Genomic DNA, 126,581 nt, shown 5'->3' on the forward strand with positions numbered 1-126,581 from the left:
ACGTGTAAAGGACTAAAGGTGGGATATGTGATGGAAAAGTAATGGGCAATGATATTGTCACTCACAGGTGACTTTTTGATATTTGAAAAATGAAAGAATAATAAAAATAATTTTTATAGTAGGCTTGAGTTTGGTTGTCTAATATATAAATAAAGAGAGATGTTATATTTACAATATTTTTACAACAAATTATAAGTGGTTAGTTGTTATTGGTTCAAATTTGAACTTAATATTAAAATTACTTTTTTTTCCCTAACAATAACAATTAGTAACAACTAACCACTTAGAATTTGTTGTAGAAATATTGTAAAACTATTGTGAACATATCATTTCTTATAAATTAAAGTTAAGGTTTAATGTTTTACTGTTATTTAATTTAATTTTTTAGTTAAAATATTAGTTATAAAATTATTTATTTATTTATTTATATTTTATAATTATTAATTAATTATTTATGACATCATCGGTTCGACCATCGGTCCGACCCCGGTCCGACCATAAAACCGAGAATCACTCTCTATTCCGGTTCTTTGATCGTACCGGTTTTTAAAACCATGGTTTTACTCACTTTTACTTCCTCTTTCTCAAAATCCCATAGATAAATATTGATCAGAATTCAGAGAAACCACACAAATGACAAAAAAAAAAAAATCGAGGATGTCTCAGATCATAACTGAACGACAAAAATCTGAGTCGTCTTGGAAGAAGAAGAAGAAGAAGTCAGTGCTTACATCCGATCGTCTACCGGACGATGTCCTAATCGACATCCTGAGTCGACTGCCACCCAAATCCTTAATCCGATTCAGGTGCGTTTCCAAATCTTGGAGCTCCACAATCACCAACCCCTTTTTCATCACCACACATCTCAACCAAGCCAAATCTTTGTCCAATGGTTATTTGTTATATACACGATTGCCTGTGGAGTTTTTGTGTGGCAAAGAATTGTGTGCTGTTGTTTACAATAGGGACCCAACGTTGACCCAGGTTTCCAAATATGAAATACCCTTTTCTGGTTCACGTATATTGGGCATTTGTAATGGCTTATTTTGCTTAGGTAGTCATAGAGTACTAAATTTGTGGAATCCATGTATTAGGAAGTTTAAGAAGGTACTTGATGGTACTTGTTTCACAAGGCATTGTCGTCATATTGCTCTTGGACTCGCTTATTGTTCTCAAAATTATGACTACAAGATTGTGAGGATGGTGTGTTTTGAAGGGTTGAATGGAGAAGGAAAAGTGGTCCCAGCTGTAGCTGAGATTTATACATTGAGTAGGGATTCGTGGAGGAAAGGGATTGGAATATCGGTGGACTCGTTAAATAGGTTTGAACCCAATGGATCTATTGATAGAATTGATGAATCCCCGTGTATGTTTTTCAATGGAGCTTTGCATTCTATAGCGTATATTGGGAACTATAAATTCATTTTGTCTTTTGATGTTAATGATGAGACATTCCGAGAGATAATGTTGCCGAATGATTACTTAAATGGAGTTCATCTACAATTTGAAAAACTTGTGGTGTTCAAGGGATCATTGTCTTTGATTGTTTTTGTTCAAGCTGAAGATGAAGAGGGTGATGTTTTCCACATATGGGTGATGAGGGAGTATGGGGTTGTTAAGTCTTGGACTAAAAAAAGTGTACCAATGGAAAAGGTTGGGCAGTTCATTGGCTGCACTGACAATGGTGAACTTTTGATCAAAAAGATTGGCACTGGGCTGGTTTTGTTTGATCCTGAGGGTCGAAACGAGGAAATTCTTGGAATTAAAAATGCTACATGGGCGGCTTATACTACTAATTTCTTGGAGAGCCTAGTATTGTTTGATGGTGTAAACGTGTAATCTGAAGTGAACTCAAAGATTAGTTACTTTGAAATTCAGGCAAGACAGCCTTCTTTCTGAAATTCACATTAGCAAGTCATTTTGTGAAGATGTTGGAAAGTTCTGTTTGGTATGTAATCTGTGGATGAAGAAGTTATGTTCTGTTTTTTTTCCTATTGTAGTAGACATGAAAGTAATGTGGTAATCCTGGTTGATTTTTGTGGTCATTCTAGAACAATGTAATCTTATAGTGAAACATACATGTTTAGCCACCATAGCCTTGTGTCACTCATCCTAGCATAATGATTACTGGATTGGGTATCAAGTTAACAATTGTAGTTAATTCTACAGATAATTTGTTAATATTGTTGGTACTTCGTGGTAACCTTGATTTTGATTTTTTGCAACGCACCTTGTTGGATGTCATGTTTGATTCCTAGGAAACAAAAGATATTTTCTATAAACTATGAATTTGTTGTGTTGGCTAAATTGATTGTTATTCTTTTTTCCCCCTATTTTGATGATGTGGAGCCTCATCAAGATAGGGCCATTAAGACCCACCCCTGAGGAGTAAATCTCGAATACGTGACTCCACTTGTCAGAATCATCTATCAAGTAATCCAAGAAAACTACTAGTGGTGATTCAAGCCTAGAATGTCTTTGTCTACAGCTCATTTCAAGCCTCCCACCACTAGGCTCCAACCTAATGATTTCCCCCCTATTTTGATAGCTTTTTTACTAATTTATTTATCTATTTATGTTTTCTGTTCTATTTATTTATTTATTTATTTTTTTTACAAGATAAAATTTCTACTCTAACTTAATCTAAGTGTATGTGTGTATGAAACTTCCTTCTGGAGACTTGAACCCCGACTCTTACTCCCCACACCCCACAAGCACTTATACTTGTGGAGTGACCATCGCACCAAAGGTATGCGGTGGTTTTTCTGTTCTATTTTTAAGTTGGCAAGAATCTATAGATTTATATGAATAGGAGATAAACTATAGGAATTAGGTCTCAAGTTTAATTCTCAAAGTTTGTAATAATTAATTGGCTGCATAAGCCTCATTCGATGACCCATATTGGACACTAGCCTAATTCATCAAGCTTTTGGCTGAATCCTTTTCTTTTTAAATCAGGAATTTTCGTCCACCTATTGTTTCCTTTCTCTCTATGCTGTCCCACTTCTAAATACTCTTCTTTCAAGTCTCAACATCTATGTATGTTTAAATGTTGCTTGCTAAGCTGCATATAAATTAACCTAACAAATGTTTTCTAGACACTCTGGGTATATTGGTTCCAAAGTATACCTAGCATAGAGACAGGACTGAGAAGGTAGCTCTTGCAGGTAGAATACTCTTTCAAGTAATTTCTCCCTATTTTTTTATTAGATATCTTTATACATGAATAGAATACACATGAATGTGAACACATGTACAACTACACGCAGGGAAACATGCATGCTTTTTAAGCACAAGGTATGCTAAATCTTTCTAAATTACTATTGCTACACTTTTACTAATTCTATTTGGGACAACTTTCCAATTTCTTTGATGCAAATGAGGGGGTTTGTGAGTTTTCAGTGGTAGGAGAGTAGCTGTTGCTCAATACTTGGTGGCAGTTTTAAATGTTCGAGGTGCATTTCAGTGGTAGGACCGTAGGAGAGTAGCTGCACAACTTGACTTTCTATTTTTTTAGGGAAAGAGGTGCATTTTGAGCTGAAACTTACTATACAATATTTAAAAAAATTTTATCATATGATAAATTCTAATAAGTTTTTAAATTAGTCAAATTAAATGCATAGGAATTTTTTTTTTTTTTTTAGCAAAAGGTAAGAGAGAAAAATTGTTTTAGGGATAATGTTAAAGCAGAGGAATTTCATCTTCATCTGTCTAAAAGGAGGCAAATCTTAGCATAAGGAAAATGTTTTAGGGAAAATCAATTTATTTTTTATTTTTTGATAGGGGGACAATCAATTAATTTATTTATCTATTTTGATAAGAGGACAATCAATTTATTGTTTGGTTATGATTTACACCAAGATTAAGTTTTGATAACATATACCTTGGGATTAAATCATCTTCCATTTAAATCCTCAAATTCCCTTCAATCTAGCACACACGACATTTATTAGATTTAGTGTGTTGCTTAACATTTGAATAGTTATTTCTTAGGTTAAGAATCGCTTTCAATTTTATAGTCATTCCCCAATGATAATAAAATCATATTAGGCTAAAAATTGTGTTGAAATTTCTCTCTTTTCTCTTAAGTTCGATGACAGTAAGGATTGCAAATAAAATATTAACACAAAAATTTATTATGTGGTTGATACATATTCAATTCAATTAGTATTAACAATTATTCGGAATAGACTTGAAAATTATGGAACTGTCGTATCACAATTCAACCTAATTTACACTATGAGATAGAATCAATATCATATCACAATTCCTAACACATATTTTTATCAAAAAAAAAATCCTAACACATAGGATCATTATGTGTTTCCTATCACAACTCCTAAGAAATAGGTACATACCTAATCACCAACTGAAACTCCTAGGAGTATTCAACAAGCAACTCACATCGTAGTGTGAAGTTGTGATGCAGCAAATATCTAAATCATATGGAGATAGTATAGATCTTCTTCTTCTTTAAATGAAACACAAATGATTTCCAAATCATTAATTAATGTAAAGTAGGGTTATGTCATAAAATAAAGTTTGCATGTTTATGAATGATATATTGTTTGTAAAAAATGTTAATATTTGTTACATTCTAAAATGAGTCCACATTTATTTGTTCATGCATTCTTTTTTCAATAAATTCAATTTAAGAAATTTTTGTTTAAAAATAATTAAAATAAAGTATTTGAGAGTATGCTCTCATGTGTGACAAATAGGGCAGCTAATGTGTGTGTGTATATATATATATATATATATATCTTCTTAACGATAAGTTTTTAAGGGGGACAAACTCATGGGAATTGAAACTAATCTCTCTATTTTTGTTTTTTGTTTTTAAAAACTATTGATAAGTGAAAAAGCACCCCAAGTCTTGAACCTACAGCCTCACTCTTCACTTAACACTTATAAATGGATAAATTAAAGTTTATTGATAGGAATGGAACCCGAGCTGTCTCTTATGTGAAGATTCAGAAACACTACTTTTTTCCTATAATCAAAAAAAGATTGGGAGGGACGATCTAAGGTGGCATCCCTACTTGGGCATGACAATATTAGCTCCCTATCCGTTGGGGGCTTGGTAAGCAACAAAACCAATTGAGTCATAGCCTAATCCAACCCCAAGGGCTAAGGCACCAGTAGACATTAGGGCATAGGTGTGGAAATAATTCCTAATGCCTCCCATTTTAAGATTCAATGTCGAGACTTACCATCCACGAAATAAACATTTGGGGTGGGGGTTAACCCCAATGCCATTAAACCACCACACACGGTGGTAGCCAAAAATACTACTTGAGTGAAGAGGCTCATAATAGGTAATGTTTGTTTCTTTGAGTATATTTTTAAGTGTAACAAGTTTAAAATGTTAAAACTTGAAAATTTTACAATTTAAAAAAAAAAAAAAAAAAAAAAAAAGAAGGAAGAATCTAAAGTATAAACTCACAAGAAAAGTATAAATTCCTTGCCTAATTGCAAGCCCCTTGATTAGCACCTTACCCAAAAATCAACCTTATTTTCTTTGCATCTTCCACCGATTGCAGAATTTTGTCCACCTTCCTCCCTTCTTTTTGGGGGGAGGGGGGATGATTGAAAGCTAGGAGCTTAAGCTAATCAAATTGTTATCAAAAATTTTTCCACAATACACAAAAATGAAAAGGTGAAAAAAAGAAAAGAAAAGAAAAAGAAGGTTATAGTGCACAACCCTCAACAGCAAGAAAGAAAAAAGAGAAAAAGTTACTAATAATAAAATAATCGCCAATAGCCTTATATTTCAACTTATACCTCCTGCATTTTAATGTTTTCAACCAAGACGCCTAGGATTGAAATCCCCTTTTTCCACTATTGTAATAATAATAGGATAGCCATGAGCTCCAAATAAATCTTTTGGGGAAAAAAAATCCCCTAAAGAAAATAATTTTAATAAATTCCATCCTTTCTCTCATGACCCATATCCCATATGGTGCAATTTCATCACAAGTGGCTGATGGAAGATTGAAATATGGAGGAGTGGGTCAAGTCCATCAAGTAATTTGGGCCATACCTTGAACTTGTAACAATACACAAAACTCCTTCAGTCCCATCATTAAAAAAAAGAAAAAAAAAAGAGCCCAAAACAAGATTTGTTTGGTCTAAAAAAACGACTGAAATGTAATTAGTTTTATTTATTTATTTATTTTTTGGGTTAAAAGGGATAAAATAATGTATTAGATAATAGAGTTAACCCGAATCATATGGATGGTGCGTTGTAATTAGGTCTTTATCTCATATCTACTCCATTATGCACATATTTTTAGTAATTATATTTTCTTTCCTTACAATAAGTGAGAGACAATGAATTTGATTTTAGGTTTTTCTATGGTAGAGATCAGGTAATGTCATTAAATTACAAATTTCTTTACGGTAATTATAAAATTAATAATCTAATCATTGTGGATAATTTCTTAATAACAAAAATACTCTAAAATATTGATAAACATGTTTTTGGTGACAATAAAATCTTCTCTTTTTTTTTTTTTTTCTTCTAAAATTAATTCTATGTTTATACATTTTTTTTACCAGTTATAAGTGGAGTGGGGGGATTTGAAACCAAGTTTTCTATATAAGAGAAGAGAATATTGATAATAAATCACATGACTCTTAGCTATGTAAGTACTTTCATATTATTGTTTTCTACCTAGAAGAAGGTGAAGTTTTTCATTTTATAAGAGACTTTTTTTTTTTTTTTTTTTGGCTAAACCATTTATAAGAGACTTGAAACGTTAATAATAACTAAAATTTATAGTAATTTTGTTAAACATATCACCCAATTCAAACCTATTAGCTATATAAAATTATTTCAAAAATGTTGGCAAACAGTTCAAAGAAAATTATTTCATACATTATCTTCAAAACACAAAGTACCTTTGTTCCACTTAGATTGATTTCTAACAACATTTTGATAGCCTTTGAAACACTTCATCGCATGAAAAGCAAATGTAGAGGAAAAATAGGAAGCATGACACTAAAACTTGACATGAGTAAGGCTTATAATGAAATCGTATAAGAATATTTGAAAAAGGTGATTGACGCTCTCGATTTTCTTGATAGTTGGGTTAACTTAAGTATGGAGTGTATTACTTCTATGAGTTACTCTCTTTTAATAAATGATGATTATTGAAGCTATTTTCCATCCATCGGTGATATTAGAAAAGGGGATCTCCTCTCCCCTTACGTCTTTTTATTCTCTGCTAAGACCTCATAGCCTTAATGAGTCAAACTTCTCAGTTGAGGGCCTCAAACCTTCATTGAGACAAGCTAAAATCTAAAGATTTGATTAGAGGGGTGATTATTAGCAAAAAACGATTAGAGAGGGTGATAGTGTATAGAGGAGTCCCATTAGTTTCTCATATCCTATTTGCTAATGATAGTCTTTTTTTTTTTTTTTTGGTCAAGTAACCACTCAAGAGGAATACAATTTACTTGTTCTCCTAAAGCTTTATGAGTATGCCACAGGCTAAAAACTTAATGAGAACAAAACACAGGGCCACATTTAAAACCTAAAATCAACATGATAAAGAATTTATTCACAAACTCCATCCTCTCTCATGGTTGATTATCCGTCTAAAGATTGAAATATGGGAGGAGTGAGCCGACTCCACCAAGTAATTGGGCCATTCCTTGGACTTGTAGCAATAAAAAAAAGCCCAAAACAAGATTGGTTTGATTCAAAAACCTGACTGAATGTATCTGTATTTAGGTCTTATTGTGATCTTATCTCACAAACAACAAACCTTAAACCTTAAACCTTAAACGTCGGTCGAATCAATCAGCCATGTCTCAGAAGAGAAAACCAAAACTCTCCTCGTCCGAGCGTTTACCGGACGACGTCGTATTCGACATTCTGGTTCGGTTACCAGTGAAACCCATAATCCGATTCAGGTGCGTTTCAAAACCTTGGTACTCAATCATCACAAACCCTCTTTTCATTACCGCACAACTCAACCGATCAAAATCATTGTTACCCAATAATGTTAATGATGATCATAATGGTTATCTGCTATGTACATCACTAGCTGTATATCCTCACCATGAATTGAGTGTGTTTGTTCGCAATAGCTATCGCACATTTACCCAGATATCAGGCTTTGAAATCCCTTTTAGTTTTGACTCATTCGTCGGCTTCTGTAATGGCATATACTGCTTCTTTGAAATCCATTATAGAATATATTTGTGGAACCCAGTTATCAAAAAGTTTAAGATTCTCACTCCTACTCTCGTTTGTTGTGACAAATTTTTTTGTCGCGGTGTTGCTCATGGACTTGTATATCATTCTCAAACCAATGACTTCAAGATTCTCAGAATTTTGTTTGAGAAAGAGCTGCCGCTGGCGGAGGTGTACACTTTGAGTACTGATTCATGGAGAAGTGTTGAGATATCTGTCGAGTCATTGAGAGGGTCTCCTATTGTTGATATACGTGGGAAGCCCTTTGTATTTGTTAATGGAGCTCTGCACTCTCTAATATATACTAAGGACCACAAATTTATTTTGTGCTTTGATCTCAATGAGGAGAGATTTCGAGAGATAATGCTGCCGCAAAATTACTTTGATGAGTTTTCTAATAAATTTGAATTGCCTGAACGACTAGCAGTGTTCAAGGGATTTCTGGCTTTGGTTGTTTTCGGCGGATATGATATATGCCAAATATGGGTGATGATGGAATATGGTGTGGTTGAGTCTTGGACTAAAATAACTGTACCATTTGATTCTGTCCTGAGGTTCTTGGGCTGCATTGACTGTCATGAAGTTATGATTAAAAAACCTAAAACAAGCTACGTTCCCTCATTTGACATTGATAGTCTAGACAACAATCTTGGAATTGAGAGCTTGGTTTTACTTGATGGGTAAATGTGTGATTTAAATACGAAGATTAGTCTTTGTAAAAGAGTAGTTTGTAAGAACTTTAAAAAAAAAAAAAAAAGGTAGTTTGTAAAAGTTTCTAGATAAGCACAATCTTTGTGAAGTTCATATTGACAAGTATTTTTAGTATCATAATTCATATGTGCAATTTGAGTATTAAATGTTGCTCTTATTATGTTGTGCTGCAGTATACATGTCTAGCCTTCAAGATTGGATATATTGGTTTTACCTGTAAATTGTTGGTACTTGGCTTGATTTTGATTTTTGTAACACACCTTGTTAGATATCACGCTTTTATTTGTAGGCAACTAAAGAACATTTTCTATAAACTATGAATTTTCTCTGTTTGCTCAATTGATTATCAACCCCCCCCCCCCCTCCCCCCCTCTTAATTGCTTTCTTACAAAATTATTTATCTATTTACACCTTCCATTCTCTTTTTAAGCTGGTAAACATCTGAAGATTTATATAAATAGGAGAATAAACTCTTAGGATTAGGTCTCATGTTTAATTATCAGTTGCATAAGCCTCATTAAAGACTTGTCTTGGACATTAGGCCAAATCATCAATCTTTTGGTTGGTCCTTTTCTTTTTTATTCTTGGGTTTTCTTCTTTCTATTGTTTCCTGTCTGATGCTGGCAGTGAGAAGTCAGTTTTATTTATTTTTAAATGTCAAGGGAAATATGTAATGATATGGACTGTATTAATAGTCATTTAGGTCTTATTTTGGATTTTATTTAAGTTTGGTTATTTATTTGGGTTTAGTAGTAAAAGCTCAAGGATTCCAAGGTTTTAAGAAATCCAAGTTCTACCAGGAATAGGTATTAGTCTTCTATTTTAAGATTTGTAATCCTTTCTATTGAGAAGGATAATAATAAATTTTCAGATTTTTAGAGAAGCAATGAAACTTGTCAAAGGCTTGTGTGATGCAACCTTCTTTGAGGTGTGATGCCAAGGAAACTGTAGGTGTGATGCCTAGAAGTTTATCTTTTCTTTCACGTTCTTACATTCCGACAACTTAAACCCTTTCAAATTTGTCACTATTAAACCACAAAATCCAAAGCTTCAAAACCCTAAGCCTACTGTCCTTATGATTTTGATTACCTTGGTGAAAACTAACCATCTCATCATAAAGCCTTTGTTTAAGTCTATCTTGAAAATTTGAAGAACCTTTTCTTTAAGACGCATCTGTAACTCTTCCCAATGCATAATCAAAGGCATGTATCACTATGAGAAAACATAGTGCAAAATCTTGCTCTGATACCAAAATTAACGTAGGACATTTAAAACAAACAAAACTGGCTTCTCACTGCCTGCATCACTTTCTCTTTCTATTGTCCTACTGCTAAATGCTTTTTTTTCAACATCTATATATGCCTAAATGTTGATTGCTATGCTGTGGATTGGATATCAACCTAGCATATATGTCCTAGAAACTCTAGGTGTATTGACAGAGGACATTTAAAAATAAATAAAACAAACTAAAATTAGCTTCTCACTGCCTGCATAACTTTCTCTTTCTTTGTGCTTTTGTTTCAAAATCTATGTATGCTTAAATGTTGATTGCTAAGCTGCAGATTGTACATCAACCTAGCACGTGTCCTAGATGCTGCAGGTGTTTGGTTCCAATTATCCCTACCATAGAGACAAGACTGAAACTACCTCGCCCATTAAACTACCTCGCCCTTGAGCTAATTCAGCTGCAACAAGGCAGCTAAATTCAGCCTAAGCTGGGTTGGGACCATTGGGTAAGGGTTAAAAATTTTACACTTTGAGAGTTTATAAAACACCATTAAATATTTATTGCTTTCCACCATATATTCCTACCCACTAGAATTTTTCTCTCTCCTTATTTATTGCTGAATAAGGTACAAATTAACCTTTTGAATCGTATTTTGAGTATTCCTGTAAATTTACTGATGTATATCTTGTATTTGTGATGCTCTTTAATTTCATGGTCTAGTTTAATTACTAATTAGTAAAAATTATTTTTATTTTGGGAATTTATATTGGTCACACTCATTTACAATGGTAGATCTTACTTCAAAGTATGGTGCATATTTTTCAATTTTAAAGTTTAGAAAATTATCTTGGGTGATTTCCTGTTTCTCTTTCTTAATGTATATCAGTCTTACCAAGAGCCTTGTAATTCAATCGGCACTTCTTGTTGTTTCAAAGGGAGACATTTAGGGTTCAAATCCCCCCAACTAGCTATCAAATTGTTATTATTATTATTTTTTAAATAACTGGTCAGTCTTCTACAATGACTATTGGGTTCTTTATGATTATTGTTAGATATATATATATATATATATATATATATATAAAATACAAAATAAAGTATATGTAGTGGCAGATTTAAAATTGTGTGTGTGAAACTTTGAAATGAGAAGGGGATGGTTTGATATTTTTTGATTAGGAGTTGCACTTTTCCCAAAAATTATTTTTATGTTTTTGTGGTTGTGTTTGTTTTTGTTTTAGGCATTTTATGGTTTGCATTGTGGCAAGAAACAAGCCATCATAGATAGGAGATACTGTGGATGGTGAAAAGCCGTGGAAAATGGTTTTTGTAACCATGGGAACTACTTGTTTTGATGCTCTTGTTAAAGCAGTGGATACTTGGGAAGTTAAGCAAGAGTTGTCGAATAGAGGCTATACTGATCTTGTCATTCAGATGGGTTGTGAATCATACACGCCCACTAAGGTATTATTTTAATCTTTAACATTGGCTGTACTATCTTGTTATATCAGGTGTTATGGTTTCTAATAAAATTATAGTAATTCAATTTATTGTTAGAACATTGCTTCTTAATTTGAATTGAATGTTTTGTGCCACTTTGAGATAAATTCTAGGGGTTTGGGAAAGTTATAATGATGAATTTTCAGGTTGAAGTTTCTACGTATTTAAACCTAATAATTTCTGAAGCAAAGATGAAGAGCATGTCAGTCTTGAAGATTTTATCAGATTCTTTCATCTGTTATGCTCTGTCAAAAATTTTATAGAAAATTTGAAGAATTCTGTATAAATATCAGGATGGACAATCTTGACAATTTGTATCTACAACCTCATATTCTCTCTCTTCTTGGATTTGATCTGTTGAGATGCAAAAAAGGTGAGTAACACCAACAAATCACCAAAGGTGGAGAAAGGGCTACAAGTAATTATAAAAAGGAGTACTTGTGTGCTGAAAGGTGATTTGGCATTTAAGTATTAAATTTTGAATTCAACTTGAAATAAAAAAAATAAAAAAATAAAAAAAGAAGAAGAAACATATTAACTATAATTTGAAGTCGAGTTCTCCTCTGCTTGTAAGAACAAGGTGGAGGGTACAGTCATGGGTTCAAGAGCCTCCAACTGCACGTGTAGTTAGTGATAAAAGAAAGAAAAAAAAGAACTATGCTTAGAGCCAAGTTCTGTCAAAATATTTACCAAAAGGTCCATAAAAAATTCCACACACATTTGATATTAATGTTCTAAACCTTTTCTTTTTGTGCAGTCTGGAGGAGAAGATGGGTCCCTAGCTGTAGACTTCTTCACTTTCTCATCAAGTATTGCGGATTATCTGAGATCTGCATCTCTGCTGATCAGTCACACAGGTAAGCACTTGATAACTATGTTCTAATTTCTTATCCTTTGTTGGAAATGGCCAGATTTTACTGATATGACACTTCTTGCCTATGCTTAATTTATTATCTGATGAATTGGGCTTCATTTGGAAGATTACTGGTTCAAATTTTTCATTAGACTGATACTAGTCATTTGGACGTTTGATCCTTCACGATAATATCATCAGGATGGTGTGTGGATATGTTATAACTTTGTTACCTTGATAGTTTAGATTAATTTCAGTCCCCAATTTGGTTGCTTATATCAAAATTTTAGCCTTAAGGCTAACATATTAGGCTCGAAGATTAATCATACAAGTTATTGGGAGTAGAACATAAGTCCTTGCGGACTTTCCTAAGGATGAAAAAGATAAAATATTAACAAAAACCAAGCCCTTGTGAAAACTTAAACAGGTGCATTCTCTTAAAAAAAGTTGTGTTAGATTGATACCAACTCATCATTTCTTTCAACTTCTATGTATATGACTTCCCTTCAATTCTCATTCCTATAGTTGTCATTGGGAAATCTCCTGGAATGTTGGAATGTTATTATTGGACTGGATTTGCTTAGTTTTCCGCGGAAATGTTTACTTGATCATTGAATATAGCTGCCACACATCAGATGAACTTCTGAAATAGTAATAATCAAATTTGAGTCGGGCATTATTGTAGGATTTGTCCCATCTTCTAGAAGGAACAAAATAATTTGTACTTATGTACATCAGTACATGAAAGGAAAAGTTATCTGCAGGCCAACCTTATCTACCCTTCTATTAATGAGGATGGTATTAGTCACCAAAATTCCATGAAGCAAATAAATTGTGGAGCCAATACAACTAACGACAACGCAAATTGTACCGAAGTCCATGCCACTTGTATTAATTTCGAAGCAGCAAAGATAATTTTTGCTGTCCAAGAACTTTAAGCTGCCTGCAGTTTGGCATGTTGGGGTTGGATACAGTGCAGAGGTGGGCTTAGAAGCTGCCTCAGAATATCAGTGTCAACCCTCACCAACCCCCCACCCCCAACTTTTTCTGTCTTTTCTGTCTTCTCTCTCTCTCTCTCTCACTAACACAAAGATGCACAATTAAAGTTCTTTAAGCTGTATGTCTAAGTTTTGGATTGTTAGGATTCATATTCGCTGTACCAATTTGTAATTATCTGACTGATTTTTACCATGGTGCTGGGTGAGGAAAGCATAATTGAGACTTTGTGATTAGTTAAGCCTTTAATTGTGGTGGTGATTGAGGATTTGATGGACAATCATGAAGTAAGTTGGCAGAAGAAGTAGAGGAGAGGAAGCATTTGTCCTGTGCCTGCTCTCAAACACTCTTTAGAGGCTATGTAAAAATGTGTGGTCAAGTGGGTGGTGCAACTTTATTATCACACACAAGTAGCTGATCCGTTTGAAGATTGCAATATGGAGGAGTGGGTGGAGTCCACCCAAGTAATTGGGCCATAGCTTAAGATGTAGACAATGACAGAATAGACTGGGTTATTTCCAATAATCTGGGCCCTCTGCCGGATGATGGGTTAAAAGGCTTCACTTCAAGTAGGTTAGAGAACGCGATAGCTTTGTGACTCATAGTGGGTGAGTAGGGACCCGCCTGACCCAGACCAAAGGGCTTTGTGCGGGTTAGGTGGATGTTTGGGAGTTCGAACTTGTGCTCAGGCCTTTTTGGATTGGTCGCGGGTTTAACCCGACCTGTCTGATCCTGAAATTTCCTTTATTTATTTATTTAATTATTTTTCTTCTTTTGAGTTTTTAAACTTTGGGCGGGTTTGATGTTACATTCCCTAATATAGCATTCTCAAACCCAAAAAATATCGTCTTTTTAAAATTATATATTTTTATTTCTAATTATAAATAGAGTAATACTACATGTACAAACTAGTTTACAATATTTTACAAATTATTGATGTGGTAAATTCTTACTAGTTCTAATTTAGACTACCACTAACATCACATTTTTGTTTACCAATAATTATTTGGAAAATTCCTAAGCCACATCAATAATTTGTAAAAATATTGTAAAATAATTTGTGTATATAGTATTACTCTATAAAAAATAAAAATAAAAATAAAAATCTTGTTGTAGATTTCCCTCGTATTTCCTTTTCCAATTTAAAACCTTAACTAAATATCAGGTTACTTGCTACACTAGGTTAAGAGAGTAATTCTACCGTACCCTCCAAAAAAAGGGGAGGTACTGTACTCACTAGTAGGTAACTTGCTATGCTAGTTACTTTTTTCTCACATTTGACGGTTCTATCTCCAGAATGTGCAGTTTCAACATCACATGTGACAGTTCTTGTGCCACATTTGGTGGTTCCCTTATTTTTTTCTCACATTTGACGGTTTCATCCTCACATTGTGCAGTTCTAACATTACATGTGACAATTCTTTTCTCATATTTGGTAGTTCCCTTAATTTTTTTCTCATATTTGATGTTTTCATCCTTACATTGTGCAGTTCCAACATCACATTTGATAGTTCTTTTGTTACATTCGGTGGTTCCCTTATTTTTTTCTTTTCACATTTGACGGTTTCATTATCACATTGTATAATTCTAATATCACATTTGACAGTTCTTTTGTCACATATAGTGGTTCTTTTATTTTTTTTCCTCAAATTTGATAGTTCCATTGTCACATTAAGTAGTACCAACATCGCCTCTGACTCTACTTTTGCACTGTGACAGTTCTTTTGTCACATTGAGTGGTTTCTTTACTTTTTTCTCACATTTAACGGTTTCATCTTCACATTATGTAGTTTTAACATCACATGTTTATCATTTTCTAATTAACATTAATGTGCAAGATTAATATCGATATATTAATTAGTTAATTAATTAAGTAATTATTTATTTGTTTAGTTATACATATTTATATATTTTATAAGTTAAGCTTTGTAACAATTTAGTGCATTAGCATGGTGGTAATTCGGTTATGTTTTTGCCTAGCACTTTGGTTCGAATCTTAGCTCTTCACGCCTCCAATTTTAATTTTTTGAATTTTTAATTTTCCTCAAGGTCCATAAGCAGCAAAGCCCACAAGAAATACGCCCAAGAAAAAACCCTAGTTCATCCCAAATCTTCTTTCCTTCAATGTTGATGATAACGGCCATTGTTTTTCCTCTCTTTCTTTGCCCTTTTATTCGAAGTCTCCACCGTTTCTCATCACTAAAATCTCAGTATGTTTCATCCTTATTCTTTAGTTTTCCATCTGAGTTTTTTTAACTATTGCCATTTGGCTTTTGTATTGCTAAATTGTTATTAATTTTGTTTTGTTTTTGTTTTCCTTTCTGTTTCGTAGGATTGCTAGGAACAAAACCCAGAAGCTTATATTTTTTCTATTATTCTTTTTGGTTCCTAGCAGGTGAGAGAATAGTTAATTTGTATAGACTTGAACTATTAAGCTTTTAATTTTATTTATAATACTAATTTCAATTTAGTTTTCTTTTCTTTTTCTTTTTTTCCAGCTGGATTTTTTTTTGTATTGCCATTTGGTTTTTTCATGAATCATCGTTTTTAATTTTGTTTTGTTGTTGGTTTCCTTTTGTATAGTAGTATAAAATAGTGTTGATTTATACTTTCTATACTTTCTATGGTTATGTATTAATTTTTTTAGGAATAATATATTGGTCCTCTTTATTTTATTTTATCGAAAAGTGAACATCTTTGTTTAGGAATAATATGTCCACATGGATCACAATATAGAGAATGAAGGGAAGGTTGTTTTCATTGATGTGGAAAAACATTAGAGCACTGTCTTCGAAAAAGGAATAGATCAATTGACTGATGTCCAAATCACTGGTTTGAAATTTAGTTCCCTAGATGATGGTGGAGAATTATATAACACATATGCAAAGTTGGTTAGCTTTAGTATTCGCAAAGATGAGATAAAGCGTAATAAAGATAACATTGTGACCTCTAGAAGATGGGTTTGTGCAAAGGAAGGATTGTGAATTAGGAAAAATGAGGCCAATTTAAATTGCATGCATGAGAGACCAATAACAAGAAGTGGTTGCAAGGCCGCTTTTCGTATTAGGTTTGAACGAAAGTTAGGTGAATGGGTGATAGGAGAGTTTAAATTTAAAAGGAGCATAATCACGACTTAGTTATGCAATTTGAGACTCAATTTCTCTGTTCGCATAGGACTATTAAGGATTCTGATAAGGCTCAGATTATAGCATTGCATAATGTTGGGGTTAAATCAAATCAAATCATGTAACATTTGATCCAACAAGTTAGAGGATACGAGAATATGGGGTTCACTCCAAAAGACCTCTACAACCATATAGTGGCAAATCGCAACAACAGTATGTGGGATGGTGATGCTGAATGTGCTTTGGCATATTTACAAGCAAAAGCAGATATGGACTCCTCTTTTTTTTTTTCAATACACTGTTGATGAAGAAAGCCGTTTAGCTAATCTGTTTTGGACAGATTCTCAAAGTCACTTAGATTATGCATGTTTTGGAGATGTAGTCGCATTTGATACAACATATAAGACGAATGTATACCAAAAATCCCCTTATTATATTGGTAGGAGTCAACCACCACCGATAGACTATAGTATTTGGTTTTAGACTATTGGTTGATGAGACCATCAAAACATATACTTGGGTGTTGCAAAATATGCTTGTAGCAATGAACAATAAGACTCCTATTTCAGTTGTGATAGATGGAGACAAAGTAATGAGTAAAGCTATTAAAATGGTTTTTCCAGAGTCTCGACATCGTTTATGTGTGTGGCATCTTGAAAGGAATGTTACACACATAAACGATGTCGAGACTCTAGAAAAACCATTTTAATAGCTTTACTCATTGCTTTGTCCCCATCTATCATGACTGAAATAGGAGTCTTATTGTTCATTGCTATAAGCATATTTTGCAACACCCAAGTATATGTTTCGACGGTCTCATTAACCAATAGTCCAAAACCAAATACTATAGTATGCCGATGGTGGTTGACTCCTACTAATATAACAAGGGGTTTTTGTATACATTCATCTTATATGTTGTATCAAATGCGACTATATCTCCAAAACATGCATAATCTAAGCGACTTTGAGAATTTTTCCAAAATAGATTAGCCAAACGACTTTCTTCATCAACAATGTATTGAAAAAAAAAAAAAAAAAATGAGGAGTCCATATCTGCTTTTGCTTGTAAATATGCCAAAGCACATTCAGCATCACCATCCCACATACTATTGTTGCGATTTGCCGCTATATGGTTGTAGAGGTCATTTGGAGTGAACCCTATATTCTCGCATCCTCCAACTTGTTGGATCAAATGGTCCGTGATTTGATTTGATTTGACCCCAACATTATGCAGTGCTATAATCTGAGCCTTATCGGAATCCTTAATAGTCTTGTGAGAATGGAGAATTGAGTCTCGAATTGTGTAACTAAGTCATGATTATGCTCCCTTTTAAACTCTCCTACCACCCATTCAAACCTAATACGAAAAGTGGCCTTGCAACCACTTGTTGTTATTGGTCTCTCACGCATGCAATTTAAATTGGCCTCATTTTTCCTAATTCGCAATCCTTTCTTTGCACAAACCCATCTTCTAGAGGTCACAATGTTATCTTTATTACGCTTTATCTCATCTTTGCGAATACTAAAGCTAACCAACTTTGCGTATGTGTTATAAAATTCTCCACCATCATCTAGGGAACTGATTCTCAAACCAGTTATTTGGGCATCAGTCAATTGATGATCTATTCCTTTTTCGAGGACAGTGCTCCAATGCTTTTCCACATTAATGAAAACAGCCTTCCCTTGTTTCTCTGTATTGTGATCCATGTGGACTAATATATTATTCCTAAACAAAGAAGATGTACACTTTTCAATAAATAAATAAATAAAGGGGACCAATATATTATTCCTATATCATGATCCACTGTAAACATCTCTATATCAATCCATGTGGACCAATATATTATTCCTAAAAAATTAATACATAACCATAGAAAGTATAAATCAACACTATTTTATACTACCATACAAAAGGAAACCAAAAACAAAACAAAATAAAAAATGATGGTTCATGAAAAAACCAAACGGCAATATCAAAAAAAAAAAAATCCAACAGGAAAAAATAAAGAAAAGGAAACCAAATTGAAATTAGTAGTATAAATAAAATTAAAAGCTTAATAGTTCAAGTATATAAAAATTATATATTCTCTCACCCGCTAGGAACCAAAAGGAATAATAGAAAAAATAGAAGCTTCTGGGTTTTGTTCCTAGCAACCTTGCGAAACCGAAAGGAAAACAAAAACAAAACAAAATTAACAACAATTCAGCAATACAAAAGCCAAACAGCAATAGTTAAAAAACCCAGATGAAAAACTATAGAATAAGGATGAGACATACTGGGATTTTAGTGACGAGAAACGGTGGAGACTTCGAACAAAAGGGCAGAGGAAAAACAGCGGCCATTATCATCGACATTGAAGGAAAGAAGATTTGGGATAAACTAGGGTTTTTTCTTGGGCTTATTTCTTGTGGGCTTTTCTGCTTATAGACCTTGAGGAAATTTAAAAATTCAAAAAATTAAAATTGGAGGTGTGAAGAGCTAGGATTTGAATCAGAGTGCTAGGCAAAAACATAACCGAATTACCACCATGTTGATGCACTAAGTTGTTACAAAGCTTAACTTATAAATATGTATAACTAAATAATTAATTAATTAACTTATTAATATATTGATATTAATCTCACACATTAATGTTAATTAGAAAATGATAAACATCTATAAAGTGACCTCAACTATGTCATTTTAGAAGGAGATATGCCTTGACCATTACAAGAATCCAAGTGTTACCAAGCCATCCATTTTGAGTTTTTAAAGCTATCACACCATCATATGTCAGAATCCTTAGAGTTTATAAAACAACTTCATCAAGAGATAAAGAGTATCATAATTGCTTCTAAAACGAATATATATATATATATAGAAAGAGAGAGAGATTGAAGCAACTAAAAGAAAACAATGCCATAAATTATATGGCTTAGTTTCAAATCCTAGTAAAGAGGTCTTACTTACATTGAGGAGTTAGTGAGGGCTACTATCAACCACCCATATGAATGAACAAAGTATAGAGATGAAAATTGACCTTTTAACAGCCAATTATGTTTAAATTACACGTTCCAATATTTTATAGGAACAAATACCAAATGACTTTAGAATGAAGAGTTTATATAAATTTTGCGAAACCCTGAGAGAGAGAGAGAGAGAGAGAGAGAGAGAGAGAGATCAATGCTTTGTGGCACTGATAAGTCTTCAACAATGAGAATATTTCATTGCTATTAGGGCTCTCTCAGGCTTAGCTAGTGGAGGCTCTGTTGACTCAAATGAGGCTCACACTTATCATTATGGTCGAAATGCTAAACTCTCAAGGATAAAATTATTTTGATAAATTTTTTTACAAGGACTAGGTTGTTCGTTTTTTGTAAAATTGGTCAATTGTGCTTAATTATTTTTATCTTTATATAGGTAATTTTTGTTATTATGGAAAATTTTTGGGATGTTTATTTTGTTTTAGATAGGTCTAAATGTAATAATAATTTTATGAAACAAAATTGCATAGACACTTTAGTTGGGGTGATAATACTCGTGTCAGACACAGTCGTTTGGGACACTTCTACACACGTGGATCTAATGAAAATTCCTAAAAAACATAAAACCTGATATAGTAGCCTTGATTGATGACTATTTCATACTGGATCTGTAGTTTCAATTCAAGTGTTTATTGAAAATTTTAAAATTATCAACAATCTTTGGATTGGATTTTTTGCATAACTTGCTAATTGTATAGTCTCCCTATTTCCAACCTTAGACACCAAAATAAAAACACAACTATGATTAAGTTGCAAATGTTACATAAGAACAATTAGAGAGCACGTAAGGTTATACATCTTCGGTTTTATAGTATATATAAATAATAAAAATATAAACATCAAGAAAGTAACCTTAACTATGTTATTTTACAGGGAGGTATGACCCTGAATGTGATGGGAGCTACCAAGGGAAATACGTAGGAAGTTAAATTGGTATATTCAAATATTTGTGCAAGAAATCAAGATAATTCCATCTTATTTTATTTTATTTTATTTTATTGTGGAAAAATGTAATTATTGTGGTTGGGCTAATTGCTTGGGATACCTTTTTTTTTTTTTGGTTTTAGATTTTAGATCTAAATTTTTTAATAACTTTTTTTAAAAATTACTATTGTGATGAGCGATTATTAGTAAGTAGAAAAGTAACTTCAATGGTGGGCCCAAATGTAAAATTATGATCAAATGTGATATTGGTACTGCCCACTATGACAATTGAACTGTCAATTGTAAGAAAAAAATAAGGTACCACCGAATGTGACAAATACGGCCAAAAGTGATGTTGGTTTTGTCCAATGTAATAATAGAACTGTCAAATTTGAGAATAAAAAATAGGGTGTCATTGAATGTGACAAAAGTAAAGTCAGATGTAATGTTGGTACTGCATAATGTAACAATAGAACCATCAAATTTGAGAGAAGAAAAAAAAGGAACCACTATATGTGACAGAAGAATTGTTAAATGTGATATTGGAACTGCACAATGTGATAATGAAACCATTAAATTTAAGAAACAAATAAAAAAAAACCATTAAATATGACAAAAGAACTATCAAATGTGATGTTGAAACTGCACAATGTGATAATGGAACTGTCAAATGTGAAAAAAAAATTAAGAAAACCACCAAATGTGAGAAAAGAACTATCATATGTGATGTTGGAACTGCACATTACGAGAATGGAATCGTAAAATGTGAGAAAAAAAAAATAAGGGAACCACTGAATGTGACAAAAGAAATGTTAGATGTAATGTTGAAATTACATAATGTGAAAATAAAATTGTCAAATGTGAAAAAAAATAATAAGGGAATCACCGAATGTGATAAAATAATTATTACATGTGATGTTGAAACTACACAATGTAAGGATGAAATTGTTAAATGTGAGAAAAAAGTAAGGGAACTACTGAATATGACAAAAGAAATCACATGTGATATTAGAATTACACAATGTGAGGATGAAATCGTCAAATGTGAGAACAAATTAAGGGCTTCCACCCGATATGACAAAAAAACTGTCACATGTGACAAAAGTAGAGTCAGATGTGATGTTGATACCGTTTAATGTAATAATAGAACCATCAAATTTAAGGAAAAAAAAATAAAGGAACCACTATATGTGACAAAAAAAACTGTCAAATGTGATATTGAAACCGCACAATTTGATAATGAAACCATCAAATGTGAGGAAAAAAAATAAGGGAACTATCAAATGTGACAAAAGAACTGTCATATGTGATGTTGAAACTGTACAATGTGAGAATGAAATCGTCAAATGTAAAAAAAAAAAAAAAAAAAGTATAAATGAACAACCAAATGTGACAAAAAAACTGTCACATGTGATGTTGGAACTGCACAATGTGAGGATGGAACCATAAAATGTGAGATAAAAGCAAGGGAACTACCAAATGTGAGAAAAGAACTGTTACATGTGATGTTAAAACTGCTCAATGTGAAGATGAAACCGTCAAATGTGACAAAAAAGGAGGGTAACCACTAAACGTGACAAAAAAAAATGTTACATGTGATATTGAAATTGTACAATGTAAAGATGAAATCGTCACATGTGAGAAAAAAAGTTATCTATTATAGCAGGTTGCCTACTAATGGGTACCGTACCTCCCCTTTATTGGAGGAGTATATCAAAATTACCCTATTTAAGAACCAAACATCTTTTAAACTTTCCATGTTTTATTTCCCATTCAAATTTGAATTAAACCTTAAAAAAGCAAATCCCTTGGCATTAATGACCCAAATTATTTTAGAAAAGATTCAATCACTTATTAAAAACTTTTTTAATAGAAATGTCAACTTAAATTTGAATTTAAGGCCTTCGTTCTAATTTACCGCACATCCTTAGTGCGATGGTCACTCCATAAGTATAAGTGCTTATGGAGTGTGAGGAAAAGGGCCAAGGTTCAAGTCTTTAAAAGGGAGTTTCACACACATATACTTAAATTATACTAAAGTAGAATTTCTATATTGTATCAAAAGGCCTTCATTCCGATGGAAAGATCTTATTCTTAGTCACCTCATTAAAGCCTTTACATTTTCCAAATTGATTTTTAGGATTCAAATTTAAAATTCAAACATTGATTAACTCGATTAAAATGATTTCAAATGAAGATATATCATAAAATGTACCATTAACAACCCAAAAAAAAAAAAAAAAAAGATAAATGCCTTAAAAAAAATACCATAATTTTCTCCCAATGTTAAATACCAAATCTACCAATAATACTAATCTTTAACTCTCTCCCAATTATTACTCTCTCTTTCTTAATTCTCTCCTAATTACTTATTACTCCCTCTTATCAGTTGTTTTCTCCCATGAGTCATACTTCCACTTTTTTTACCTTGCCTTAAACCCTAGCCATTTCCAGTTTAAAGTTGAAGAAGATCTTCATCTAATGTCTCAGTCTCATCGCATGAGAAAGCCGACATTGTCGTCCGAGCGTGTCCCTGACGAAGTAGTATTCGACATCCTAACTCATCTGCCAGTGAAACCTATCATCCGATTCAGGTGCGTTTCTAAATCTTGGAACTCGACTATCACCACCCCCATTTTCATTACCACACACCTTAACCATAACCGGGCAAAATCATCATTACCCAATAATGGTTATCTTCTATATACTTCACAAGCCATGTATCCTTCGTCTCACCAACAATTGTGCGTAGTTGCTCGCAATAGCGACCACACTTTAACTGAGTTATCAAGGTGTAGATCACCCTTTTGGGGTTCCCACGTGATTGGTTTTTGTAATGGCATATACTGCTTCTTTGAGAATAATAATTATACAATATCTTTATGGAATCCAAGTATTAAAAAGCTTAAGATTCTCACTCCTATTCGCATACCTAGGTATGATGGTATTGTCACTCATGGACTTGTTTATAATTCTCAAAACAATGACTTCAAGATTCTCAGAATTGTGTTTGATGGAGAGGTTTCTGGATATAAAGTGCCGCTACCACTTGAGGCTGGGGTGTACACTTGGAGTACTGATTCATGGAAATATATTGACATATATATGGAGTCATTGAGTGGGTCTGGACTCAATGCTTCTATTGTTGATATACAAGAGAAACCCTTTATATTTGTCAATGGAGCTCTGCACTCTATGATATATACTAGGGGCCACAATTTCATTTTGTGCTTTGATGTCAATGATGAGACATTCCAAGCGATAATGCTGCCCGAAAATTACTTAGATGGGTTATCTCCAGATTTTGATCAATTTGAACAACTTGTGGTGTTCAAGGGATCGTTGGCTTTAGTTGCTTTTGGTAGAGATTTATATGAAGAGCATGATTTATGTTTCATATGGGTGATGACGGAATATGGCGTGTTTGATTCTTGGTCTAAAAAAACTGTAGCAGTAGATTTGGTTGAGAGGTTCTTTGGCTGCACCAGAAGGGGTGAACTTCTAATTGAAACACTTGGCACCGGGCTTGTTTCATTTGACCCTGATAGTCTAGATCAAAACAATCTTGAAATTCAACGTTCTCCTATTTGGTTAGGTTACTCTACTGATTTTATGGAGAGCTTGGTTTTACTTGATGGTGTAAACCTCTCATCTGAGAGCTTGGTATTACTTGATGGGGTAAATGTCTCATCTGATGTCTCATCTGAATACGAAGATTAGTCTTGTTAAATTTTCTAATGAAGTAGCAATCTTTTTTGAAGGTCATATTGACAAGTATTTTGTAGTTTCATGTATGCAATTTGAGTATTAAATGTTACTCCTCTTATTATGTTGTGCAGATCCTCAAAGATGGTCTTTTCATGGTGTTGTATACATGTTTAGCCAACATAATCTTATCTCATTTTTATGCCCCAGTGACAGCATGTATAATTTGGTGACCTTAGTTTCCTAGGCTTTAGTCCAAAGAAACATGGTTCAATATCTGAAATTGTACGCTTTTGTGATATTTGCTCACATATATATTTAATTGCTTAATTGATTTTTATATTTATTTTGATTCCTTGAAAATGTTGAGATTTGCTTTTCTGGTAGTTTTGTAAGAAATTGAAATAGAGAAAATAGAGAAAATACATAGCTCTGGTAATGTGTGCCCAATGTTAGGATTTGCTGATCATGAATAATTGAAATTTAGAATGTCATATGATATAATCTGGCTGGGGTAGTGAAAAATTGTTGATAAGCAGGCTTAGTGACATTGACATTTGACAATATATATCTTTTAAAGTCTTTAATTTTTGTATACAGCTGATCAAACCTTGTCCTAAATGCTTTAAATTTTCAATGCAGATATTCTTTTTAAATTCTCTCAAGAGGTCTATCAATTTAATGTAATTATATGCTTTGTTTAGTTTGCCTACTACCCAATGATTGTTGTGGGTCTGTGTAGAGATAATATGCAGCACTTCAAATAACTATTTACAACTTCCTAGTCATTCGATTAGTAGTTTTGATTTGCAATCCATTAATATATATGATGTATTCAAATGCTTGTGATTGAATCACTGTTTTCTGCCTATGTTTTTATAATTAAGATAATAATAACTTTTTATAACTTACTAGTATGATGCACCCTCTTCTTTGTAACACCTTTTGCAAGACTAATCTGGTTTGGTTCTCCTCTCACAGTTCAAACAGAATCCACACAATTTACCACCATTGATGGTCATTAACTCACAACTCACAAGGACACAAAGGGAAACGGATCCTCTTGTGCACTTTATGGTCATTAATTACGGCTTTGTAGAAATAACATTTGCTTTGAAGAAGACAAATCAAATCCCTTCTCCCCATACCTATTTTTATTCTGTATTGAGAACCTAACAGCTAACTGCTTTAATGAGACAAGGTAAATCTAAAGATTATACTAGAGGGGTGATGGTGTGTAGATGAGTCCCACGGGTTTCTCATATCCTATTTGCTAATGATAGCATTTTGTCAAGCAACCACTCAAGCGGAGGACGGTGTACTTTCTCTCCTAAATCTTTATGAGTATGCCTCAGGCTAAAAACTTATTGAAAACAAAACACAAGGCCACATTCAAATCCTGCTAGGCATAGAACATTTTGAGAAGTGTTTGGCCCTACCAAAAACATACAAGCAATGGAGGAGCCAAGGGCAGAAGGGCTATATGTTGAATTATTGATGCTTTAGTATATTTAAAGTTTGGGTAAATTGCAAAGCACACCCTTAAAATTTGGGGTTGTTTGGATTTTAGATTCTGAAGTTTGAGAAATTGAATCGTACACCTTGAAGTTTGGTTTCGACTCTATTAGTAAAACCCCACCCTCCATTAGTTTTGGCTCTCTGTTTTAAGTGAAATGACGTTGTTTTGGGAGGCTGATTTGGGGAAAAAAAAATAAAGCACGTCATTGTCTCACTTAACATCAAAACGTTTTTACGGTTTTGCTAATAGAATCAAACTTCAGGTGTAAAATCCTATTTTTTTTTTAACTTCAAGGTCTAAAACCTAAACAACTCCAAGCTTTAGGGGCGTATTTTGTAATTTAGCCTTAAAGTTTTGAACCATTGATAAGTCAATTTACTTTCCATAAAATAACCACACATTTCCTCCTTCTCCTAAACAAAAGATGGTGACCTCCCATGTAAAAATAATTTTTAGAAAATTAATTTGCTTGTTTTTCCTTCTTCTCGGGTAGGCAAGGATTGGTTGGTGGGTTCCACAAAATAATTTAAAAAAAGTATACTGTGTCTTTGTATACCAGCACCAGATACCAATGGTGAGAACAGCTTAGTTCATATATAGCAAATTTCACTATTGATAAAGTAGTTGATTAGTAATTATCAATTTTGGTTTGAAAAGAAGTTGTACCCACATGCGGTAAAGTAGTTGATTAGTTATTTATTAGGGTCTAAAATTTTAGAATTTCCACTGTTTTTTTCCTTCCTGCATCTCTTTGACTTTCCTATGGTTTCAAGATCAAATGCTGAGTTTTTGTATGAAGCCAAATTTCAACTATTTAGAAAAATAACCCAAAATTTAACTAATTTTTGGAATAATAAAAGAAGAAAGATTGACTTCAATACAATTTTTGCAGGTACATTGCTATATATACTCTGTGATAATGATAATGAATTGATTAACTAATTATTTTATTAATAATGAATTGATTTTTTTTGTTTATTTTTTATTTTTATTTTAATGACATGAGAGATATATTTGTAGTTTATTAAGATTATGGGTATAAATCCATTCAAGATTGCAATATGGAGTGGGTGGACTCCACCCAACATTGCAATATGCTTGAACTTTGAAGTTGACCTTATGGGTTAAAGCTTTGATTAATAAAGTCACTGTAATTCAGAAACCCCAAATCTTAGATTGTAAAAAAAAAAAAACCTTAAATTTCTGTGTAGAACCTAGAAGATCTCCATTTGGATCACCGATGTTGAACTTCTGTTCGAGAAGTTTGGCACTATACTAGTTCATTTGATCCTTAGAGTCAAAGCAAGCAAAACCTTGGAATTAAAAATCCTATAAGGGTGGCTGACACAGCTAATTTCTTTAAGAGCTTAGTTTTACTCGATGTTGGAAAGTTTTGTTTTCTATGTAATCTGTGGAAAGATTAAGGCAACATTGTGTTTTGTACTTTTGTTTTCTTTCCTATTGTTGCAGACTTAAAAGTAATGTTTTGATGTACCAGACTAAATTTTATTAAACAGAAAAGAATCCTTTCAGTCGTTATGGCTATTATTTATCAACCAATTTTTTGTGGACTTTCTAGCAAATGGTATATTCATAGCCTTATTTCACTTGTAATGATTACAGGATTTGGCATCAAGTTAACGATTGAAATTGGTTTTACTTATAAATTTAGTACCCTTGATTTTGATTTTGTCTACACACCTTGTTGGATATCATGCTTTGATTCTGTGGCAACAAAGGAATATTTTCTATAGACTTTACATTTTCTGTGTTGGCTTAATTGATTCCCCCACCCTAATTTTTATAGTTTTTTTTGCTAATTTATTTGTCTGTCTCTTAAGCTGGCAAGCATATGTAGAGTTATATGAATAGGATAATAAACTCTTGGAATTATGCCTTAGTGACAACATGAACAATTTGGTGAGCTTAGTTTCCTAGGCTTTATTCCAAAGTAACAAGGGAATAAACTTTTGCAATGTGTACACAATGCATAAAGCCAAATCATATACTTCAATATCTAAAATAGCATGCTTTTGATATTTGCTCACATATTTAATTGCTTAATTGATTTTTATATTTATTTCGACTCCTTGAAAATGTTGGGATTTACTTTTTTGGTGGTGATGTAAGAAATTGAAAATAGAGAATAAATTTACAGAGCTCTGGTAATGTGTGCCCAAAGTTAGGATTTGTTGATCATGAAACTATTGAAATTTAGAATGCTGTATGATGATCCGGCTGGGGTAGTGAAATTGTTGATAAGCGAGCTTAGTGACATTGACAATATATATCCTTGAATGTCTTTAATTTTTGTATTTGTACGGCAGATAAAATGGTGTCCTAAATACTTTGAATTTTCAATGCAGATATTCCTTTTAATTCTCTCAAGAAGTCTATTAATGTAATGTAATAATATGCTTTGTTTAGTTTGCCTACTACTCAATGATTGTGGTGGGTCTGTGTAGAGAAAATATGCAGCACTTCAAATAACTATTTAGAACTTACTAGTCGTTTGATTAGTACTTTTGATATATATGACATGTTCAAATGCTGATTGAATCACTGTTTTCTGCCTATGTTTTTATAATTAAGATAATAATAACCATTTATAACTTACTAATCTGATTCTGATGCACCCTCTTCTTTGTTACACCTTTCTCCAAGTAGAATCATTTGGTACTTTAGTTTTGCTTAGTTTGTTTCTCTTGGACTAAAAATTTGTATAGACCTTTTTCACCTCTAGCTCAATTGCTCAAGAATAATTCTTTATAAGACATGGCTGCTAATACCAACTATTGACTTTTGTGATGATAATTTTTTTTGGTGCCATATGAAAGCTGCTGAAGAATTGTCTTCTTATGTAGTGTTATTAAGTTATCCCTTCCTACTGCAATAGACAAATGAAAGAAATGTAAGATTACCAAGGGAAACAAGAGTTTGTTGAATAGATCCATTGAAATGGATAACCCTTTATGTCCTTTTAGTGGAAAGGATCCTTATTAATCATATATTATTATTAATGTGATTTTGCAAGACTAATCTGGTTTGGTTCTCTCACTCTACGAACAGAATCCATTCAGTTCACAACCATCGATGAATGGAGTTGGAAATGAATCACAAGGACACAACGGATTCTTAATAACAAAAATACTCTAAATTATAGATAAACACATTTTTGGTGGTGAAAATAAACATTTTTTTTCTTATAAAATTAACTCTGTATGGATACCTTTATTATTTTTCTGCTTACAACAAGTGGAGAGGGGGATTCAAAACCAAATTCTATTGGACAGGAGGGTAATGTTCAAAATCACAAGACTCTTGACTATGTAAATACTTTCAACATATGTTAGAATTGTTGTTTTTTCACTTAGAAGGTGAAATTTTGCATTTTATAATAGACTTGAAACGTTGATAAGAATTATAATTTTTTATAGTTTTATAAAAACATATGAATTTATGCCTTTACCCACAATTCCTATAATGAATTGTGGCCATGCACTTTTAAGAGAAGGGATGAAAGGAAGAGAGAAAGCATCTCTTATAACAAATATATAAAGTCAATCATGTAACAAGCGAGTAATGCCATGAGGGAATGCTATGTGGGAGGCCAATGAGACCAAGTTTGACAAAGAGATATAAAATTGGAATGTGACATTTTGGCTTGTTACGTGACTTTGGATGTAATTTTTTTTTTTTTAATTATTATTTGTGTGTGTGTATGGGAGAGGATTACTCCTTTAGCAAGTTTTGTGAAAATCTTCAAAGCCTATTTACATGAAGTATTTCTAGGCTTGTACTGCTTTGAGAGCTTAAAAATTTGATCCATCACTGTAAACTATAGGAATGAAATTCAGACTTGCTGCATCGGCTCCAAGTTTTCTAGTAAACTGTAGTTCACTTTGATCATGTGTTTATAAATTCAAGCAATACTACAACAATTAAGTGATGAAAAATAATTCTTCTAAAAAAAAGTGATGGAAAATAATAGGTAGTTGCATGTGGAGGGTCCATAAGCAAACTTGTAGGAGTGGGGCAACCAATTCCAGAGATTCATGGTACATAGTTATGAAATTTGAGTCCTACTCATTGAAACGATGGTTTGTGTTATCCTAACACAGGTCTGATAGTATTTGTGTTATTCCAGTCCTTATTTTTAGCTTAAGCCAATAACAGAATCCATGATTTTTGCACTTGAGCGTCGTTAGTGTTCCTTGATTTTAGTAGTTGAATTGTTAAGTGTTATTTGTATATGATATAAATACACAAATTTTTGGAGGGAAAATAGAAATATTTAGATATGAAGAAATGAAATTTTATTTAACAAAGGGATAATGTTCGGATTTGATCAAGGAAATCCTGAGAACATTAGATAACAAAGAGGATAATGTTTGGATTTGATTAAGGAAATCCTGAAAACCTTTTGAATTTTACTGAGGAAATCCTAACCTTTGTTAAAAACCTAAAACAATAGAGCAGAGCTGCACACACTTAAATTAGGTTTCCCTCCCAAAAAATTTGTGTACGTATCAAAATCAGAGACCCAGATTTGACTCAGTGGGATGTCTCAGTCTCAGCGTGTCCCGGACGACGTCATTGTATTCGACATACTGACTCGGGTGGCAGTGAAATCCTTAATCCGATTCAGTTGCATTTCAAAATCTTGGAACTCCGCCATCAACAGCCCGATTTTCATTACCAAACACCTAAACCTCAACCAAGCAAAATCATTAACCAATAATATTAACGATGATCATAATGGTTTTCTGCTATGTACCCTATCAACCTGGGATCTTTGGTCTCACAAAGAATTGAGTGTCTGCTGTTTGCAATAGAGACCACACATTAATGGATATATTTAGGTGTGAAATCCCATTTTTTTGTGCCAAAACCATGGTTGAATTCTGTAATGGCTTATACAGCTTCTATCACTATCGTAATTATGTTATATATTTGTGGAACCCAAGTATAGAAAAGTTTTAAGATCCTCATTGCTACTCCCTTTATTCCTATCTATTCTTTTGGTGTTGCTCTTGGATTTGCGAATTGTTCTGCAAACAATGACTTCAAGATTCTCAGAATTGTGTTTCAAAATTCGCTTCCTCAAAAATAAGCCTCTCCGCCTGAGGCCGAAGTGTACACGTTAAGTACTGATTCGTGGAGAAGTGTTGCAATATCGGGGAATTCATTTGGAGGATCCAGACCCAATGGATCTGTTCGTGCTCTACGAGAGAAACCCTTTTTTTTTTTAATGGAGCTCTGCACTCTATAGCGTATACTAAGGGCCGCAATTTCATTTTATGCTTTGATATCAATGATGAGATATTCCGAGAGATAATGCTGCCGGGAAAATATTTAGATGGATTATCTCCAAATATTAACAACTTGCAACATCTTGTGGTGTTCATATGGAAAGAGAGGGAATATCAGGGTCAAGGGATTGTTGGCTTTGGTTGCTTTTGGTAAAGATTTAGATGAAAAGAGAAATATATGTTTCATATGGATGATGAGGGAATATGGTGTGGTTGAGTCTTGGACTGGAAGAACTATACCAGTTGGTTTTGTTAAATTTGAGAGCGTCTTTGGCTGCACTAGTAATGGTGAACTTCTAATTGAAACAGATGACTCTTGGGTTGTTTCATTTGACCCTGATAGTCTAAAAGTGAACAATCTTGGACTCAAAAAGTCATAGATGCTTGGGTTACACAAGTGACTTTATGGAGAGCTTGGTTTTACTTGGTAGGTAAACGTGTCATCTAAATATGAAGATTTGTCTTTATCATAGATTTCTAGCAAAGTAACAATCTTTGTGAAATTCACATTAACAAGTATTTTGTAATGCCATATATGCAATTTGAGTATTAAATGTTGCTCTTATCATGCTGTGCTCATCTTCAAAAATGGTATATTCATGATGCAGGATACACAACATGAACTATTTGGTATAAATGTTGGAAGGCTTTTGATGCAGTATACAAAACATGAACAATTCTTACTCTAAAAGAATAGGCTTTTGATATTTGCTTGCATTTTTAATTGCTTATGAAGCAGTTTTTAGAGTAAAAATGTTAGAATTTGATGAAAAACATGAAATTATTGAAATATACAATGTTGTATGATAGATTCTGGATGTGTAGTAAGTTATTTACTTGTTTTATAATTAAGCAGGCTTAGTGACATAGATAATATACATGCTCGAAATGTGTTTAATATCATTTACAGCAGATCAACATATATCTTGAATACTATGATTTTTCAATGCAGATATTCTTTTGATATTCCTTTCCTGATAAGCATTAGAATGTTGTAGAGACAAGATTTCATTATTTTACTATATTTATAGCTCCAAAAAAAAAATAGCAGCTTGGTTTTCTTTGTGTGTAAAGGAAGGTTGAGCCGGGTTTGTCAAAGAGAGAGCAAGAAGAGTTACGTTTTGCTTCTCTCATTCTGACAAAGTATACCTTTATCAATTGAGAGAGAGAGGAAGAAGAATTTAAGAAGCGGGGAGAGACCGACAGCGGAGATCTTTACCTACTCATGCCACAAAATGATAATTAGTCCAACAACTCTTCAGTTTTTTTCCTGTTTTGTTTCTCTTCTCCGCTCTATTATTTTATTGGGTCATGCTAACGAGTGCCCTTAGGGCACTCATTAATAATCCATTTTAGGAAAGTTTTGATACCATTTTTATGGGAAATGAAAAAAGTTATCAGAATATTAATTACTTTTTTTTCATTTCCCATAAAAACTTTCTTTAAATAGATTATTAACCAATGCCCTAAGGGCACTCGTTAGCATTTCCCTATTTTATTAAACGAATTTTGATTTTGAGTCTGCTCTTCTCCAGCCACCTCCCTTCGCCACCATCTTAAATTGCCCATTAATTTTAAGGTGATCTGGTCACTCTCTTCTATACTTATTTCCTTTGAAATTCTAAATTGATAGCCCTCTGAAATTTAGAGTTCTATTCTGTAGTTTAGAATCTAAGAGCAACCTTGCTTATTTATAGTTACATAAAAATATTAAAAGTAAAAGGAAACTACTTATTGTACAACATAAGCTACTAACAGATAGATTAAAAAAATAAACTGCATCAAGGTTCAATATAATTCTTTTAAGAATTGCCAAAAACTTTGTAGTCCAACTAGTTAAAACCTCTTGATATTTCCAATGAAAACATCTAGGGTTTAAATCCCTCCACTCCCAACTATTGAATTATAAATAAAAATAAAATAAAAATAAATTTAAGAACAAATTGTAATTAATTAATTATAATCACATACATTAGGGTCTAGTTAAAAAAAAAAAAAAAAAAACTCTCATGTTATTATATAAGAATGACAAAAATATCTCATCTGATATGACCACCACTCCACTCTATATGGATATTTCCCCTACCCTCCCCCTCAAGTCTCATGTGTGTGCATGTAGATAAATTATTTGATTTTATTTATTTGCATATATATAAACGTAGGGTACTTCAAATTTATCTTGTCTTGAATTGTCTCATATTAATTTTCCTAATCTCAAAAAAGAGAGATGGCGAAGACGAAACACCCATGACCCAATCTGGCTCCATTTTGTTATCATCCCTGCCTATACGGTGTGATATCATATACATATCATCTCCATTGACCTTCTTTAATAATAATAAAAAAATCCTAAATACCCATCATGCCATGAAGAAATTTAATAAATATAAAAAACCACCAAAGTGATTTTCCCACTCCCATAACCATTACCTAGGACTAAAGCCTCGAGTATAAAGAGCCCAAATATACGGATGTGTTCGGTCCATCATTGGAAGATCTGGCGGCCTTTTGGGCTCTCATCTAATCTATACAATCTGACTCTTTATCTTTCTCTTTTGTCTCTACTCTCTCGCTCTCACAGTCTCACTCTGTCACGCATTTCCTTTCGAATCATCATCGATGTCTAAGCTCAGGAATTTGTCATCGGAGCTTCTCCCACATGACGTCGTATTCGAGATTCTGACTCGGCTACCAGTTAAATCCTTAATCCGATTCAGGTGCGTTTCTAAATCTTGGTACTCTACCATCACCGACCCCATTTTCATTACCAAACACTTCAATCACAACAAAGCCAAATCATTACCATCCAACAACAATCATAATGGTTTTCTTCTATATATTTGTAAGAAACAAATGTGTACGGCCGTTTGCAATGGCGACCCCAAATTGACATTGACAACGACAACTGAGGTTTCTAGGTTTCAAATCCCCTTTACTGTGTATTTTTACAAGATTAGCTTTTGTAATGGAATGTTCTTGATTTATCCATATCCTCGCGATCGTAGAATATATTTATGGAACCCAAGCATTCAAAAGTTTAAGATATTTGCTGATGCTCCTACTGACTTCACTTCTGGACTTGCCTATCATTCTAAAAACAATGACTTCAAGATTCTCAAAATTGCGTTTCATCCAACTTTCGTTTACAATGAAAGGCCGCTGTTTGAGGCGAAGGTTTACACATTGAGTACAGATTTATGGAGAAGGGTTGAATTTTCGGTGAAGTCTGTACCCAATTTTCGATCTATTCATGAAATACAACATGAACCCTTTTTATTTTGTAATGGAGCTCTACATTTTATGACATATCCCAGGGTTAAAAACAACACTAACAATTTTATTTTGTCCTTTGATGTCAATGATGAAATATTCCGAGAGATAAGACTGCCCGAGAATATTGGTAACATACAACATTTCCAACTTGCGGTGTTCAAGGGATCTTTGGCTCTAATTGCTTCTGGTATTGCTCGATTTGAAGATTTTCGAGCTACATATACATGCGTCGTATGGGTGATGAGACGGTATGGTGTGGTTGAGTCTTGGACAAAAAAAACTATAGCAGTCAGGCCAGGCGGCCCACTCCAGAAATTTTTGGGTTGCACTGACAGTGGTCAACTTCTATTTTTTCATATGTCAGGAAGGATTGTTTCTTACTTTCTTATGACCCTGAGTCAGGGAGTCGGAACGAGAGCAATATTGGAATTCCACATCCTTACTGGCTGGGCTACACAACTGATCTTATGGAGAGCCTGGTTTTACTTGATCACAAATAAATGTCATCTAAATTTGAAGATTAGTTAGTCTCAAAGAGTAGTTGATATTAAATTAATGAAGTAAATGATGCTCTTTTTATGTTTTCTTTTGCTTTTTCTTATTTTAATATTAAATCAATGAAGCCATCATTATGTTCTTCTTTTTTTTTCTATTGTAGTAGCATGAAAGTAATGTGGTAATCCTTTTTGGTTTATTTGGTCATTCTAACACATGGCAATGTCACAGTGAAACATATATGTTTAGCCAACGTAACACTTGTCCTATCATAATGAATATTGGATTGGGTATCAAGTTTATAATTGAAATTGGTTTTGCTTGTACATTATTGGTACTTGGTGGTACCCTTGATTTTGATTTTTTTCCAACTCACCTTGTTGGATGTCATGCTTTGATTCCCAGGCAGAAAAATAATATTTTCTATAAACTATGAATTTGTTGCGCAGGCTCAATTGATTGTCCCCAGCCCCATTCCTTATTTTAATACCTTTTTTATTGATTTATCTATCAATTTATAATTTCCATTCTCTTTTTAAGCTGGCAAGCATCTGTGGATTCATATGAATAGAAGAATAAACTTTTGGAATTAGGTCTTCAGGGAAAATCATCAAGATTTTGGCTGGGTCCTTTACTTTTTAAATCTTCATTTTTCTTCTTTTTGTTGTCCTATTGTTAAATGCTTTTGTTTCAACATCTATGTATGCTTAAAAACGTTGATTGTTAAGCTGCATATTGCACATCAACCTAGCATATATATCCTACACGCTCTAGGTGTATTGGTTCCAAGTATCCTTGACATAGAGACAAGACTGATGCTAGCTCTTGCAGATACAATACTCTTGCATGTATTTTCTCTTTAGTTTTTTTATGAGATTTCTTTATAATTTTTACAGTACATGTGAATATTCACACTTGTATACACAGCAACACATGCATGCTTTTTAAGCAAAAGTATTCTAATCTTGCTTGAAAGTTGACTGTTATAAGTAGACAGAAATAAGCTATTGATATCTCCAACCACTACTACTACTATTAAGAGAAGCATAACCTTACCAGCTTGAGCTAATTCAGTTGCAACAAGGCAACTAATTTCAGCCTAAGTTGGGTTGGGAGAGGGCTAAAAGTTTCACACATGAAGCTGTTCTGATTAGGGATGAGACTTGCATGCTCTTGTTCACCTCAAATGAGCTCAGGTTGCCCAAGTTGCAGCCTCTAAAATTTTGAGCTTGGCATCTCGAGATTTCATAAAGCTTATGTATATATACGTGTGTACTGATTAGAAAAACGTATATATGTGTGTGTAAACCAGCCAAGGTTGCTCAAGTTGCAGCCTCTATTTTCAGCTTGCATCTCAAAATTTCATCATAGTTTATATTTAATTACCTATATTAAACAGAGTGTAGAGCCCAGGAAAGGTGTTTTGGTTCAATGGAATTTGGGTGAACCAAAACAGTGTGTGTTGCCTCCTCGGTTTTGTGTGAAAAAAAAAAAAAAAAAAAAAAAAAAAAAAAAAAAAAAAGAAAAGAAAAGCCCAGGAGAAGAGCTGCACGGTGATGCGATAAATTAACACAGAGGAGTATGGTTTTGTTGAGTCTTGGACTAAAAAAATACTACTGCAGGCAGCTGTTACTTGATTCTGATTACGAAGTTGTTTGACCCTCTTCAGCTCTTTTCGATTGACCCCGAAGAATAATCTTGGTATTCAAGATTCTACAACAGTGGCTAATACAACTAATTTCATGAAGAGCTTACTTTCACTTAATGGGGTAAAACCTAGTTAGCTGGAGTTTTTACTTTCTATTCATCTTTTGAAATTTGTATTGAGGAGTCATTGTGGAACATGTGAAGCTGTTGCAAAGTTTTGTTATCTACATAATTTGTGGATCAGTGAAGCTATTATTAGGCTTTGTTTTGAGTATTTATTTATAGTTCTTTGAGAACACTCCTTTATTAGGCTTTGTCTTCTTTGCTTTTGTTATAGATGTGAAAGTACTGCTTTGATGTAGAAGACCAAATTTTACGAAACAAAAAACTGAAATATCTTTTGTATTTATTAAGTTCTGTTTGCGGAATGTATTGCACATTCTAAGATATTACAATGATGACGACAGATTTAATTAATGATCTGGAAATATTAACTTCATTAATAATGTTGATAAATGTTGTTCATTTTGGGTCTACACTATTGATTATTAAGTGGATCTCTAGTTGATATACATCCAACACTCTTGTTTATTTGTTAATGTAACTGTGATCACTGTAGCATATTCTCAAGACCTTCCTATTAAGATTTGTCTTGAATTGGAACTATGGAAGGTTGTTAAATTATTAGTCTTTTTGGTTTTGAAGCCTATTGAAGTGTAACACCATTGCCTGGTGTTACATAAGGTATTGCTGGATACAAGGTCAAGTGATTTATCAAACATGATGTACTTTTGACTGTGTTTTCTTGTGTAAATGCCTTTTGTCATTGGAATTTCTACGAGTGCAATGAACCAGAAGATATAAAATCACGTGTCTTTCATACTTGTAGCAGTTTGTCAAAGGAGAATGTGAGGAAAGTGGTAAGCAAGGAAGGTAAAGTTCTGGAGGTTGATTTTAATGTGAATGGAAAGCTGCCATGGATTAAATATGTGAGAGCAAGAATAGAAGTTACAAATTCAGGTGGAAATACCCTGAAGAAAAGTAGAGAGGGCTGGTTCTGAAGTCGTAGGAGGCTCTTTGTCAACCCAAACCATGCAGAGGTCTCAAAAAATTTAAAGAAATCAACAAAGCTTTGATTGTAAAAATTGGATGGTGAAAGTGCTTAGAGCAAGATAGGGAAGAATTGAAGATTGGATGAGGGGGGAAAGCTAAATCAGCTTCTTGTGTATGGAGAGGGGGTAGAGAGGTGCAAAGGTTTAATTGCTAAGGTCCATGTTCTATGGTAGTAGAAGGCAGAGGGCTTTAAGTCAAAGATTCGACAAAGAGAATAGCAGAATATGGAGAAGAATCTGGACATGTAAAATACAAGAAAGATTAAAAATGATGCTGTGGAGAATAGCAACAGGGACTTTTACCTGTGAATAAAAAGGCTTGCAAAGCAGAAACTGAAATGCACTTGTTTCTACAATGCATAATAGCAAGAATGGCCTGCTCAATTTGGATGATTTCATTTCTTCCAACAAGCTAGAGTTAATTTGCCCAATGGAGGATCCTCCAACTTCACTTTTTTGGGAACAACTACAGTTAGAGCATTTTACTATGAATTTGCTGCTCCCTTGATTGATTTCTTCCCATAATTTGCTGGCTTTGTTATTGATTTTATTGATCTATCTTTACTCTCCTTTCTCATTTTAAGTTGTCAAGGGTATGTAGGTTTATGTGAAAAAGGGATTAGGTATGTGGTTTAATTACCAAAAGGTTGTAATAACTATATCAGTATGTCACATTTTGGACATTTGGCTGTTGGGTCCTTTTCTTTTTTAATCTTGTTTTTCCCCGTCTCTACCGTTCCCTTTCTTCTTCTGCTGTCAATCTACTCTTGAATACTTCTTTTTCTTTTTCTTTTTTCTTTTTTCTTTTTTCTTTTTTTTTTTTTGAGAATGAATACTTCTTTTTCATTGCATCATCATATATTCCACCTATATTCCTAGAACTCTTTTTTTTTGAAGAGATACTGAAATTCAACTATGAATGCCCATTAAGCAAGTTTGTGAGTCAACTTTAACAAAAAAAAAAAAAACAAAACAAAACAAAAACAAAAAAAAAAAACCACCAAATGATGTCATACTTGCATAGATAACAACATTTATACCCTTGCAGTAGACCTAATAATTTTTCAAGCACGATGCTAAAAAGTTTGTCATTGTTCTATTTTTTTCAGTTGAGTCACTATAAATTCTACTTGGCCTTTTCTTTTTCTTTTTTTTAAGTTGTTATTTGCCTATTTGTTAAAAGTTGATTTATATATAAACTAAAAAAATAAAAGAAATGATGTAGCCTGTCACGTCCCAAACCCGATACTCGAATTTGTGACCATGACCGGCATGCTAATATCAAGCTTAAACATGATATTAACAAGAACTAACTAAACTTTTTCAAAAGGTTCCTTCTTTATTTTCATTCTTGTTTCTTTACTTAAATGATATAACTTTTCGCTTGATATTCAGAGCATATACACTTTACTCAAAGAATAACATAATCCACCAATTATTCGATATCCACAATTTCACATAATACATCTCTTAATACTTTAAAGTACATAACTTTCATTAGATCCTAAAATACACAATACTACAAAGCAAAACATCAAATCGCTAATTTGGGATCTATACATATAAAATTAAAACAAGCTCCTTCCAAAACTCAACTAAGGCTCCCTCTGCTTCAAAATAAAACCTATTGACTGAAAGAGTGAAAGAGGTGAGTTACACAGCTTAGTAAGGGTAAGATATATAAGAATTTAGTAAGAATGCATGTAAATCAAATCATTTCATTATATAAATATTCAGATAGGAGAACATCTTTTCATGCATAATATTTTATACTATTCATAATAATAACTTATACGCTCTTCATCGGAAAAATAATTGTTCTTTTTCTTATCAGAATAATATTACCAAAACCTTTCGGATTGAACTTCCTTTGTTTCTTACAAAGTCACCAAATATAACATTGATTATTTAAAATCATATACATACATACATACATACATACATACATATATATATATATATATTCTCATTACAAAATAATCATTTTAACTTAAATCAGATAATTGGTAACTTTGTCTTAAACTAGAAACATCTTAAAGAATAACAAAACTTTTCTTCATAAACTTCTTCTCGTAAAATATTATAATTTTCATAGTCATAAAACTTAACGTTTCATAAAAAACAGATATCTGATAAGTTTTTACCATAAACTTGTACTTTCATCAGAAGTTTTATCTTTAAAGCACAACAGAACTTTAGAAACTCTTATCTTTAAAAAACAGCTTTTCTTTTCATCAGAAACTTCTTCTTTTCATGAGAGCTTTTAACTTTTTACAATGCCTTTAAACAAAATCATTCTCTCATGATCAATATCATAATATAGCTGTTCATTCATAACATATTGTTTAGTCCATATTTGATAAGTCTATACTTATTTGGGAGGCTTCTAGCACCACTGTACTAAGCTTCCAGCATTCCCCACAATGCCCGGTATTCCCTAGATCACATCATAATACATGTCTTCAACCATGGGGGTAGATTGACATCCTCCACAAGTTGGTCGTTACCAATAAGGGCGGGTACAGCAGAGCCAGTCCCACTTTTAATGGCCAATCAGATAACATTTTCCATGAAAAGCCAGTAATTAAACCCCTACTGGCAGAGTTCAGATCATCAGAGGACATAAACCGAAAACATTTCATACTTATACATCATACTGAAATTCATAGTTTTCATAACATTTCATAATAAAAGCATTTCTATTGTTTTCTTTAAACATCATGTTCGTGGAATTAGTAATAGCATCAATATGTTTAAATCATACACATAAGGTTTTGAGAACTCACGAACATACCTTTGTCTGAAACACGATTATATGTCATATCTCTAATCAAAAACCTTTTAATGCATAATATACTTTAAAATAATCTCATGACTTACCAAATGCTCATATAACTTATCCCTTATTTGAAAGCGGAGGAACCGAGAGCCTAAAGTCAAAATAGTTCAAACCTATGGACTAGTAACACCTAAACCAAATATCAAAACTTATTACTATCAATTATTCTTTATCATAAACTTACACATTTATCTCAAGGCCTATCTCTTATAATCAAGGAAATTCTAATCCCATCTCAACGAGGTTCCCTAAACACAAAATACATTCATCAAACAACATGATGTACCAAATCATAGAGAAACCATTATTTTAATGTTCATATTCAGATCATGTCAATCAGCTTTAAAATCAATTCAGAATGTGTTTGAAATTGGAAGCAATGGTGCATGCATAAACTTACACAAGGCAACATACAGCATGAACAAAACAGCTTCATAAAAACAACAGTTGAATGGTTTAGAACCCCTCTTTTGAGTACTAAACCTTGAACCAAGTTATAAAAAATTAATTTATGATCTAGACATACCAAAAGATAAGTATATTAAATTATAGCTTAAAATATTGAGACTTACTTTAGAATTAAATTCTCAAAGTCAGAGTTAACAATTACTGTTTACTGCTCATTTCAGCAGCATATGCCTCATTTGTAAATTACAAATGGGCTGTCCATACACATCCAAACGTCATGCAATTTTACAGAGAAACTCCTCGGAATGTCTAGTAAATACCATATCAATTTCAAAGTCATATCGTAAAATCATGATTTACTAAAAATCATACAAGACAACATACCCAAATCTGTTCTGACAGACTTTCATGCAACTTAGAAGTTAAACTATTATTTTTATATTGATCCAAATACTACGAGACCAATTCCATAACAACCACATGTGTATTAGCTTTCATAGGAAATATCCCTAGCATCCAAAATCATTGTATAAAATTTAATACATAATTTATTATGTGTAAACACAGAATCTGTCACAGTGACAACTTTGAAACATTTTCTTGTAAAATTATAAAATGATTGCAAATAGTCTTATTATCATATGGGGATTTTTATACACTCATTAGACATGTTAGAAAACACTTATATATAGTCATTTAACTATTTATAGAAAAATTAAATACAACAAAAATCCCAGCAGTAACATCAAAAGTACTCAATCTAACTTTTTCTTACTTCCTTAATCATATACAATCAATAATTAGTAAAACAGCAAAGTGAGGTGATAATTTTGATTCATGTTGACCCGTGGGAAATAGAGAGGGAGATAACTTCTTGGATGTTCTAGTTACTTTGAGAAAGTCAAAGAAGAGATTAGGTGGAGCTTGTTCATTGAATGGTCGGCCAAGTCTTGGTCTTGAGGGTTTAAGGGGATAACATGGGTCAACATGCATGATGCTTCGGCATTATATGTGTTGAATTTCCATTGGTTGCATGTGTGGGTGGAATTTCTACTATAACATCTCATGCATCATACTTAATTAAAACACCAACTATGTATCTAATAACTTAAACCACTTAATATAATTTTGTACATACTTAGTATATATACATAATACAAATAGTCATTCAATTATTTATAATCTTTACAATTCTTATTCAATAGCATTATAAAATAATATGCTTATTAAATACTCTTATATTAATTTTAGAAAGTAAGTGACTCAAGATAATAATTAATCACTTAAACACCTAGGTTAACTATAAAATTAGGTCGGGGTGTTACATAGCCAAAGAGAGTGTACTGGAACTTCTCGTTTAGGTGTTACCCTTTATTGCAACTAGTGTGTAACTATGTGCATATGCACGATACAATTAAAAACAATTACAATTATTCGGTTCAAATTATATATATATATATATATATATATATATAAAATAAAAAAAAAATAAAAAAAGAGGTTTAAATTATACGTGGTATTAGCTTACATTTTTTTTAAGCCATACATTTTTAACATATGTAATAGTTTTTCATTATATATATATATATATATATAATTTAGAATTTAATTTGTTTTAGACTTTTTTATTTTTGCACCCAATAATTCACTTGCCACAAAAATTAGAAACTTCGATAAACACATGACGAAAAATTAAACTCCAATTTAGAATCTAATTGGATTTGGACTCTTTCGATTTTTACACTCAATAATTCACTTGGTACAAAATTAAAAATTAAATAGAACACACAAAATTGAGAATCCAATTAAAAACTAATTAGATTTTCTCTAAGTTTTAGCTATTAATACATATGTAGATGGTAAACATTAAAAAAAAAATATATATATATATATATATATGTAAGGACACGATTCGTAACGAACCGTAACAGTGTTGGGTTCGCACGTAGAAAGGCCTAAACAATATCATTTGTAGAGCGTGGGTTTGAAAGGCTAGGCCTTGATCACCAGACGGTGGGTCTTTCGTGGTGTTCATGCGTGGTTAAGTTTTCTTCACCCCTGGAACCTTTCTCCTGGAGGTGGGCTAGGAGGCTCTGGTTTTTGGCCATTTTTCCCAGCCCCTTGCTTGGTGCACCTACCTTTTTATTATATAGTCTGTCTTGGTTGATCCTGTCCCTCCACTTGTTGGTCAGGCAGGTGCTTATTTCTGTATCCATCCCATCAACCGTCCCCTCTTACTTTCTACTAGTTGCGAATATCGAAGTTTATACCGTCCAAACGTCTTTTCCCATTAATCGGATCTAGGCGCTGGCAGATGCATTTAATGCGGGGAGGGGGAACGCATTTTCCTTGATCCAATCCTACACCCTGCTTCCTTATGGGCCCCCCTTCCACTCACATCCCCTTGAGGGGGCTGTTTGGGGATTGCCTCCACCAAGATGTTGGTCTTCCCATTGAAGCTCTGGAATGCCGAGGACGGGGTAGTTTCTCAGCCGTTCCCCTTGACACCCCGGCCATCGATTATTCATCCTCGGCAAAATACCTCCTCGGCACGGGCCCTGGGCCCAGATAGAGTTTGGGCCGGATTGCAGACCTCTCGGACCCACAATATATATTGCAGTTGTAGACCTATTGGTCACTAGTTACTAAATGCTATCTTGTGTGTAAGGACGCAATTTGAATCCTAAGCCCAAATAATAAATGGATTTAGGCCCAAAAAGTCCAATACAATGAATTTATAGAGAGTATGTTGGAAAACTAGGTTCTAATGAGTTGGGTAGCAATTATAATGGATCTAGATGACAATAAAGTAAAAGTAAACTGGATTTATCTAAAGAAAATCGTCGTCGGCACAGTCCGAGGAGATCACTTCTTGTATATATTACTTGAAGTTGGATACAAATACAGTTCTAATTGCTACATATTTCTTTCTTAATTCTCCAATCCTTTTCTCTTAGGGCCTCCCTTCTATTTTATACTATCTTCCCATTTTTATCTCTACCCTCCACGTGCAGATCAGATTGTTGGTGTTGATTCTTGTCCCATCAGCACCTTCCTGAAGTCTTTGGGTAGTAGTTATAAGACTGAAAACTACTGTTCAGGCATCATTTCCTCATTAATGCGGCCAGAGAGTTAGCTGCAGAGCATTCAATGCAGTGGTAGCAGCTTTCCCTTAGATATTTCGTAGCTTTCCTTTGTCCTGTTCCTTCCTAATACTTATCTTCATCAATGGAACGGTCCAGAACGTTACTCTTGATGGCAGACCGCACCCTCTAATCTCAGCTTTGCCCAGCCGAGGAAGCATTCCTCCTCAGACCACCCTCTTGGATGATCATGATTAAACTTCACTTCTTCACTTACTAACACGAACTCTTAGGAAAGTGTTTACCCGTCCTCGGACTACTTAATGTCCTTGGATTAGGCTCCTAGCCTAGTATATACATAGATATGTACTCCTAGGCCTATCACCCCTATATTGTGCAATTGAAAGAGATAGATCTTGGATGAGATGGTGCATTTCAAAATAAATCCTATCCACAACTCCTTGAGATACAAGTCATCAATATCTTTGAGTTCTTGACTTTCACATTTTACAAGAATTTCGTTCGCCATTCAAAATTGAATCAATAGAGCACTCCTAAATATAATGAAAACAAAATAACATGCAAAACCATTATTCAAGTGAGAAGACAATTGATTATAATTAAGGCTCATGGGCAATTAAAATTTACAAATTTCGATTAATTATCTTTCTTTTATGAGAGGATCAACTAATTATCCAAGAACTGCCATTATCAATAGGATTTATCTTTCGCATATTATTACATCATTTTCTTAAAGTGTCAACCAATGAAATTTGATAAATAATTAATTAAAATTAATTCTTTTAATAAATTCCAAGACAATAACCTTCTTTTTTTTTTTTTGAGAAATACCAAGACAAGAACCTTGTAGCTCAAGACTAGTAGAAATTAATTAAGCATAATCACATACATTACGGTCTAGTTTAAACAAAACAATACTCTCTCATGCCCTTATATGGGAATGATGAAAAATATCTCATCTAGCTTAGCCATCACTCTACTCTATGTCGGTTTTTGCCTTCCCCTCCTCTTTGGCATTACATATGTGTGTGTGTGTGTGTATATATAGATATATAAATTATTTGATTTTACCTATTATATTAATTATATATTTTATTTATACATATTCTATTATCATCTTTCAAAACATGTGTTTCTTTCCCTCTTTGCAGGGATTTTTTTTTTTCAAAATAACCAAATCCCTCAAACAATTTCATTAGTTAGCAAGATTTTGAAACTATTTAGGAATCTATTTGCTCTTTCAAATCGAGTCTGTTAGACTCGTTTTTTTGTCATTGAAATCGAGTCCGTAGAAATCGATTTCCTTTAAATTGAAATCGAGCCTTACAAACTCGATTTCAATACTCTCTCACCAAGAACAACTCTTCTTCTCCAACAATCAAAACTCTTCTTCTCCAATAAATCCAAGCAAACCCAAAGAGACCCATAACGAAATCAACAAACCCACCTGATCAATGTCGTTATTGTGGCTCGGATGTTGACTCGGAACTCAGAGTTGGACTCGACGGGCCTTGGCGGTATTGTGATCGGAATAGCATGGTGGTTCATCTACACCGGTGTGGTGCTTCCTTGTCCTCTTCGCTAGAGCTCGTAGTGTGGGTTTGGGTGGGTTGAGGTTTTAGTGACAAAGAAGAAGCTCAGACTTGTACTCTTTGCTGTGTGGGTTTGGGTGGGTTGAGGTTTCAGTGACAAAGAAGAAGCTCGGACTTCACAGTGTGGAACAGTTTCGGTGAGGAACTATATCGAGTCTATAAGGCTTGATTTCACTTTAAGGAACTCAAGCTCCACCAACTCAAGTTCCATGCTTCGCAAAACACATAAAATGAGTCTCTTAGACTCGAGTTGCTATAGTGAACTCGAGTCTAACACACTCAAGTTGTTAGATTCCTAAATATTTTGGAAACAGTGCTAACTAATGAAATTATTTCAAAATGAGTGTTATTTTGAAAAAAAAATCCCTCTTTGCAGTCTCAAATGTCATTCTTTCCTCTCTTTTTTTATGTATCTTTATTTCATATTTATTGGTAGCTTAGGTTTGGAGCCACCGCATTAGAGCATCTCCAACAAGCTCTCTAAACTGAAAATTTGGAGAGTAAACCCACAAAAACTTGCTCTAACAGTCTCTCTAATTCATTGTTTATTAGCAAAAAATTTGCTAATGAACAACAGCTCTCTTGGTTTGATGACCTACTGTTCATTAGCAAAAGAATTAATGGGAATAAAAATTTCAACACACCCATTAAAATATTCAATTTTTACTCAACAATCATAACGGCTACAACTCAACCATTCCAGATCTTTGCTCTCTCAAACATCTCTAAACTCAATCACAATCAAAATACAAACTCAAATCACAATCTTAAAACTAATCAAATCAGAACAAAAAATGAAAAAAATAAAAAACAAAAAAACAAAGTAAATCTAACCTATCTGAGCTACTGTGGGGAGGACTAGTGGTGGTGGAGAGGATGAGTTATCCACCAGCGATCTCTGTTTGTGAGAGAAAGAGAGAGCTCTAGTATTCTCTCTAGTTTGGACGAAGTGGTAAGAGAAAAAAGAGAAAGGAAGAAAAGAAAAGAAAAAAATAAGAGAAAGAAAGAGAGCTTTGGTATGTTCTAGAGTTTGGAGGAAGTGGTAGAGAAAAAGGAGGAAAGAAGGAAAAAAAGAAAAAGAAAAAAAAGAAAAGAGCAAAGTACATGTGTGGAGGACAAAAAAAGCGGAGGGGGGGGGGGGGGGAAGAAATAAGGAAAAAATAAAATAAAGAATAAGAAATTAAAATTAAGAAACGCTATCATAATATTTTTCACAATAAATTTTATGTGGTAGGTTGTTATTGGCTATTATTGGTGAGTAAAAAAATAATTTTAGTAATGACTAGTGAGGTCAAATTAGAAATAGCTATTATGCAAAATATTGTGAATGTAGCATTTTTAGTTAAATTTTTTTTAGAATAATTTATGGTTGAAATTATATGACCTACAACTCATTATATCGTTACAACAAGTGTTTCATGAGATTTGTTTAAAAAAGAAAGTATCATTAGGAAAAAATATTAGCATTGGGAGATTTTAAAAATATGGTTTTTGGATTTATGAAAAAATATAATCATTAGAAATAAATGAATATTGCAAGCTGTAGCCTCAAATTGAATTGAAATGAAAAATAAAAATTATTTTACTATTTAGTTTATTTTTATTATTATTTATAGATTTTATTGTCTTTTTTTTTTTGTATTATTCATGACCTTACAGTAAAATAAGCGGTGAATCGAAACAGACCCGTTGCAGTGAATCGAAACTTTCTTGTTGTAGTGGATCGAAACTTTGCCAAGAGAAAGAAAGAGGGCTCCGGTATGTTCTGGAGGTTGGAGGAAGTGGTAGGAAAAAAAAGAGAAAAAGAAGGTAATGACTATTATTTTAGTATTTGGTCCATGACTAGCTTTTAAGATCCCATCTAATCTACCTTATTCAAACCGAACACAAACCGAAATATCTCGAAATATCTCTCTCATCAGTCATCGCTCATTTCCTTCGAATAACAACCGATGTTGTCTCAGCTCAGGAGAAAGCTTGATTTGTCGTACGAGATTCTCCCCGACGACGTCGTATTCGACATCCTGACTCGGCTGCCGGTGAAATCCTTAATCCGATTCAGGTGCGTTTCCAAATCATGGTACGCTACGATCACCAGCCGCATATTTATCACCAGGCACCTCAACTTCAATCTCAACCTCAAATTATCATCCAAAAACAACCACAATGGTTATCTTCTATGTAAGTCTGACAATGAATTGTGTACTTTGGTTTACAATAGCGACCGCACACTGACTGAGGTTTCTAGGTTTCAAATCCCCTTGTGGGGTGCCAACATGGTTGACTATTGTAATGGGATTTTCTTCCTTTATAGCTATGTTAATCCTACAATTTATTTGTGGAACCCAAGCATTCAAATGTTTAAAACCATCGATGCTACGCGATTCAGACCATTCACTATGGACTATTTTGATAGCGTTGTCTTTGGATTTGCCTATCTTGCTGAAATCAGCGATTTCAAGATTCTTAGAATTGTGTCTTATAAAGGGTTTGATGAAGAAAAAGCACCCCCGGCTGAGGCCGAGGTTTACACATTGAGTACTGATTCGTGGAGAACAGTTGAAATATTGGTGGAGTCTGTGCCCAATATTAGATATATTCTTGCTGTACAACCTAACTCCTGTTTGTTTTTCAATGGAGCTCTGCATTTTATAGCGTGTACTTTGGGCAACGACGATAATAGTTTCATTCTGTCCTTTGATGTCAATGATGAGATTTTTCGAGACATAAAACTGCCCGAGAATTACTTAGATGGATTAGGTCCAAATTCTGACCACCACGTTCACCAACTTGTGGTGTTCAAGGGATCGTTGGCTTTGGTTGTTATTGGTCCAGACGATGATGTAGATGAAGATGAAGATGAAGAAGAAGAAGAAGATGATGATGATGAACCAGATACTTCAAATATATGCCTCATATGGGTGATGAGAGAGTATGGTGTGGTTGAGTCTTGGACAAAAACAAATGTACTGTTTGATTGGGTTATTAAGCTCTTTGGCTGCACTAACAGTGGTGAATTTCTAGTCCAAATGTTTGACAGAAGGCTCGTTTCGTTAGACACTGAGAATCTGAAAGTGAACCATCTTGGAATTCAAATTCCTTTCTGGTTGTATTACACAGCTGATCTTATGAAGAGCTTGGTTTTACTTGATCAGGTAAAAAAATCCATCTGAATATCATTATTAGTTTGTGTTAAAAATTAGTAAAGTGAAGTTTTTAGCAAACTGAGAATCTTTGTGAAGTTCATATTGACAAGTTTTTTGTGGCATGGCATCATATATATACTTTGAGTATTAAATAATGCTCTTATTATTTTGGTTTTTTTAACAATTGTTAAATTGCTTTAAAATGGTAGTATTAGCTGAAAATCATGAAATTATTGATATATACTAGTATGATATAAGCCAGTTGGGGTCGTGAGATAGTTGGTAGGTGGGCTTATTGACATAGGTAATATGTATATGCTTGAATCCTCTTTAATTTTGTATACAGAAGAAGTGAAATTCAAATTTTCTCCTGAATACTATTATTTCTTAGTGCATATATACTTTTTCATGCTTTTAACACTATTAGGTTTATAAATCTAATAAAATATATGTTTATTTATTTATTTGTGTACTATCCAATGATTGTTGTTAGTATGCAGCTCTGTGCAGAGAAAATGTGCAGCAATTCAAATATCTATTTAGAACTTATTAGTCATTTGATAAGCAGTTCTAGTTTTTTATCCATTTGCAATTAGTGCAAAAACAGTCAATTGGAAATGAATAGTCATCTTTCTAATCCTCCAATCTAGTATATATGATATTTGCAAATGCAAGTGATTGAGTCAATCTTTTCTGGCTCAGTTTCAATGTTTAAGATACTAATAATCTGATGGATTCTCTCCTTTGTAACATTTTTTTCAGGATTGAATGATTTAGTATTTTAGTTGCTTAATTTTTTATTGCTGGCTTAAGAATTTGGATAGACCTTTTTCAGCTCAAGTTTGGCTGCTTATACATCTATCAAAAAAGAAAAAGAGATGTGGCTGCTTATACCAACTAATGAACCTTCTGAGGTGATAGTCTTTTATGGTGTCATATGAAAGCTGCTGAAGAAATTTCCTCTTATGTTAGTTGTATTATGTAGTCCCTAACAATTGTAGACATGAAAGTGTGGAAACTGCTAAAAGTACCACCAATTTTACTACAAAAAATTTGCAAACTGGGGTGGCAATTACTGTGATTGGTACCACATCAACGTCATGATAAATAAATTTCTTAATTTTTGTTTCGTGTTTTAAAAGTTGACACATTTGTAACATTACTCTCAAAATATTGTTGTGACATAGAAGACTAAATTTTGCCAACCAGAATGGAGAGTGTTCCTTAGGAGCTTATTGCTATTATTTATTTAACTTATGACTATTGTCTCAGGAGTCAGGATTGCCATGCACATTATTGGCATGACAATGTCATTGTCAAGTGCTTATTGCTGATCAATCATAACCGTATTTCATGATCATCCTAGTGACAAACAAGTTAATCAACAAGATGTCTCCAAAATTTGATTGATTAGCAAACTGTTGAATGTATCCAATCAGCCTTGGTGGTATCCTAATTTTGACCCCAAGCAGGGGGAAAAAATGAAAAGAGAAAATTGCACTTACTTGTGCACTCCAACCTTATTTGCTAAAACATAAACAGTTCTCAATTGTGAGTCGCATGGGTTCTCAGGATATTGTGGTGTATCTCTACATTTAATATGTCATGTTTTAATGCTTTTTGTCTCTCTTGCAGTGCTGATATGGAACCTGAAAGAAATCCTGGAGCAGCTACTGGCACGTCAAATTGCTATAGCCTCTGGTTTTTCCCAAAGTGTCAGCTTCTTCCACTAGGTACCCATCTTCTCATCTCTCCCTGTATAAGTGATCCCTCCACTGCTCCAAAACGACTTGCTTCGTCAAGCACATATCCTTCTTAGACCAGTTTTATTTGCTACACAAAGTTTACAAATCTGTGCTTCCAATTTCAAGAGCAAAGAACAGTCTTGTGAAGGGTAGAAGACAAGTTCAACAAGAAGAGCTATTGCGGCAGACAGTTGCAGTTGTGGAAGCCACGAAGGACCGCGGGATCTGTACGTGGAATTTTATCATCAGATTAGCACAGCAACATTCTTAGAACCATCGGAAGCCATTTTCAACTTCTACAACGGTTTCAACCAAATTGAGAGATGATAAAATGAAGCAGTTGGAGTAAATGAGGAAAGTCATGTACTTGAGTTGTTGGGGTCCTAATTGAAGACAGTAGTCAGCTGAATAAGGTGACCATACAAGTGAGCCTGTGAATTCTGATGGAACTTCGTTTAGTGCTGGAAGACTTCAAAATTAACACGTACAGGAGATTTTGTACATGGTTTATTGGTGTGAAATGTCAGGCTGAGCTAAGCAGGCATAGATATATGTTTGCTGAGCATACTTAGAACCATCAGAAGCCGTTTTCAACTTCTACAATGGTTTCAACCAAATTGAGAGATGATAAAATGAAGCAGTTGGAGTAAATGAGGAAAGTCATGCAGTACTTGAGTTGTTGGGGGTCCTAATTGAAGACAGTAGTCAGCTGAATAAGGTGACCATACAAGTGAGCCTGTGAATTCTGATGGAACTTCGTTTAGTACATGAAGACTTCAAAATTAACACGTACAGGAGATTTTGTACATGGTTTATTGGTAGGAACTGTCAGGCTGAGCTAAGCAGGCATAGATATATGTTTGCTAAGCCTATGTGCTTGTAAGAGCTAGATCAGCTAAAGGTCTTTTGCCATTAGCAATTTAGCACTAGAAAAGAAGGCATGAATATTTGCTATTTGTACAAGATGCCTATGAAAGAGAAGTTACTATGAACGAAAAGCAAAGAATAAAAAGAAGATTGCAACATGCATTGAGAGTGAGCTGAATTTAGTTTTTCCACAGCCATGGTGTTTGACCGGATTTGGAGAGTAAGGAATCAAGTGTGTTTGAGAGAAAAAAGATCAATATAGACCAAGTCATGACAGGTCTAAGCAGCACTTTCTTGAAAGACCTGCAGTTGCTGGACCCCAGAGAAGCGAGCAAAAGTTCCTGTTAAAGGGTACCATGATGCAGCAGTTTGCTCAAACCCCTTAATCTTGGCTATGGTCACAACTCACCAGGACTCATAGAGGTTAGGTGTTAAGTGCGGAGGTAACTATTTCATACTTAGTAGACACGGAGGTGGTAGAAAGTGAGGCTATGTGGAGGGCAATTGGCCTAGTAACAGCCAACAAGCATGGAATTGCCCAATATAATCCCTGAAGGGGATTCGAAACTCTGCCTAGATGTGATTGTGTCCAAAGGAAAACAGGCAAGTTGGAAGATTGCGCGATTCAATCCAAGACATTCGGTTGTTGGCAATGTCTTTTGAAAGGTGCTTGTTCAACTGGATTCCAAGAGAAGCAAATGTAGCAGCTAATGAACTAGGAGCCCCGGCTTATTCCTTTTCTCAGCTTCTGTTTTCCGGGTTATTGTTTCTGAAGCCCAGAATAGTTTTGTTTTGTAAATCTCGTATTTTGTCTTCAATGAAATTGATCTTTGTACAGAAAATAATAATAAAATGCATAGAGAGACTCATATCAAATTAAGCTTGACTGCTTGAGATTCATTACATTGCTTTACATCACTATGAGAACCTGCTATTCGTACTAAGCTAATAGCACACGTGGGCTTTACACAAATACTAGTATAATTCTGTGTTTGACAATTATAATAACTCACGTGCAGCAAGTATACATTAACTTAAGCTTCTATATATTAGCATTTTAGCGTATAGTTGGTTCATTGCTCCTACCATATTACTTTCTGGAGCACTAGAAATTCTTAGTATTTGAAAACTGTTGAATGCATCATTGATAATCATCTATTCCAATTAGCCTTTTCGACCGAGGCTAAATTAATTAATTATTAAATTATATCCTGCAATTGAATGAGTTTTGGCTCATAAAATAGTTTTCCCTTCTCACAAGAATGGGTGACAGGCAAGATTTTCGTTTAAGTAACAAACTAAACTTTAGGGTTTCCAAATGTAATAAATTAAACATTAGACCATTAAAGGGTAGCATTTTTTGTTTTTGTGTTTTTTTTGCTGAATAAACATCATTTCTTTTTAGAAACAATAGTTTTCCCTCGCCCATAAAATAGTTTTCCCTCGCCCATCTCTTTTTAGAAACAATAGCTGGGGGACAAGAGATGGGGACAGCCCTAGATCGATTCCATAAAGCAGCCCAGAGGGTTAAGAGATGGGCGTGAGAATTGCCCTCTCTTTTAACAAAAGAAAAAGATACATCATCAAAACGATTTACACAATAAATAATATGTTTAAGGTGTAGCAATTAATGTTGGTAAGTTGTTTTTGGCTTATCAAAGTAAGGGTATTCTATTACATGGCTCAAACACTAACTCGATTAATTCAGTATTCATGTCAAAACCCATAAACCCTAACACAGCTCATTTATTAAGTGTGCATGAGCATGACTGGCTCAATACAATTTGAGGCCTAAGGCGAAAACTTTAAATGGGGCTCTTTATATTTAGATATCACTTAAATTTATTTTTCAACAATTTAATTAATGACAGTGGTGTGTGTGTGTGTATATATATGTATGTATGTCCATTGTTCTCATGTTTTAATATAACTAATTCACATGAGCAATGCTAGGAGTTTTACAAATTTTACTGCATAGGTTTTACAAATTGACTTGTATCATTTCCAAAATAAATTGATTCAAACATTAATTTATTATATTGTTTAAGAGGCACCAATCATATTCTTGCCACATCAAATTATACATTTTTTTGTAGTAAAACTCCAAAATTCTCATGCACTTAATGGTGATTTGGTTGGAATAACATTTATCTAATTTTTCTTTTATTTGGGAAAAATCTACTACAAATTTTACTACCAAAATCTTTAAAACTGACGTAGAAAAGAATATAATTGATGGCACTTCAACAACTACAAGAAAATATATAAGTATTTGAATCACTTATCTATATATATAAATAAATATAATAATAGGTGAAAATGAGATAAACTCAAATTAAAATTCCAAATTAGAGTTACAATTTTGCACCATGTGTCCTAATTTATTTATTCTCAAAGAGTTTTATTTCTTAATTTTAGAATCAAATGTGGAATCACATCATAAATATTCATCTAACTAAGTTATTAAATACAAAAACCAAAGAGACTAGAATAAATGAATCGTAAAAAAAAATGTATTTCACAATAATAATAAAAAAAATGGACAATTTATATTTTATACCTAATAATATCCTTACAAATTTTTTTAAAGAGTTAACAAAATATAAAAATGACTATTAATAGTATATCGATTATATAAATAGGAATTATATTATGCATCTTATTTTATATCTTTAAGTGTATCCACGCATATACATAGGGTTACAAGCTAGTTGTACTTAGTGACACAACAATTTATAAGACCAATATAATAAAATTACGAATATTGCTAACATCACTTAATTTTGTTGAGCCTTAGAAGTGAAGAAAAAAAAATGTATAACTCACATTTTTTTTTAAAATAAAAAAATAAAAAAATCACTTATTCACCCCTTTTGGAGTCTTTCTTTTAATAAAAAAATCACTTGTAAGCACAATGACGTGATAAAACCTAAGTTACACAATAAATAATTCTTGTTGGATTGACAAAAACACGAGTCATTTTAACTTGCTTAATAAATATGTTGCATTAGGTTGATACAAATACGACCCATTCCAACGCATAAAAAGAATATGACAAAAATGGTTAACATATTTTATTTATTTGTAAGCACATAAAAAATATATTAATTATAAACAATTAAATACTGCACAAATCAATGTCATAATAACACTAATTAAATTACTAATAGCATATTTGAGGGGAACAGACCCAATTATGTCTAATGGGCCTAAGCTTGTAAGCCGAAGGCCGAACGAAAAATGCCCAATAAAGAGAGCCTAATCAATTCGAGTAGAGCGGGCCCAACCCTGAAGAACCTTGGAGACATGCAAGGGACCAAGGAGGAAAGAGATAAAAGCATGATTACCAAGGACCTTAAAAGGAAACATCTGAGGGCCAACCACTCCTTGATGAATCTTTGAGGATCCCTTTATCCTCAGTTGCATGTTAAGAACCCTCCCAGCTTCAAGAAGGTAGACAAATGACTATATGGATCAAAGAACGAATAAGTCTAGAGGCCTAAAGAAGAAAGCGTCTAAGGGTCTATTTGGATTGAGCTTATTTTTGCTGAAACTGAAAACACTATAGCGAAATAATTTTTAAATGTGTAAATAATGATGTAGGACCCATTTTTAATGAAAAAGTTACTGAAAAATATAATTTGTGGGTCCGTGAACAATGCACAGAAGCACTGTTCGCGGAAGACTTGGTCAACAACTGTGGCTTGTATAAAAAAAGAAAAAGAAAAACGCAAAAAGAAAAAACATGGATGCACAAATGCGCAATCCAAACACCCACTAAGTTAACCAATCATTCCCCCCACATTAAATGCAATCCACCCACTAGCATTGATGCATTTATTGTTGAATGACCATAAAAACAGTGCCCATCACCTTGTCTTCCACTAATTTTTACCTCAAAAGAAAGGGGATGTAGAAGATGGTACAAGCATCTTCCCCATGTGATATCCACCCTACAGGTGGACGGTAGGGGAGGAACCTCATTTGTATAAATAAGGACAAATCACCCCATTAGCAGGGGATCTAGAATTCTTCAAAAAGAAAAGTTTTAAGTGCTAAGTGTAAAAATCAAGTGAGTAAAAGAAGTTGTAGTAATCATGTCCATCCTTGAGAGTTTCGAGGACATATTTATCAATTAGATATTAACTACTTTCATAATTTCTATTGTGTATTCATTCTCAATCCATTAGGAGTTGTCTTTTGCCTGATTAAATTCTTGACCCATATATATTAAATTAATTGTGACGGTTATTTAAGCAATTATTCTTAAAAGATATTTTTGACCAAAAAGTTTTTATTTTACACAATGGCGTTCCACCAAGATTTAGAAATACAATAGTCTATGAAAGATAAACTAAAATGAAAATTTTCTATATTTTGGTAAACATTAAAATTCATTTAGCTACTCAATTCTATATTTGACAATAATATTTGTGTAACATAAAAATGACATTTATTTGTATATGCTAAATGAGTTCATGTCAAGACTAGTAATTTTATCTCGGTACATATAAAAAACAAGTTCATTTTGGATTGATTGTGAGTCAAACAAGTCAACACAAAATTGACTAATTTATTAATTGAGTCAAAACAGCTCAACTCACTTGGAGACATTTCCATTTATATCAAACACTAACCCACAACAAAGCAAGTTAAGCTCATGTCATGTTGGCGAGTTGTATTTGAATATTTTCACACTTAATTAAGATTTAATTTGTTCTCAAAAAATAAATAAATTTGGTTGAATGATGGGAGAAGTAACCGGAGTCCAACCAATTATTTTGAACTTTTAATATTGTACTTTTACTTTATGAGTAAAACTTAGATACAATATTTACATACTATTCTTAAATTTTTTTCTTAAAATTTTGTTATATAAATTTTTTCTCATTAAATAAAAGTATATTTTTTAATAAAGTAGCCATATATCCAAATTTTAAAATCAAAATCTAAAAAACATCACCAGTTAAATTTTGTCCTTTAGCAAGCGACAAAATGGGTGTGTCCCACTAATTAGGCAAACACTCCCTCTGTTTAATTAAGCCCTGTATCATCATCTGAGGCAGCTTAATTATCATTAGTTTACTTTTACCTTTTCTTTTCTCTCTCTTCCTCTTACCGTAACGCATTTCCTTTCGAATCAGCATTTCCTTTCGAATCATCATCATCGATGATGTCTAAGCTCAGGAATTTGTCATCGGAGCGTTTCCCACACGACCTCGTGATCGACATACTGACTCGGCTACCAGTGAAATCCTTAATCAGATTCAGGTGCGTTTCTAAATCTTGTTACTCTACAATCACCGACCCCATTTTCATTACCAAACACTTGAACCTCCAACTCAACAATAAAGCCAAATCATTATCATCCAATAACAATCATTATGGTTTTCTGCTATATACCCATGACAAACAACTGTACACGGCTGCTTGCAATGGCGGTCCCACGTTGACATTGACTGAGGTTTCTAAGTTTCAAATCCCCTTTCCTGTAGATCATTACATGGTTGACCATTGCAATGGCATGTTCTTGATTTATGGAAATCGTGATGCTTTGATATATTTATGGAACCCAAACATTCAAAAGTTTAAGGTGCTCGCTGATGGTCCTAATGGCTTCACTCTTGGACTTGCCTATCATTGTCAAAACAATGACTTCAAGATTCTCAAAATTGTCCTAAATTCAATTTTTAACAATAACACAAGGCCAAGGTTTGAGGCCAAGGTTTACACGTTGGGTACGGATTTGTGGAGAAGGATTGAATTTTCGGTGGAGTCTGTACCCAATCTTGGGTCTATTTTAGATATGCAATATGAACCCTTTTTGTTTTTTAATGGAGCTCTTCATTTTATGGCATATACTTGGGGCAAAAACAACACTAACAATTTCATTTTGTCCTTTGATGTCAATGATGAAATATTCCGAGAGATAAGACTGCCGGAGAATTACTTAGATGGATTAATTTTTGCCGAACAAGCAGTTCACCGACTTGTGGTGTTCAAGGGATCATTGGCTCTAATTGTTTTTGGTCCTACTGTAGATGAAGATGGTGAAGTTTTAGATAAATGCGACGTGTGGGTGATGGGACAGTATGGTGTGGTTGAGTCTTGGATAAAGAAAACTGTAGGACTCGAGCGGATTCAGAATTTCTTTGGCTGCACTGAAAGTGGTCAACTTCTAATTATAATGCCTTCGGGAAGGATGGTTTCGTATGACCCTGAAAGTCTATACGAGAACAGTATTGGAATTCCAAGTCCTAACTGGTTGGGCTACACAACTGATCTTATGGAAAGCCTGGTTTTACTTGATCACAAATAAATGTCATCCAAATGTGAAGATAAATCAATGAAGTAAATGATGCTCTATTTTATGTTTTATTTTACTTTTCCTTATTGTAATATTAAATCAATGAAGCCATCATTATGTTCTTTTTTTCTTCTACTGTAGTACACATGAAAGTAATGTGGTAATCCTAGTAGATTTTTGTGGTCATTCTAACACATGGCAATGTCACAGTGAAAATTATATGTTTTTAGCCCAGATAACTTTGTTTCACTTGTCCTATCATAATGAATATTGGATTGGTTATCAAGTTTATAGTTGAAATTGGTTTTACTTGTAAATTGTTGTTACTTGGTGGTACCCTTGATTTTGATTTTTGTCAACTCACCTTGTTGGATGTCATGCTTTGATTTCTAGGCAACAAAATAATATTTTCTATAAACTATGAATTTGTTGTGTGAGCTCAATTGATTGTCCCCAGCCCCCTTCCGTATTTTGTTTCCTTTCTTATTGATTTATCTATCAATTTATAATTCCATTCTCTTTTTAAGATGGCAAGCATCTGTAGATTTATATGAATAGAAGAATAAACTTTTGGAATTAGGTGTCAAGTTTAATTTTTAAAGTTTTTAATAATGAATTGATTGCATAAGCCTGGTTTATAGACTTGTTTTGGACGTAGGGAAAATTATCAAGATTTTGGCTGGCTCCTTTTCTTTTTAAATCGATTTTTCTTCTTTTTGTTGTCCTACCACTAAATGCTTTTTTTTTTTTTTTTTTTTTCTCAATATGTATGCTTAAAAACGTTGTTTGTTAAGCTGCAGATTGCACATCAACCTAGCATATATGCCCTAGACACTCTAGGTGTATTGGTTCCAACTATCTTTGACATAGAGACAAGACTAGCTCTTGCAGATACAATACTCATGCAAATTATTTCTCTAGTAGTAGTAGTAGTAGTAGTAGTGAGATTTCTTTATAATTTGTATAGTACATGTGAATCTACACACTTGTATACACACAGTAAATCATGCATGCTTTTTAAGCATAAGGTATGCTAATCTTGCTTGAAAGTTGGCTGTTGTAAATAGACAGAAAAAAGCTACTGATATCTCCAACTATTACTACTACTATTAAGAGAAGCATAACCTGACCCACCTTGAGTCAATTCAGTCACAACAAGGCAACTACTTTCAGCCTAGGTTGGGTTGGGTGAGGGCTAAAAATTTCACACATTGAGCTGTGCTGGTTAGGGATGAGACTTACATGCTCTTGTTTACCTCCAACAAGCTCAGGTTGCCCAAGTTGCAGCCTCTAAAATTGAGCTTGGCATCCTGAGATATTATGAAGTCTATGTATGTGTGTGAACTGATCAATAAAAATAGTATATATATGGGTGATGAGAGAGTATGGTGTGGTTGAGTCTTGGACAAAAACAAATGTACTGTTTGATTGGGTTATTCAGCTCTTTGGCTGCGCTAACAGTGGTGAATTTCTAGTCCAAATGTTTGACAGAAGGCTCGTTTCATTAGACACTGAGAATCTGAAAGTGAACAATCTTGGAATTCAAATTCCTTTCTGGTTGTATTACACAGCTGATCTTATGGAGAGCTTGGTTTTACTTGATCAGGTAAAAAATCCATCTGAATATCATGATTAGTTTGTCTTAAAGATTAATAAAGTGAAGTTTTTAGCAAACTGAAAATCTTTGTGAAGTTCATATTGACAAGTTTTTTGTGGCATGGCATCATATATGCACTTTGAGTATTAAATGATGCTCTTATTATTTTGGTTTTATTAACCTTATTGTAGTATTAAATCAATATAGGCAGATTAATTTATTAATCAGAAAGGAATCCCCTTGGAGATTGTGGCTATTATATGTGATCTGATATCTGTGTCAAGCACATTCTGCATTTCCCCAAAGATTCAATGTCATGGTACAGTTGACATTCTGCAATCTGTTTGGGATGTATAAAGCTGATTTATCCATCCTAAGCAATAAGTCAAATTTTATATTTTAATATCTTAAATATCAGGCTATTGATTTTTGCTCACATATTATTTGCTTATGATTTTATTTTTTAACAATTGTTAAATTGCTTTAAAATGGTAGTATTAGCTGAAAATCATGAAATTATTGATATATACTATATTGTATGATATAAGCCAGTTGGGTTAGTGAGATAGTTGATAGGTGGGCTTAGTGACATAGGTAATGTATATGCTTGAATCCTCTTTAATTTTGTATACAGCAGAAGTGAAATTCAAATCTTCTCCTGAATACTATTATTTCTTAATGCATATATACTTTTTCATGCTTTTTACATTATTAGGTTTATAAATCTAATAAAATATATGCTTTGTATAATTTGTGTACTGTCCAATGATTGTTGTTAGTATGCGGCTCTGTGCAGAGAAAATGTGCAGCAATTCAAATATCTATTTAGAACTTATTAGTCATTTGATATGCAGTTCTAGTTTTTTATCCAATTGCAATTAATGCAAGAACAGCCAATTGGAAATGAATAGTCATATTTCTAATCCTCCAATCTAGCATATATGATATTTGCAAATGCAAGTGATTGAATCAATCTTTTCTGGCTCAGTTTCAATGTTTAAGATACTAATAATCTGATGCATTCTCTCCTTTGTAACATTTTTTTTCCGGATTGAATGATTTAGTATTTTAGTTGCTTAATATTGTATTGATGGCTTAAGAATTTGGATAGACCTTTTTCGCCTCAAGTTTGGCTGTTTATACATCTATCAAAAAAAGAAAAAGAAAAAGAAAAAAAAGATGTGGCTGCTTATACCAACTAATGAACCTGTTGTGGTGATAGTCTTTTATGGTGTCATATGAAAGCTGCTGAAGAAGTTCCCTCTTATGTTAGTTGTATTATGTAGTCCCTAACAATTGTAGACGTGAAAGTGTGGAAACTGCTAAAAGTACCACCAATTTTACTACAAAAACTTTGCAAACTGGGGTGGCAATTACTGTGATTGGTACCACATCAACGTCATGATAAATAAATTTCTTAATTTTTGTTTTGTGTTTTAAAAGTTGACACATTTGTAACATTACTCTCATAATATTGTTGTGACATAGAAGACTAAATTTATCCAACCAGAATGGAGAGGGTTCCTTAGGAGCTTATGGCTATTATCTATTTAATTTATGACTATTGTCTTAGGAGTCAGGATTGCCGTGCACATTATTGGCATGACAATGTCATTGTCAAGTGCTTATTGCTGACCAATCATAACCGTATTTCTTGATCATCCTAGTGACAAACATGTTAATAACAAGGTATCTCCAAAATTTGATTAGAAAACTGTGGAATGTATCCAATCAGCCTTGTTGGTATCCTAATTTTGACCCCGAGCAGGGGTAAAAAATGAAAAGAAAAGAGAAAATTGCACTTACTTGTGCACTCCAACCTTATTTGCTAAAACATAAACAGTTCAATTGTGAGTCACATGGGTCCTCAAGATATTCACAATTAATATGTCATGTTTTAATGATTTTTGTCTCTCTTGCAGTGCTGATATGGAACCTGAAAGAAATCCTGTAGCTGCTACTGGCACACCAAATTGCTATAGCCTCTGATTTTTCCCAAAGTGTCAGCTTCTTCCACTAGGTACCCATCTTCTCATCTCTCCCTATATAAGTGACCCCTCCACTGCTCCAAACGACTTGCTTCATCAAGCATCCTTCTTAGACCAGTTTTATTTGCTACACAAAGTTTACAAATCTGTGCTTCCAATTTCAAGAGCAAAGAACAGTCTTGTGAAGGGGAAAAGATGAGTTCAACATGAAGAGCTATTGCGGCAGACAGTTGCAGTTGTGGAAGCCATGAAGGACCGGGGGATCTGTACGTGGAATTTTATCATGAGATTAGCACAGCAACATTCTTAGAAACATTGGAAGCCGTTTTCAACTTCTACAACAGTTTTAACCAAATTGAGAGATGATAAAATGAAGCAGTTGGAGTAAATGAGGAAAGTCATGTACTTGAGTTATTGGGGTCCTAATTGAAGACAGTAGTCAGCCGAATAAGGTGACCATACAAGTGAGCCTTTGAATTCTGATGGAACTTTGTTTAGTGCAGGAAGACTTCAAAATTAACACGTACAAGAAATTTTGCACATGGTTTATTGGTAGGAACTGTCAGGCTGAGCTAAGCAGGCATAGATATATATTTGCTAAGCATATGTTCTTACTTGTAAAAGCTAGATCAGCTTAAGGTCTTTTGCCATTAGCAATTTAGCACTAGAAAAGGAGGTGTGAATATTTGATATTTGTACAAGATGCCTATGAAAGAGAAGTTACCATTAATGAAAAGCAAAGAATAAAAAGAAGATTGCAACATGCATTGAGAGTGAGCTGAATTTAGTTTTTCCACAGCCATGATGTTCGACCAGATTTGGAGAGTAAGGAATCAAGTGTGTTTGAGAGAAAAAAGATCAATATAGACCAAGTCATGACACTTTCTTGAAAGACCTGCAGTTGCTGGACCCCAGAGAAGCGAGCAAAAGGTCCTGTTAAAGGGTACCGCGATGCAGCAGTTTGCTCAAAACTCTCAATCTTGGCTATGGTTGCAAATCGCCAGGACTCGTAGAGGTGAGGTGTTAAGTGCTGAGGTAACTATATCAAACTTAGTAGACTCGGAGGTGGTAGAAAGTGAGGCTATGTATGTGGTGGGCAAGTGGCCTAGCAACAGTCAACAAGCATGGAATTGCCCAATATAATCCCTGAAGGGGATTCGAAATGCTGCCTAGATGCAATTGTGTCCAAAGGAAAACAGGAAAGTTGGAAGATCGTGCAATTCGATCCAAGACATTCAGTTGTTGGCAATGTCTTTTGAAAGGTGCTTGTTCAACTGGATTCTAAGAGAAGCAAACGTAGCAGCTCATGAACTAGGAGGCCAGGCTTATTCCTTTTCTCAGCTTCTTTTTTTGGGGTTATTGTTTCTGAAGCCCAGAATAGTTTTGTTTTGTAAATCTTGTACTTTGTCTTCAAAGAAACTGATCTTTATACAGAAAATAATAATAACAAAATGCATAGGGAGACACATATAAGATTAAGCTTGACTGGTTGAGATTCATTACATTGTTTTACATCACTGTGAGAACCTGCTATTCGTACTAAGCTAATAGCACACGTGGGCTTTACACAAATACTAGAATAATTCTGTGTTTGACAATTATAATAACTCACGTGCAGCAAGTATACATTAACTGGCTCATTGCTCAATATATTAGCATTTTAGCATATAATTGGTTCATTGCTCCTACCATGATACTTTCTGGAGCACTAGAAATTCTTAGTATTTGAAAACTGTTGAATGCATCATTGATAATCATCTTTTCCAATTAGCCTAAATTAATTAATTATTAAATCATATCCTGCAATTGAATGAGTTTTGGCTCATAAAAACGTTTTCCCTCCTCACTAGAATGGGTGACAGGAAAAATTTTCGTTTAAGTAACAAGCTAAATTTTGAGATTTCCAAGTGTAATAAATTAAACATTAGACCATTAAAGGGTAGCATTTTTTTTTTTTTTCCTGAATAAACATCATTTCTTTTTAGAAACAGTAGTTTTCCCTCGCCCGTAAAATAGGAAACAATAGCTGGGGGACAAGAGATTGGAGCAGCCCTAGATCGATTCCATAAAGCAGCCCAGAGGGCTAAGAGATGGGCGTGAGAATTGCCCTCACTGTTAACAAAGAAAAAGATACATCATCAAAAAGATCTACACAAGAAATAATATCTTTAAGGTGTAGCAATTAATGTTGGTAAATGGTAAGTTGATTTTGGCTTATCAAAGAAAGGGTATTCTATTAAATGGGACAAACACCAACTTAATTAATTTAATACTCATGTCAAAACCCATAAATCCTAACCCAACCCATTTTTAAAGTGTGCATGGCCGTCTCAATTCAATTGGAGGCCTAAAGCGAAAACTTTAAACGAGGCTCTTTATATTTAAATATCACTTAAATTTATTTTTCAATAGTTTAGTTAATGACAGTGTTATATATATATATAGGCAAAAATGGTCATCTTCTACTATTTGGGAAAATATGTATAGTCTACTACTGTTTGCGAAATATTTAGCAATCTACCACCTTTTTGAAACTCAATTTTGTGGAAACCAAGTTTTCAATGATACTTGAGTTCATGGAACTCGAGTACTACGAAGAAATTTTGAAAATTTTTTATGAAACTCGAGTTTATGGAACTTGAGCACCATGAAAATTTTTTGAAAGTACAATTGAAAACTCGATTTTCACAAAATTGAGTTTTAAAAAGGTGGTAGATTTTTAGATATTTCAGAAACAGTGGTAGATTGCAAAATATTTTCAAAAACAATGGTGTCTGCCCATTTTGGCCTATATATATATATCCATTGTTCTCATGTTTTAGTATGACTAATTCACATGAGCAATGCTAGGGGTCTTACAAATTTTACTGCATAGGTTTTACAAATTGACTTGTATTATTTCCAAAATAAAATGATTCAAACATTCATTTATTATATTATTTAAGAGGCACCAATCATATTCTTGCCAAATCAAATTGTACATTTTTTTGGACTAAAAATCTATAATAACTCCAGTATTTTCATTCACTTAATGGTGATTTGGTTGGAATAACATTTATCTTCTTCTTCTTCTTTTTTTTCTTTTTGGGAAAAAGCTACTACAAATTTTACTACCAAAATCTTACAAATTGATGTGGAAAAGAATATGATTGATGGCACTTCAACAACTACAAGAAAATATATAAGTATTTGAATTACTTATTGTTCTTAGTGACACAAAAATTTGTAAGACCTATGTAATAAAATTACAAATATTGCTAACATCACTTAATTTTGTTTATCCTTAGAAGTGAAGGAAAAAAAATGTATAACTCACTCTTTTTTTAAATAAATAAATAAATAGAATCACTTATTCACCCCTTTTGGAGTCTTTCTTTAATAATAATAAATAAATAAAATCACTTTTAAGCATAATGTCGTGATACAACCTAAGTTACACTCTTAATAAATAATTCTTGTTGGATTGACAAAAACACGGGTCATTTCAACTTGCTTAATAAATATGTTGCATTAGGTTGATACATATATGACCCATTCCAATGCATATAAAGAATTTGACAAAAAATGGTGAACATGTTTTATTTATTTGTAAGCACATAAAAAAAATTAATTATGAGCAATTAAATACTACACAAATCAATGTCGTAATAACACTAATTAAATTACTAATAGCATATGCGGGGGAATAGACCCAATTATGTCTAAAAGGCCTGGGCTTGTAGGCCCAAAGGCCAAACAAAAAAACCCAATAAAGAGAGCCTAAACAATTTGTGTAGAGTGGGCCCAACCCTGAAGAACTCCGGAGCCATGCAAGGGACTGAGGAGGAAAGAGATAAAGGCATGATCACTGGGGACCTTAAAAGGAACCATTTGAGGGCCAAGCACTCCTCGACGAATCTTTGAGGATCCCTTTATCCTCGGCTACATGTCAAGAACCCTCCCAGCTCTGAGAAGGCAGACAAATGACTGTATGGATTGAAGAACAAATAAGTTTGGAGGCCTAAAGAAGAAAGCGTTTAAGTTAAACAATCATCTCCTCCACATTAAATGTAATCCACCCACTAACATTGATGCATTTATTGTTGAATGAGCATTAGAATTAACAATGCCCAGCAAGCCAACACCCTGTCTTCCACTCATCTTTACCTCAAAAGAAGGGGGAAGTAGAAAATGAGACAAGTATCTTCCCCACGTAGTATCCACCCAACAAGTGGCTGGTAGGGGAGGAACCTCATCTATATAAATAATGACAAATCCCCCCATTAGCAGGGGATTTGGAAATCTTCAAAAAGAAAAGTTTTAAGTGCTAAGTGTAAAAATCAAGTGAGTAGGAGAAGTTGTAGTAATCGTATCCATTCTTGAGAGTTTCAAGGACATATTTTTCAATTAGATATTAACTACTTTCATCATTTCTATTGTGTATTCATTCTCAATACTTTTGGAGTTTTCTTTTGCTTGATTAAATTCTTGACCCATATATACTAAATTAATTGTGACGGTTATTTAAGCAATTCTTCTTAAAAGATATTTTTTTGACCAAAAAGTTCTCATTTTACTCAATGAAATTTTGCCAAGATTTAGAAATACAATAGTCTATGAAAGATAAACTAAAATGAAAATTTTCTATTTTTTGGTAAACATTAAAATTCATTTAGCTACTCAATTCTATATTTAACAATAATATTTGTTTTACATAAAAATGACATTTATTTATATATGCTAAATGAGTTCATGTCAAGATAGGTGATTCTATCTTGACATGAATAATGAACAAGTTCATTTTGGGTTGATTGTGGCTCAAACAAGTCAACACAAAATTGACAAATTTATTAATTGAGTCAAAGTAGGTCAACTCACTTCGAAACATTTTCATATATATATATATATATATATATATTAAACACTAACCCACAACAAAGCAAGTTAAGTTCATGTCATGTTTGACCACTGCGCACCCTTAGTGCAGTAGCCACTCTACAAGTATAAGTACTTATAGGATGTAGGGAGCAAAGGCCAGAGTTCAAGTTTCCAGAAAGAAGTTTTATACATATATACACTTAGATTATACACTTAGAAGTTTTTTTTTTTTTTTTAGGAACAAGATAGATTTATTAACTTAAATGTGTATTTTCATTAACTTTTGAAAAATAGAAACTAAAAAAGCCTTTTGCATGTTTTCAGTTTCCTTTACAAATTGAGTTTTAAGAATGTTTTTATTTTCTGTCTATTTTAGGTTGTCAAACAAATTTTTTAATCTCAGAAATAGAAAATTGTTTTTAGAAATGGAAAATAAAAGGAAAAAACAATTACTAAACATACCCTAAAATTTGAGCAACTATTTTTTTTTTATTGAAATAAAATGTGAAAACCAAGTGTTTGATGTTGATTTGTGTGGTACAATCTTCAACCTTTTTCTTTTCTTTTCTCTCTAAAGTTAGAGGGTGCAAACATTGATTGAAAATAATAAGGATTTTTTTTAATTGAAAAATAATGAGGATATTGGTTTAAGACTCAGACCCAAAAAAGACACAAATAAAAGGGGAGTTTAGAGAGAATGCAATAGACTCCTGAACTAGGGATGGCAAAAATGTCATGGGTTGCTTGACTTGCTGGGCCTTGTTTGGGTTTCTTCCACTTTGAACTGTTTGAACTTTGAAGACACTTACCTATCTCTTTCTTAACACACTCACTCATAAGTCAAGCAATTCTCATTTTCCTTTCCATTAAAAATAAAAATAAGCAAAAAACAAAAATAAAAGTCACCTTATACTTTCACTCTTTTCCTAGTTGACCTCTAAAATGTGTGTGCAACATGCCCATGACTTGACTCCTGCTCCATCTTATTGCCATCCTTGCCCATCTAATGAAATATCATATCATATCTCTCTCTACATTTGACATTGAAAAGTCCCAAACACCCACATTTGGAAAAATGACTTTAAAAAACACATAATTAAAAAAGCTAGTCATAGTAGAGATTTATCTCTTGAGCATTGCATGATGGTGAAGGGGGTCGAGTCCACCAAACTAACTGGTCCATAACTTGAATAGCCCAATGACAATTCGGTGAGTCCCATTAATTAGACAAACAATCATTTTAAGTCTAGTGTTATTGAAGAGCCCAAACATATAGGTCACTTGGTTCCAGCATTCAGATATTGGGCTCTCATCTTAGGTAGCTAAGCTTAAAGCTTGCATGGCAGCTCATCCAAAAATTTTCGTTTATTTTATCATAAGAATTTATTTTTTCTATTTTATATATTCATTTTTCAAAACATCTTATATTAAAGTATTTATTTTATACTACATTTTATTAAAATATCAATTTTAATTGTTTCTCTTTCTTCACTCACAACCTCTAGCCAAAAAAAAAAAAAAAAAACACACACACACACACACACAATAACAACAACAACAACAACAACTATTCACCCTCTTCCTTTATTCTTGGATAGGTAAAAAAAGAATAAAAAACTATACTAAATGCAAAATGAGTAGTGTCAATGTAAATTTACACAGTTTAGAGCATTCGCATCAGCTTGTGCAAAAATTATTGTCTATTTTAGCATATGAACTTTTTTTTTAATTTATTTTACATTCTTTCTTTTCAAAATACCCTACACCAAATTATCTATTTTACACTATATTTCATTAAAATATCAAATTTTATTTATTTTTTAATTGTTTTTATTTCTTTACACACAACAATTGCCGTCAATTCTCTTCCTTTATTCTCAGGATATGTAAAGAAAGAATAGTTTCAATATAAATTTACATGGTTATTGTAGCAAACTTGTAAATTAACACAATTATACATTTGGGCTGATGTGAGTTATTTTTAGATAAAACTGTGTAAAATTTTCACATTTTTCTATTATACACTCACTAATATGAGTGTCAAAGCAAACTTGCAAATAATTATACATTGACTTATGTGGATCAATTTTTGTCAATTTTGGGGCTCTACTTGCTAGTGGCATCTACCAGTTGTTTGCATTCTTAGTCCTGCCAAATAGTTTTACAAGACAAAGCTAAATGCTCAATGTTCAAAAGGAGCTCCAAAGTTCAAACTCTTAACTACCGAAAATATTAGCACACCTCCTTTTTGTTTGGCAGAACTGTTTGGGAAACATTTCTTAGATGCGTGGAATACGGTACAAGCATGCCTGATGTGATTCGTGTGAAAGGAATGAAATAGTCACACATTCAAAGATGTTATGAGATCTATTGACTAGTTGAAGTCCTTATTAATTTGGACTTTGTTTGATTGACTCCGGCTTGGGGATTTACGTATTGCACTCTGATTTTTTATTTTCACTTCTATTAGACTTTCTACTTGATTTGCTTGTAATCTTTATTACTTATATATATATATATATATATATATATATAAAGTAAGTTGTTAATGCAGCATCGTAATTAATTCTCACTTATTAAAAATGCATTGGGATGGAATGCAACATCGTAAAGTAAAAAACTTTTGATCATTCTGAAGTAAAAAATTTAGATTGTTTCTTATCTACACGTGTATAAAATTTTGAGTTTATACCAAAAAAAAAAAAAAAAAAAAATCTTAAAATACAATTTGATGTTCCTAAAAAAAAAAAAATTATGATGAGACCAATTTCAACTAGGGATGGGCTCCTCTCCCGTTTCTTTTTCTCCCGTTCTCTTCAGTTTTTAAATGGATGCTTGACATCTGGCAGTTAGATAATCTAAGGATGTTCATTAAGCCACGTCACATGAGCAAAAATTTATCTCATTTAACATAGATTAGTACAAAACTCTGCTTCCCGCGCTCAATATTTTCACAAAAAGTCATTGCGCTAAAACCTTTGAGCAACCCGCTAAAATATCTTACAATTGCAAAATCTTCCAGTCATTCGAATTCCAACCCAGCAAAGAAGATTTTCTTTCTACTGAGTGTACCCAAGATAAAAATCTTTACATCATTCCAACTTTAGTGAGACCACAAAGCAATCCCCTGTTTAGTGAGACCACAAAACAGAACCGTTGTTGATTTTAACAGCTTACTGGAATTGAAAGTTCTGAATTCCAATAGGTGCTCAATCATTCTCTGCATTATTTATTTGTGTTTTTTTTTCCCTCCGTAGTTTTTATACTCTTTCCTAACAAATAATTGAATTCCCTGTTTGATTTGGATTTGTTTTTCTTTTTGCTTCACTACTATTTTAGCTTTTAGACTTTGAAAATTATTTCCTAAGTGATCAAAACAATTGCAATCAGTATTCTTAAATCTGATTTGACTTCCTTATCTAGTATTATCAAGTATTTGTTCAATACTAGTAATTCAATATTTAGTAATGCAGCAAGTAAACATGGTTATTCAGTTTCTTATTATTTGTTTTATTTTTATATCATTGACTGTTTTATCAACAACACTAACTTGTTTTGCTTTAATTTGGTTTTTGAATTTCTCTTTAGGTGCTCCTCTTTTCAAAGTTACTAGTCAGTATAATGCCTATAATTAGTGATGAACAAATATGCCTTGAAGGTGATAAAGAAAATGAAGATATTTATGCTAATATTATGCAGAATTCTGATTGTCAAGAGAAAATATCTGTTTGGAAAATGGAGTTTGACTCAGAAGAGCATGCTCACCAATGGTATAATGAATATGCTAAAGAAGTTGGATTTAGCATTCGAAAGCAATGGAAAAATGAGGATAGATTTAGTGGAGTAATATCAAGTAGAAGATTTGTCTGTTATAAGGAAGGCTACAGAAAAAAAGACAAGCGAGTGGTTGTGAAAAAGCCGCGAAAAGAAACTAGAACTGGTTGCTTAGCAAGACTAACTATTTCTCTTCAAGCTAATGGAAAATATCAGGTCATTGATTTTGAATCAAATCACAATCATGAGTTAGTGGATAAGTCATGTGTACACATGTTACCTTCTCAAAGAATTATTACTGATGTTCAAGCTATTGAAATTGAGTTGGCAGATAATTCAGGTATACCACCTAAATTGGCACATGAATTGATGAGTCGTCAAGTTGGAGGTAGAGAAAATCTTGGTTTTACTAAGCAAGATCATAAAAATTATTTGAGGACTAAGAGGAAAAGAGATTTGCAGCAAGGTGAAGTTGGGGGTCTTTTGAATTATTTTCTTGGTCAAGTATCAGAAAATCCATCATTCTTTTTTCGAGTTCAATTGGATGTTGAAGACCAAATCACTAACATATTCTGGGCTGATGCTAAAATGATTTTCGACTATGGTATATATGGTGATGTGGTATTCTTTGACACAACTTACAGGACCAATAAAGAGTGTCGACCTTTTGGAGCATTTGTTGGAGTAAATCATCATTATCAACTAGTCGTATTTGGGGCCTCTTTGTTATATGATGAAACTAGTCAGTCATTTGAATGGCTATTTCATACATTTTTTGAGTGTATGTCTGATAAAAAGCCAAAGACAATATTTACTGACCGAGATCCTGCAATGGCAAAGGCAATATCTTTAGTGATGCTAGAGACTTATCATAGATTGTGCTTATGGCATATTTATCAAAATGCTCTTAAAAATCTTAATCATCTATTTAAGAGCCAAAAAACCTTCAATGCTGATTTTAGAAGTTGCATATATGATGGTGAGTATGAAGAGGAGTTCATTAGTGCTTGGGAGAATATGTTGGAAAAATATGATCTTCAAGAAAATGAATGGTTGCAAGATCTATTTAAAGTGCGAGAAAAGTGGGCTATGGTGTATGGGAGAAATACCTTTTCTGCGGGTAAGAAAAGTACACAGCTTAGTGAGAGTTTCAACTCTCTTTTAAAAGATTATTTGAAGTCTGATTTGGACATAGTACAATTTTTCAAACATTTTCAAAGGGCTGTTGATGATGTCCGTTATAATGAAGTTTGTGCAAACTATGACATGAGCCAAAAAATTCCCACTTTGAAGGTTAATGTTCCTTTGTTGAGACATGCCAGAGATATCTACACAGGAGCTGTTTTTACTATGTTCCAAGATGAGTTCGAAAAGTCATTGATGGTGGTTGTTGACACTTTTCATCAAAGTGGACCAGTTTCTACATATAAAGTTCATAATTGTGAAGGTTCTAGGCAACATACAGTTACATCTTCAAATGGTTTGATTACATGTAGTTGTAAAAATTTTGAGTTTGTTGGAATTATGTGTAGCCATATTTTGAAAGTACTCGATGAGATGAAGATTAAGTTGATGATCCCTGAACAATTCATATTGAAGAGATGGACCAAGAATGCAAGGGCTGGAACTGTCTTGGATATTCATGAGTGTGAGGTACAAAGTGACCCTAAGCTAGAAATGCGAGCTCGTTATAGAAATTTATGCACCACTTATGTTAGATTGATGGGTAAAGCTGCTGAATCTAAAGAGGCATCTGATTTCCTTCTAAGTCTTGCAAGTGAGTTAGATGCAAAACTAGAAGAATATTTAAAGATTGAATCCCCGTGTGAGACCCTTACGCCTTCCTCAATGTCTTGTGAAAATCAAGTCATCAAGAGCACATGTACCATACAAGCAAAAGGTTTAAAGAGAAGGGAAGTTTCGCGTGGGAGAAAACGGTTGAAAGGATGTCTTGAAAAGGGAAATAAAAAAAATAGAAGCAAAAAAGTCCAAACTCTCGCATCTAGCTTAACTCCTCCAACCACATGTTCCACCACCATGACATAAACCTCAGGTACTTATTGTGATTTTATATCCCATTGTTGAATTTATCACTAGAATTGTGTGTGTGCAAGAAACTATTGCTCACTTGATACCACAACATAAATTTTATCTTTAAAAAACATAACATTAAAAAAAAAAAAAAATCAATATGGAATTGAATTTTTGGACTGTCTTAGATGCTACCATCTCATACTTTTACTCATTCAAGTGACTAATAAGAGGTTGGATGATTGCAGGGAAGGGAGTGATGCCCAAAAAAAAATCCTTTTTTTGTACAGCCATGAGCTCCATCTCCTTCAACTTAGAAGCTTATGCTGTAGCTAGACTGCTTGCATCTTCTGGCTACCTCAGATTGCTTTTCATTGTTTTATTATCTTTGGTAGAAGTAGGACATCACAACCAGTGGTGCTAAGTTTTAAGCATGAGAAGTAATCTATTTTTGGCATTGCTTATAATATAGCTTTTGGAGAAACTTTGATAGCATCCAAGTTGAAGAGATCAAATGACCCATTTTTCTCTTTCTTGTGTCTTAAGAGAAATTTCTTTAAATTTTCCTACAAAAATATTCCTTTTCTTATGCTCTCTTGGAAATTAATGGAGTATTAGCTATATCTTTAAGTAATTTTGTAATCAATTGCTTAACTCAGCTTTAAGCCAATATGAGATAAGCAATTATGTGTAGAAAAGTGTAATATTCCAGTTGCTATGATGTGCTTATCTTGTAGCTCACACAGCAAAGTATTTCCTAAGGCTTGCACTCAAAAAGGAAAGCAAATACAACATCACTGTCATAGAAGAAATTGCAAGATTCAAACACAAAGTCTAATGCATTTGTAATTCTTGAAGCAAACAAGTTTTGTCAAATTGCTCCATAAAAATTTCCTGCAATTCATATTTTTATACCTATTCTATAATATCTCACGCAAGGATACAAAGAAAAAACAAATATAGAGAGATCCCATTTGTACTGAATTCCAACAAAAAAATTTCATTAATCAAGATAATGTACAATGGTTACATGAGCAAAAAATACAAAAACAAGCCTTGCATTCACCCAACAAAAAAAAAAAAAAAAAAAAAAAAAAAAAAGGGACCCTACAGCCTTGCATTCACCCTTGTTGATGAGGTACTTTTACAAAAAAAACAAGCTACCACCGGCCTAAGCATTTTCACAAACACCTTCACAGCATTTCAAGGGTTACTATTGCTTCTCTTCACAAGTTGCTCAACTTAGTCCTCAAGGGTAGTGCATTTCAATCAGAGAAAGGAAGCTTTCAATACAATTGTTGTGCTACATGGTAATGCAAAATGAAGGAAGTCATAAGTATACTCAAATTTTTGCCACATGTGTACATGGCAAGATGTGCACAGGGAGCCATGCCACTGGCTGTGCCTCTTGCATATCCAAAGTAACTTACACTAGGTACATGGTTACCAACTGTTGTGGATGCCGTGTGTGTGCCATGACCATAGAAGTCTCTTGAAATTAAAGTCTTCTACATTGGATATATTCTTTCCTGCGCCTTGGAATCCTTTGCTAGCCACATGTATTCCACTACTATCTTTTCATTCTCTATAGAAATCATTAATAATTTAACACAAACTGAAAAAAGAGCTCCAACTTTAGCAAGAGATGACTTCTTTGATCAAATTTCTCCCTTTCGGAAGAATACACGATGCACCCAATAGATTGATGAAAACTGGTTTCGGGAAGAATTCACTATCTTAGATCTTCTCATTTCAAAAATTAAGGAAAGGAAAAAGTAAGAAATACCATGCAAGAGTGATGTTGAAGCTGAATCAAAAATTTGAGAGAGATGGAGAGCGATATTACAGGATTTAGTGGGAATGAGATGATGGAAGGCGGCAAGGAAAACAGTGAATGTGTTTTAGTGGGAAGCAGAATCAGCAGATGATGGAAGGAGTCAAGGAGTCTTTGTGAAATATGACGTGGCTTGATAATTGATCCTTAGATTTAATCTTACCAGATGTCAAGCATCTATTTAAAAACTGAAGAGAACGGGAGAAAAAGAAACGGGAGAGGAGCCCATCCCTTTCAACTATATCTGTTTATTTATCTAAAAAGTAAAAAGGACAAGACCTGTGGCATATTTCAGCCTACACAGTACACACCTACTTCTACTTGTTGCGCATTTCCTTTCCCTAGTCCGATTTCCGATGTCTAAACTCAGGAGAGATCCGAATTTGTCATCGGAGCGTCTCGCAGACGACGTCGTATTCGACATACTGAGTCGGCTGGCAGTGAAATCCTTGATGAGATTCAGGTGGGTTTCAAAGTCTTGGAACTCCATCATCACAGACCCCATTTTCATCACCAAACACCTCAACCTCAACAAAGCCAAATCATTATCTAACAACGACAACAATGGTTATCTGCTATATTCTGATTACGACGAGGATGAGGATGGTCCTGGTACAAGTCGGGAAGATCTGGGTACGGCTATTTGCAATACCGACCGCACATTTACCGAGATTTCCAGGTTTCAAATTCCCTTTCTTTGTGTCGACATTGTTGGCTTCTGTAATGGCATGTTCTGCCTTATTGGTTATGAGGACTTTGTATTCTATTTGTGGAACCCAAGCATCAAAATGTTTAAGAGTATCTCTCTTCCTCTCAAAAAGTTCGACGGAGAGCTGACTTGTGGTCTTGGGTTTGCGTACCATTCCCAAAACAATGACTACAAGATTCTCAGAATTGTTTGTGGCTATGAAGAATCAGCGCTGTCGAGAGAGGCTCAGGTCTACACATTGAGTACGGATTCATGGAGAAGGTTTGTAATATCGTTTGGCTCCGACCACAATGCTGGGTCTATTGATCAAACATTTCGAGACCCATGTTTGTTTTTTAATGGAGCTCTGCACGCTTTAGCGTTTACTGAGGACTGCAGTTACAGTTTGTGTTTTGATGTCAATGATGAGACATTCCAAAAGATAATACTCCCGGAGCATGACTTTTACGACGGCCAGTTTTCCCTTGCAGTGTTCAAGGGATCGTTGGCTATGATTGGTTTTTCTGTAACTGAGTATTTAGATGTATGCTACATATATGCGATGAGAGAGTATGGTGTGGTTGATTCTTGGACGAAAATAACTGTAGAATTAGACGACGTGGTTGATAGATTCTTTTGCTGCGTTGACAATGGTGAACTTCTATTTTGCTGTGGCTCAAAGGTAATTTCATATGACCCTGAGAGTCCAAACGCGAACGACCTTGGAATTACTGTTGGACTTTATAGTTGGGTGCGTTACACAACTGATCCCGTGGAGAGCTTGGTTTTACTTGGTCAGGTAAATATGTCATCTGGAATTTTGAAGATTAGTTTGTATCAAATGTTAGACTTCTTGAATATTTTTAGCCAAAATGACAATCTTTGCGATGTTTATATTGACAAGCATTTTGCGGCATGGCATCATATATGCACTTTGCATATTAAATGATGCTTTTATTATGTTGCCTTTTCAGACGTATCGATTTTTTAAACAAAAAAGTATTATCTTGGAGATTGTGGCTATCATATGCCAACTGATTTTTGTGTCAAGAACATTGTGCACTTCTCAAAAATGACAATTTCATGGTGTAGTACATGCTTAGCCAACATAATCTTATTTATTTTTATGCAGAGACAATATGAACTAGTTGGTGAGCTTAGTCTCTTAGGCTTGGTCTAAATAAAAATGGGAATGATTTCAGCAATCTGTTTGGGATGCATATAGCTAATTTATTGGTCCTCAGCAATAAGTCAAATTGTATACTTCAATATTCTAATAGCAGGATTTTGATTTTTGCTCACATGCGTAATTGCTTATGCATTTTTTTATATTTGTTAAACTGCTGGAAAATGTTAGGATTTTCTGTAAATCATGAAATTATTGATATTGTATCTTGTTTGATATAAGCCAGTTGAGGTGGCGAGAGAGTCGATAGGTGGGCTTAATGATGTAGACAACATATATGCTTGAATCTGCTTTAATTTACTATACAGCAGAAGTTCATGTCAAATTTTTGTCTTGAATACTACCATTTCTAAATGCTTAAATACTTTTTCATGCTTTTACATTATTACATCTATTAATCTTATAAATTATATGCTTTTTTAGTTTGTCTCTACCCAATGATTGTTATTGGTTTGTGGCTTAGAGAAAACGTGCAGCAATTCAAATATCTATTTAGAACTCATTAGTTGTTTGATAAACAATTCTAATTTTTGATCCATTAATGTATATGATATTTGCAAATGTAAGTGATTGAGTCAATGTTTTCTGCCTCTGTTTCATTGGTTAAGATACTAATAATGATGCATTCTCTCCTTTTTAACATATTTTCCAGATTGAATGATTTGGTATTTTAGTTTGCTTAATCTATTACTATTGGCCTAAGAATTTAGATAGACCTTTTTCACCTCACGCTCGAGAATAATTACCATGCATTTGATATAAATGAAATATTACACGGCTGCTTATACTAACCAATGAACCTTTTTTGTGATGGTCTTTTATGGTCTCATATGAAAGCTGCGGGAGAATTGTCATCGTCTGCAATTGCAAATTGTAGCATATAATCCTTTACTACCATTTAAGATATTAAAGTGTAGAAATTGGTAAAAGTAATACCAATTTTGCCAGAAGAAGTTCACAAATAGAGGTGGAAATTAATGTGATTGGTACCACATCAACATCATAATAAATAAATTTCTTGATTCTTTTTTTTTGGTTTTATTTTTTTATTTATTTTTTATTTTTTAATTTATATTTTAGTAGTTGAAACATTTGTATACTCTTATGCATATTATTTATTTAACTTACGACTATTGTTTTAGGATTGTTGTGAACATTAGTTGACATGACAATGACATTGTCAAGTTCTTCCTGCTTATCAAGTATAATGTTATTTTGCTGTAGTCCTAATGACAAACATGTTAATCAGTGAGATTAGCTTATGCTTTCAGGGGGAAAATGAAACGAATAGAGAAACTGAAGCTGAGATGGAGACTGATACTTCTTTGAGTCTTGAGGAAAATTCTAGAGAAACTGAATCTTCTTCGGATACTCTTCCCCTTAGTTCGAAGTACCCCTCTTTACCTTCGTGGGAAGTGCAAGTGACGAATGACTCTGGAGAATTTGAAACCATGCTTGTTCCACGCTCAAAGCATGTTCCTTATGTGCCATGGACGGGAGGCCCGGTAATCTGCTTGGGGTGTGCATGCCTCTATTTTGCCTTTTCTTTTCTGTGCTAACCCACATGTTTTTTACTTTGTAGGCTGAAGCAGATTTTGTTGAGGAGTGTTATTCCCTTATTGAGTCCATGAAGATCTGGATTTCATCTAGTTCCCAATTATCTTTTGTCCGTCAAAATGAACTCTCTCATGAAATCGGCCTCTTGGTATGCATTCCTTTTGTAATATTGTTTTTGCTTGAATATTGACTAATCGATCTCCAATTTTCTTGCAGCGGAACAAGGTGGAAAGTCAAGCAAGTACCATAAAGACTCTTGAGAGATGTCTTTGTAGTTTGGGAACTCGTGATGTTGGAGGATCAAGTGATCCCGTTACTGATTCAGTTGGTGGTATAACTCCTTCTCGGGCTGATGAAGGTGATCCCATGAACACTACAGTGCAAGCCAAAGAGGATTTCTCTCAACACATAAAGCGTCTTGCTCCTCAAGATCCTTCTCACTGCCAGGTTCATGAGAGTACAACTTTGGCCACGTTTAGATCCAAATCTGGACATCTTCCTTCTGGTCAACAGATTAGCCTCGATGATGATGATGATGAGGAAGACAAGGAGCAGCACACAAAACCTTTGGCACAACGTCATGGAAAGAGAGGTCATCTGTGAGCACCTGCAGCAGAGCATCTGTCTTTTTTCTTTTTGATTGGTACAGTTCTGTTAATGTGTAGGTAACTTTTCGGATCCAAGTAAATGGAAAACAATCCTTTAGGTAAATGACATTAGCTCAATGCCCTCGTTTAGAGGGGTCTCTTTTGCACCTGGATGGATTCAACTAAATTTTGAGATGTATCTTGATTTTTCTGTTTTGATTCGCTTTCGCTTTGAGTCTTAGATTTTTTATGATTGTGGCCTTGATATTGATGATGGTTGATAATTGAATCATTAGAATTTAGTTTGGAAAGGTTTTAAGTGCAGGAAAATAGGCAAAAGAGGCTAGGAGTGACCCCTGCGGCAGAGTGCTAATCAAGATACAAAGTGCTAATGGGCACTTTGTGGTCCTTGATTTTTCAAGTCTTGTGAGTACAAGTTCCTTAAAAACCAAAAAAAAAAAAAACCTTCATTTTTGCGAGTCTTATGAATCTAGATTCGTTTTTTGATTTACCTTATCCTTGATGGGGGTTCTTGTAAAAGAGATAGTTGTCCTCTTAAAGCATTGTTGTGATGTGAAGACTGAAATTTATCCAGCCAAGAGAGAGAGGGCTCCTCTAAAGTTTATGGCTATTATATTTAGGGATAATTATAGTAAACCCACCTGGGGTATGGTTCGTTTTCACTTTGCCTACCCGTGGTTTAAAACTTTACACTTTGCCCACCCAAGGTCACTTCTGTTAGTCTTCCGTAACCCGCCTCTCCGTTTGCCGTTAGAAAAACACATTTTTTGGCAAAAACAAATATAACAAGAATAAAAAAGCTAGGGTTTTTCATTGCTCATGAACTTCAATGAGAATAAAGTGGAGGAACAACAAACCAATCAAATGGCTCAATGAAAACAATATCAACAATTTCACAACAACTCAAAATTTTGAACCAAATTTTACAAGAAGACCAACATCTCAAAACAACCAGCAACATTATCAACAAAGAGAGAGTGAGATAGAGATAAGCCAACAACTGAAGTGTGAGGTATAGAAAAATCTAGCCCTGGGTTTAGATCATGGTAGATCAGCCATGGGTTTGGTGTCGTGGTGGTCGTTTGGGTGTTGGCTGGGTTTCAGTTCCAGCATTGAAGTTGAATCAGTGACTGGGTTTCAGAGGTGGGTTGAATCAGCGTGTGTTGCTGAATCGGCGTCGTGGGTTGTTGAATCGGTGGTGGGTTTTTAAATCGATTTCGGTGGCTAGAGCTTGTTTGAATCGATGAGAGTGGTGGAGATAGGGAGATCAGATTGGCGGTTGCGTTTTGCTTCGGTTTTAGTTGTTGAGTTTTGCATTTTGAATTATTGTGGGTTTCAGTTATTGTGGTTTGAATCAATGGTTGGAGCTTGTTTGAATTAATGTGGAGAGTGGTAGAGCCATGGAGATCAGATTGGTGGTGGGTTTTCTTCCTGGGCTCTCGGATTTCGGACACCCATTTGCTCCATGTTCTCATCATCGAAGAAACCAACTGCATCCTCGCTGAGATCTAGTTTGACTCTGACCCATCGAACTTGGTCAACGAACAAGATCACTGTCTCTGTCTCTAAAAGAAGAAGAAGAAGAAGTAATGGTTCTATCAAGGAGGCGATTGAAATTGTACTCTTCTTCTTCTACAACTCCATAACCCAAGCTCTTTCAAAACCCCATAACTTCTCTTTCAAAAAATTCAAATCCTAACTTTTTGATTCGTGTTATGTTATGTTTTGGTGGTAGAAGTTATTTTTTAACGGAAAAGCCAATAGGTGGGTAACAGAGCCCTAACAGAAGTAACCTTAGGTGGGCAAAATGTAAAGTTTTAAATCACGGGTAGGCAAAGTGAAAATGGGCCATACCCCAGGTGCGTTTACTGTAATTATCCCTTATATTTATTTAAACTTATGGCTATTGTCTTAGGAGTGTCATGAACATTATTTGACTTGTCAAATTGTCAAGCATAGTTCCTACTGTATAGCAAACATAATCTTACTTAATTTTTGTTCTAATGGCAGAAATGTTAATCAGCAAGATCTGGTTATGTTCTTAGCCATTAGCCGTCAAGAGAAGCATGGATATTCGCTAATTGTATAAGATGCATAAGGTTGACTCATTGGTCCTACCATTATAGTTTCTTGGTTAGGAAATTGGTGTCAAGATGTACAAGAGATTAATGATTACTAAATGCTTCAATGCATTCTTCAATGCATTCTTCATATACAATTAGTTCTTTTTCTTGGATTATACAGTGCCTGCATGCCTGGTGTGGTTAGTGTGGAAGGAACGAAACAACCGTACATTAGAGGATGTTGTGAGATCTATTGACTAGTTGAAGTCCTTACCAATTTGGACTTTGTTTGATTGGTCTCGGGCTTCGGGATTTCCACATTGTACTTTTACAATACCTCTATTGTAAAAGCATTCATTGCGAGAATCGCTCATTCGTTCACAAATAAGATTTTGTTGCAATGGATCAATCTGTTGCAAATTATTTTATTTTATATGTAATGGTATTGTATTGATTGATCAAATCTGGTATTAAAAAACAAAACAATTGACAGATCAAATCGGTTACACCCAAACAAAATAATCCATGAGGGCCACACTAATGAAATCACATTTCAAATTGTTCAAAGATGATCTTGGTAAAACTATTTTGATGTTAACTCTGAAGACATGATTTTCTCGCCAAGGTGTGCAAAAAATGAGTCCGTGGATAGCTTTATTTCTTCTTCTTTTTAGCAGGAGAATACTCTCTGTTAGTAATTGCATCTATATAAAGATTAATTGGCCCCACCAAATTAGACATGAACTATGTAAAATGAATACTATATATATATATATATATATATATATATATAACAATTTTACATTTAAAAAAAAAAAACTCTTATCACTAAACATAAAAAGAGAGAAACAATAATGGTAACTTTTACATTATCTTTACTTTCTTGTTTACTGGAAATGTATCTACTAAACAAATGAAGAGATCACTTGTATTGTAATTTGACTAGGTGTAATGCTAAAGCTTCATATCATACTAGACTCATCAACGGAACTAACCTCTTGCATGAACAATAAGATTTTCAATTTTTCACAGCCCTGATGTGAAGATCATGAATGTTTTTCACTTTCCATCTCATTTTTCTCACTCATTCAAAATATATCAACCGCAATTGATTCAATATTTCATTCTAAACTCATCAAAATAAACTAGTTGTAGTTGAAAAACTTACTATCTATTCACTTGAGGTTTAATTTTTTAATGAAAATTTAAATTAATTGGGGCACAACTTGAACTTTGTATCAATGACAAGACAGACATACTAGGTCAGTCCTATAAAGTATTAACAAGACAAACACTCCTATGGTCAAAGAGCCCAAAAAAGATCAATTTGGTCATTACCTGAAAGAAAATTAGGATTCCAGAAAGTAGTAAATTAAACCTCAAACACAATGGGTTGAAGATTGGAGTTTAATATATTATTTTTTGAAATCTCAAGATTTAATTTGTTGCTTTTGAAATTATAGGGTATACTTTGTTTAATTTATTAGTTATGAAATTATTTGGTTCAATTTGTTACACCTCTTAGGTGCAAAATAAAAGCAACATTGCACTAACTCAAATATTTAAGGGTGGGGCAACTCCAATTTTTTTTATGATAATCTTCAAAATGCTCAATATTTTTGAGAAGATAATTTATGGTTAAGATAGAGGTTCTATGAAAAACTTTATATCAATGCTCAATTGATTATTTATGGAGATTTTGGAATTTCTTTTTCTTACAAAACTTGAGGAAGAAAAGATATAGTGATACACGCATATGTTGTAAATTAGTTTTGAACTTAGGTATGATTGGAACCTTGGATGCACTACTTAATTTTGAGGTATAGAATTAAACGAATGCTAGCATTCAATGGTCTATGGTGAATCTCAAAATTGTGGATTTCCCTTGTTGTAATTTTTGGAGACTACTTAGGCCTTTGAATTTTGTTGAAATTAATAATTGATGGAAAATCAGTTATTGGGGTTAATCTAAATGAATGGGCCTTGAAACTTTTATTTCACATTGAAAGGAAGTTAGAGAGCTATTTAGACTAGAGATATGTATATCTTAAAAGAATCTTATAATTTTCGTAATATGGTTGTTCTTAAACTATGGATAATTGAGTAAGAGATTTTATAGTGGTATTGTATTATGCAGTGGAAACATCATGGCTCCACTTGCTTTGGAAATTTTTTATCTTACAAATCTTGGGAAGGAAAAGTCTACGCATATGTTGTGAAATAGTTTTGAACTACGGTGATGGGTGATAAATTTGTATAGTACAATTGTGGCTTTAGAGTAGCGTAGTGGAAGCATGATAATTCGTTCAGCTTGTGATGAATTCAGAGGACTGAATTCTTATAAGTGGGGGAGATTGTAATACCCCGAAAGAAGAAGAAGAAGTAAGGTTATTTAAATAAATTTGTTTATGGGGCCAATTTTATAATTAATATTTCTAAGGGGTTTTTTGAAAATAAGGTTAAAACCCTAGCCATATATATAAGCTTATTATGTCAACATATATGAAGAGATATTTTGAGAGAGGAGACTATCGAAATTACTCTAGAAGAGAATGTTTGACTGCACAATTGAGGTAAGAGTTTAAGAATTTCTTTCTTGTCAAATCTAAGTTTTTCTTTAGAATTAGAGTATTTTTTTTTATGTGGGTATTTTGGCTAATAGTGAGCCTATTTAAAAAAAAAAATCCAATGAAATATGATGATGTAAACGAAGAAGGAATTAGATCTATTTTTCCCTGCCGGTGTTCCGTTAACTGTAAGTGCTGCACAGATTTACCGAATTGAGTTTTGGTGAATAGCAAAAAGTTATGGTGTAGGCCAGTAGTCTGATATTACGGAGGTAAAATATATGTGTCAAATAGTATTTTTCTGTAAAAGCATGTCAGGAGCTTGATTTTGGTTTGATACAGTGATTTTCTTAGTTTTGTCCTCATGCCAAAAGAGAACTATGGTTGGCGGCACTGGCAGGAAAGAAAAAAAAATATACATTTATATATGTATATATGATAAATGGAATTACCACCTTGAGAAAGCAACGCCAACCCCTTTTCTTTGTTGTTATTATTATTATTATATTTGTTTATTTGGTTGGTTGAGGCATAAAGGGGAAGTCAGTAGGTCTAACATAAGTGATTATATATATATATATATATATATATCAACTCCCAAATATAATAATGGGTGATGTACTTTTGGCCCTTTATGCCCGTAGGTATGGTGTAACTATAGACTTGATTCCTAGGACCTATTAGTGGCAAAAATAAAGAGAGCAAAAATATTATAAATTACGTGGGATTTTGGTGTGAGTGGATAGTGGGCAATTATTGGTTATTTTGAATAGTCTCTCTTCTGGCCGATATTGTTATAAGTTTTTTTGAATAATTTGATTATTAAGTATAGTGTTTGAAAATTGTTCTAGGTGATATCTAAAGATTTTAGAGGAATTGTTAAGGAAAAGTTTCTTTTGGAATAGCTTTTAGAGGTAAGTAACCCTATCCTAATTGGTTTTATTTTGCGTAATTCTAACAACTGAAAATTGTTTACAATTGTTATAATTTTATTTCCATTGTATTACTGATTTCAAGTAAAGAATTACCACAAATATATCTGACTAATGAATATATGATGTATTTTATTTAATTGTTTTTAGCTATACTGATTCAAGGTAAAGAATAGAGAATTTTCACAAATATATATGAGCATGGAATATAAGATTTATTTTATTTAATTGTTTTTTTGCTATATTGATTTTAAGTAAAGAATATAGAAATATCACAAATATATTTGAATATTGAATATATGATTATATATACATATTTGAATAAGATATATTTTTGTTAGGAACTATGATTTGATATATATGATTATGGACAATCTGACTATGAATTGATTCTGATACCCAAACCAATGAGGGTTATTCATTGGTACTCTGATACCCGATCAATGGGGGTTATTCATTGATATTCTGATATCCAAACCAATGGGGGTTATTTATTGGTACTCTGATACTCAGCCAATGGGGGCTATTCATTGGTATTCTGATACACAAACCAATGGGGGTTATTCATTGGTACTCTGATACCCAGCCAATGGGGGTTATTCATTGGTACTCTGATACCCAGTCACGGGAATATAGCGTGACCATAGTCATAAGATTGTTAAGAATATGAATTACATTTGAATATTTGAACTATTTTGAATCCTTAAAACTACATATGTGATTTTGGAAATATTTGAGTATTTAACTATTTTGAGTCACTTAAATTGCTTATGTATTTTTTTGGAACTTATTGTAAGTTATAGCTTTTGATACCTGGAAAACTGACTCTCTTCTAAACCATCTATGATATAGTTGTAAGATTACAGTATGTGATTTATGTGCAACTTATTATTTTGAGACTATGAAACTTCTTTAGTATTTTGAAAACACAGAATATTATAACTTTGAAAACACATATTACATCTGATTACTTTACAGATCTATTGCTTGATAAAACTTATTAGGAATTTGGTTACTTATTGAGTTATCAATTCACCCCCCCCCTTTTCCCCCTCCAGTTTCAGATTGTGAAGAATAGCAAGTTTTGAGAGTTTTGATGTTGTGTTTTGAGTAGGAAAAGAAGCTTAGTGATTTTGGGATTGGATGGTCTTCTAATCATTTTATATTTATTGGCCAATTGGCATTATGTACATGAGGTTTGGATTTTGTTCCTATTAAATTATTGGAGATCTATTTTATAAAGAAATTGTTGAGGTATTTTGGATTTATCTATATATATATATATAAAATCGAAACTTTTGAAACTCCCACAATTTTCCACATCATCATTTTAATTTAAAAAAATTTTAATTTTTAAAACTAAATAGTGAGAGAGTCCTAACAGGAGTCTCTTTTATATATATATATATATATATATATAAGAGACAAAATCTTTGAAAACCCTAAAGCAATCTCCTCTGTCCGTCTCCATTAAGAGAGAAAACCCTAAACTTCAATTTCTTTGGTACACTTGCTATTGCTTTTTCTCTTTTTTGTGAATTAGTTTTTTTTGCTTTTGTTTTGTATGGAGTAGTACTTTACAATATATAGTATAACTACAAGTATTGTAGTAAGTTTGCTAACTTTTTGTGTGGTTCAAAGATGCTATATTCTATATTATTTTAGATTATATAACCTTAAGCTTTACCTTATGGAGACGTATGTACAAGTTTTCAATTCCTTTTGTGTGGATATTTTCTCACAGCTGTGGAGTAAGGTATATGCACTATATGTTATCTTATGTTTTCTCTTATGGTGTTATGCTTCTTTGTTTATTAATTAAAGATTATGTTGGAAGCCTATATTATTTGCACCTTCAAAGTGTTCGACAATGTTTGAACCAAATTTTTCATCAATTAGGAAGAATTGTATAAAAAAAACAAAGCTTTCCATCCTTACTGAAATTGTCTCGCAATAATGACTTTTTTTTTTGTTTTGTTTTTATAATTTTTAGGTTCTGAATGTTTTGATTTTTAATTTTATTGTCTTTTGAAAGTTTGACCATCTAAATTTTTGGGTTCAATTTTTTGCAATATTTGAAACAGTTTAGCAAATTTCAACTGTTATAACTATGGATTATTCTCTTGAAGGTAACCTATCTTTCTCTTATATTTCTCTATTTGGTAGTCATATATATTTTGTTTTGTTTCAATAATTTCTAGGCAGTGCCAATAAATTTTCTGATTTTTTTTTCCCTTTCGAACGTTTTAACATCTGAACTTTGTAGTTATTTTTGTTTCAATATCTAAATTTGGCTTATTCATCAAATTATAACTCAAAAAGATATGAGCAATTCACACAATAGTATAGTTTCATAATCAATTTAAAATTTTATAAAATTATTTTAGTCTATTATAAATAGGTAAGTTCCCGTGCGTTGCACGGGTTTCCGACTAGTTTGATTTAATTTTTGAGGATAAATTTTAGTTGCTAAGAAGGCCTTGCACACTTGTAGGGTGCTTACTTTATAAGCATGCGGCAGTTGTCATGTGCCTATCTTTATACTTGGGTTCAGGGCGTGACAATTTTAATGGTATGGGTTGCAAAGTAATTAAGAAAGAACAAAGTGAACAAAAAAGATAAATAGAAAATTAGATAACTTAGAGGCACAAAATTGTTATCCTTAGACAATATTTGCTCCCATACTATTGTTGCTAAATGGTTATCACAATCTTGTGCCTAGGATACAACTAAGTTGTTAGGTTTTATAGATAGTTTTGGAGAATACTCACAAGATTTCTTATGTTTCTTTCTTTAACTAACTTTTGGGAGAGAAAAGATAATAATACTAAGTGAATATCAACCACTATTTACATCCATAAGGTTATATTCATTCAAAGACATGTATGGAGAGTTAAAATGTTTTATAAAACCATTCACAAGGCAGGAAACATTTTCAAACATTAAGAATACTTATCAGAAAATTCTACAGAAATTCAATTTTTTGAGTCTCGATCGATTGAGAGGAATCGAGCATTAATCGAAGGCTCTTTTCGATCGATTGAACATGAATTAAACACTAATCGAATCATGCAGAAATTCCAAGATTATTTTTCTCATTACAGGAAATCCTGAATTTAGAATTTTCATTTAGAAAATTTCAGAACTTGAATTTTCATTTTATCATCTTTATAAAACAATACTATTCAAACTTAAATATCATTACTACAACCTATACATGTATATGCTGTGGGTGTAGAAAGTACAAATCATATTTGAATAAAAGAGTGATATGGTGTGGAGACTAATGTATGTGTATAAAAACAAATGATAGCTAAATTAAAATAAGTAGAGTTTTCAGGATTAGTTTAGCTAAAAACATTCGAAGAGGCTAATGTAAATGCTCCAAATAGTGACAAATTTGGTGAGTCCCACTCCCATTAATCAAAATCAATTTAAGCTAGCTCACAACTTGGCTAGACATGCTAAACATGTAAGTGATTTTTCAGTGTGGACTGAGGATATTCCATCACACATCAATAATGTTCTCTTAGCTGATTTTGGCTAATTTTCTATTTAATGAAATTTATCAGTATTTCTGCTCAAAAAAAATAAAATAAAATAAAATTTAAGCCTCTCTCAAAAAGAATAAAAAGAAAAATAAAATTTCAATTTAAGCCTTGCGCTTGCGCCCAAATTGTTATAGTAACCTAGTACTAATAGTTTAGTTTACCTTTCTCGTCGCTGCACAAACGCATACCGAAAAATACAGTCTCTCTCTCTCTCTGTCTTTCTCTCACGCATTTCCTTCTAATCATCGATGTCTCAGCTGAGGAGAAAGCCAAATTTGTCAGACGAGAGTCTCCCACACGACGTCGTATTCGATATCCTGACTCGGCTGCCTGTGAAATCCTTAATCCGATTCAGGATGCCATGAAGGACCGGGGGATCTGTACGTGAAATTTTATCATGAGATTAGCATAGCAACATTCTTAGAACCATCGGAAGCCGTTTTCAACTTCTACAACAGTTTCAACCAAATTGAGAGATGATAAAATGAAGCAGTTGGAGTAAATGAGGAAAGTCATGTACTTGAGTTGGTGGGGTCCTAATTGAAGACAGTAGTCAGCCGAATAAGGTGACCATACAAGTGAGCCTGTGAATTCAGATGGAACTTTGTTTAGTGCAGGAAGACTTCAAAATTAACATGTACAAGAGATTTTGCACATGGTTTATTGGGAGGAACTGTCAGGCTGAGCTAAGCAGGCATAGATATATGTTTTCTAAGCATATGTGCTTACTTGTAAGAGCTAGATCAGCTTAAGGTCTTTTGCCATTAGCAATTTAGCACTAGAAAAGGAGGTGTGAATATTTGATATTTGTACAAGATGCCTTTGAAAGAGAAGTTACGATTAATGAAAAGCAAAGAATAAAAAGAAGATTGCAACATGCATTGAGAGTGAGCTGAATTTAGTTTTTCCACAGCCATGATGTTCGACCGGATTTGGAGAGTAAGGAATCAAGTGTGTTTGAGAGAAAAAAGATCAATATAGACCAAGTCATGACAGGTCTAAGCAGCACTTTCTTGAAAGACCTGCAGTTGGTGGACCCCAGAGAAGCGAGCAAAAGGTCCTGTTAAAGGGTACCACGATGCAGCAGTTTGCTCAAACCTCTCAATCTTGGCTATGGTTGCAACTCGCCAGGACTCATAGAGGTGAGGTGTTAAGTGCTGAGGTAACTATATCAAACTTAGTAGACACGGAGGTGGTAGAAAGTGAGGCTATGTATGTGGTGGGCAATTGGCCTAGCAACAGTCAACACGCATGGAATTGCCCAATATAATCCCTGAAGGGGATTCAAAACGCTGCCTAGATGCAATTGTGTCCAAAGGAAAACTGGAAAGTTGGAAGATCGTGCAATTCGATCCAAGACATTCAGTTGTTGGCAATGTCTTTTGAAAGGTGCTTGTTCAACTGGATTCTAAGAGAAGCAAACGTAGCAGCTCATGAACTAGGAGCCCAGGCTTATTCCTTTTCTCAGCTTCTTTTTTCCGGGTTATTGTTTCTGAAGCCCAGAATAGTTTTGTTTTGTAAATCTTGTATTTTGTCTTCAATGAAATTGATCTTTATACAGAAAATAATAATAACAAAATGCATAGGGAGACACATATCAGATTAAGCTTGACTGGTTGAGATTCATTACATTGCTTTACATCACCATGAGAACCTGCTATTCGTACTAAGCTAATAGCACATGTGGGCTTTACACAAATACTAGAATAATTCTGTGTTTGACAATTATAATAACTCACGTGCAGCAAGTATACATTAACTGGTTCATTGCTCAATATATTAGCATTTTAGCATATAATTGGTTCATTGCTCCTACCATGATACTTTCTGGAGCACTAGAAATTCTTAGTATTTGAAAACTGTTGAAAGCATCATTAATAATCATCTTTTCCAATTAGCCTTTTCGACCGAGGCTAAATTAGTTAATTATTAAATCATATCCTGCAATTGAATGAGTTTTGGCTCATAAAATAGTTTTCCCTCCTCACAAGAATGGGTGACAGGCAAGATTTTCGTTTAAGTAACAAACTAAACTTTGAGATTTCCAAGTGTAATAAATTAAACATTAGACCATTAAAGGGTAGCATTTTTTTTTTTTTTTCTGAATAAACATCATTTCTTTTTAGAAACAATAGTTTTCCCTAGCTCGCCCGTAAAATAGGTTTGGCTTATAAAATAGTATTCCCTTGCCCATCTCTTTTTAGAAACAATAGCTGGGGGACAAGAGATTGGAGCAGCCCTAGATCGATTCCATAAAGCAGCCCAGAGGGCTAAGAGATGGGTGTGAGAATTGCCCTCTCTGTTAACAAAAGAAAAAGATACATAATCAAAAAGATCTACACAAGAAATAGTATCTTTAAGGTGTAGCAATTAATGTTGGTAAGTTGTTTTTGGCGTATCAAAGAAAGGGTATTCTATTAGGATAAAACTTAGGTACAGTACCTTAGGTGCTGTTCCTTAGATTCCCCTCTTAAAATTCAGCCATATGATTACTTAATTAAAAAATGCACTTCCATCCTCTAAGAAAAAATTCACATGGTTGAATCTTAAAATGGGAACCTAAGGAACGACACCTAAATACTATACTTAAGTCTTGCCCATTCTATTAAATGGGTCAAACACCAACTTGATTAATTTAATACTCATGTCAAAGCCCATAAATCCTAACGCAACCCATCTTTTAAGTGTGCATGGCTGTCTCAATTCAATTGGAGGCCTAAAGCGAAAACTTTAAATGAGGCTCTTTATATTTAAATATTACTTAAATTTATTTTTCAACAATTCAGTTAATGATAGTGTTATATATATATATATATATATATATATATATAGGCAAAAATGGCCATCTACCACTATTTGGGAAAATATGTATAGTCTACTACTGTTTGCAAAATATTTAGTAATCTACCACCTTTTTGAAACTCGATTTTGTGGAAATCAAGTTTTCAATAGTACTTGAGTTCATGGAACTTGAGTACTACGAAGGAATTTTGAAAATTTTCGATGAAACTCGAGTTCATGGAACTTGAGCACCATGAAAAAATTTTGAAAGTACCATTGAAAACTCAATTTACACAAAATTGAGTTTCAAAAAGGTGTTAGATTTCTAAATATTTCAGAAACAGTGGTAGATTGCAAAAAAATTTCAAAAACAATGGTGTTTGTCCATTTTGGCCTATATATATATATATATATATATATATATATATATCCATTGTTCTCATGTTGTAATATGACTAATTCACATGAGCAATGCTAGGGGTTTTACAAATTTTACTGCATAGGTTTTACAAACTGACTTGTATCATTTCCAAAATAAAATGATTCAAACATTCATTTATTATATTGTTTAAGAGGTACCAATCATGTTCTTGCCACATCAAATTGTACATTTTTTTGTACTAAAATCTATTATAACTCCAGTATTTTCATTCACTTAATGGTAATTTGGTTGGAATAACATTTATCTAATTTTTTTTTTTTTTGGGGAAAAAGCTACTACAAATTTTACTACCAAAATCTTACAAATTGATGTGGAAAAGAATATGATTGATGGCACTTCAACAACTACAATAAAATATATAAGTATTTGAATTACTTATTGTTCTTAGTGACACAAAAATTTGTAAGAACTATGTAATAAAATTACAAATATTGCTAACATCACTTAATTTTGTTTATCCTTAGAAGTGAAGGAAAAAAAAATGTATAACTCACTCTTTTTTTAAATAAATAAAAAAATCACTTATTCACCCCTTTTGGAGTCTTTCTTTAATAATAATAATAAATAAATAAACCACTTGTAAGCATAATGTCGTGATACAACCTAAGTTACACTCTTAATAAATAATTCTTGTTGGATTGACAAAAATACGAGTCATTTCAACTTGCTTAATAAATATGTTGCATTAGGTTGATACATATATGACCCATTCCAATGCATATAAAGAATATGACAAAAAAATGGTGAACATATTTTATTTATTTGTAAGCACATAAAAAAAATTATTTATAAACAATTAAATACTACACAAATCAATGTCGTAATAACACTAATTAAATTACTAATAGCATATGCGGGGGAATAGACCCAATTATGTCAAAAAGGCCTGAGCTTGTAGGCCCAAAGGCCAAACAAAAAAAGCCCAATAAAGAGAGCCTAAACAATTTGTGTAGAGTGGGCCCAACCCTGAAGAACTCTGGAGCCATGCAAGGGACTGAGGAGGAAAGAGATAAAGGCATGATCACTAGGGACCTTAAAAGGAACCATTTGAAGGCCAAGCACTCCTCGACGAATCTTTGAGGATCCCTTTATCCTCGGCTACATGTCAAGAACCCTCCCATCTCTGAGAAGGCAGACAAATGACTGTATGGATTGAAGAACAAATAAGTTTGGAGGCCTAAAGAAGAAAGCGTTTAAGTTAAACAATCATCTCCTCCACATTAAATGTAATCCACCCACTAACATTGATGCATTTATTGTTGAATGAGCATTAGAACAATGCCCAGCAAGCCAACACCCTGTCTTCCACTCATCTTTACCTCAAAAGAAGGGGGAAGTAGAAAATGAGACAAGTATCTTCCCCACGCAGTATCCACCCAACAGGTGGCTGGTAGGGGAGGAACCTCATCTATATAAATAATGACAAATCCCCCCATTAGCAGGGGATTTGGAAATCTTCAAAAAGAAAAGTTTTAAGTGCTAAGTGTAAAAATCAAGTGAGTAGGAGAAGTTGTAGTAATCGTATTCATTCTTGAGAGTTTCAAGGACATATTTTTCAATTAGATATTAACTACTTTCATCATTTCTATTGTGTATTCATTCTCAATACTTTTGGAGTTTTCTTTTGCTTGATTAAATTCTTGACCCATATATACTAAATTAATTGTGACGGTTATTTAAGCAATTCTTCTTAAAAGATATTTTTTTGACCAAAAAGTTCTCATTTTACTCAATGAAATTTTGCCAAGATTTAGAAATACAATAGTCTATGAAAGATAAACTAAAATGAAAATTTTCTATTTTTTGGTAAACATTAAAATTCATTTAGCTACTCAATTCTATATTTAACAATAATATTTGTTTTACATAAAAATGACATTTATTTATATATGCTAAATGAGTTCATGTCAAGATAGGTGATTCTATCTTGACATGAATAATGAACAAGTTCATTTTGGGTTGATTGTGGCTCAAACAAGTCAACACAAAATTGACAAATTTATTAATTGAGTCAAAGTAGGTCAACTCACTTCGAAACATTTTCATATATATATATATATATATATATATTAAACACTAACCCACAACAAAGCAAGTTAAGTTCATGTCATGTTTGACCACTGCGCATCCTTAGTGCAGTAGTCACTCCACAAGTATAAGTACTTATAGGATGTAGGGGGCAAAGGCTAGAGTTCAAGTTTCTAGAAATAAGTTTTATACATATATACACTTAGATTATATTAGAGTAGAATCTTGTATATATTAAAAAAAAAAAAAAAGTTCATGTCATATTCGTGAGTTGTGTTTGAATATTTTTACACTTAATTTAAGTGAAATAACATTATGTTTGATTTAATTTGTTCCCAATAAATAAATAAATTTAGTTGAATGATGGGAGAAGTAAAATGGTCCACCCAATTATCTTGAACTTTTAATCTTGTAATTTTTACCAAATATGACAAATTGGGTGTGACCCACTAATTAGGTAAACACTCCCTCTGTTTAAACCTTGTGTCATCTCAGGAAACTTAATATCATTAATTTTTTTTTTACCTTTTTCTCTCTCTTTCTCTCACTGTAACGCATTTCCTTTCGAATTATCATCATCTTGTTTAGGGGTGTGCACAATACCGAGAAACCAAAAAAACCGCCCAAAACCGACCAAATTGTTGCCGAAATTTCAATTTGATTTCGGTGTGGTTCGATTTGGTTTCATTTTTTAAAAATTGAAATTTTCGGTTTCGGTGTTAGGTGTATATGCACCGAACCAATCGAAATAGAATAGAATTATATTATAATATAATTTATATTTTATATATATATATATATATATAATACAATATAATATAATATAATACACGTTTTAGGCTTTGCAAAGTTGCAAACATTGGACCTTAAGCTTTTGGGCCTCCTACCTTTTCATTTTTTTTTAATAAAAATTTGGGCCTCCAGCCTTTCATTTTACTTTATAAACATTGCTATTTAAAACCCATTAAAATTAAGGCATTAACCCATTAGATTAACTAACTAAAATTAAACTTTAGCAAAAAAAAAAAAATAATAAAATAAAATTAAATTAAACTAATTAAATAACTAATTAAACTTCAACTAATTTAATTAGAAAACCCTACCAGTTACCCTACATACCACTCTTAAACCCAATATGTACCTCAATCTGCACTTTATTTGATAACGGAGGATATTATACTATTTGAGGTGAAGCACTTACCCTCCATTTTAAATGTTAATAGGAAAAATAATCGTTTAAATCTTCTATATATTTATGTTTTTTGAATTAGAATGGTGAATTAAATAGTTTTTTTACTTGAAACGAAAAGCAATTTTGTTTCCAAATATTTACTTGCAAAGTAGAAAATTTAATTTACAGCACTTCTATTTTCAATACCCTAAATACCTTAAGTAGATCAGATTGGCGACTATAACTGGTGTGTTGTGGAACTATAGATAGAGAAAACGAATTGAAAATGTTTCCATTAAAGAACAAAATTTAATTCTAAATCAATTTAGAGTTATCTTTCTCTAACCTATTATGTGGTAACTAAAAAGACTATTCATACGTAGCTGTGATGTTAGCATCAGAATTACTCGGCACCCATAATCAATAGTAATTATTGATAATTTGTGATAAATATAAATTTTTTGTCTCACTTTTCGTGTTCCACTTTGGGACAAAAAAATAAAAATTAAGAAATAACTAGGCAAGAACACTAATGGTTTGTTATTATCCTGTATTGCTTATTGGACACGCCGAATGGGCAAGTCCATAGCGGTGGCTAGTTGTATAATTCTCATCACCTTCGTTGTAGCCGTGTAGTTCCTTTATGGTGTAAATCTCCCCACACAATATCGACCAAGTCTCAAGAAGATTACATGATTAAAAATGAGAAATATTGCTTCCAAATTCCAAGGTCCGAACATATGAAAAAAGAACCCAAAAAAGGGGTGGGGGGGAGATAAAATATAAAAAGAGAGGAAGGACAGCATTGCATGCGGGCATCTATGTCTTGCTGCATTTTGGCCCTTTTAATACAAGGTACAAAGATAATAGCCTATTTCCTTATAAACAGATTGAAATTAATGCACAATCTTAGTCCTATCATTTAGTTGAAATATATTAGGTTTTGATCTGGCCACAAACTACCAAAAAAAGAAAGAAAGAAAGAAAGAAAGAAATGGTCTATTAGCGCAAAAATTTCATAAATTTTACTATAACTATCCGATTGGTAGATTATAAGTGGTAAAGAAAAAGCGGTTGATTAATGTGAAAGTGATAAGTAGCTAGTCATAATCCATCACATAAGTTGTAAAGTTTTATGTGATATTAAAATTATTCTTCCAAGCGTCATAGATCTACTATATATATAATTTTTTTTTTAAGTTAATTGATTTTTTATTAAAAAATTTGACATTCCATGGTAATATATGGTTCAAATAATGATACTGTAAGGGTGTGGTTTTGGTTCCTGAGCCCAAATGATGAATGGGTTAAGGCCCAAAGAGCCCCATACAATGAATTCGTAGAAAGTGGGCTTAAAAGCTAGGATTCAATGGATCAGGTAACGTGCACAATGGATCAAAGATATTAAGATAGCAAAGAAAGACAAGTTCAAAGTAAGGAAATCCTTCCTCGACGAAGTCCGAGAAGAATGATTCTTGAATTTGGTTCTTTTGGATTTGGATACAATTTCAGTTCTTATTGCTACAATGTGTTCTCTACAGATTTTCCGACCCCCTCTCCCTGGAGGGTCTCTTACATTATATAGCTCCCTTTAGATGATCTTGGCCCTCCATTTGTTGATCACCTAGGCCACTACTTGAGTGCTTGTCCCATCAGACGCCTTCTCAAGCCTCCTGTGAGTTGGGGCAACTAAGGCAGCACTGTTCAAGGGTTTTCTCCACATAAATGTAGTCAAGAGGTTTGGTAGGATGCATTAAATGTGGTGGCAGCCACCATCCCTTCAGTCATGTTAAGGCTAACCCCCTTCCCGAACCTCTTTCTCTACAGTATGACCTCCTCTGGTAATGTGCCACTAACGTAGCCTTATTGTTCGAGCGTGTGACCTCCTCGACCATGGGTATGACACGTGGCGCAAATACCTTTTTAAATTTTCGTACCCCACAATAGCCCCTCAAAACTTCGGTTTTTTCCTCTTATCCGAGGAAAAAAGCGGGGTTTTGACCGTGGATAATTAATTCTACACGCTTCCTTGACTTCCACACGTGAAAGTGTCACTTCACGTGTCCTGCAACCGTTCTAGTGCTTCAAAGTCCACAACGTCTCATTAAATGCTCCAGGCATGCTTCTTTGACTTCCACACGTGAAAGTGTCACTTCGCGTGTCCCGCAACTGTTCTGGCGTTTCGGAGTCCACAATGTCTCATTAAATGCTTCAGGCAGTGCTTTGTTCCCACATACTGCAGTGAGATGGAGATCCTACGGCTGGCGTTTCCCCTCAAATTTTGGGCGGGATAACTCCCACTGAATTTCGCCTCCTATATAAGGCGTTTGGGGGGTTCATTTTCTCTTACTTTACAAATCTTCAAACTCCCAAGACTTCCCAAACTCTCAAGATTTCAAGACCTCCAAAATCTTCAAACCTTCAAGAAGCCCCTGAAGTAACCCTCATCCTTATTTTCGTAAGTTTTCACGTTCCTAGGCTCTTTTATTCTCGGCCAGTCTCCTCGGCCTTCTACTCTTTACTCCTTTTTCAAAAATATTTCCTTCACTTCCCTTTAGTTTGCTTAGATGGGTAGATTTGCTCACCTCGTAGATTCTCCCGCCGGTATGGAGGGATTTAGGGCTAGGTACCACATTCCCCAGGGAGTTTCCCCGTGGTACTGTGCTCCGGGTCAATGGCTTACCTATAGGAATGAAGGGGAGGTCATCATTCCCATGATTGTCTCCATAGAAGGGGGAATGACGCTTCCTATGGGTAGAGTAACCAAAGACTACTTAATCGCCCATAGGCTATGCCCCCACTAATGTGCGCCCAACCTCTTTAGGATTCTGGGTAGTATGAGCGCTCTTAATGAGCAAATGGGGCTAAACCTCACCTGGCACAACGTCATTTGGATGTATGAGTGCCACCTACTCACAGACTCAGGGTATTACCTTAAGTCTAGATCCTTTATTGTTAGGCTCATCTCGTGCCGCCCTAAATCCAACAAAGGCAAGAAGGATGACTTTCTGATAGTCTCGGGTGAATGGCACGATGGTCTTCACTGCCTAGTCTGGGAGGGAGAGCCAGGTGGGGTACTCTAGGTTAAGGTCCCTTTTTTTTTTTTTTTTTTTTAACATAGGCATTAGCTCTATAGTTTTGCTACTTTCTCCTTTCCTTTAGCACTCCTTTTATTTCTGATGGATGGCTTCATTATTCTAATCATGGTTTTGCTTCTTGGATATTTTTGCAGATAAAAGACATGTACTCCCAACCTCAACCTCGTCAACATCTCGGACCTTAACAAGGTGCTGAGATCCAAAATGTTTGTGAGCGAAGACAGGCAATTGAGAGCTGTCCACCTTATCCTCAACTTTGAGTTCTTGTTAGATAAGTTTCAAAACTTGGGCCAGGCGATAAGAGCAGGCGATCCTCAACTAGCCCGGATAGATGTCTCGGTGCCTAGTTTTCTGGCCCGAGAAGACATCATGTTAGTTAGACTGCCTGCTTATCACTTTCCTCACGAAGTGGTGGTTTTAAGAGAAGAGACAATCTCTTTGCACCTATCGCTTGAGGCGGAGATAAACTAGTTCCATCTCGAGGAGGAGGGAGAGGAATAGGGAGAGCTCGTGGTTTAAGTCTCAGACTCAGAAGACGAGCCCGATAGATTTTCAGGTGTTCGCACCTCTGGTTTTGTCATCGCATGCATAGACAACAACTTTGAGGAAGAAGGAGAGGAGATGGCCCTGAACATGAAGAAAGGCCTGCATGAGCTTCTTACGGATAGAGCTAAGGGGCCGACGCAGAAGGACACCTCAGGGTCCCAACCTCTTCCTGCTCTTCCCCCTATCCTCCTCCTCCTACTGTTAACCTGCTCCCCATGCTTAACCTGAAGAAGAAAATGAAGGAGAAAAAGGTAGCCGAGGAGGGGGAGGTGGTCCACCAAAAGGAGCCAAAGCAGCAAAAGATGACTAAGGGCCAAGGGCGGGCCTCCTCGGTCAAGAGTAGGGAGGACCAGAATGTGGCCGAGGTGCGCCACCAAAACCTCGCATGACCCTTGGCTAGAGATGGACAAGGCGGCCATTCCATGGAACTCCACCATCAAGGAATTTTAGAAAGGGCACGCCCACTATCTGGTCGAGACCTTGGAGCAACCCCTCCTTTTATCGAAGGATATGGCTGCTTTGAAGAACATGAGGCTGCCAGACCTCTTTCTGTCCCTGAAGAGGGATCTAGCCCTGGTAAGTTCCTCGACATGCCTTGCTGACATCATGTTGGGTTATCTTTCCCTTTTTTAATAACGTGCTCATTTGTCATTTTTGTGCAGGCCATCCAGAAGGTGTTCACAGCCTTGGAATGGGTGAAAGTCGCCTTAAATGAGGCTAGGGTCGAGGCCAACCATTGCGCCCAGATCAGTAAGGCCTTGGGCGCAGCTGAGCAAAAGAAGCAAGAGCTTGTTGCGAAGCTAAAAGCTAAGGAGAGGGGGCGGAATAGCGCTGAGGCTAACTTGAAGAATGCCCAAGACCAAGTTGAGGAGCAGTGCAAAAAGCTCCACTACGTTAAGATAGAGCTGGTCACGGCGAAGGCTTAGGTCCTGGAGCTAAAGGCAGAACTGGAGATGACCAAGAAGGCTGCTCAGACGGCCAAGGAAGCGGCGAAGGCTTCAGAGCAAGCATCCTATGACCTTGGGGTGTAGGAGATCGAGGTCTGCTTGGCGAAGAGGCTGACAGAGGTCTGTGGGGACTACTGCCAGGAAGTATGGGCAAAGGCACTCAATCGAGCAAGAATCCCTATTGCTTCCAAATGGAGATAGGCTGAGAACATTTTCTACCCTACAGATATCCGTGAAGTTCCAGCTGCACTCTTCCTCCCATTGCCCTTGCACCATCCTCCTCTAAGCAACCCTCTACCTCCGTGGCCCCTCTTACTCTTGCTGAGGTCCCTACAAGGCCTAGCAAGGCTTGTGACCAAGGCCAGGAGGTTGAGGTGGCCAAGGGTAAGGGGGCTGGCCAGGGTGGTTTTTGGCTAGAGGATAAGGGCAAAGGCAAGGAGTTCAAGCTCTTACTAGAGGCCAAGGGTCTAGAGGCTACCCTTAAACTTAAGGATGCTGCTCCCAAGGCAAAGGAGGCTGCTCCGAAACCTAAGGAAGCTGATCCCAAGGCCACCAATCTCCCTGTCTCCCAGCCGGGCAGCAAGGATGACCTTTATATATATATATATATATATATTTTTTTTTTTTTTTTATATGTGATTTTCCTTTGTTATGGCAGTTTGTCATTGTTCATAATGTACTCCTCTTTTGTTCAATGAAAAGATGTTAACTTTTGCCTTATAAATCCTTATTTTTCTTGCAATATTTATCTCTGGTTGGCTGTAATCATTGTTTTTCCTTGTGCTGAGACCTTTAGATTGAAGGTGCATCCAAGGGTGAACACCCACACTTTAACAAAAGCGAGTAGTAATAATATGTTGTTAGCTTAAATAAATTAAACCTATGTAAACAGTGAGAAAAAATGACTATGTGCTGGTACTGAAAACTGTGTAATCAACAGGGGGGGTCTAAGTCTTCCAAGAGAAACAAAACACTTAGTAAGAAAAGAGGGTGTCTGAAGTCTCTCTTTTCAAGAGTACTTTATGAATATACCTTCAGGTGCCTTTAACCCAGGGTGAGTCCCTGTTTTCATGTGATGATGCATAAGCTGAGGTCCCATCCTTGGTGAAATTGCTAGGTGTTAATTCTCCCAAGGCATGGGTTCGAGGAACCAAACATAACCAAAGTTCTGTTTAACACTTAGACAAATAATGAAGAGTATTAATTTACCCAAGGTATGTGGTCTGAGGAGCCAAGCATGACCAATGTTCTGTTTAATGCATAGAGACATCATGAAGAGTATTAATTTACCCAAGGTATGTGGTCCGAGGAGCCAGACATTACCAATGTTCTATTTAATACTTAGAGACATAATGTGAAGTATTAATTTACCCAAGGCATGTGGTCCGAGGGGCTAGGCATAACCAATGTTCTATTTAATATCCACACAAGTAAGTAGGAATATTAATTTACCCAAGGTCTGTGGTCTAAGGAGCCAAGCATGACCAAGATTCTATTTAATATTCAAACAAATAATGGAGAGTGTTAATTTACCCAAGGTATGTGGTCTAAGGAGCCAGACATAACCAAAGTTCTGTTTAACACTTAAGCAAATGACCAAGAATATTAATTTACCTAAGGTATGTGGTCTGAGGAGTCAGACATGACCAAGGTTCTGTTTAATATTCAAACAAGTAATAGAGAGTATTAATTTACCTAAGACATGTGGTCTGAGGAGCCAGGCATAATTAAGGTTGTATTTAACACTTAAATAAATAATGAAGAGTGTTAATTTACCCAAGGCATGTGGTTCGAGGAACCAAGCATAACCAAGGTTCTGTTTAACACTTAGAGAAATAATGATGAGTATTAATTTACCCAAGGTATGTGGTTTGAGGAGCCAGACATGACCAATGTTCTATTTAATATCCACACAAGTAATCCAGAATATTAATTTACCCAAGGTATGTGGTCCAAGGAACCAGGCATGACCAAATTTCTATTTAATATTCATACCAGTAATTAATAAAACACATAATGTCATAAATGAAAACATGGCAAAGCTGCCCTTCATTAATTATAGTACCTTTGCAAGTTATTTACATTCCAAGGTCGCGGTATAACTTTTTCATCTAGATCTTCTAGGAAGTATGCTCCTATGCCTGCTATCGAGGTGATATGGTATGACCTTTCCCAATTAGGCCCTAACTTCCCCCATGCTAGGTTTTTTGCAGTACCCATAACTTTTCTTAATATCAAGTCCCCAGGGGCCAACAACCTTAACTTTACATTTAAATCATACCCCTGTTTAAGCCTCTGCTGATACTATGCTAATTGAACCATGTCACTTTCTCTCCACTACTCGATTAGATCTAGGCTCTTTTCCAGTAGGTAGTTGTTGTTGTCTGGAGTGAACAAACTAGTTCTCAGCGTTGGGAATCCATTCTCTAGAGGAATCACAGCCTCGGCCCGATAAGTCATTGAAAATGGTATCTCTCCCGTTGACCTACGAGGGGTAGTCCGATATGTCCAGAGGACATGTGGAAGCTCATCCACCCACTTGCCTTTTGCATCATCCAGCCTCTTTTTGAGTCCATTCACTATGACCTTATTGACAGCCTCGGCTTGCCTATTCCCCTGGGGATAAGCCGGAATGGAATACTTATTCATGATACCCAATTCACAATAGTACCTTTTGAAAGCTTTGCTGTCAAACTGAAGTCTGTTGTCTGAGATGAGGGTATGAGGAATCACAAACCAAGTGACAATGTTCTTCCACACAAACCTTTTGGCATCCACGTCCTTAATGTTCGCTAGTGGCTCAACCTCAACCCACTTGGTAAGGTAATTAGTGCCGACCAAAAACCACCTCCTGTTTCCTGCTTCTTTGGGGAAAGGCCCTACAATGTCCAAGCCCAACTGAGCGAAAGGCCAAGGACTAGACAAAGGATTAAGAACACCCCTGGCTAATGAATGTTGGGAGCGAATCTCTGACATTGGTCACACTTCTTCATGTATTCTTGTGCTTCTCTTTGCATATTAGGCCAACAATATCCTTGAGTAAGGGCCCTGTTGGACAGAGACCTGCCCCCTGTATGACTCCCACAAACCCCTTATATAACTCTTCTAAGAGTAGCTCTATCACTTCAGGATGGACACATAGCAAATAGGGCCCAGAAAATGAGTGCTTGTACAGCTTTTGATCATCGGACAACCAAAACTGATAAGCCTTTCTCCGCACCTTATCAACTTCCCCTTTCTCCTTAGGTAAGATGTCATCCTCGAGAAACAGCATAATGGGGTCCATCCAACTAGGCCCCACCCTAATTTGGTGAATAGGGATCTTTTGCTCTTTGACCTCAGCAGGCTTATACAGGTCTTCAACAAGGATGACCTGAGGTAAACATTGTGCCGAGGAGGTTTGCAAGGGTGGCGAAGGAATCGACATGCGTGTTTCCGCTCCTTCAGACTTGTTGTAAGGAGAAGGATTCAAATCCTGACTGCAAACGCTTAACTTGACTTAAATAGTCCTGCATTCTCGCGTCCCTGGCCTCCAATTCTCTTTCTACTTGGCCTACAACCAATCTTGAATCGGAGAATATCTCCATTGTCCTTCTTCCCATTTTTTGAACCATGGCCATTCCCTCCAACAAAGCCTTGTACTCGGCCTTATTTTTCGTGGCCGAGAAGCTCAGTTGTAATGATTTCTCGATAGTGATCCCTTCAAGGGATGTCACAACTAGCCCTACTCCAAATCCCCTTTGATTTGCCGCACCATCAACGTACATCTTCTAGGATGGAGGACCCTGCGAAGAGATTACGCCAACTAACTTTCCATCCATGCCTTGTTCTTCCCTTTCCTTTCCTATTGGGGACTCAGTAAACTCAGCCACTAAGTCCGCGAGGACTTGGCCCTTAATGGACGCATGAGGCATATATTTGATATCAAAAGCTCCCAAGATCATTCCCCATTTTGCAATCTGCCCTATGTAGTCAGCCCTTCAAAGCAGTGATTGAAGGGGAAGTTGGGTGAGGACCACAACGGTGTGAAGTAATGAGGGAGCTTCTGTGTAGCGTGCACCACTGCTAGAATAGCTTTCTCCAATGGTACATAGTGAATCTCTGCCTTATGTAGTGATTTGCTCATATAATAAATTGGCTTTTGTACTCCATCATCGACCCGAATTAGTATCAGACTCACTGCATGTGGGGCTGTGGCGACGTAAGCAAATGGGACTTCCTCCTTCTCGGGCTTGGACATAATAGGTGGTTGAGAAAGATACTCCTTCAACTATTGGAAGGCCCAGGAGCATTCTTCCATCCATTCAAATCCCTTCCACTTATGCAACAGTTGGAAGAAAGGCCGGCACTTGTCCGCTGATTGAGAGATGAATCGATTCAAGGTGGTAGTCATTCCTATCAACCTCTGGACTTCTTTGGGGTTCCGAGGAGGCTGTAGATTGTTGATTGCCCTAACCCGATCGGGGTCGACCTCAATTCCGTGATGGGTGACCTTATAGCCCAGGAATTTTCCAAAGCCGACACCGAAAGAACACTTAGAAGGATTAAGGCACAGTTTGTATTTCCTCAGTATTCCAAAAATATTTCCGAGGTCGTTTACGTGCTTGGACTCAACCTTACTCTTTACCACCATATCATCTATGTAGACCTCAATGTTTTTGCCGAGTTGAGGTTCGAACATCCTAGTTATCATTCTCTGATAAATAGACCCCGCATTCTTCAGCCCAAAGGGCATCACTTTGTAATGATAATTTCCTGTAGGCATAATGAAAGAAGTCTTCTCCTAATCATCCAGAGCCAACGGTATCTAGTGATATCTGGAAAGCATCCAAGAAGCTCATACGAGGGTAGCCCGCGGTTGCATCCACCAGCTGATCTATCCGAGGTAAGGGAAAAGGATCCTTTGGGCAAGCCTTATTTAAATCCATGAAGTCTACACACACTCGCCATTTCCCACTTTTCTTCTTCACCACCACCTTGTTGGCCAACCACTCAAGGTAGAACACCTCTTTTATGGCACCGGCCCGCTTAAGTTTGTGTACTTCATCCTTGACAGCATCAGAGTGTTCCTTGGAAGAGTGCCAAGGTGGTTGCCTTTTGGGGACGATAGATGGATTGACATTAAAATGATGACAAATGAAGTCTTGGTCCACCCCAAGGGCCTTGTAGGTGCTTCTTGCAAATACATCGATATTTTTTTTTAAGGAAATTTATTAGCTCTTCCTTCTCCCGAGGAGGTAATTGAACTCCGACCTGAAAGAATTTCTTTTCATCATTGTCAATGACAATTTTTTCCAATTGCTCTCATTTCACCCCTTCTTCCTCCGCCTCTATGGATAGGATTGGCATCTTTGATTGCTATAAGCCCACCCCTGCAGAGGCCGAGGACTCACTCCTGATTTGACATCTAATTACGGCCACCATACATTGTCTAGCCATAAATTGGCTCCCCAGCAGATCCTCTATGTTAGGACATATGTGTTTCACTTGTTAGGAACATATGTCACTATTTTATGTAATTGGCTAATCCTTTGACAAAATGCACTTTACTTGTAATTGGGTAGATCTAGGTGTTTTTAATACTTCAAGAAACAAGGTTTCAAGATCAAATGTTGAAGTCATCAAGTCTGTCCAAGAAACAAGCTGAATAATGCAAATTCAAAAGCTCGACAGCTGGCTTGACAACTGCATCTATCGAGATTAAGAAAACTGTTTCAGCCCGTGTGCTTGACACCTGTTTGATAGCTACTCGACAGCTTGTATCTATCGAGGTTTAAGAAAGAAACAGAAATTCTGATATGTTTTCTTGGAATCCGTGAATGTGTTTTTAAGACTTCTTTTCTCTTAACCCTGAACATATAAAAGGATTATTTTAAGGGCTGTCAAAGAGTTCACTAGTTGTACAAACTTTGAGAAAAGTCTTTCAAGCAAATTGTGATCAGAGACAAAGTTTTACCCTTGTTCATCTCTTTTGAAGAAGTTGCTATGTATGTGCACCGTAGGGTTTTGTGACCAAGCATCTTCTTAATCTTCATTGTGTGAATGAACTAAAGAACTTTGCAACCAAAAATCTTCTCTAATTGGTGATTAAAGTCGCGTACTGGGATCTGCGCATTGGTTAGTCACGTACTTGGCAGCCGTGCATCGAAAGGAGAAATTGTCGCTACAGAATAAATCCAATTGGGTATTGGGGTAAGGGTTCAACTGTAGGTTGGTATAAGGTACTGAGATTCCTTTACTTGTAACGACTTGTTGTGATAATAGTAGAATTTCGGGAGTGGTGACATGAAAATCACCTGATAGGGTTTTGCCGTTAGGTTTTCCCCATTCGTAAATAAATTACCGTGTCAAATTTATTTTTCGTTGCATTTAGTTATTTGGTGATTTGTTTGTACTACCACGCATTTGCATGTTAATTTAATTAATTAATAAACTTGGCTAATTAATCAACTAATTCATCACAATGGGTCAATTCGTTTTTGGCCTATCAAGTGGTATCAGAGCAGGCACACTCAGATTAGGGTTTGATCTTTGCTGTGTTGGTCCATTGACCCCTATTTGTCATGGATAAAGGACAGTCGCTAATTATACCTCTTTTATTTGATGGCACTAACTATACATACTGGAAAGTACGCATGAGAGTTTTCTTGCAGTCTCTAGATGAGAAGGTGTGGCAAGCTGTAGAGATTGGCTGGACCAAGTCAAAGGAAGCGCCGGCCGATTGAGATGATGCCAAGATCAAGACGGCAAACTTCAACAGCAGAGCGTTGAATGCCTTATTCAGTGTGGTCACCAATGAGGAGTTCAAGAAGATATCATCCACTGAAACTGCTAAAGAAGCACGGACCATCCTCCAAACAACCTATGAGGGAACCAAGGCTGTCAAGGATTCAAAACTACAGAGGCACATTACAAGCTTCGAAGAGATTAAGATGGAGGAAGATGAGTCGTTCAATGAGTTCTATGCCAAGCTCAAAGACATAGTAAACTTAGTGTTCAATCTTGGGGAAACTATTCCTGAACCCAAGATTGTGAGAAAGGTGCTCAGATCTTTGCCCGAGAGATTCCATGCCAAGATCACGATGATAGAAGAATCAAAGAATATTGACAAGATTCCTTTGACTGAGTTGGTTGGTAATCTGCAGACCTATGAGCTAGGGTTGACTAGGATTGGCAAGATGGGTAAAGGCAAGAGCATGGCACTGAAAGCTAAGAGCAGTGAGACAGATGAGTCTTTAGATGATGAAGATTTTCAGATGATGAAGATTCTAAGATGAAGTCTTACATCACTAGGCAGTTCAAGAAGTTTATGAAAAATGCCAATGGAAAGGGCTTTGACAAGGACCATAGGCAATCTAGTTCTTCTCAGTTTAAGAGTCAAGACAAAGGGAAGAAGGATGCTAAGGATGGTGGTCAGTACATTATTCCCACAAGACCTAAGTGCTTTAGGTGTCATGGCTTCGGTCATATGAAATAGGAGTGTCCTACATATCTTAAGAGCATTGGGAAAAGCAAGGCACTTGTTGCTACTTTGAGCGACACTGAGCCTAAGGATGATTCCGACAATGAGGATGACAGAATCTTGAATGCCTTCACTGCCACTGTCAAACCTACTGATGGGATTGTTGAAGATATGGTTGAAGAAAAGGAATTGGTGGAATCCAAGTTTGAGAAGATGGATGATCAAGATGATATCCATACAGCTTATGAGAAATTATACAAGCATTTTAAGAAACATGAGAAATTTATAAGCTGACCACCAAGAAGCTCAGTGATGTGGAACTTGATCGTGAAGAGCTTTCCCCAAAGTTTGATGAGGCTAATCAGACTATTGGAGCACTGAGGTTCGAGAACAATTTCCTAGCTGAGAAGACTAAGAAACTTGAAGTGGAGTTGTTTCAAGTTAGAGCTCAATTGGAGAGGACTTCAAGTGCAAAGCTTGATGAGATGCTCAGTCTTCAGAAATCTACTTCTGATCGAACAGGTTTAGGGTATGGTTTCTCTTCCTCTAATATTTTTTCAACTAGTACTACTGTTTTTGTTCCTCCTGCTAATAATGTTGAAATTAAAAACAATGATGTTAAAACTAATTTAGCTAATGAGAACATAGACAAGGGTAAATCTATCTTAGGATTACCCCTTAAGCAAGATAAGAAGGAAGCTAAGGACCCTAAGGCTAAGAAGGCTAACTCTCAAAAGCCTAAACAAAAGAAGCAGCATCTCTGTTATCAATGTGGAGTTGCCGGTCATACTTGACCAAATTGCTATAAGTGGCTAGCCACTTAACAGAGCAATGGCATGAGCATCTGGGAACCAGAATCAGCTTCAATCCTCTCTTGCTCCTCTTAGAGATCTTCTCAAAGCCCTCACATTCCTTTCGAACTTGAATGGTTTCAATTCTTCCCCTTCACCACTGATTCAAGAGTTTAATCAAAGGAAAGGTTCTTCCAAGGTGTGGAAGAAAAAGGATACCAAGTGATTCTATCACTTTTCTCTTTCTCTCTTCTTGTTTTTGTTTTTGCATAACTTGTGTGTTTTGCTTTTTGTTTTAAGTCAGTCTAGTTTTTATGCTTTGCTTTGTTTAACATATTTTTGTTTTGGTTATTTATCAGTTTTTTTTTTTTATATTAAAAAAAATGAAAAATCAGAAAAATACAAAAACAGTGTGTGTTTTGTGTACATTGGTATTTATGTACCTTGGATGGCCATTGAAACAAAGTTTTCTAAACTTTGTATCATTTGTAACTTAGATGAGCATCTCTATGCACAACAAAGCAAGTGAGCTTTGTGGCTCTTGTTTGTGATGAGTAAGATTAAGTTATCTCTTGTACTTAATACTCGTATCACTCTTTTGGATGGGAATGACTAGAAAATCTTAAGAGAAAGGCATAAATAACCATCTCACCACTGTTGCCCACCAATCATGAAATGACATCTTTATGCTTCGGCATAGCAAAAATGTGATGTCAATGACATTTGTGTGCTTTGGCATAGCAAAATTAGAATGTCAAAAGTTTAACATAATTGGGTATTTTTTTTCTCTCTCTTATATGTCCATGCATGATTTGCTTAAAAAGAAAAATATGCAAAGAAAAATAAAAAGCAAAAAGATCAAAATGCTTTTAAATATGATTGCAAGCATGTATTCTAGGAGATGTGGGAGTTATAAGATGTACTTCGAAGGTGATAGTCCCCATCAAACGGTTATGATTGTGTGTGAGTTAAAGTAATTTTCTCATATTTCAAATCGTCATAACATGTACACACTTATACAATCTTGCGATGTTTTTCACACATAACACGCAATATTCTTTGCTACTCTTGATACATGTGTAGGTACAATGTGATTTGGCCATCACAAGGTTTTACATGTGTTAATGTATGCTCACTAAACTGTCTTAACTTATTTTTGAAATATAAAATTGGTTAGACTTGTTTATAGTGTGTGTGTGTGTGTGTTTTTTTAGGATCATTGTGCTTAAAATTGCTATTGAAAGGTGATTTTGAAAGGTTAATATGGTGTTTGAATCATTGGTTGAGCTGCTTGCTTGATTGCATTCATGTCTGTGTTTTTCTCTTCTCGAAAAATTGTTTTTAAAAGCTAGCTCGACACCTCCTCGACACCTTCTCGACACCTGACTATCTATCAAGTTTCCAAGCTTTTTCTTATCGCAATCTTAACACCTCCTCGACACCTGGTGGGTCGATCAAGAAAATTCCTATCCCCTCGATAGCTTCTCGACACCTGGTGGATCGATTGAGCCTCAACTTTTGTGTTTGATGTTTTGTACCTCGACACTTCCTCGACACCTATATCTGTCGACAGCCAAATCCTCGACACTTGGCTTAACACCTTGATCGACATCTCTCGACACCTTCTTCTATTGAGATTTACTGAACCTCTATATATAGGTTTTGTGCAATCTGTTCTTCATTTCTGTCGATCTCTCTCTCGATACCTTTGTCTCCTCACCTACCAAAACACTTTCTCTCACTCCAAACCTCTACCAAAGTGATTTTCAAGCTTTTTCAAGGCTTTTTCTACACTTGGTAAGTTTCTTCTCCTTCATTTACATGCATTTCATGTTTTAAAACCTAGGATTTTGGGTTTTTTGAGAAATTTTGGAGTTTTTTTCAAAATTGATGAGTTATTGTTGAAATTTTGGGATGAGTTTTCACTTAAATGAATTTAAAATCTCATGCATTGCATCACATAAGCATTATAACAGTATTCGCATGCATTTGGATATGTGCAAACTGATTGTGTGCTGGTAGGATTAGATTGGGCTGAGCCCATGATGCAATTTACTTTGCATGTCACATGTTCATGCATTTCTCATGCATACGTACTCCTTTTCGATATACTTGACATATTTGAATTGTTTTGGAGCTTTTCTGATTGTCTTTCTTTCTCTCCCTTTCTTTCTGTTTACATTAGTCGTGTCTATGGCACCTAAGCGTAAATCTACTCCATCTCGGAACCCTCTTCGTTCCGGGACATCTTCATTCTGGGACATCTTCGTCTTCTGATCCTACTCCTTCTCATATTTGGTTTCATGATGAGGATGCCCAATAGGATTTCTTAGAGAACTTTTCCCGGCGAGACATTCATTCGGAACGCCAAGTCATTCTGGTGGACTTCGCCGACACCAACCTTCCCGTTGTCATTCATAGTCGGGGATGGGAGTCATTGTGTGACGTCCTGGTCACTTGTCCTCTCGTGCTTATCCAGGAGTTTTACTCCAACATGCACGGGATTGATCGTTTAGTACCTCTTTTCTTCACTCGCATTCGAGGTACGCGCATTCCTCTTACACTGCAGCTTGTTGCGGATGTGCTTCGAGTTCCTAGGGTAGAGTTCCCTGACTACCCTGGTTGTGAGTGTCTGCGGACTGTGTCCAAGGATGAGCTCAAATCCACTTTTTGTGAGCATCCTTTTGAGTGGAGTGAGTGCCAGTTCACTTACCATTTGGGCTTTGCAAAAGGCCCTCGGTTTTTTAACATGGTGATGACCTTTGTACTCAATCCTCTCTCTCATTATAACTCCATAACAGAGCCTCATGCTCGATTTTTGTTATCCCTCCTTAAGCATCTTATTATTGATTTCCCTTCTCATTTTATTCTTTCCATTATAGATGTTCATTTGGATTCGGTGTCCCGTGATAAACTCATCTTTCCTTCCGCTATCACGAGGATATTATGCCATTTTTTCGTCCCTTTTCCTGTGTCCGACCACTTCACTCATATTTATGCCATAGACTACGCTATTGTTAAACATAGCGAGGTGCAGTTAAGGTCACACTAGATGGATTCCACAACTCCTTCCTCCCGTTCGACTCCATCTCGATCTACTCGATCCATGTCCGCTCCTTCCTCTTCCACGAGCGATGTGTCACTAGGAGACATCATGGCGCAGCTTCAGCATATGGATGCTCGCCTAGATATACTTTTTATGGAGTTATATCAGGTGAATGTCCGTGTTGGCCGCATTGCTAAATGGCAAGCGACTATGGGTGGTTTTGCTCTTGAGGCTTCTTCTCAACCTCCTCTAGTAGCTTGTGATTCTGAGGATGAGGATGATGATGATGGTGATGACAATGATTCTTCTGATGATGATGATGGAGATGCTAGCTCTACCGATGAGATATCTACTTGACACTCTTACCCTTTCTCACTCGTGACAAAAAGAGGGAGTAGTTTTCGTATATGAGAGTAGTCATACTTAGGGGGAGAGCTAGTATAGGACATTTTTCTTAGGGGGAGTGTTGATATCTTGAGAGATGTAGTGAGGATTGTATGTATCTTTTCTTTTCTTTCTTTTATAGATACATTGTTCTTGTACTTTGGGTCTTGTGACCATTTATTGACATACATTGTACTTTTTCTTCTCTTTATGTGGATGTATGTTTTTATTTCACCTACCCCTTACATGTGTTGTTTCTTTTCTTTCTTTATACACATGGTTCTTATTACTTGTATGCAATCTATTAATTCTGTTTCACACAAAGATGCCTTGATGAGTTTTGTTTAAAGTGTTTCAGAAATACAGGTTGTCAAAGTCTACTTGCCATAAACTCTCTTCTTGCAAAGTTTTTTAAAAGTTTGTGTTAGGATAGATTTTATTGTATTCAACAAGTGAATATGAGTTGAGTGATTTATGACTTCTCTCATATGTTCATTTGTTTATTGCGGTTTTGTCACGGATTGCCAAAGGGGGAGATTGTTAGGACATATGTGTTTCACTTGTTAGGAACATAGGTCACTATTTTATGTAATTGGCTAATCCTTTAACAAAATACACTTTACTTGTAATTGGGTAGATCTAGGTGTTTTAATACTTCAAGGAACAAGGTTTCAAGATCAAGTGTTGAAGTCATCAAGTCTATCCAAGAAACAAGCTAAATAGTGCAAATTCAATAAAGCTCGACAGCTGCATCTATCGAGTTTAAGAAAGCTGTTTCAGCCCGTGTGCTCGACAGCTACTCGACAACTCGTATCTGTCGAGGTTTAAGAAAGAAACAGAAATTCTGATCTGTTTTCTTGGAATCCGTGAATGTGTCTTTGGGACTTCTTTTCTCCTAACCCTAGACATATAAAATGATTATTTTAAGGGCCGTTAAAGAGTTCACAAGTTGCACAAGCTTTGAGAAAAGTCTTTCAAGCAAATTGTGACCGGAGACAAAGTTTTGCCTATATTCATCTCTTCTGAAGAAGTTGCTGTGTATGTGCACCATAGGGTTTTGTGACCAAGCATCTTCTTAATCTTCATCGTGTGGATGAACTAAAGAACTTTGCAGTCAAAAATCTTCTCTAGTTGATGATTGAAGTCACGTATTAGGATCCGCGCATTGGTTAGTCACGTACTTAGGAGCCATGCATCGAAAGGAGAAATTGTAACTACAGAAGAAGTCCAATTGGGTATTGGGGTAAGGGTTCAACTGTAGGTTGGTATAAGGTACTGGGATTCATTTATTTGTAACTGCTTGTTGTGATAATAGTGAAATTTCGGGAGTGGTGACCTGAAAATCACCCGGTGAGGTTTTTGCCATTAGGTTTTCCCCATTTGTAAACAAATAACCGTGTGAAATTTATTTTTTGCTGCATTTAGTTATTTGGTAATTTGTTTGTGCTACCATTGCATGTTAATTTAATTAATTAATAAACTTGACTAATTAATCAATTAATTTATCACAAGGGATCAATTCGTTTTTGGCCTATTACTCTACCTGATCCCCAAATGGGTACTTCACCTTCAAGTGCAGGGTGTAAGGCATGGCCCCCATAGCATGGAGCCAATGCCTTGCCACAATAGCAGTGTAGGGGGAATAGGCATCCGCCACGATGAAGTTCACCTTCATGACCTCCGTCCCCGTCTGAACGAGTAGTTGGATTTGGCCTTTTGGAAAGACAACCTTCCTGTCAAACCCTATTAAAGAGGAATCATAGCAGGTCAGGTCCTTGGACCTCAGCTTCAATTCTTTATATAGGTTAGGGTACATGATCTCTGCGTCGCTGCCTTGATCCACCAACACTCTCTTCACATTGTACCTACCTATTCTAAGGGTGACCACTAGGGCATCATCATGTGGTTGCAAGGTTCTGATCATGCTCTCATTTGAAAAGCTCAAAGCTGGCTGGACTTCTGCTTTATTCCTCTTTGGATTAGGGTATGAGTCATTTGCAAATGGCCGAGTTACAGACATCACCCTGGATGGCTGAGAACCAATCCTTCTCGGAGCAGTAAGAATGACGCTGATTGTACCTAAAGGTGGCCTTGCGGAAGCATCTCTCTGAGCCCCTGACCCTGCCTGACTACCCTGTCTGTTGGGTTGATACAGGAATTGCTTCAACTTTCCCACCTTAACTAATTGCTCCAGGTGGCTCCACAAAGTCCTGCAATCTTCAGTAGTGTGCCTCTGCTCTTAATGGTATTGGCAGTGAATACATTGGTTGCGCTGCATGGGGTCCCCTCCCATCTTGTTTGGCCATTGAAAGTATGGCTCATTCTTAATTTTCTTCAGGATTCGGTGCACTGGCTCTCGGAACACGGTACTGATTACTTGAGTAGTAGAAGATCCAGATTGCCTTGTGAAATCTCTCCGAGGTTGGTTGTTGTTGTACCTATCAGACCTGAAATCCCTCCTATCCTGAGGGACCACTTTAGCCTTTCCCTTTCCTTGTTGCTGGTCCTTCTCGACCCTTTTATACTCATCAATGCGGTCCATGAGCTGACGTACACTTCTAATTGGTTTCTTGGTCAAAGACTTTCTCAGATCATGCTCGGTGGGCAAGCCGACCTTGAAGGTCCTTATAACCACGTCATCAAAGTTCTCATCTATCTCATTGAACATCTCTCAGTACCTGTTAGAATATGTTTTTAAGGTCTCCCCCTCTCACATGGTCATAGACAGCAGGGAATCCAATGGCCGAGGAACCCTACTGCAAGTCACGAAACAAGCCCCAAAGGCCCTAGTAAACTCCTTAAAGGAGCTAATAGAGCCTTCTCTCAGGCCGTCGAACCATCTCATTGCCCGGGCCCCAAACTAGATGGGATCACTTTGCACATCAAGGTTTCATTCCAGGATTGAACAACCATTCTCTGGTTGAAGTGGCTGACGTGCTCCACAGGGTTCGTTCTGCCATTATATACGGTGAATGTTGGCAGAGTAAACCACCGAGGAAACTTTACCCCTTCAATTCTATGCATAAAAAATGATTTAGAGATCTGGTTAAGAGCCCTGCTTATAGCATCATTACCCAGACCTTTGTGAGATGGGCTTTTACTCCTCTACTTGTAATGACGGTTATCATCATACGAAAAAGACTCATTGGGCGAAGTCCTAGACCTGGGCCTGTAGCTACCATCTCCATCATCATCAGAAGAAGGGTCAAAAACTGAGGGAGTTCTTCTCTGCCGCTCACAGCGTAGCCTCATGTGAAGACGATCAATCTCCAACTGCATGCTTCTGGTATTCTCCTCCTGGGAGATGTAACTCCTGCCTTAAGACTGGCTTCTACTAGTATGCGTGGTGTGCATACTAACCTCGCAGTCCCTCCTCCGCTCCAGGTTGAGGAACTAATCCTGACGTTGGGAACCAATAGACTCTTCCTAGTCTTGCCCCGATCTTACCATGGTTGGATGTTAATCTCATTAAAGCTCAAGCAATTCCCACAAATAGCGCCAATTGTAAGGGCATGGTTTTGGTTCCTAAGCCCAAATGATGAATTGGTTAAGGCCCAAAGAGCCATACACAATGAATTTGTAGAGAGTGGGCTTAAAAACTAGGCCTCAATAGATCAAGCAACGCACACAATGGATCAAAGATATTAAGACAGCAAAGAAAAATAAGTTTAAAGTAAGGAAATCCTTCCTCAGTGAAGTCCGATGAGAATGATTCTCGAATTTGGTTCTTTTGAATTTGGATATAATTTCAGTTCTTGTTGCTACAGTGTATTCTTTACAGATTTTCTGATCCCCTCTCCCTGGAGGGTCTCTTACGTTATACAGCTCTCTTTAGATGATTTTGGCCCTCCATTTGTTGGTTGCCCAGGCTACTATTTGAGTGCTTGTCCCATCAAACACCATCCCAAGCCTCCTGTGAGTTAAGGCAACCAAGATAGCACTATTCAGAGATTTTCTCCACATAAATGCAGCCAGGAGGTTTGGTGGGATGCATTAAATATGGTGGCAGCTACCATCTCTTAAGTCATGTCAGGGCTAACCTCCTTCCTGAAACTCTTTCTCTACAGTATGACCTCCTCTGGTAATGTGCCACTGACGTGGCCTTATTGTCCGATCATGTGACCTCCTTGGCACGATGGTGGCCTCCTTAGCCATGGGTATGATACGTGGGGCAAATACCTTTTTAAATTCTTGTACCCCACAGATACCATTTTATTGATCAAAAAAGGAAGATTAAAATGATCGATACAGTATATTAAAAGTCTTTGAAAAAGTTTCCATTAATTTTCATTCATACCTTGTTATCTTCATAAAAATGATGAAAGTAGTAATCTTACGGCACCAATATTGTTATATATGTGTCAAATAACTTGAACATATAGGGAGAGAAGCTGCTGAGTATATTAGTGTACATTTCATGGAAGTAAGAGTTTATATTTATTTTAGTATATATATTTACTGAATATTCTTTTATTAATATATGTCTTATTTTTCTTTTAGTTTTTTGTCAACAATCTCTAGGAACATCATCGAGCCTAAGTCCAATGGTAAGCCCATTTCATTTTGGATGCATTATAAACAAGCCTATACCAATCAAGTATGACCTAATCAAGGATACATTTACTCGGAACAACCCATGATCTCAGCAGCTCGGTATTGCCTTGGGGAGTATCACTGCCGATCAATCTTTTAGAGACTGGAACCAATTCCAACACCATTACCATGTTTCCAATGAAGCATATTCCTTGGCAGGACTGATTAAATCGGGCCCATCCACATGAGTGAGGCCAGGATGCAATCATGAACACCCCACTAACCTTAAGCTATAAATAGGAGGAGTGAGTAGAGAGAAGGGTTAGTTGATCCAAAGCAAAAATAGAGAGAGAGAGAGAGAGAGAGAGAGAGAGAGAGAGAGAGGAGTTTGAAGGGGTGAGGAGAGAAATTCATGAGGGTTAGAGGGCGCAGTTAATATACCTGGTAAAGAACTACCCTTAGTAAGAAATTCAAAACCCATCTTACAAATAAATTGTGAGCCCAAACATTAGTCCAGCCCATTAAGGAGATTTTTGGGTATGTATAGCCACCTTTCTACAAGCTCAATATATATGAACATGCTTAAATGACAAATAACCTGAATTTAGGAGTCTATACTCTACCATTTTTTTGGTAACTTTACCCACAAATTATTATTAAAAAATATAACTTTTAAATATATCCATTTTATGAATTAGATTAAATAATTATAGATTAAAAATATTTAAAATTTTAAATAATGTAATCAGGGATGTATCCAAGTGGGGGGGGACCAAGGGGGCCTGGCCCCCTGGTCCATTTTTTATTTTTTATTTATGTAGTTATAATGTATTTCATTTTTGTAGTTGGCCCTCCTTCCAAAACTTTAGGCTCTCATTCTCCTTAATAAGTCTAACTAGCATCATCTAAATAGCAACTAGCCAACCCAAAAACATAACAAAAACAATAAAAATATTCACAATAGTGATCGTAATTTAGCAAAAAAAAAAAAAAAAAAAAAACTATTTTTGCACCAAAGAAACAAAAAATCATGTGTTATTGGAGAAGTTAAAGCTAAATTTTTTGCAATTATAGTAAACTGGTATAAATACCAGTTGACTGTAGCAAGTTATTAAAAATAAAATACAATATTTTATTAAGATTATATCTCTTTTTTCAATTGAAAACTCAAATTTTCTCGCTTCCTTTATTATTTTAATGAGTTGTTTATATTATTTTAAAAGAAATGATAAAAAAAAAAATCGAACATTTGATATTAGATATATTGTAAAGTGAGGTGGTAAAATAGATAAAATAACTTTTTGAGATGCTGAAAGTTAAAATTTTTAACACAACCACTACTAAATGCTCTAACTTCAACCCAAAAAAAAAAAAAAAAAAACTTCTAGCAACCTAATATTAAAAAAAAACATTATTTTGTTTTTATTTGTCGTTGTTGGTAAATGATTACATTTTAATTATTTAAAAACAATGATTTTGAGTATTTTATAATTTTTTTAATACTATATGATACCTATTTAGAGTTTTTTTTTTTTTTTTTTTTTTCGCCCTCCACTAGCTTAAAATCCTGAATCTGTCATTGAATATAATTATTATATTATATTTGTTGTTTTAAATTAAAGAAATAAATTTTTAATGTTAAAATGGAGAGCAACCTTAATTACCATGTAATTTCGAATTCTATTACTAGGAAGGTAATAACTTGAAATTTGAAATTTAAATACTTGCCGACAAAGAAACTAGCTTGAACCATACGTTCCCGCTACCTCATAAAAACAAAAACAAAATACAGACAAGCAAAGATCATCTTTGCAACTGAAATTTCCGTCCACTTGGGTTAAGCACTTTTGCATTGCACCTTGCACAGCATTATGTTAGTATGTTTTTGCCACAAATTTTGACTCTGTTGCAACAGTTGACACTTTGTTCTATAGCCAGCCATTCACATCATATACACATCCCTGATAATTTGAGTTCAAATTGCATATATATGGCACCTTCACTTCAGAGTTGTTTCAGAGTAACTTTCATGATGATTCTGTTGAGACGAAGTTTCTCAGTATCTCTCAAACCTCCACACCCTCTTGCACGGTCCGCGTTTCGGTTCTCTTAACCCCTTTCTCCCTAATATATATATTTGACACCGTACACATGATGTTAACACCAGACATCAATCACAAATTCTCTCTACATACGTACAGAAAATTACTAAACGTCGAAATATGGTTCTCAAAGTCGCAGCATTTCTGGCGCTTTATCTCATGTGCATGCCTTCAATGGAGGCTGCCAGGTCAATCCCAAAAGGACAAGAAAAGTTGTTTGGAGCAGTAAAGCAAGGTGAGGCTCCTCCAAATGTGCCCAATATTCCGGCAACAACCGGTGATATTCCTTCTCCAATGAACACCCAAATGGCCTCATCTGTCGACACTGATGATCACAGTGATGCCTCTCCTTTGCTACGCCGACTGCTCAGGGCTCCTCACGTTATATCTTCGCCTAATCCGCGCGGCTATATTCCTCCTTCAAAGAAACAGCATGCATCTCCTTCGCTGGGTTCAAAGCAGAAAAGTACTGAGTCTTCCTCAATGACTATGCCCGAGGGGAGCACTTCCATCCCTTAGTTTAAAGCAAAGTATTCAAATTAAAAGTGGGGGATTAGCAAAGCTTATGGGACTTTTTTATTTATTAATTTATTTTATTTTTTCAAATAAGTGTTCAAAGCTCTTAATGTAATTATTTCTTCATGTGAATGTAACCGCATCCTAGCTTATACTACATTCTTAATCATTTGTTATGTTGAAAAAAATAATTTTTTTTATCATTTGTCATGTTGAATTTTTTTTTTTTTCAACAATAGATCTGCCATTTATAGCAATTAAAAACAATTACACATATATATGAATTCAAATTATATATAGGTAAGAGTTACATATTTTTTAAGTTATAGATGAGTTTTAATCTCGCTTTCTCTCTCTTTCATTTTTTTTTTAGTTTTTTTTTTTTTTTTTATATATATACACATGAATTTACGCTTTATATTATTTATTGGGTTTTGTTGGTTTATTATATTAAATTCTTCGTATTTTGCACAATATTAACTCATTTAGAACAAAAATTAAAAAAATTAAAAAAAAAAAAAAACTTACATAGGACACGTGACAAAAAATTAGACAACAATTAAAATCCAATTTAGAATCTAGTTGATTTTTCTCTCAGTTTTAGCTTTAATTATATATATAGATTGGTAAAATCACTTGTCATCAAATAAGAAATTTAGGGTTTCAACCTTGCTTACCAAAAAAAAATCAATTAATATCTTGATCTGACCCTAAAGAGCAATTATCATGAAACAAATATTATAAGTTGAAATTTCATCAAATTTATATATAATAAATAAATAAAACTACTAATCTTCAAAACAACTGCATATTACTTCAGCATTCATATTACCCTGTAATACGATTTCTCGTTGCTGTTCTGCTTCTTGCAATCCAATTTTGTTTTTTATTTTTAAATTTCATAAGAAGAAATTAACTTTGTAAAACATATAAATAAGTATTAAGTTTAAATGGAGGTCCAGAGGGATTGTGGTTCAGCTGGGATTAATAAAGACTAAGAAATTTCGGATGCAGCTTCCGATCGATTGTTGTATATGTTACTATATTTATTAATTTAAGTGAATTTCAATGTATATGCATGCAATTTCTTTTCGGTTGATATTTTATGTTTAAATTGAATTTATTATTGATGATAATCATCACGCTCTTTGGATTCATGGATTTTTTAATGATTCTGAAAAAACAAATTTTTTTTTTCGATATTACGTTTATTTTATTCACTTGGGAAAACTTATGTTTAGCGCCGAGAACTTTTTTTTTTTTTTTTTTTTTGAAAGGGAACAAAGATTCATTGCTTCAAGAAATTGGAATACAACAGGAAAGACAAAAGGAAAAACGGCCCCAAAGAAACTAAGCTGCTGGGCGCAGGATCAACAAACCTAAACAACTTAAAACACAACTTATACATACCAGCTAGCTAAGAACTTAAAAAAAAACTATCCTATTGAACTCCCTTTTCAAGAAGACAAAACAAACAAACGCAAGATAAACCCAAGGTCCCAACAAGCACCAAAAGTGCAGACAAGATTAAACAGCATTAGCAGGACCCAAATTGACCGGTTCACATAGGCGCTTAGGAGCCCAGTTGTTCTCTTCCTCTGAAGCTTCAGTCACTATTGGCCTTTGTCCTTTTCGGGCAAACTAAGTAGCATTCTACCATTTTTTTCAAATTAATTAAGAAAATGTCTCTCTTTTGAAACTCGATTTTCTCAAAATCGAGTTTAAAAAAAAAAAAAAAAATTTCTGGAGCCCTATAGTGACATTTTAAGGAGCCTATAGTGACGTTTTCAGGACCTATAGTGGCGTTTTGTAACTCGAACTCCATGAACTCAAGTTTTTTTTGCCTATAACTTGATTTCATGGAGTTCGAGTTACAAAATGCCACTATAGATTCTTAAAAACGTCACTATAGGTCCTTAAAAATGTCACTATAGGGCTTAACTCGATTTTAAAAAAGTTGAGTTTCAAAATAAAGGCATTTTCCTAATTAGTTTGAAAAATGGCGTAGAATGCTACTTAGTTTGCCCGAAAAGGGCAGAAGCTAATTTTGCCCCATATATATGTCCATTCAAAAGTATCTAGTTTTAGTTTAGTTGTGTGCATTCAAATTTATTTTTTATTTTTATCTCAAATAGAAATAAAAAATTTAGGCTAAAGTAAATTAGGTTAAAGGAAAGAGTAAAGACACACATTTAAATTAGGTTAAAATAAAATTTTACCTAAAAAAAAAAAAAAACTACTGACTTTTCTTATCATTACTGGTATTTAATACACTATAAGACTTCATTCATATTTGTATACTCAACGTTATCTCCATAGTTTCTCCAAAAAAAAAAAAAAAAACGTTATCTCCATTCATTAATTTACCATACACCCACACATTTTACTCTTACTCTTCACTCTCATTCTCAGACGCAGACAGCCTCCACATTTAAACTCTCACTCACGCCGAATCTGCCCTTGCCGCTGGCCTCCACACGCCGGCCTGATCATCGATGATTCTATTCTCACGGTGACGGTATGATTCTTCCCTTTTCTTTCTCAGTTTCTCTGTCTCTATCGCTTCGTTCGCCAGCTCTCTCTCTCTCTCTCTCCAACCGGCCCAAAAACCAAAAACCGATCGAAACCGACTGATTCCCAATTATTTCGGTCGGTTTCGGTTGGCCAAACACTAAAATACCGGCCGAACCGAATTCTCAATGATGTCTAAGCTCAGGAATTTGTCATCGGAGCGTCTCCCACACGACGTCGTGATCGACATCCTGACTCGGCTGCCAGTGAAATCCTTAATCAGATTCAGGTGCGTTTCTAAATCTTGGTACTCTACAATCACCGACCCCCTTTTCATTACCAAACACTTGAACCTCAACAACAAAGCCAAATCATTATCATCCAATGACAATCATAATGGTTTTCTTCTGTATACCCATGACAAACAACTGTATACGGCTGCTTGCAATGACGATCCCACATTGACATTGACATTGACTGAGGTTTGTAGGTTTCAAATCCCTTTTCCTGTAGATATGGTTGACTATTGTAATGGCATGTTCTTGATTTTTGGAAGTCGTGATACTTTAATATATTTATGGAACCCAAGTATTCAAAAGTTTAAGATGCTTACGATTGCCGATGGTCGCAATGGCTACAGTCTTGGACTTGCCTATCATTGTCAAAACAATGACTTCAAGATTCTCAAAATTGTCCTAAATTCAATTTTTTGCAATAACAAAGGTCCGCGGTTTGAGGCCAAGGTTTACGCATTGAGTGCGGGTTTGTGGAGAAGGATTGAATTTTCGGTGGAGTCGATACCCAATCTTGGATCTATTTTAGAAATACAATATGAACCCTTTTTATTTTTTAATGGAGCTCTACATTTTATGGCATATACTTGGGGTGAAAACAACACTAACAATTTCATTTTGTCCTTTGATGTCAATGATGAAATATTCCGAGAGATAAGACTGCCAGAGAATTACTTAGATAGATTTATTTTTGACTATCAGGCAGTTCACAAACTTGTGGTGTTCAAGGGATCATTGGCTCTAATTGTTTTTGGTCCTCCTGTATTTGATTATGAAGATGGCGATGTTTTAGATAAATGCGACATATGGGTGATGGGACAGTATGGTGTGGTTGAGTCTTGGACAAAAAAAACTGTAGGACTCAAGAGGATTAAGAATTTCTTTGGCTGCACTGAAAGTGGTCAACTTCTAATTATGATGCCTCCGGGAAGGACGGTTTCGTATGACCCTGAAAGTCTATATGAGAACAATATTGGAATTTCAAGTCCTAACTGGATGGCCTACACAACTGATCTTATGGAAAGCCTGGTTTTACTTGATCACAAATAAATGTCATCCAAAACTGAAGATAAACCAATGAAGTAAATGATGCTCTATTTTATGTTTTATTTTGCTTTTCCTTATTGTAATATTAAATCAATGAAGCCATCATTATGTTCTTTTTTTCTTCTATTGTGGTACACATGAAAGTAATGTAGTAATCCTAGTAGATTTTTGTGGTCATTCTAACACATGGCAATGTCACAGTGAAAATTATATGTTTTTAGCCCAGATAACCTTGTTTCACTTGTCCTGTCATAATGAATATTGGACTGGTTATCAAGTTTATAATTGAAATTGGTTTTACTTGTAAATTATTGGTACTTGGTGGTACCCTTGATTTTGATTTTTGTCAACTCACCTTGTTGGATATCATGCTTTGATTTCTAGGCAACAAAATAATATTTTCTATAAACTATGAATTTGTTGTGCAAGCTCAATTGATTGTCCCCAGCCCCCTTCCATATTTTTTCCTTTCTTATTGATTTATCTATCAATTTATAATTCCATTCTCTTTTTAAGATGGCAAGCATCTGTAGATTTATATGAATAGAAGAATAAACTTTTGGAATTAGGTCTCAAGTTTAATTATTAAAGTTTTTAATAATGAATTGATTGCATAAGCCTGGTTTATAGACTTGTTTTGGATGTCAGGGAAAATCATCAAGATTTTGGCTGTCTCCTTTTCTTTTTAAATCGATTTTTCTTCTTTTTGTTGTCCTACCACTAAATGCTTTTTTTTTTTTTTCAACATCTATGTATGCTTAAAAACGTTGTTTGTTAAGCTGCAGATTGCACATCAACCTAGCATATATGCCCTAGACACTCTAGGTGTATTGGTTCCAACTATCTTTGATATAGGGACAAGACTGATACTAGCTCTTGCAGATACAATACTCATGCAAATTATTTCTCTAGAGATTTCTTTATAATTTGTATAGTACACGTGAATCTACACACTTGTATACACACAATAAATCATGCATGCTTTTTAAGCATAAGGTATGCTAATCTTGCTTGAAAGTTGGCTGTTGTAAATAGACAGAAAAAAGCTATTGTTATCTCCAACTACTACTACTACTATTAAGAGAAGCATAACTTGACCCACCTTGAGTCAATTCAGTCACAACAAGGCAACTAATTTCAGCCTAGGTTGGGTTGGGTGAGGGCTAAAAATTTCACATATTGAGCTGTGCTGGTTAGGGATGAGACTTACATGCTCTTGTTTACCTCCAACAAGCTCAGGTTGCCCAAGTTGCAGCCTCTAAAATTGAGCTTGGCATCTTGAGATATTATGAAGTATATGTACGTGTGTATACTGATCAATAAAAATAGTATATATGTGTGTGTAAACCAGCCCAGGTTGCTCAAGTTGCAGCCTCTATTTTCAGCTTGCATCTCAAAATTTCATCAGTCTATCTATTACATATATTAAACAGAGTGTAGAGCCCAGGAAAAGTGTTTTGGTTCAATGGAATTTTGGTGAGCCAAAACGGTGCATATTGCCTAATTAGTTTTGTGAGAAAAAAATAGCCCAGGAGAAGGGCTGCACCAATATGATGAGAGACTTGCAGTGTTCAAGGAATTGCTAGCTTCATTTGTCTTCAGTGATTTGATAAATTAACATTAGGGAGTATGATTTTGTTGAGTCTTGGACTAAAAATGAGAATGAACTTCTGCAATCTGTACGGGATGCATAAAGTTGATTCATTGGTCATAAGAAATAAGTCAAATTAATATTTTAAATAGCAGGCTTTTAATTTTTGCTCACACATTTAATTGCTTATGCATTTTTTTATTGACAGAGACAATTTATATGCTTGAATTCTCTTTAATTTTGTATACAGCAGAAGTGCAAGTCAAATTTTCTCCAGAACACTACGATCAAACGCATGTATACATACATTTTCATGTTTTTGACATTATTAGATCTATTAATTAAAGAAAGTAGATGCTTTGTTTAATTTGCTCACTATCCAATGATGGTTGATGGTTTGTGGCTTTGTGCAGAGAAAATGTGCAGCAATTCAAATATCTATTTAGACCTTATTAGTCATTTGATAAGCAGTTCTAATTTTTGATCCATTAGCACATATGAAATTTGCAAATGCAAGTGATTGAGTCAATGTTTTTTGGCTCAGTTTCAATGGTTAAGATACTGATGCATTGTCTCCTTTGTAACATTCTTGCCGGATTGAAGGATTTAGTATTTTAGTTTGCTTAATTTGTTTTTGGTGGATTAAGAATTAGATAGACCTTTTTTACCTCAAGCATGGCTGCTTATATGCCTATCAAAAAAAAAAAAAGGAAAAAAAAAAAAAAAAGACAGGCTGCTTATACTAACTAACGAACCTCTTGTAGTGGTAATCTATTATGGTGTCATTTGAAAGCTGCTGAAGAATTGTCCTCTTTTGCAAGCTATATTATGTTGTCCTTTACTACAATTTTTGAAATTAAAGTATGGAAAATGCTATAAGTGCCACCAATTTTACTAATAAAAAGTTTGCAAACCAAGGTAGCAATTAATGTGATTGGAACCACATCAACATCATGATAATTAAATTTCCTAATTGCTATTATTTTTTGTTTTATGTTTTAAAAGTTGACACATTTGTATCATTACTCTTATAGTATTTCTATGAAATTGAAGACTAAATTTATCCAACTAGAAGGGAGAGGGTTCCTTAGGAGCTTATGGCTAATATTTATTCAACTTATGACTATTGTCTTGGGATTTCCATCCACATTATTTGACATGGCAATGTCATTGTCAAGTGCTTGTTGCTTATCAAGCATAATCATATTTCGTTTTTGTCCTAGTGACAACCATGTTAATCAACAAGATGTCTCCAAAATAAATAATATTTGATATTTGTTTGAGATGCATTTGGGTGATTCATTGGTCCTACCTTGATAGCATCTGGGTTTGGAAATTAGTAAAAACTAGAAATTTGATTTATTTGCAAACTGTTGAATGTATCATTGATATTCATCTTTTCCAATCAGTCATGACAGGTCTAAGCAGTGCTTTTCTTGAGCTACCTGCAGTCGCAGCACAGGGCCCTATTATGTGACAATTATTGTTGCAACATCCGCAGATACTTACTAATAGTCTAATATGCAGTTCCTTAATTACTCAATAATGCAACAGTATGCAAGACAAGCACTTGTACTACCTGTATTTGTATCATGGTTTTCTTAAAGGTGGTGTCATTTGCTTAACTCTTCTCTGCCATTCTCTCCAATCATAATGACCCTATGAAGTCCATATTCAGCCATCTAAGTTTGTGTGCCGAATATAAGCTTTGATAAATAGATGCGGAAACCAATCGTTACCATAAAGAACATGGATGCGTAGTCTATATTGTAGTTTTCCCGTGGTCAGTTTTTGTATTATAGACATTGGTGTTCTTTCAAGGTAATGTAGTTTTCACAGGTTCAATGCTGCACCTTTTCCAATGCAAAATAAAAGGTATATGTTCTACATGAGTGCTGGAATTGTACTGTTTGTGTTGTTGTCGTTGTTGTTGTTGTTGTTGTTGTTGTTTTTTTTTTTTTTTTTTTTTTTTTTTTTTTTTTTTTTTTGAGAATTCTAAGTAGTTTTAACACACATGAAAAAAAAAAAAAAAAAAAAAGGGTCTTAAAGAAATTTACAGTGGTATATATCTAAAAGGGCTTAACTCTTGGATACACAACACAAGCTTAAATTCAACTATTTGATGACTTAGTTTCATTTCTCATTTACTTTATTAAATTTCATCTACAGGGGCTGTGACATCCTGGTAGTTTTGTCTTGAATCATCAGTCTCCTTACTCTTGCAATAAGTGTTGCGGCATTTTCATTCTATAGAGACTACATTGCACAAAGAGCTAAGAGGTGTATCAAGCTAGCCTTCTGTATCTCCCTGTATTTATGTGTGAGTTCCTATTTCACCGTCTCCCTGATAACCAATTATGTATCAAACAAAGAAGACAACTTAATTGAGCCTTCATTTTTTTTTGGAAACTCTATTTGAAGAAAGTGAAAACATTAAGGTTATGTTTGGTAACAGTTTTTATTTTCTATTTTCAAAATTTTGTTTTTTGGGAATAAAAAAAAATTCTTGTATTTTTGAAATAAAAAACATGTTTGGTTAGTTGAAATTAAAAAAAATAGTTTATTGAAAAAAAAATTAAAATATGTTATTATTAGGGTTTGAACTCTAACACTAATTCATTAAATGAGATAGATTCATTAACTTAAATATGTATTTTCATTAGCTTTTGAAAATTAAAAACTAAAAACAGTCTTTTGCATGTTTTCTTTTTCTTTCATAAATTGAATTTTGAGAACAGTTTTTGTTTTTTGTCAATTTTGGGTTGTCAAACAAGTTTTTTAATCTCAAAAATAGAAAATTGTTTTTGGAAACAGAAAATAAGGGAAAAAAATAGTTAACAAACATACTCTAAAATTTGAGCAACTATTTTTTTTTTTTAATTGAAATAAAATGTGAAAACCAAGTGTTTGATGTTGATTTGTGTGGTACAATCTTCAACCTTTTTCTTTTCTTTTCTCTCCATAGTTAGAGGGTGCAAACATTGATTGAAAATAATAAGGATTTTTTTTAATTGAAAAATAATGAGGATACTGGTTTAAGACTCAGACCCAAAAAAGATAAAAATAAAAGGGGAGATTAGAGAGAATGCAATGGACTCCCGAACCTGATGGCAAAAATGAAAAATGTCATGGTTTGCTTGACTTGCTCGGCCTTGTTTGGGTTTCTTCCACTTTGAATTTTGAAGACATTTACCTATCTCATTCTGAACACACTCACTCATAAGTCAAGCAATTCTCATTTTCCTTTCCATTAAAAATAAAAATAAACAAAAAACAAAAACAAAAGTCACCTTATACTTTCACTCTTTCCTAGTTGACCTCTAGAATGTGTGTGCAACATGCCCATGACTCGACTCCTACTCCATCTTATTGCCATCCTTGCCCATCTGATGAAATATCATATCATATCTCGCCATTGAAAAGTCCCAAACACCCACATTTGGAAAAATGACTATAAAAAACACATAATTAAAAAAGCTAGTCATCATAGAGATTTATCTCTTGAGCATTGCATGATGGTGAAGTGGGTCGAGTCCACCAAACTAATTGGTCCATAACTTGAATAGCCCAATGACAATTCGGTGAGTCCCATTACCAACAATCCTTTTAAGCCTAGTGTTATTGAAGAGCCCAAACATATAGGTCTGTTGGTTCCGGCATTCAGATATTGGGCTCTCATCTTAGGTAGCTAAGCTTAAAGCTTGCATGGCAACTCATCAAAAATTTCTGTTTATTTTATCATAAGAATTTATTTTTTCTATTTCACATACTTACTTTTCAAAACATTTTATATTAAAGTATTTATTTTATATTACATTTTATTAAAATATCAATTGTAATTGTTTCTCTTTCTTCACTCACAACCTCTAGCAAAAAAAAAAAAAAAAAAACACACACACACACAACAACAACAACAACAACAACAACTACTATCCACCCTCTTCCTTTATTCTTGGATAGGTAAAAAAAGAATAAAAAACTAGTCTAAATGCAAAATGAGTAATGTTAATGTAAATTTATACGGTTTAGAGCATTCGCATTAGCTTGTGCAAAAATTATTGTCTATTTTAGCATATGAACTTATTTTTTAAAATTTATTTTAAATTCTTACTTTTCAAAATACCATACATCAAATTATCTATTTTACACTATATTTCATTAAAATATCAAATTTTATTTATCTTTTAATTGTTTTTATTTCTTTGCACACAACAATCGCCATCAACTCTCTTCCTTTATTCTCAAGATACGTAAAGAAAGAATAGTTTCAATATAAATTTATACGGTTATTGTAGCAAACTTGTAAATTAACACAATTATACGTTTGGGCTGATGTGGGTTAATTTTAAATAAAACTGTGTAAATTTTTCACATTTTTCTATTATACACTCACTAACATGAGTGCTCAAAGCAAACTTACAAATAAT

At 34.5% G+C, this 126,581-nt stretch overlaps 10 protein-coding genes across 14 annotated transcripts; 9 read left to right on the forward strand and 1 right to left on the reverse strand.

Moving 5' to 3' along the window:
• Positions 1 to 608: 608 nt before the first annotated feature.
• On the forward strand, positions 609 to 2,090 carry LOC115953702 (F-box protein At3g07870-like). The gene has a single exon (XM_031071464.1). The coding sequence runs from the start codon at positions 634 to 636 to the stop codon at positions 1,837 to 1,839; it is 1,206 nt and encodes a 401-aa protein (XP_030927324.1). The 5' UTR covers positions 609 to 633; the 3' UTR covers positions 1,840 to 2,090.
• Positions 2,091 to 7,785: 5,695 nt separating this feature from the next.
• Positions 7,786 to 20,631, forward strand: LOC115952678 (UDP-N-acetylglucosamine transferase subunit alg13-like). 3 transcript variants are annotated; one of them, XM_031069877.1, is made up of 5 exons: positions 7,786 to 7,920; positions 10,477 to 10,647; positions 11,381 to 11,603; positions 12,397 to 12,496; positions 20,511 to 20,631. In XM_031069877.1, exons 3-5 carry the CDS (start codon positions 11,460 to 11,462, stop codon positions 20,564 to 20,566), a joined length of 300 nt encoding a protein of 99 aa, XP_030925737.1. In that variant the 5' UTR covers positions 7,786 to 7,920; positions 10,477 to 10,647; positions 11,381 to 11,459; the 3' UTR covers positions 20,567 to 20,631. The 3 variants fall into 3 exon arrangements, 2 of the variants coding, with proteins under 2 accessions (XP_030925737.1, XP_030925736.1); XM_031069876.1 differs by lacking the exon at positions 7,786 to 7,920 and having other exon boundaries at positions 9,316 to 10,647; XR_004083511.1 differs by lacking the exons at positions 12,397 to 12,496; positions 20,511 to 20,631 and having other exon boundaries at positions 7,786 to 8,883; positions 11,381 to 11,520.
• Positions 20,632 to 22,932: 2,301 nt separating this feature from the next.
• LOC115953746 (F-box protein CPR1-like) lies at positions 22,933 to 24,547 on the forward strand. The gene is made up of 2 exons (XM_031071515.1): positions 22,933 to 23,155; positions 23,498 to 24,547. The coding sequence occupies exons 1-2, from the start codon at positions 23,043 to 23,045 to the stop codon at positions 24,279 to 24,281; spliced, it is 897 nt and encodes a 298-aa protein (XP_030927375.1). The 5' UTR covers positions 22,933 to 23,042; the 3' UTR covers positions 24,282 to 24,547.
• A 9,053-nt stretch (positions 24,548 to 33,600) lies between these two features.
• Positions 33,601 to 36,230, forward strand: LOC115953651 (F-box/kelch-repeat protein At3g23880-like). The gene has a single exon (XM_031071395.1). It carries the CDS (start codon positions 33,717 to 33,719, stop codon positions 34,896 to 34,898), a length of 1,182 nt encoding a protein of 393 aa, XP_030927255.1. The 5' UTR covers positions 33,601 to 33,716; the 3' UTR covers positions 34,899 to 36,230.
• An 11,024-nt stretch (positions 36,231 to 47,254) lies between these two features.
• On the forward strand, positions 47,255 to 62,702 carry LOC115952612 (F-box protein At3g07870-like). Of its 2 annotated transcripts, XM_031069790.1 has the most exons (3): positions 47,255 to 48,484; positions 59,001 to 59,238; positions 61,152 to 62,702. In XM_031069790.1, the coding sequence occupies exons 1-3, from the start codon at positions 47,520 to 47,522 to the stop codon at positions 61,155 to 61,157; spliced, it is 1,209 nt and encodes a 402-aa protein (XP_030925650.1). In that variant the 5' UTR covers positions 47,255 to 47,519; the 3' UTR covers positions 61,158 to 62,702. The 2 variants fall into 2 exon arrangements, with proteins under 2 accessions (XP_030925650.1, XP_030925653.1); XM_031069793.1 differs by lacking the exons at positions 59,001 to 59,238; positions 61,152 to 62,702 and adding an exon at positions 50,349 to 52,225 and having other exon boundaries at positions 47,255 to 48,722.
• On the forward strand, positions 56,422 to 57,754 carry LOC115952613 (F-box/kelch-repeat protein At3g06240-like). Of its 2 annotated transcripts, XM_031069795.1 has the most exons (2): positions 56,422 to 56,596; positions 57,260 to 57,754. In XM_031069795.1, the coding sequence occupies exons 1-2, from the start codon at positions 56,496 to 56,498 to the stop codon at positions 57,642 to 57,644; spliced, it is 486 nt and encodes a 161-aa protein (XP_030925655.1). In that variant the 5' UTR covers positions 56,422 to 56,495; the 3' UTR covers positions 57,645 to 57,754. The 2 variants fall into 2 exon arrangements, with proteins under 2 accessions (XP_030925655.1, XP_030925654.1); XM_031069794.1 differs by having other exon boundaries at positions 56,422 to 57,754.
• Positions 62,703 to 69,695: 6,993 nt separating the features above from the next.
• LOC115951537 (protein FAR1-RELATED SEQUENCE 5-like) lies at positions 69,696 to 71,391 on the forward strand. Its single transcript, XM_031068719.1, has 2 exons — positions 69,696 to 71,295; positions 71,381 to 71,391. Exons 1-2 carry the CDS (start codon positions 69,696 to 69,698, stop codon positions 71,389 to 71,391), a joined length of 1,611 nt encoding a protein of 536 aa, XP_030924579.1.
• A 2,603-nt stretch (positions 71,392 to 73,994) lies between these two features.
• LOC115954316 (F-box/kelch-repeat protein At3g06240-like) lies at positions 73,995 to 77,948 on the forward strand. Its single transcript, XM_031072238.1, has 4 exons — positions 73,995 to 75,200; positions 76,859 to 77,092; positions 77,170 to 77,292; positions 77,361 to 77,948. Exons 1-4 carry the CDS (start codon positions 74,070 to 74,072, stop codon positions 77,745 to 77,747), a joined length of 1,875 nt encoding a protein of 624 aa, XP_030928098.1. The 5' UTR covers positions 73,995 to 74,069; the 3' UTR covers positions 77,748 to 77,948.
• Positions 77,949 to 111,095: 33,147 nt separating this feature from the next.
• Positions 111,096 to 112,229, reverse strand: LOC115951538. Its single transcript, XM_031068720.1, has 2 exons — positions 111,939 to 112,229; positions 111,096 to 111,794 (listed from the first exon to the last, which is right to left on the reverse strand). The coding sequence occupies exons 1-2, from the start codon at positions 112,227 to 112,229 to the stop codon at positions 111,096 to 111,098; spliced, it is 990 nt and encodes a 329-aa protein (XP_030924580.1).
• Positions 112,230 to 119,067: 6,838 nt separating this feature from the next.
• On the forward strand, positions 119,068 to 122,561 carry LOC115952270 (F-box/kelch-repeat protein At3g23880-like). The gene has a single exon (XM_031069359.1). The coding sequence runs from the start codon at positions 119,412 to 119,414 to the stop codon at positions 120,564 to 120,566; it is 1,155 nt and encodes a 384-aa protein (XP_030925219.1). The 5' UTR covers positions 119,068 to 119,411; the 3' UTR covers positions 120,567 to 122,561.
• Positions 122,562 to 126,581: the final 4,020 nt, after the last annotated feature.

Source organism: Quercus lobata, chromosome 7 (genome assembly GCF_001633185.2).
Source record: "Quercus lobata isolate SW786 chromosome 7, ValleyOak3.0 Primary Assembly, whole genome shotgun sequence".
NCBI classification, from domain to species: domain Eukaryota; kingdom Viridiplantae; phylum Streptophyta; class Magnoliopsida; order Fagales; family Fagaceae; genus Quercus; species Quercus lobata.

What these genes read in the sequence shown, in the direction of transcription:
- LOC115953702 (XM_031071464.1), top strand. Translation starts at nt 634, where the DNA reads ATGACAAAAAAAAAAAAATCGAGGATGTCTCAGATCATAACTGAACGA.
- LOC115952678 (XM_031069877.1), top strand. Translation starts at nt 11,460, where the DNA reads ATGGTTTTTGTAACCATGGGAACTACTTGTTTTGATGCTCTTGTTAAA. An exon ending in AATCATACACGCCCACTAAG is followed by an intron (nt 11,604 to 12,396) that starts GTATTATTTTAA and finishes CTTTTTGTGCAG; the next exon opens with TCTGGAGGAGAAGATGGGTC. An exon ending in TCTGCTGATCAGTCACACAG is followed by an intron (nt 12,497 to 20,510) that starts GTAAGCACTTGA and finishes GTTATTTTACAG; the next exon opens with GGAGGTATGACCCTGAATGT.
- LOC115953746 (XM_031071515.1), top strand. Translation starts at nt 23,043, where the DNA reads ATGTCTCAGTCTCATCGCATGAGAAAGCCGACATTGTCGTCCGAGCGT. An exon ending in AAACCTATCATCCGATTCAG is followed by an intron (nt 23,156 to 23,497) that starts GTGCGTTTCTAA and finishes TCGCATACCTAG; the next exon opens with GTATGATGGTATTGTCACTC.
- LOC115953651 (XM_031071395.1), top strand. Translation starts at nt 33,717, where the DNA reads ATGTCTAAGCTCAGGAATTTGTCATCGGAGCTTCTCCCACATGACGTC.
- LOC115952612 (XM_031069790.1), top strand. Translation starts at nt 47,520, where the DNA reads ATGTTGTCTCAGCTCAGGAGAAAGCTTGATTTGTCGTACGAGATTCTC. An exon ending in ACTTCAAATATATGCCTCAT is followed by an intron (nt 48,485 to 59,000) that starts ATGGGTGATGAG and finishes AATAGTATATAT; the next exon opens with ATGGGTGATGAGAGAGTATG.
- LOC115952613 (XM_031069794.1), top strand. Translation starts at nt 56,496, where the DNA reads ATGATGTCTAAGCTCAGGAATTTGTCATCGGAGCGTTTCCCACACGAC.
- LOC115951537 (XM_031068719.1), top strand. Translation starts at nt 69,696, where the DNA reads ATGCCTATAATTAGTGATGAACAAATATGCCTTGAAGGTGATAAAGAA.
- LOC115954316 (XM_031072238.1), top strand. Translation starts at nt 74,070, where the DNA reads ATGTCTAAACTCAGGAGAGATCCGAATTTGTCATCGGAGCGTCTCGCA. An exon ending in GCTTGGTTTTACTTGGTCAG is followed by an intron (nt 75,201 to 76,858) that starts GTAAATATGTCA and finishes TTATGCTTTCAG; the next exon opens with GGGGAAAATGAAACGAATAG. An exon ending in CTCATGAAATCGGCCTCTTG is followed by an intron (nt 77,293 to 77,360) that starts GTATGCATTCCT and finishes ATTTTCTTGCAG; the next exon opens with CGGAACAAGGTGGAAAGTCA.
- LOC115951538 (XM_031068720.1), bottom strand. Translation starts at nt 112,229, where the DNA reads ATGTTCAATGAGATAGATGAGAACTTTGATGACGTGGTTATAAGGACC. An exon ending in CTGGATCTTCTACTACTCAA is followed by an intron (nt 111,795 to 111,938) that starts GTAATCAGTACC and finishes CATTAAGAGCAG; the next exon opens with AGGCACACTACTGAAGATTG.
- LOC115952270 (XM_031069359.1), top strand. Translation starts at nt 119,412, where the DNA reads ATGATGTCTAAGCTCAGGAATTTGTCATCGGAGCGTCTCCCACACGAC.